Source organism: Hyperolius riggenbachi, chromosome 8, assembly GCF_040937935.1.
Source record: "Hyperolius riggenbachi isolate aHypRig1 chromosome 8, aHypRig1.pri, whole genome shotgun sequence".
In the NCBI taxonomy this organism is placed as follows: domain Eukaryota; kingdom Metazoa; phylum Chordata; class Amphibia; order Anura; family Hyperoliidae; genus Hyperolius; species Hyperolius riggenbachi.
The window spans coordinates 246,889,207-247,033,385 of NC_090653.1; the positions used below are offsets into that span (position 1 = coordinate 246,889,207).

The 144,179-nt window shown below is 45.9% G+C and overlaps 1 protein-coding gene across 2 annotated transcripts; it reads right to left on the bottom strand.

The window, feature by feature from the left end:
* Positions 1-18,984: 18,984 nt before the first annotated feature.
* Positions 18,985-92,304, bottom strand: PKN3 (protein kinase N3). Of its 2 annotated transcripts, XM_068248520.1 has the most exons (22): positions 92,092-92,304; positions 79,683-79,836; positions 79,318-79,600; positions 75,073-75,227; positions 67,114-67,383; positions 64,994-65,201; positions 64,728-64,907; positions 63,115-63,224; positions 62,885-63,028; positions 61,015-61,090; positions 56,236-56,389; positions 48,607-48,742; positions 46,454-46,521; positions 43,809-43,875; positions 39,666-39,757; positions 37,390-37,566; positions 37,227-37,289; positions 36,994-37,070; positions 32,509-32,651; positions 24,743-24,850; positions 23,199-23,279; positions 18,985-19,747 (listed from the first exon to the last, which is right to left on the bottom strand). In XM_068248520.1, the coding sequence occupies exons 3-22, from the start codon at positions 79,586-79,588 to the stop codon at positions 19,538-19,540; spliced, it is 2,790 nt and encodes a 929-aa protein (XP_068104621.1). In that variant the 5' UTR covers positions 79,589-79,600; positions 79,683-79,836; positions 92,092-92,304; the 3' UTR covers positions 18,985-19,537. The 2 variants fall into 2 exon arrangements, with proteins under 2 accessions (XP_068104621.1, XP_068104620.1); XM_068248519.1 differs by lacking the exon at positions 79,683-79,836.
* Positions 92,305-144,179: the final 51,875 nt, after the last annotated feature.

A 144,179-nucleotide genomic window follows, 5' to 3' on the forward strand; every position in this document is an offset into this window, starting at 1 on the left:
ACTTTAAGGCGTTGGCAAATATAATGGGATCTATCTTTGAGAAAAAGGGAGGGGGAGGGGAGTAGAGATTGGTGTTAGAACACTGCGAGCGTGATTGTAATGTCATGGTTGTGATCAGAGAATTGAAATGGAATGGAAAATAGACGCTTTTGACCCATGGTAGCCACCAGGCTTTTTTTTGTTGGTATGCATGGCTCATCCAGGCCCCTGCACAATCGCCAGTCCCTAGTCACCTGCATGATCCACCTCTGGTAGTAATACTTTCTAGTTTAAGGCTACTTACACGCCAAGACGTTGCGTTTTAGGGGACGTTATGGTCGCATAACGTGCCCCTAACGCAATGTATGTTGGTGTTGAAGTTGGACGTCAGATTGAGCTGCGTTATGCAGCTCTCAAAGCAGCCGCTCCAGGTTAGTCATAGGAAGTCCAGATCTTTTTAAGGATTCGGATCATTTGAATCAGGTCATTGAAAAGATCCGGATCTTTGAACCGAATCATTTTACTAGGGAAGCAGACTGGGGGTGAAATGATTAGCAGGACAGGACTTTCCCTGCACTGTACATTCTGTATGTTCCTGTTTCTCCCAGACAAGACATCCACTGTGAACCGAATCTTTCATTGTGATGATCCGGATCATTAGACTCATAAAAAAGATCCGGATCAAATGAACTCGTGAATGATTCGTTCATGATCCAGCCAACACTACAGTCCCACCACAAGTCTCTGCAGTGCAGTGAATATTAATTAGCTATGTGGCTGGCTGCTTGGAGGGGAGACCTCCTCCTCCACCATTACTGAGCATGTGCAAACAGGCTAACGCTGCTTAGCCCAGTATAACATACAGCATGCAGCACTTTGTTTAAACGTGCTGCGTTACAATGTAACGCAGCGTGTTACTGTGAACAGCACAATTGATTTTACAGTGCTGTGAGTTAGGCTGCGTTACTGGCTGCTGTAATGTGGGACTTTAACGTCCCTGTGTGTAAGCAGCCTAAAGGGATCATCGAGTAAGAAAAAAAAAAGCCAGTTTTACTTACCTAGGGCTTCTACTGGCCCCCTGCAGTCGCCCTGTGCCTGCTCCGGAACTCCATAATCCACCGGACTCCCGCTGCGGCTCAGTATCGCTTTCGGCGACTGAACCTGTTGGCCACTGCGCCTTGCACAGGAAAATTTCTACTGCGCTTGCGCAGGACATACGTGACCAGGGCCGCACAGGCGCAGTGGCCGGTGACTGAGCCGGAGAAAGTGAAACTGAGCCACGGCAGGGGACCAGAGGATCATGGAGTACCGACATAGGCACAGGGCAACTGCAGGGGGGCAGTAGAAGTCCAAGGTAAGTAAAACTGCAGGCAGTGTTTTTTTTTTCATGGTTATTTGTATATATTTTTTTCAAAGCCAGATACTTACCCAAGGAGAGGGAAAGCTCTGGGTCCTATACAGCTTTCCTCATTGCAGTGGCAGCTCGTTGTAGAGGCTTTCGGAAGCCCGAGTGCTCCTAAAGACTATACTGTGCGAGCGCCCTCACTCACGCATGCGCAGTATGGGGATTCAATCGGAGGAGCTCCCGCTACAACAAAGGGACCACGAGAGGAGAGGGAAGGCTCTATGTAGGACCCAGAGCCTCCCCTCTTTGTAGCAAAGTCTATGGCCAGTCTCCATTGCAGTTCACAGTCATAACGCATGAGTTATGCAGCTGAGCACTGTGAACCTAGCCTCAGGTAAGCATCTCGCTTTTAAAAACAAAACAAAAAAAAACACATGATTCCCACTGACTTTATGTTAGCCAATTTTTTTTCTTTTTGTTTCATGTTCTCTGGGTCCCGGCTGTGTAGTAATGTGGCATTGTGGACACTGTTTCCTGAAGGTATGCGAGTACCGTATATACTCGCAAGCAAGCCGACCCGCATGTAAGCCGACCCCCAAATTTTCACCTGAAAAAACAGGGAAAATGATTGACCCCCATATAAGCCGGGGGTAGGAAATGCTGGCCGCCTTATTCCCCTAGTGTGTCCCAGTATCGCTAGCATAGTGCCCAGTATCGCTAGCATAGTGCCCCAGTTTAGCTAGTATAGTGCTCAGTATAGCTAGCATAGTGCCCCAGTTTAGCCAGCATAGTGCCCCAGTATAGCCAGCATAGTGCCCCAGTATAGCCAGCATAGTGCCCCAGTATAGCCAGCATAGTGCCCCAGTATAGCCAGCATAGTGCCCCAGTATAGCCAGCATAGTGCCCCAGTATAGCCAGCATAGTGCCCCAGTATAGCCAGCATAGTGCCCCAGTATAGCCAGCATAGTGCCCCAGTATAGCCAGCATAGTGCCCCAGTATAGCCAGCATAGTGCCCCAGTATAGCCAGCATAGTGCCCCAGTATAGCCAGCATAGTGCCCCAGTATAGCCAGCATAGTGCCCCAGTATAGCCAGCATAGTGCCCCAGTATAGCCAGCATAGTGCCCCAGTATAGCCAGCATAGTGCCCCAGTATAGCCAGCATAGTGCCCCAGTATAGCCAGCATAGTGACCCAGTATAGCCAGCATAGTGACCCAGTATAGCCAGCATAGTGACCCAGTATAGCCAGCATAGTGACCCAGTATAGCCAGCATAGTGACCCAGTATAGCCAGCATAGTGACCCAGTATAGCCAGCATAGTGACCCAGTATAGCCAGCATAGTGACCCAGTATAGCCAGCATAGTGACCCAGTATAGCCAGCATAGTGACCCAGTATAGCCAGCATAGTGACCCAGTATAGCCAGCATAGTGACCCAGTATAGCCAGCATAGTGACCCAGTATAGCCAGCATAGTGACCCAGTATAGCCAGCATAGTGACCCAGTATAGCCAGCATAGTGACCCAGTATAGCCAGCATAGTGACCCAGTATAGCCAGCATAGTGACCCAGTATAGCCAGCATAGTGACCCAGTATAGCCAGCATAGTGACCCAGTATAGCCCACCCACCTACCCTTGACTCGCAAGCAAGCCGACAATCCAACTTTTGGGACACTTCTGGGGGGTGAAAAAATTCGGCTTGCTTGCGAGTATATACGGTAATTCTTTCCTCCAGCATTGCTCACATATTCTTGTGCAGAAGAACAGTTAGAGCAGACAGTGTTTGGCTTATGGATGTACAGTATAGTATTTAGAATTCCAGCTTGCTTAGATAAAAGTCAGGCATGTATATACTGTGTGGGTATGAACCTTAACCTGAATCTGTTCTTAACCCTCCTGGCGGTTCATTTTTTCTGCCAATTGGGCAGAAATCCAATTTTTTTTTTTGGTTTCATGTAAAGCTACCAGAGTGGTAGCTACATGAAACACCACTAGAGGGCACATGTGTCCCTCTAGTGCGATCGTCGCCGGCATCAATAGCAAACAGGGGAACGGGTATATAACGCGTTCCCGTTTGGCGTCTCCTGTCGCCATGGCGACGATCGGAACGTCAGACGCCTCCAATCCAGCCCATAGCGCTGCCTGGAACTCATTGGTCCGGGCAGCGCAGGGCTCTGGCGGGGGGGCCTCTTCCGCCGCTGCGTGCGATCGCCGCAGAGCGGCGGCGATCAAGCTGTATGTGCGGCTAGCAAAGTGCTAGCTGCGCGTACAGCACTTTGAATGGGGCGAATCGCCCCACCAGAAGCTGAGATAGCCTCCTGCGCGGCATAGCTCGAGCTCAGCTCGGGCTTACCGCCAGGAAGGTTAAAGGGAACCTTAACTGAACGGGGGGTAAAGAGTTTCAATTACCTGGGGCTATTACCAGCCCCATGCAGCAGTCCTGTGCCTTTGGAGCCGCTCTGGAATTGTCCGGTCCCCCGCTGTCACTTAGTTTCGTTTTTGGCATCTCACCAGTCAACCGGACGCCATGTGTATTATTGGACGCATTCCCCACTGCAATTAGCGCTGTTGCGGACCGCAACGCACACAAATATACACGTTGCCGCATATCTACGCGTGCGTATTTTTGTACGCGTTGCGGTCCGCAACAGTAGGAAATGCATCCAATAATGCGCATGGCGGCCGACCGACTGGTGAGTCATCAAATACGAAACTAAGTGACAGCGGGGGACTGGAGGATTCCAGAGCGGCTCCGAGGGCACAGGACTGCTGCAGGGGGCTGGTAATAGCCCCAGGTACGGTAAGTGAAACTCTTTACACCCCCGTTCAGTTAAGGTTCCCTTTAAGTCGGAGCACTGTGCCATCTCTGTCCCATGTACCTCCTCTGTGCCCACCTGTGCCTCCAGTGTCACCCTCTGCCCCCTGTACCTGCTTATACAAGTTTAAAAGCCATTTTTTTCTTTGAATTTTTTAAAATAGATTTTCTCAAAAAACTACAAGTCCAATTTGAAATTTTTCTTTTGGGCTTGTTCCCATGGAAACACAATCCATGCTGTTCGTATCGCAGGGCGTTCGTAATTCGGGGACTACCTGTATGTAGTCATGTAATGTTGGAACATGCACCACACTATGCAACATACCGTACTTGTCAGTAAACGTCTGCACTGGACATTGTGGATCACTGTGGATGTGAACATTCATAAGGAAAATATCAACCCAATCCCCCCCCCCCTCCCCTTTGGAGATATGCAGGGGTGTAACAGTAGCCCCTGCCACTGCTGGGGGGCCCACACCTCCTCCCTCCTTACCCACTTGCAGAGTAGCACAGGTAGTGGAGCAATGTTTACCTGCTCCAGCACTGTGGGTCTCTCCCGTGCCTCACAGCCGCAAACTCTACCACCATTTGCCGGCTCCTGATCACATGACCGATGTGACTTGCACGATCGGGAGCTGGCACAAGAGTGTGTGGCTGTGATGCATAAAGGAGACCAGCAGCACTGGAGCAATAAGGGACAATTTCCACTAGACACTTTGCTATGCGGAAACCGCTCCTCATCGCAACGCAAGGAAACTGCAACCAATTCACGTCAATGGTAAAGTCTCCAAATTGACCAAGCGATGCGGGGGAAATTATGGATAGCATGCTACAGTTTTCCGCAGCACGCATCCGAGTCCCCATAGCCGCCAATGGGAAGCTGCATGACGCCGCATCAGGTTGTATGCATGTCAACCGGAAGTACCTGCGGAGGGATGCAAGGCGAGCCGCACATCCTTTTCGCTAGTGGAAACGAGCCCTTTAATACTATTCTGGTCCCTGCTCTATTCTGAATGCGTGTTGGGGCAAAGGGTGTTGGGGCAAAGGGTGTTGGGGGAGGGATCAGGTACGGTGGGGAGAAGTTTGGATTCCAGGGGGCCCTTAAGACAATTTCACAGGGGGGCTTATGGGCTGCTGTTACACCCCTGAAGATAGGTCTCCTTACTGATGACAAACTGTAAAGGTGACCACTCATCATACATTGAAAAGATCCATTTTTACACCACTTCAATAAATACAATCGGTTGTTTACAAAAAAATAAAATAAAAAAATCAAAAGCTTTGTTTTCTATCACGAAATCCAGTTGAATTTACATTTTTGCGATATTTTTGAGATTGGACATGTTGGAAAATGTATACCAATTTTATCAAGAATGATATGGTGTGATGGTCTGTGAAACTATATTCAACCAGAAAGAATTGTATGCAACTATTCAGTACATTTTTCTCTTGATTTTTAAACCAACCAATTTTTGGGGGGAGTTTACGATCTTTTATCCCAAAAATTGTGGCACTCTCGAAAATGTGTGTGTGGTACCTCCAAGATTCTGATCGAAACTTCCAATCAATTGGAAAATTGGATCGGAATGCTCAAATAGAATTAAAAAAAAAAATTGTATGGTGTGTGTGGCCACCTTAAAGGGAACCTTAACCGGCGGGGAAAAAAAAAAAATCACTTACCTGGGGGCTTTCCCAAGCCTCCTGCAGCCGTCCGGTGCCCGCGCCGGTCCTTCAGTGCCCTCCGGTCTCCCTCCGCCGCTAAGTTTCGTTTTCGGACGACTGCCAGTCGTCCTCGGGCCTCTTCCGCATTCATCGTCGTAAACTGCAGTAAAGCGCGTCCGCATGACGCCAAACGTGTCATGTGCATGACGCCAAACGCGTCATGCGGACGCGCTTTACAACTAGGAATGCGGAAGTGGCCCGAGGACGACTGGCAGTCGTCCGAAAACGAAACTTAGCGGCGGAGGGAAACCGGAGGGCACCGAAGGACCGGCGCGGGCACCGGACGGCTGCAGGAGGCTTGGGAAAGCCCCCAGGTAAGTGAGTTTATTTTTCCTCGCCAGTTAAGGTTCCCTTTAAGGGTCTGTTTACAGTGGCTGCACTAGCAGATCCGTTAGATAGTAGTAGGTATTAGAATGTGAGCTCCTCTGAGAAAAGTCAGTAACATGACTGTTCTCTGCAAAGTGCTGCAGAAGATGCCAGTGCTATATAACTACATAATAATATGGTAGGACATTAGACAAAGGCAGGATTGGACTGTAAGCTCCCCAGAGGATAGTCAGTGACATGACTACATACTCTGAAGTACTGCTGAAGATGGCAGTACAATATAGTACACAAGTATGACAGCATGGTGGCGTAGTGGTTAGCGATCTCTCATTGCAGTGCTGGGTTCCCGGTTCGAATCCCAGCCAGGTCAACATCTGCAAGGAGTTTGTATGCTCTCCCTGTGTCTGTGTGGGTTTCCTTCAGACACTCTGGTTTCCTCCCATATCCCAATACCATATGATACAGATAAGTTAATTGGCTTCCCCCTAAAAATTGGCCCTAGACTACGATACATACACATATGACTATGGTAGGGATTAGATTGTGACAAGACAATACATACTCTGTACGCTGCGTAATATGTTGGCGCTATATAAATAATTAGTATAAGTACAGTATAAAGTAGCCAGGTCTATAGGTGTCCCCAATATAGACATACTATAGGTATCCCCAGTTTAGGTAGTAGTCAGGGGCGTAACTAGAAATCACTGGGCCCGCTTGCGAAAATTTGGATGCCCCCCCCCCCCCCCATAGGTGCCAAATCATCGCAATGAGTGCAGCATAATACCAGAGAATAAACGCAATGAGTGCAGCATAACACCAGAGAATAAACGCAATGAGTGCAGCATAACACCAGAGAATAAACGCAATGAGTGCAGCATAACACCAGAGAATAAACGCAATGAGTGCAGCATAACACCAGAGAATAAACGCAATGAGTGCAGCATAACACCAGAGAATAAACGCAATGAGTGCAGCATAACACCAGAGAATAAACGCAATGAGTGCAGCATAACACCAGAGAATAAACCAGGGCTGTGGAGTCGGTCCAAAAATCCACCGACTCCGACTCCTCAGTTTAGGATTCCACCGACTCCGACTCCACGACTCTGACTCCTCTAATTTGCATATTACAATTTTGTTGATTAAAAGTATGTAACGTGAAATTCGTCTCTTAACTGCCAACGCTTAGGAATTTTACAAGACAACTGAAGTGAGAAGGATATGTAGACTACTATATTTATTCCCTTTAGACTAAAACTAGTCCTTGGTAAGAGTACTTGTAAAAGGTACAAACCGGAACAAAGAACATCTATCAGGCCCTAGGCAATGTAAGTGTGGGTACATGTAAGAATGATGTGCAGGTACTCTGCAGGGGAATGAGGAGATTGTAAACAGACAACACCTCTGTGTTCAATGTGCACAGCATTCTCAGTGGATTCCCTGCAGCTCTGTGGGGAGTGCATATGTATAGTACTACTGTGTAACAAAGTAAACCTGAGACAGATGAAATTAACCTGCTGAGCGGTCTGGACGAGCTCAGCTCGTCCAACACCGCCAGAGGCTGCCGCTCAGGCCCTGCTGGGCCGATTTCCACCAAATAAAAAGCAGCACACGCAGCCGGCACTTTGCCAGCCGCGTGTGCTGCCTGATCGCCGCTGCAGCGCGGCGATCCGCCGCGTGCAGCAGCGAAAGAGGGTCCCCCCAGCCGCCCGAGCCCAGCGTAGCCGGAACAAACAGTTCCGGCCAGCGCTAAGGGCTGGATCGGAGGCGGCTGACGTCAGGACGTCGGCTGACGTCCATGACGTCACTCCGCTCGTCGCCATGGCGACGAGGGAAGAGAAACACGGAGGGCCGCTCATTGCGGCCTTCCGTGTTATTTCTTGCCGCCGGAGGCGATCGGAAGATCGCCTCCGGAGCGCCCTCTAGTGGGCTTTCATGCAGCCAACTTTCAGTTGGCTGCATGAAATAGTTTTTTTTTTATTTAAAAAAAACCCTCCCGCAGCCACCCTGGCGATTTAATCAGAACGCCAGGGTGGTTAAAGTTTTATACATACCTGGGGCTTCCTCCAGCCGCCTTCAGGATAATCAGTCCCTCGTTGTCCTCCTCCACCACCTGGATCTTCTGCTATGAGTCCAGGTACTTGAGCCAGTCAGGCGTAGTGCGCATGCACACACTCCGCCGCCAGGAGCATACTACACCTGTGCAGCACTATTGCGCAGGTGTAGAATGTTCCTGGCTGTGGGAGCGGCATGCGGCCGGACAGTGCTGACTGGCTGAATTACCAGGACTCATAGCAGAAGATCCGGGTGGTGGAAGACAGTGAGGGACTGATTAGCCTGAAGGGGGCTGGAGGAAGCCCCAGGTATGTATAAAACTTTACTTTTCATCCGTCTCAGTTTCCCTTTAATTTGTAGTCACCAAACCAAATTTTAATAACATATCAAATTATTTGATTTCATCAGCAAAGGGAGTGCATACATTTGCATAAATCAGCATCAATGCAGAATTATTTCCATCTCGTTGACCATCTCTGTTAGTGACACAGCTACACATCAGGCTTTATACTTACAGTATAGATGTTATTTAGTGTATATAAGAGATTCCTGTGTACACATTATATATACAGTCACAATCAGATATGTATATCTGATTTTAAAAATACAGGGACTGCTTTATTGAAGCAGCACAAGTAACTAATTTTGATTGGTTTATTTCATTTTTGTAGACTAAGCACAGCTATTCCTGTATATATACACATTATTTTTAATGACTATTATCTGAGAAATAGAACATTTTATCATATTTTCTATTTTAATTACAGTTACAAATTCATCAGGAGTCGGTGCATTTTTTCCCGACTCCGACTCCAGGCACCCAAAATTGCCCGACTCCACAGCCCTGGAATAAACGCAATGAGTGCAGCATAACACCAGAGAATAAACACATTGGGCTCTATTCTCAATGATTTACCGCATGCGGAAATGCACTTGCGGTAAATTCCCGACTGAAAAAAAAAAATCTTGACATTCACAAATGTTTAGGCATGAAATTTACCGCATGTGTAAAATGTTACGCATTAATTACCCGCATGTGTAAAAAATGCGATAAAAGTCCGCAAAAGTCGGTAGTTTAGGCAAAAAAATAAAAAATCAAAATTCACAAAAAAAAAAATTAAAGAAGAGGCACCTTATTTTTGACTTTACTACCGAATTTTTATCACCTACTAGTACTTGGTGATATATTTCGCTTCCCATTGACTTAAATGGATTCTGGAGCCTTAAAGCCGCATCTACACGCGCAGATGTGGCTCGATTGATAGGATCCAACAGGACGGATCTCCGCACCGCCGATTCCCTGCTCGCTCCCCGCGAGGGGACAATGGCAGGTAATCGAGCGGAAGATAAGGGACGCCGTGTGTAGATGCGGCTTTAGAGCTGTGTTTGCTGGACTTTAATTTTTTTTTTTGGACAAGTTTCTTTATGCAACTTTTTTCTGCATGGTTTCCGCATGTTTACTATGCAATTACGCATGTTTCCCAAAAAAATTTACGCATTGTTCCCGCATGCCGGACATTTTTTGTGAATGTGGAAAAAATGCAGAATTTATCACATGCGGTAATATAGCAGTAAAAAATCTCTTACCGCATGTGTGATTGAGAATAGAGCCCAATGAGTGCAGCATAACACCAGATAATGTGATGTCAATTTTTGAATATCAAAGGCTGGCTGGGCAACTAGATAGCTGGGCCTGCCTGGGTGCGTACATTTGAATACGGCGCTGGTAGACTTGGGCGCAGGATCCAGCTGTTAAATGGCTGGTCCTGCTTCTGCACAAGTCCGGGGCGTTTTAATTACTATTCCCCCTCCAGGCCGACATGGATAGTGGGGGAATGAAATAATTCGGCTTCCAGCGATTGCTGGAGGCCGAATTATTGTGTTTTTTAAACAACTTCGGCTCCGTCTTCTGACGGAGCCGACCTTCCTCACTGAGCGCCGCTATAGACTGATTCCCATTACAGTCTATGGCGGCGCTGGCTGCGCCCAAAGCTAGCAGCGCTGAAAAGCACTGCTCCGCTGCCTGGGTAGCTAAGCTTCTGAGAGAGAGCTGGCTGGGGTGCAGCAGGCAAGTCTGGCTTCACAGTCACTCGTGTCTCCCGCTCCTCTCCTCCTCATGCGCTGTGTCAGCTAATGGCGCCTAATGGAGGAGGGAGGGAGGACTGATCGTTAAAAACAGTTACACCGCTGGATCAAGGACCCACCAAAAAAAAAATACTCACAGCAGTTGTAACCTCTGTCGTCCTCCTGGCTGGCTGGATAGCTGTTTGGCCTTGTGGCGGACTTTTGAAATTTCGGCCCGGCTCTGTCTGGTTAGCTGGGTCCTGCTGCCTGGACGGCTGGGGCCTGCTGCCTGTGACCCTGGGCAGCTGCTGGTGGCCTGCAACCCTGGGGTAGCTGGTAGCCTGCTGCCTGGGGCCTGCGACCCTGGGCTGGGGTAGCTGGTGGCCTGCTGTGCTGCCTGTGAACCTGGGCTGGGGTAGCTGGTGGTGGCCTGCTGTGCTGCCTGGGCGGCTGGGGCCTGCGACCCGGGGCTGGTGGCCTGCTGTGCTGCCTACTGCCTGTGACCCTGGGCTGGGGTAGCTGGTGGTGGCCTGCTGCCTGGGCTGCGATAGCTGGTGGCCTGCTGTGCTGTCTGTGACCCTGGACTGGGGTAGATGGTGGTGGCCTGCTGTGCTGCCTGGGCCTGCTGCCTGTGACCCTAGGCTGGCCTGCTGCCTGTGACCCTGGGCTGGTGGTAGCCTGCTGCCTGGGCGGGCTGGTGGCCTGCTGTGCTGCCTGTGACCCTGGGCTGGGGTGGCCTGCTGCCTGTGACCCTGGGCTGGGGTGGCTGGTGGTGGCCTGTGACCCTGGGCTGGGGTAGCTGCTGGTGGCCTGCTGCCTGAGCTGGGCGAGGGGACTTGCTGGGTACCTGTCTGGGCGAGTGGTCTAGTAGCTGAGACCGAGAACTAGCTGGGGCTGGGCTGCAGCTACTTCCAGTGTCTCCCGAGTGACACCCGACCTCCTCATGCGTGATCTAAAATGGCGCCGAGGAGGAGTCACTTTTCCGGGGCTCGGCTAGTCTATTCAAATAGGGGGGGGAGTGGGGTGCGACCCTGGGCTGGGGTAGCTGGTGGCCTGCTGTGCTGCTTAGGGCCTGCTGCCTGTGACCCTGGGCTGGGGTAGCTGGTGGCCTGCTGTGCTGCCTGTGACCCTGGGCTGGGTAGCTGCCTGAACTGAGCGAGGGAGCTTGCTGGGTACCTACCTGTCTGTCTGGGCGAGTGGGCTAGTAGCTGAGACCGAGAACTAGCTGGATGGGCTGCAGCAGCTACTCCAAGTGTCTCCAGAGTGACTCCTGAGAGTCCCGACCCGACCTCCTCAGTCTCATGCGCTGCTGTCCTCCTGAGTGATCTAAAATGGCGCTGGAGGAGGAGTCACTTTTCCCGGGCTCGGCTAGTGTATTCAAATGGGGGGCGGAGCATAAGAGGCAATTTATTTCATAGCCTGCTCAATGCTCAATGTCAAGCCACGCCCCCTCCCCGTACGTGCAAGTGGCTCTGGCTGGCTCATCACTCAGCCCGGCAAGCGGCTGAGTGTGATTAGAGATGGGAAGTTCGGATCTTTTCAATGATCGGATGATTCGAATCGGATCATTGAAGAGATCCGGATCTTTGATCCGAATCTCGGATCATTTTACTACCGGAAGCATTCGGGGGTGAAATGAACAGCAGGACAGGTCTGTGGACAGGAGAAGGAGAGGGGGGTGGACACACAGAGTAGGGGAGAAGATGGACAGAGGGCAGGAGTGGACAGAGAAGGGAGGAGGGACGAGCAGAGAGCAGAAATGTTTGCACGTAATACCCACATGCTGAAGTCATATGCTTTACATATATTTCACCTATATGTTCATCTGTACACTTTGAAAGAAAAGGTCGCACAGTGAAAGAAAGCATTCCCAGAAGATAAGTGCAGCTGTTTAGTGCCGAGTGCAGGAGGATTATATTGCCTTTCAATCACAGTGTCTGCAAAGTTACTGAGCTGTGCTGAGCCAAAAGCTTCCCATGTGTTCACTGTGCACAACTACGGAACAGACAGCCTATAATGGGCAGAATGTTATAGCCAGTATGTGTGCTCTACACATATCTGGCAGTGGCACCCATGTCCCCTCTCTCTCTCAGCTACCTGTCTCCCTGCAAGGCTGCCTCCCATCCAACTCAGCGATCTCTGCTTCCAGGACCCCGCTGCCCGCTGAGAGGGGGCGTGTCGCTCCTGGCCCCGCCCCTTTTGCGATCCGAATCGTTCATTTTGATGATTCGGATGATCGACTCATAAAATAGATTCGGATCAAAGATCCGAATCGTTCATGATCCGGACAACACTAAGTGTGATGAGAGTCAGAGCCCATACAGAGACCAGAGGAAATCATTGTGGATGGTGGCGGTGGGGGGGAGCGCTTGCAAACTGCAAGGACAATAACTCTCTTCTGAGTTCTTATTTTTTTTGGGGGGGGGGGGGGGGGGGGAGACGTCGCTGCAGCAGCAGCATCAAAACAAAATATAGGAAACAGTGGCTGCCCGACCCACCGCGGGGACGGGGGGCGGGGCTTGCTACGAGGCCGTGGGGGGTAGTTGGTGACAGTCCCAGAGGAATCACAGTGTGCTCAGGATAAACAATAAGGTGCATAAACAATGGAGGATCAGCATCTCCGGCACAATTGAGTAGGTTTATTGTTAATGAAGTGCGAGTCATCACATAGGCATAGTACAAGCAATATCCGCATAGGTATTTATCATGATGTGACTCTGGGTTGGAGGCTGGCGTTGTGTGCACGGCCTGATGACCGCTTCACAGTGCTTAGCTTCTCCTCGAGGCCAAAAGTGCATGAAGTGCTAGAGTGTACAGCCGTTCTTATGAGTCTCAGTCTATCAAAGAAGAACTTCCGAGCCACTAATACAGCCCCGCCCATAACCCCCCCCTTCTTTCCCGAGCCACTAATACTGCCCCGCCCCTACTCCCCCCCCCCCCCCCCCCCCCCCTCTTTCCCAACCCCAGGTGACATCACGATAAATACCTATGTAAATGTTGCTTGTACTATTCTTATGTGATGAACTTGCACTTCATTAACAATAAACCTACTAAATTGTGCCAGATACTCTAATCCTCTATTGATTGTTCCAAAAATTAAAAAAAAAACACCTTAATTGTCATACATAATACAGTACACATGCAATGACAATTTTCAGTGTGCCATTAAAAAACACAAACGCAATCTTAGGAGAAAATGTCACATTTTATTTTTTCTTCATATACAATATACATTTGCCTTCATTTAAATAAGTGAAACAACACACTGTTCTTGTAGCAATAAAACGGATCATCGAGTATATAGAGTGCTACCCATCATCGCACAGTGCTACTTAACATCACATCATTACAACATCGCACAGAGCTACCCAACATCAGATCATCACAACATCCCAACATCGCACAGAGCTACCCAACATCAGATCATCCCAACATCGCCCAGTACTACCCAACATCAGATCATCCCAACATCGCACAGAGCTACCCAACATCAGATCATCCCAACATCGCTACCCAACATCAGATCATCCCAACATCAGATCACCCCAACATCACACAGCGCTACCTAACATCAGATCCAACATCAGATCATCCACACTGCTACCCAACATCAGATCACACTGCACAGTGCTACCTAACATCAGATCATCCCAACATGGCACAGTGCTACCTAACATCAGATCATCCCAACATCGCCCAGTACTACCCAACATCAAATCATCCCAACATCAGATCATCGCTACCCAACATCAGATCATCCCAGCATCGCACAGTGCTACCCAACATCAGATCATCCCAACATGGCACAGTGCTACCAAACATCAGATCATCCCAACATCGCACAGAGCTACCAAACATCAGATCATCCCAACAGCGCACAGAGCTACCCAACATCAGATCATCCCAACATCGCAACCCAACATCAGATCATCCCAGCATCGCACAGTGCTACCCAACATCAGATCATCCCAACATCAGATCATCCCAGCATCGCACAGTGCTACCCAACATCAGATCATCCCAACAGCATCAGATCATCACAACATCGCACCGAGCTACCCAACATCAGATCATCCAACATCGCTACCCAACATCAGATTATCCCAACATCGCTACCCAACATCAGATCATCCCAGCATCGCACAGTGCTACCCAACATCAGATCATCCCAACATCGCTACCCAACATCAGATCATCACAACATCGCACAGAGCTACCCAACATCAGATCATCCCAACATCGCTACCCAACATCAGATCATCCCAGCATCGCACAGTGCTACCCAACATCAGATCATCCCAACATCGCAACCCAACATCAGATCATCCCAGCATCGCACAGTGCTACCCAACATCAGATCATCCCAACATCGCTACCAAACATCAGATCATCCCAGAATTGCACAGTGCTACCAAACATCAGATCATCCCAACATCGCACAGAGCTACCCAACATCAGATCATCCCAACATCGCTACCAAACATCAGATCATCCCAGCATTGCACAGTGCTACCCAACATCAGATCATCCCAACAGCATCAGATCATCCTAACATCGCACAGAGCTACCCAACATCAGATCATCCCAACATCGCTACCCAACATCAGATCATCCCAACATCAGATCACCCCAACATCACACAGCGCTACCTAACATCAGATCATCCACACTGCTACCCAACATCAGATCATCCACACTGCACAGTGCTACCTAACATCAGATCATCCCAACATGGCACAGTGCTACCTAACATCAGATCATCCCAACATCACACAGCGCTACCTAACATCAGCTCATCCAATCAATCATCCTAACATCGCAGTGTTACCTAAAGCCTAGTATAGGCCATGCAATTTTTACTTCAGACTCTGTTTGAAAAAGTCATGAGATAGTCCGGTCTGACATCATTCGGAATTCAAATCCCGACCAGATTTCCAAACATCTCTCCAATTACATATCGATCAAAGAGTGGGCTCAGATATAAAGATATTTACAGACGCCTTAGGACTCTTCTGTCTGTGGGGAGGTTTGCAATGAGTAAACAGCATCAGAAATGTTCTTGGTTCATCCATAATGTATTAAAGTGTGTATGAAGCCTTTAATTTTTGTTCCACTTTAAGGGCACAAATATAGCTCAGTCCACGGCTAAAGAGCATGAATTTTAAAAAATGACCTGTTGGGAGTAATGGTTATAATTGCCTCCACATTTAGGCCTCTTTCACAGTGCAACGTTAAAGTCGCACATTATAAAAAATTATAACGCAGACTAATGCACAGCAATGCAAAGTCTGTGCGACATTCACAGTGCACACGTTACGTTGTGTGTAACGTGTAGCAATATTTAGAAAGTGCTGCTTGCTGTGCGTTTAGCAATACATTTGCTGCGTTGTGTGTTGCACATGCTCAGTAGTGTTGTCCGGATCATGAACGATTCGGATCTTTGATCCAAATCTCTTTTGTGAGTCGAACCATCCGGATCATCAAAATGAACGATTCGGATTACAAAGGGGGTGGAGCCAGGAGCGGCGCACCCCCCTCTCAGCGGGCGGGGGGGGCGGGGGTCCTGGAAGCAGAACAGAGATGAATCACTCAGTTGGAGGGGAGCCAGCCTTGCAGGGACAGGTACACGAGAGAGAGGGGACATGGGTGCCACTGCCAGATATGTGTAGAGCACACGTACTGGCTATAATGTGCTGCTGATTTTAGGCTGTCTTCCGTAGTGCAGTGCTGCATAGTGAACAAATGGGAAACTTTTGGCTCAGAAGCACAGCTCAGTAACTTTGCAGACATCGTGCTGGGCTATAATGACAGGGCAGGCACTGTGATTGCAGTGCAATATGATCCTCCTGCACTCTTCTCTAAACAGCTGCACTTAACTTCTCCCTAAATTTATGATGTGTTAGAGGTGAGAAAAGGGGAATGCTTTCCTTCACTGAGACGTTTGCATTCAAAGTATACAGATGCACATATAGGTGAAATATATTTAAAGCTATTGTATGATTGCAACATGTGGGTAATGTGTGCAAAAAAACATTTCTGCTCTCCCCTGTTTGTCCACCTCCTCCCTTCTCTGTCCACTCCCTGCCTTTCTCTGTTCACCATTCCCCCTTCTCTGTCTGTCCACCCCCTCCCCTTCTCTGTCCACTGCAGGGAAAGTCCTGTCCTGCTAGTCATTTCATCCCTGAATGCTTCCCTAGTAAAAATGATTCGAGATTCGGATCAAAGATCCGGATCTTTTCAATGAATCGATTCGAATCATCCGAATCATTGAAAAGATCCGAACTTCCCATTTCTAATGCTCAGTAAATTTATTTTTTTTAATGTAACGCATGCGCCGTTTTCGTTCCATCAGTATGCGACGAAAACGGCACACCAAGAGACACATAACGCAGTGCAAAATAACGTCCAATTTCATAACCTACATGCGCTGCGTTAGGGGCACATTGTGCGACTTTAACATCGCATCAAACGCAACGTCCCACTGTGAAAGAGGCCTCAGGCCTCGTTTCCACGTACTGTTGAACTGTGCGGTCAGCAAGCAGTTACCAGGCAGCAGTGAGCAGTTGTGAGAGTTTGGGAGGCATTTCAATGCCTAAAAACAGTCTGTGGAAAAGAGGCCTAAAGCAAATCTTAAAAATGGTTGTATTTTGGCACAAGGAATGGTCAAATGAGGGGCTAATTATGTTGAGTTGATGTTCATGTACATGTACACAGCTTGGAAATGGAAAGCTGCTGCAGCAGCTAAGTGGTGCATTTCCAAACCGCATACATTTGCATAATTAGCATGAACTCAGACTTATTAGCCTATCACTGATAATTTCTACATGTCACAGTCTTCATTTTCTCCCCCTTCCCCAGCAGCAAACTTGAGCAGGTCCATGTTTTTTGCCCTCATTTATATGTAGTGACAGTATGGGTACACCCCCCAGGTTATCCACAAGTGCAGAGTCCAATCACGTGTAGGGAGGGATCAAAATCACAAAAGCCCTATAAATCTGAGAGGGTCCTTTCCATGAGAAGTTGATTGGCAGTGAAAAGAACGTCAAACTCTCACAACTGCTTGCTGCTGCCTGGTAACTGCTCGCTGCTGCTTGGTTACTGCTCACTGAGCGCGCAGTTCAGCCACCTGTGAAATTCTAAGATGTCAACTCAGGCAACAGGAAATAACAGACAGGAGAGGTCTGAAGACTGTATGGATATGAGTTCAACTGCAGGCACAGAGATTCACACTGGCTTTTATTACTGTGAAAAGTTCAGTTCTAAAGGACTTTACTCAAAATGACTGCTTTAAGAATTTGTCTTGCTCAATTTTGGGTTTAGCTGTGCTTTAAGCACCTTAAAGCGGACCTGAACTCAGAACTTCCTCTCTGCTCTAAAAGATACGCAACAGCATAATAACCTTTAAAGCAAGTCATTTCTTTGTTACAGCTGATACAAGTCCTGCAATAAATATGCAGTTTGTCTACTTCCTGTTTCCATGGAAGCAGACATATTGTTAACATCCTGTGTTTGCCAATTAGCTGCTTTGCCGTGGCAGAGCTGACACAGCTGAAGAAATCAAATTACAACTAATGCTTAGTCACTCATGAGGGGGGACTAGATACACTAAACTTAATACATACGGGGTGCATACTTATATGTTTTTCTTCCGCCCCGTGAAAGAGTTCAGGTCCACTTTAACAAAGTTACAGGTATTTTTGGAATGCTCCTGAGACTTGTCTGAAAGGAAGACCTATGCAGGCTGACTTTTTTCACTTTTAAAGATAACCCGAGGCGCCCTTATACTTTTAGACATAGATCCTGAACAAGCCTGCAGATCAGGTGTTCCTGACAAAAATCTGATAAGATTAGCTGTATGCTTGTTTCGTGCTTGCAGGATGTATAAATCTACTTTTACACTTCTCTATACAGTAATAAACCTCTTAATTGAAGGTAAGTCTGTCCTTAGTCTTAATTTATTTTTAATCACTGCATTTCAACATGAATACAGAGTTTAAGGTAAATATACAGTGTGGATTATTGTACAGTTTGTTTTGTTTTTAGTAAAGCCTATTTTTAACATTGACTACCAAGCAACCAGAAACTACACTTACCCAGCATCAGCCAATCCCCACTGGTGCCGGATAGTGGGGGATTTACTGTACAAAAACTGTGGCCTGATAGGGATCTGGGCTCTATTCCATGGGCAAGAGTGTGGGGCAGATTTGTGTACAAATTTGTCTCTAGCCTTTAGGGCTAGCAACGCGCCTGCTGCTATGGAGGGGGAGGAGTGACAAGGCGCGGCACACAAAAAGTGGCTTCCAGCACTGCAGGGCGAGTAGGAAAATAGTCATCCAGAGCTTTAGGCGATGTCGTGGGGGGTTCCTGTACACGTTAGCTTCTCGCCCGAGGCGCTGTTTATCGGCTGCGTTTAATCTAACGTTTGTACGCAGCTCTATACTAGATTAGGATGATGACTGCACAGAAAACTCAACATATAAAAGAACAATCATCTAAAGAGCAGCTGAGACGACCAGATAAGAACCTTACAAGTAAATGCAATACTTCACATGGTGCACAAACAGTACAGCTTAACAGATGCTGATTCAGTGCATGGACGATATAGTAAAATGAAAACTTATACAATATAAAAGGCACATACTCAACTCACACAGACCGGAGATCAAGCAGCTCTGCTCACTGCATGGTGTGACTTTAATTTTCTAAAGTGCTTTTTAATATAGTACACAAATGATGACTTTACAAACTAAAATGATAAATGCTGTGCATTCTATAAAAGCATAGGAATTACCTCGTTCTCAGCTTGTATGCATTTCATACATATACTCCGGAGTCTAGTGTTTCTCCAGCAGGTGTCGCTCTTCAGCAAGGTTGCCATTTCAAAGACAACACTTGCTGGGGTGTGTTCATAGTATTCTAACGCTGCGACAATATAAACCTCTGTGACCTGAATATTTACATTGTACTGAAGTGAAAGGCGGACAGCTTTACATTGTTATAGTGTGTGACTGAGGAGAGGTAGACAAGGCATCATGCCAAACTTTCCACATTGCATCAGAGTCTCTCGAGGACATAAGTCTTTGTACAGCTCTTGCCATCAGCATGGTCATGTGACCAGAAACCTCAGGAACACCACCTATGGTGTTACCCAAGCATCACAAGTTCATGAACCTTTACAGTTTACACAACTTCCTCCTGGCTTGCAGTCCAATAAGATTCAGCATCTTCATTATCCAAGCAGAAGGTTGGACACGAAGTCAAAGTCTTGGAAGAGAACCTGGTCAATGGAGGTGACAGGACGAGGATCATCGGATGGGGACAGAATGGGTTTTTGTCCTGTGAATTCCTCATCGAAATTCCGTACATCATACGGGTCCTTTAGCGTAGGGAGGAACGGCGGCTTCAGTTTGCGAGCAAAAAGTGCTTCCCAGTCCACTTCCTGCAATACACAGAGGTTTCATGTCAGAATAAAGTATATGCTACCATTCAGTGGCAATGTCAATGGAGAAGACAATGAAAAATGAATACCGAAACAGCTGCATGCTGTCTCTTGAAACATATTCCCAAAGCACAAAATTAAGAAAAATGAATTTACCAGGAAATACTGTATCCACAAGTAAGACAAAGTTGATAATTTTTAACTGGTGTAGCATACAAATCCAGTTTACAAACCAAGAGTCTCAATATGAAAATCACACAGTGGAAGCCTTTGGGTGGCCACATTTCCCTGTAATGACACTAATCACGGGCTTTGTGGTGGTGGGGGTCAAGGGTTAGGAACCACTGGGGCGGGAGGTCAATGGATAGGCTTCAGTATGGGGAAGGTTAAAGGTTAGGCACGGGGGGGGGAGGCGTCAAGGGTTAGACACCACAGGGGGGAAGGGGGAGTCAAGGGTTAGACACCACAGGGGGGGAAGGGGGAGTCAAGGGTTAGACATCAGCAGAGGAAGGGCTAAGGATTAGGCATCAGTAAAGGAAGGGTTGAGTATCGGTTTTAAAAGGGTTAAGGGTTAGCTACCACCAGAGGAGTTAGGGTTAGGCATCGTGGAGAGAGGGTTCTGTGCGAGAGTGCGAGGGTTGTCAGAGTAAAACATTGGTAAATTAGGGGGGAAATTGCCATCTTTGCTTAGCACTAATGGTTGTTACTTGATCAGTTTCTGACAAGGGGATGATTCCTTCCCTGACTGGGAACATGTGGCTAGCTTTGGGCCAATCACACACGAAATGGACTCTCTTAAATCAATGTTACCAAAATCTATGTACAATAAAATACAATACAATAACATTTCTATAGTGCTTTTCTCCCATAGGTCTGAAAGCGCTTAGGCTCTCTCAGATTCAGTAGTTGGTAGTAGGATGAAGTATTCACACAACAAAAGTTATATTTCTGCAAATGCCAAACTGAACAGGTGGGTTTTCAGCCTGGATTTAAACACGTCCAGGGATGGAGCTGTCCTGATCTGCTGAGGCAAGGAGTTCCAAAACGTAGGAGCAGAAGGCTCTGGGACCAAAGGTTTCCAAGTGGACTATGGGTATGACTAGATTATTAGAACCTGTGGATCTGAGATTTCAGGGATCACTACGCAGCTGTAACATTTCTTTCATGTATCCAGGGCCCAAATTATTTAGTGATTTAAATATCAGTAGGCCGATCTTGAATAGGACCCTCCATTTTATAGGTAGCCAGTAAAGGGAGTGCAGCACTGGCGTTATGTGGCAGTGACGGGTTTGGGTGGTTAACAGTGGCCGCAATATTCTGTATCAGCTCTAGGCGGTACAAGTCCTTTTTTGGAAGGCCAGTGTAGAGAGCATTGCAGTAGTCCAGTCGGGATGTAATGAAGGCATGAACTAAGATTGGCAGATCTTCTGGGAGGATGAGGTGCTTGATTTTTGCAATGTTCTTCAGGTGAAAATAGGATGATTTCACCACAGCAGAGATGTGAGTTCTGAAGTTTAAATCCCCATCAATTATAACTCCCAGGCTACGCACATGATCAGAGCTGTGTAGATTGTGCCTCCTATTCTCAGTGGTGAAGACTGCAAGTTAAAGGGGCACTACAGCGAAAAACTGTAAAATTTAAAATATGTGCAACCATACACAAATAACAAGTACATTTTTTCCAGAGTAAAATGAGCCATACATTACTTTTCTCCTATGTTGCTGTCACTTACGGTAGGTTGTAGAAATCTGACAGAAGTGACAGGTTTTGGACTAGTCCATCTCTTTAAAGGGGATTCTCAGGGATATATTTATTTTCAAAAGCACTTAGTGAATGGCAGTTGCTCTGTCCAACTGCCAAAAAACTGTGTAGAGAGCAGGGAAGCTGGCCAGAATCTTTGTATAAATCCTTTTCAGGGAATAGCTTTATAAAGAAAAAAAGTCTTGCTGAGAATCCCCTATGAAAAGATGGACTAGTCCAAACCTGTCAGATTTCTACTACCTACTGTAAGTGACAGCAACATAGGAGAAAGGTAATTTATGGCTCATTTTACTCTGGAAAAAATGTACTTCTTATTTGTATATGTTTGTACATATTTAAAATTTTACAGTTTTTCGCTGTAGTGCCCCTTTTTGTTTTGTTGTCATGTGCTGCCCTCCGATCAGAAGGACTTCAGTTTTGTCGGCATTTAGTTTCAGCCAGTTGTCACCCATGCATTGCTGTAGCCATTAACCACTTCCCAACTGAGGGGTTTTACCCCTTCAGCATCCGAGCAATTTTCTCCTTTCAGCGCTCCTTACATTAATTCGCCTATAACTTTATCATTACTTATCGCAATGAAATGAACTATATCTTGTTTTTTTCGCCACCAATTAGGCTTTCTTTAGGTGGGACATTATGCCAAGAATAATTTTATTATAAATGTGTTTTAATGGGAAAATAGGAAAACATATGGGAAAAAAATTTTTTCTCAGGTTTCGGCCATTATAGTTTTAAAATAATGCATGCTACTGTAATTAAAACCCATGAAATGTATTTGCCCTTTTGTCCCGGTTATAAAACCATTTAAATTATGTCCCTATCACAATGTTTGGCGCCAATATTTTATTTGGAAATAAAGGTGCATTTTTTTCAGTTTTGCGTCCATCCCTAATTACAAGCCCATAGTTTATAAAGTAACAGTGTTGTACCCTCCTGATATAAATATTTAAAAAGTTCAGTCCCTAAGGTAACTATTTATGTATTTTTTTTAATTGTAAATTTTTTATTTTTTTTTTAATTACAAAAAAAAAAAAATGGGGAGTGCGGGAGGTAATGAGTTAATTTTTTGTGTATAAGTAATGTATGTGTGTGTGAAAAATAGTTTAGGGTGTAGTTTACTATTTGGCCACAAGATGGCAACAGTTTAATGCGACCTCCAAGCGTCCTTCCGGAAGCTTGGAGGAAGTACAGAAGAGGCTGGGATTTTTTTTTCTTTTTCACAATGATCGCCCTGCTTAGCGAAAGCAGCAGATCATTGCGGGGGCAGAGATCAACGAACGGGAATGTATTTTCCCGTTCATTGATCTCCGGGCGAGCGGGCAGCGGCGTGCACGATCGCGGGAGTGCGAGCGGGAGAGCGGACAGCGGCGGTGGTACGTATATCTACGCTCCGGGCGGGGAAGTTAAGTCCAAAGGAGCGTAGATATACTGTACGCGGGCGGGGAACTAGTTAATGATACGATTCTTTGAGCGATCGATCAATAAGAAACGATCGTGCCCACTAGTGGAAGGATAGCTGGTATCCAATTCGATCAGATTAATGGAATTGATACAAAAAATAGATCAATGTGATCCATATAATGATCGAAGAATCGTATTGTTAATGGCATAAGCATTTGGATTGTATCTTGTATGGCTACCATTATGGTCTATTGTCCCTATTCACAAAACATCAAGGTTCACTCTTACCTGATAGAACGGCTGTGTTTTTATCTCCTCTGCATCACCGACTCCAGCCCCCAGGCGGCGTTCTGGCGTTTTCCGCAACAGCTTTAAATGGAACCAAAATGATGTAAGCAAGACTAGTTGTTTATTATTTACAGTGTTCTAATACAAGGAAACTATTTTCCTCCATGAAACAGAAGGTATTTGTGATAACTCAGCTTAAAGAGAAACATCTTTGGTTACCCACAATGCAGCGCTACTGAATATGCAAATGATCTCTTTATGAAGCCAGGCTTACATCCAGAACCGCTGGTGTATAGCAAGCCTATAGCTTTACATTACATACAGAGCCACAACAACCCCACATGCAGACAGCCTGTTTTGGATTTTTGGTCTTCCTCAGGGCATGGCAGGAATTGATATGGGATAGGGCTTGGAAAAGTACAACAGCGTAACCAAGCAACTCGAAGTGACCCAAAACCACAAGGAAAGTATAGGGGACTAAAAGAGACCGAAAAAGCCCTCCTACTAAAAAGCAATAGGTAGTGTGGTTTGTCTCCTTAAAGGGAAAGTCCGAGCACCATAAAAATAATAAATCCACTTACCTGGGGCTTCCTCCAGCCCCCTGCATCCAACCTGTGCCGTCACCGCAGCTCTGGTGGCTCCCGGGTCCCATCCGGTGCAGATGCCCACCTCGCCAGGTCAGCATCCGGGTCGGCTTCTCCTGCGGTCCAGCATGAGGCCCACATGGTCGTGCTGGCGTCAGCCGGACTGTACTGCGCCTGTGCAGTAAAGTCCTGATGATGTCAGTGCGACTCTGAAGGCCACTCGTGCAGGCGCAGTGAGCATCTTGCGCTGAAGGGGATCTCGGGCCACAGGTGGTGAAGGAGCTGCGGCAAGGGCACAGGACGGCTGGCAGGAGCTAGAGGAAGCCCCAGGTAAGTGGATCTTTTTATTTTTAGCATGCTCGGATGTGTCCTTTAAAGGAAACCAGAGACAATTAGATTTAAAAGTTTTATATACACTTGGGGCTTCCTCCAGCCCTCTCCGCACAGATCGTTCCCACGCCGTCTTCATCCGCCTTCTCCTTCTCTCGGTAGAAGCTCCGTAAAATTGGCCAGTCAGGGCGCACTGCGCATGCGCGGCCCGGTGCCCTGCTGCGCTCCAGTTGCAGGGAGCGCTCTGCACTGCGCAGAACGCTCCCAGCTGCAGGAGTGAGACGGAGGGGAGCTGCACTGCGCATGCGCTGACTGGCCAAACTGACGGGGCTTTTACCGAGAGAAGGTAAAGGTGGATAGAGGAAGGCTGCGTGGGGGCGATCTGTGTGGAGAGGGCTGGAGGAAGCCCCAGGTATGTAAAAAACTTTTTAAATCTAATCATCTCTGGTACACTTTAAAACAGAAGGTATTTGCGAAAATTCAGATTTAAATAAACATTTGTGGGTAACCACAGAGGCTCACTTAAATGAACATGATGAGGAGACAGGATGGTCTAACACCATGGAGCGTGGAGTGTTCAAAAATGAAGTTATGTCCACCTCCACTCTTTCATTGCAGGTCATCTCGTACCTTTCGTATGAGGTTGATGGCTTCAGTGGAAAGGAACCGTGGATAGCGTACTTCTTCATTCACGATGCTGTCAAACACCTCCTCCTCATCATCGCCAGGGAACGGACACTGAAACAAGAGACAGTCTGAGGCTTTTCACACAACAAAATAGTTCTGATACTTTGTGCAGGCCAAGCCACTAAATGGGACAGGCAGTTGGTACATTACCAAGAGCAAAAGAACAAGATTAGCTAACCAATAAGGCTGGGTTTCCACTAGAGCCGAGTGCCCGTCCCTGAGACACAGGCACTTGTGCATTGCGATTACAAGTGAATCTCTCTAGCTGTGCCATGGATTGCTATGGGGATACAGACGCATTATCCGAAATTCCTTAAATTGCCTCAGTTTTTTCCCCCACGCAAATTCAGAACAGCCGATTGATTTCAATAGTTCCAGATCAAAGTTTGGAACCATATGCCTCTCAATTCAGGTGTTCTTTAAAGAAGAACTGTAAAAAAAAAAAAAAAAAATGATCCCCCCCCCCACCCTGGAGGATACTTACCATGTGAGAGGGAAGCCTCTGGGTCCTAATGAAGCTTCCCCCATCGTCCTCTGCCTCTCGGTTCCAGCGCGTGCTCCCCTGAAACCACAGCCGTTGAGAATGTCAGCTGTAGCGCATGCAACATTTACCTACCCCGGCTCCAGCGCAGCCACAGTAGCGGTTTTCCTTCAGGCTCATGTGAAAATAGCAGAGCCCAATAGGGTCCGCTCTACTGAGCAGGTACGAGTCGCCTGCGCAGTAGAGCAGACCCAATCAGGCTCGGTTATTTACACCTGAGCCCAAAGGAAAACCACTAATGCACATGTGCAGGATCGCGGTAGGTAAATATTTACCGCTTCAGTGTTCGGGGCCTGCCAGCGATGACACCGAGGGGCAGAGGAGGATGGGGAAAGCCTCATTAGGATTCAGAGGCTTCTCACTTCCAAGTTAAGTACCCCCAAGGGGATGTTTTTATTTTTACAGATCCTCTTTAACCTCCTTAGTGGTAATCACGAGTTCAGCTCAGGGTGGAAAAAACATTCCAGGAGCGGTAGCCGGCAGGAGCTCTATGCAGAGCAATGCGCGCGGTGGGCGTTTTAACTCACCTCCCGGATATCCCGACGTCGGCCGTCATTCTTCTTCCTCCCCTCTCTACTTCCCCTGGTGAGATCGCCGTCTGTCATCATGACGACAGCCGGCAATGTCACTATAGGGTTACAGCGCCACCCGAAGGACATAGGGAAAAATGAAGTGCTGGATCCCAGGGAGGTGAGTGAGTGCTGAGCTGCTGCAGAACTCCCCAGCAGCATGTTTTTTTTCCAGGTTTTAGGATCTAAAAGCATGCAACAAAACTGCACCACTTTAAGACCCTAAAATCTGGAGAGAATCAGAAAACCAAGGTAATGCCTGATTAAACTGTTTCTCATTAGAGGATCCTGGAATGTACAAATATAAGCCAACGTACACAGCTGCACCGCGGTTAGCCAAAGTCGCTCGTGCTGCTGCACAGGTGCCGCCATGCTTGTACAGCAGTACGGTCACACACGCACGAAGAGGAGCGCAAGCATAAACTGCAGTGTTCTCCCCAGGCTCTTTTAGCCGGGTGCTCCACCCGGCTAGTTTTGGTGAGCACCCGGCTGTTATCAGCTCACCTCCTCCTCTGTTGTAAGCAGAGTTGTGCAGAAAAGTGCCGGCCTTCCATTCTCTCATCTCGCCCCACCCAGCTATTTTTTCATGACACACAGCTGGAAAAAAATTTCCGGGGAGAACACTGAACTGTGAGGAGAAACCAGGTGGCAGCTGTGGTCTTGAGGATGTTGGAAGCCTTTGGAGGAGTCGGAGGCTGGCTTCTCTCTTCTTAGGTAAGTATCTACAGTATTTCTTTTTTTAACCGCCTCAGGTTTGCTTTACAGCAGTAGAGGTAAAGAATCAGCACAGAAGTCAGTCATCTGGCATTGTTTGAAAAAAGTACAGAGGCGCCAGCAGGATAAAAATAGTAGTACAAATTTAAACCAATTAAAATGTGGGTGGCGAGGGTGGACTCGTCTCCCCAACAAATAACACAACCGCTGTGTATGTTACAATAAATTTAATCAAATATAATTATAATTAGTACTCCAAAAACAAACTGCAACGCGTTTCGCGGGTCCCAAGCCCGCTTCCTCAGGCAAAAGTACAAAACAGGAGTAACTGAAACATAAACATAAAAGAATACATATAACAATTTTCCCGAAATCACAAATAAATAAATACATCCAGAAAAATTCATCAAAAAATGCATCAAAAAACAGCAGCCCAGTCTAAGGTATGTCAGTCATAGGTGCTGCAGAAGAACTTGAAAAAACTTAAAAACATCTTCTAAACCAGTAGATACCCAATAATGTGAGGTTAAGACTGCTCATAAAATAAGAGATCCATAAAAATATTCTGTAACGTAGCTCAACCATAAACCTTTCACAATTATAGTTTTTAGTGCATAATAGTGTCTCACAATATTCATATATGGGTATAAACCTCCCCAATTTCTATAAATAAATACATAAATTATGGCAGATGAGTAACAAAAAAATAGCTAAATAAATAAATAGCAGCCTGCGGGCAGTGAGCAGCATACCAAACCGCAGGCTGCATAAGACTATAAACAGTATAGGAATAGAGCCTGATTGGCACTACTCTAATTACCCATAATAGTGTCCCTCTATTTGTCCGTAAACCATCTTGACAAATGAGGGTACATATGCATAAATGAGTCTGGGGTATAAAAAGGAGGAAAGACTTACCCACGCAGTAGTGTGTGCTAGTGTAGCGCCTCTGCAGTGAGCGGACGCTACACCAGCTTCTCATATACTCTCCGTCCCTAGAATAGTGGTGGACGGGACTTGTATGGGGGCGTGGTCCTTTCGGGTGGAAAATGTCTTACGCATACCCCGTTCATTGGCCCGTCATTAGACACAGGAAGTGCGTCATGTAAGGGCAAGGCTGCCCGGGCGCCATGTTTGTGATGGTATCTAAAATAATATATGGGAGAGGGCTGCCGGTAATGTCGTCACTTGAGGGCGGGCATGTAGCGTATTGTAAGGGCCTTTGTGCCACTTCGCCATCTTAGTTGTGGTCAAAGTATAGAGAATTAATTTGTGACGGCAAGCGAATGGCACGGCCCTCGTATACTTTAACCCGCTCTGTTCCGTGGATAATTAGAGTTAGTCTCCGGGTTCTCTATGAGTATTGGTTAGTTAAAAGGAGTGTATCCAACACGTATTGCTGTGAAATATAGATTGTGGATCAAGATTTGTCATATATGTGGCTGCATGTCCCTGTGGAACACAATATGTGGGACGCACAAGCCAACAACTGCGGGACAGAATAGGGCAACACAAGCGCAACATCTTAAGAGGGTTCCCTAAACATAGTTTGTCCAGACATTTCGACCAGGCTCACAACAGAAACGTGACGGAAGTTTCCTTCACAGCACTAGAAGCTATTAATCCCACATCACCAAACGCGTTACTAACACTTAAGCTGGCCATACACTGGGCTGATTTGCCGCCGTTCGACAGCAGATTCAATCACTGGGATCGAATCTGCTGCCAATCGTTCAAGCTAAACGCACCCGCCGATCAGATTTCCTCCCGAAATCGGATTGGTTCGTCGATCGCGCCGTGCGGGAAATAACCGTCGATCGCCCGCGGGTAGGGAGCGTGTCGCTAGTGGCGGCCGATCCGATACAGGTATACATTACCTGACGCTGGCTCCCGGGCATCTTCTCCGCGCTGCACCGCTCTGTTCCTGCTCCATCCCAGCGTACATTAACTTCCTGTGTCACTCCAGTGACCAGGAAGTTCAAATAGAGGGCGCTCTATTTGAACTTCCTGGTCACGGAGTGACACAGTGTACGCTGGGATGCGGTGCGGGATGCTGGGATGCGGTGCAGCGCGGAGAAGAGGACCCGGAGCCAGCTTCAGGTAATATATACGGGGGGGCGGACAGGCGGCAGGAGCAGCTCAACAGATTGTAAAATCGATTCACAATCTGTTTGCAGTAAAGGCAGCCATACAATCCCTCTCTAATCAGATTCGATCAGATAGGGATCTGTCAGTTGGTCGATCTAATGGCAAATCGACCAGTGTATGGCTACCTTTAAGCAAAGGGAGACCTTTTGGACCAAACCGTCAAAACCCTGGTCCCTATAGGTCTCAATGAACTCTTGGAAAAGATTTTTTGATGGCATAAAGCCCGACATTTTATACAGGCAACACTGTGCCTCCATTTCGGTATCTATCTATATACACACATTCATATACAAGTGTGTGTATATATACATAGGGGGCTGGTATGATTATTACAGTGGGGACGCAGTTACTTCCGTCCCTCTGGTATTGCACAATTCTATACAAGATACAATAAACAAATGAGTGGAGCTGTGTGTGCAGGTGAAAAAATGGGGGGTGGGTAATTCTAGGGGTTAGTACTGGTACATAAGGGTACGTAGATTCAGGGGTACGGGAACTTATATGAATTGTCCAGGCCCTTCATGATGATGTAGATCATCCTATAGAAAGTCGCTCTTTTTATCATTATTTATTATATAATTTTTATTATTTTTTTTATATAATATTTGATATTGTAGGTACATGTATATGTAGGCTGGTATATGTATAGACATATACAAGGATATTTTTTTTTTTTATATGTCTCACTATTTTTTGGGTGACACCTTTTGGTGACACCAACATGGCTGCTGTTAATTGGTTATCTCTATATCATGGATTAATATGTTCATATATACCCTTTGGACTAAAATGAGTTCATTTGGGAACCGGAATAACCTATTTACAACTTGTTTGATTTTGTTGATTATTATCTTTATGAATTTTGAGTTATATATGATCATGTCACATCAACATGTTTTTTATGATGTCCTTCTGTTAACCCCCCCCCCCCCTTCTTTTTCTTTTTTTCTCCATACTCAATGCGGCATTAGATTGGCTCAATAATATTTCACAGCAATACGTGTTGGATACACTCCTTTTAACTAACCAATACTGATAGAGAACCCGGAGACTAACTAATTATCCACGGAACAGAGGGGGTTAAAGTATATGAGGGCCGTGCCATTCGCTTGCCGTCACAAATTAATTCTCTATACTTTGACCACAACAAGATGGCAAAGTGGCACAAAGGCCCTTACAATACGCTACATGCCCGCCCGCCCTCAAGTGACGACATTACCGGCAGCCCTCGCCCATATATTATTTTAGATACCATCACAAACATGGCGCCCGGGCAGCCTTGCCCTTACATGACGCACTTCCTGTGTCTAATGACGGGCCAATGAACGGGGAATGCGTAAGACATTTTCCACTCGAAAGGACCACACCCCCATACAAGTCCCGTCCACCACTATTCTAGGGACGGAGAGTATATGAGAAGCTGGTGTAGCGTCAGCTCACTGCAGAGGCGCTACACTAGCACACACTACTGCGTGGGTAAGTCTTTCCTCCTTTTTATACCCCAGACTCATTTATGCATATGTACCCTCATTTGTCAAGATGGTTTACGGACAAATAGAGGGGACACTATTATGGGTAATTAGACTAGTGCCAATCAGGCTCTATTCCTATACTGTTTATAGTCTTATGCAGCCTGCGGTTTGGTATGCTGCTCACTGCCCGCAGGCTGCTATTTATTTATTTAGCTATTTTTTTGTTACTCATCTGCCATAATTTATGTATTTATTTATTTATAGAAATGGGGGAGGTTTATACCCATATATGAATATTGTGAGATGCTATTATGCACTAAAAACTATAATTGTGAAAGGTTTATGGTTGATCTACGTTACAGAATTTTTTATGGATCTCTTATTTTATGAGCAGTCTTAACCCCACATTATTAGGTATCTACTGGTTTAGAAGATGTTTTTAAGTTTTTTCAAGTTCTTCTGCAGCACCTATGACTGACATACCTTAGACTGGGCTGCTGTTTGATGAATTTTTTGATGAATTTTTCTGGATGTATTTATTCATTTGTGATTTCGGGAAAATTGTTACCGTATATACTCGCATATAAGCCGACCCGCATATAAGCCGACCCCCCAACTTTTCCCTGAAAAACCAGGGAAAAATGATTGACCCCCATATAAGCCGGGGGTAGGAAATGCTGGATTGGTGCAGCCCCCCAGTGTGTCCCAGTATAGCTAGTATGGTGCCCAGTATAGGTAGGTAGTGTCCAGTATAGCTATTATAGTGCCCAGTATAGCTAGTAAAGTGCCCAGTATAGCAGTATAGCCAGTATAGTGCCCAGTATAGCCAGTATAGTGCCCAGTATAGCCAGTATAGTGCCCAGTATAGCGCCCAGTATGGGTAGGTAGTGCCTCAGTTTAGCTAGTATAGTGCCCAGTTTAGCTAGTATAGTGCCCAGTTTAGCTAGTATAGTGCCCCAGTATGGCTAGTATAGTGCCCCAGTATGGCTAGTATAGTGCCCCAGTATGGCTAGTATAGTGCCCAGTTTAGCCAGTATAGTGCCCAGTTTAGCCAGTATAGTGCCCAGTTTAGCCAGTATAGTGCCCAGTTTAGCCAGTATAGTGCCCAGCATAGGTAGGTAGTGCTCCCCCCGCGGCCGCCGCTGCTATTACCTGCTTAGGCAGCGGCCGCTTCCTAATCCGCGTTCCCCTTCTGAAGTTGCAGAGTGTATCACAGCAGCACGCCCGGCGCTGCTGCTGTGACGATGCAGGGGGCAGGAAAGAGCGTGGCTCCCTATAGCGGCGATCTGTATCGCCGTTACCAGGGGAACCACTCTTTCCTGCCCCCTGCATCGTCACAGCAGCAGCGCCGGGCGCGCTGCTGTGATACACTCTGAAAGTTCAGAAGGGGAACGCGGATTAGGAAGCGGCCGCTGCCTAAGCAGGTAATAGCAGCAGCGGCCGCGGGGGGAGCGGGGAGCAGGGCGCGGACCACCCACCACTAGACCACCAGGGAAGACTCGCATACAAGCCGACCCCCCAACTTTTGACCCCCTTTTTGGGGGTCAAAAATTCGGCTTGTATGCGAGTATATACGGTATATGTATTCTTTTATGTTTATGTTTCAGTTACTCCTGTTTTGTACTTTTGCCTGAGGAAGCGGGCTTGAGACCCGCGAAACGCTTTGCAGTTTGTTTTTGGAGTACTAATTATAATTATATTTGATTAAATTTATTGCAACATAGCGGTTGTGTTATTTGTTGGGGAGACGAGTCCACCCTCGCCACCCACATTTTAATTGGTTTTAATTTGTACTACTATTTTTATCCTGCTGGCGCCTCTGTACTTTTCATACATTTTGATCCATCTGGTGGATGGGTGTGTATACCCTTTTTCTTTTCTACGGAGAGCGACTCTTTAACCTGAGTGGGGCCAGGTCCAAATTCCCCATATGTGATGAGAGTGGTTGCCTGAGGCCGGCAACCCAGACTTGTGAGTATAACTTCATCTACTTCCTATACAATTTATCTGTCCATAATACACTATTAGGGGCTCTCGATTGTCTTCTTTTTACATCTGGCATTGTTTATTCAAGAACGAAGATGGCAGCCTCTGTATTCCTCTCGCTTCAGGTTCCCTTTAATAGTCTCCTGACATCACACAGCTCAGATTTTGAAACTGCAACCCCATTTACATGAATATTCGGCCATGAACAGCCATAGTCCACTAACTAGAAAACTTCTGACTCTTACTCTGCTACTGAAGAGGACCTGTAAAAGCTCTTACCTCTCCTACCAGCATCTCATAGAGGAGCACACCCAGCCCCCACCAGTCCACAGCATACGTGTAGGAAGTGTCCGTCAGCACTTCAGGGGCCAGGAACTCTGGTGTACCGCAAAACGTGCTCGTCCTGTCCCCGTATCCCATTCCTGGAAGACCAAGCAAGTAAATGAGCGCCCACCAAAAACCGACACACCTGTCCCAAGCTTTCATATACAGTGGGGCTTCAAAGTTTGTGATCCCTTTAAAAAGGTTGGTTTTTATATATGTTACGGCCAGAACCCAAAGTTTGGCCACTTCACGTTCTGGCTGGCCACTTCGGGTTCTGGCTGACCAATGTGTGAAGTGGCCGCTGCGCTGCGGCCAATGTTAGAAATGAAATGATTCCTGTTAAGATTAATGTATTTTCCGGCCATCTCGCTGCGGCAAAATGTATGAAAAGTTAGTTAATTTAATGAAATGATGCCGGCGGCAAATGTAGCAGATGAAGCCGCCCCCTGCCTCTCTCTCTCCTACTGGCAGCCGGCGGGGACACGCATGTCCGAGAGTCCGCCGGCTTCCACTCTGCCTCTCTCTCCTCCCCCTTCCTCTCTCTTCTACCGGCAACGGCGGGGACACGCTCGTGTCCCCGAGAGTCGTTCGTCGCGCCAGGGAAGCAGAGCAGGGAAGGCTGCAGACATTGCTTCTGCCAGCACCCGCTCTGCAGGAACGGCAGGATTGCCTGCCGCGATGAACGACTCTCAGGGACACGAGCGTGTCCCCGCCGTTGCCGGTAGGAGAGAGATGAAGGGGGAGGAGAGAGAGGCAGAGTGGAAGCCGGCGGCTTCATCTGCTACATTTGCCACTGGCTTAATTTCATTAAATTAAACTAACTTTTCATACATTTGGCCGCAGCGAGACGACCAGAAAATACATTCATCTTAACAGGAATCATATCATTTCTAACACTGGCCGCAGCGCATCGGCCACTTCACACATTGGCCAGCCAGAACCCGAAGTCGCCAGCCAGACCCCGAAGTGGCCAGCCAGAACAAGAGGTGGCCAAACTTCGGGTTCTGGCCGTAACATATACATGTTCCCTAATTCACAAACAAGTCCTGAAAGTAGATGAAGAAATCCTAGTTAAACAAATGAAATGGGGAAGAGTAAAAGACAAGACCGGACATGGCGGGCTTAAAGCACCAGAGCTGCAGCCACTAAGACACACTCTATAGGCAGTAGCAGTGTTAGAGAGTCTTGCCCAAGGAACACGAAGAGATCTGATCTTATCCAGTTCCTGAACCCAGGTCTCCTGTATCAGATGCAAAGCCCTTAACCATTACACTATCCAGCGGGGAGTAGAGTATGAGGTTATATCACTAAAACGGAATGTTGGTCACACTTCCACTTTGCATTGGACTTTTAGAGGATTGCATTACAACATACGACACATTGTCAGCATTACTGCACTAGTAAGGCGCTACTGAGGCCTAGGGAGTCCTGAGGTTTGGCTGAACTTCCAGCCCTCTAGCGCCACCTATAGAGACATGTGACTTCTCGCTCCCTGGTGATCTCATCGCCTCTTCACAAATACTGCGGCAAGCCTGCTACAACTAATGCCTGGTACATACTTTCAATTACGATTGGCCAATCACTGACCAATTTTACCACCTCCATGTAGTATGTGAGTCAACAGATACGGAATACTATGAGCAGATTGTGTAGGAAAACACTCATACTACATGGAGGAGGTAAAATGAGTCAGTGACTGGCCAATCATAATTGAAAGTGTGTGCCAGGCTTAATGGTGCGTAAACACATCAAATTTTGATTGGCCATTTTTACCTCTTACATATAAGTATGAGGACCAACGTATTTTAAATAGTTTGAAAATAATGTGTAGGTAAACTCATAATGGATTGAGGAGGCAAAATAAGCCATCCATTGGCCAATCAAAATTGGATGTGTGTATGCACCATTAGGGAGGAAGTTGGCAGTCGCATTCCTAGTTGAATTCTCTTAAACTTTAGGGACTCACTGGCGCTCAGTATAACCCTTTTTCTGACACAGCCAAAGCTGCAGGAGTAGTGAGGCTACCTTTAGAGCAACCTAACTACCAGATAGGTACACATGGCTCACTACACTATTGGGCCACAAATGTCTAAAGTCTTGTAGAATGATGTAGTTCAAACAATGATATAATATTGCCTCATCCAATTACCATTGATATTGTATATACTTGTTAATACATACAGTATAGTGCCCATTACCAGTATGTGAATAGTTAAACATTCCTTAAAGAGAATCTGTATTGTTAAAATCGCACAAAAGTAAACATACCAGTGCGTTAGGGGACATCTATTACCCTCTGTCACAATTTCGCCGCTCCCCGCCGCATTAAAAGTGGTTAAAAACAGTTTAAAAAGTTTGTTTATAAACAAACAAAATGGCCACCAAAACAGGAAGTAGGTTGATGTACAGTATGTTCACACATAGAAAATACATCCATACACAAGCAGGCTGTATACAGCCTTCTTTTGAATCTCAAGAGATCATTTGTGTGTTTCTTTCCCCCTGCATCTCTCATGCACTGAAGTTTCAGGCTGCTCTTTTCTTCCTGCAAACAGCTTTGCCCTTGTCTGTAATTCCTCACTAATGTGAAAGCCCAGCCAGCTCAGAGGACGATTTATCCAGCTTGTAAAAGATAAGAGAGAAGCTGCTCTAATCTAAATAACACACAGGCAGTGTGCATAGAGGGGCCTGGAAGGGGGAGTTCATAGCAGAACCACAACACTGAAGAACTTGGCAGCCTTCCAGACACAGGCCGACAAGTCTGACAAGAGAGAGATAAGTTGATTTATTACAGAGACTGTGATAGTACAAAGTGCTGCAATAAGCTAGAACACATTAGAATAGCTTTTGGAACTTGTAGGATGATAAAAAACAGGATGCAATTTTTGTTACGGAGTCTCTTTAAAGAGGACCTGAACTGAAAATTAAAAGTCAAAATAAACAAACACTTCATACTTACCTCCCATGTGGTCTACTCATCAATCTCTTTCTCCTCTCCTGCGTCCTGTTGTGTCCAATAGAATTCTCTATCCGCCATTAACCCATAACAGCTTCCTGGTCAGTACACTGTTAACCCATTTGGTTCCTGGACGTAGAAACTACGTCCAGGAACCATGAGCGCTACCGCAGGCTCCCGCGGCCAATCGCGCGCCGGCCCGCGGTTCGTTAGCCAGGCAATCAGTGAATCGGGCTATGGAGCCCGATCACTGATTCCTCTCCCCCGCTGAAAAAGCGACAGCTTCTCTCGGAAGCTGCGCCTTTTCTGGCTGTTACCTCCCCCCATGCGTCGCTCTAAGCGTGTGTTACGCTTAGAGTGACGTCATGTAAACAAACTCGTGGCCGCCTAATATACCTTAGTGGACAAATTACCATAGCATTATAAGGAAAGGTGTTAAAAGGCCACTTATGATTGGCTGGGATTGTATTTTCGGTACTTACGTATTATACCGTCCAGCACATTTGGGAGCCTCCTGTTAAAAATATATTTACTTCTCTTGCAAGATTGAACCATCTTTAGGAAGCTGAACGTCTTGGTTTTCACTTGCACCAGGTTCCAAGTCGGTATGACACACGGTTCCCGAATTAGTGGGTTTTGAAGGAGAGAGTGGGTTTTGAAGAAGGCTACCCCCCCCCCCCCCCCCCCGTCTCGTCCTCAGACTTGTTGACTCCAGCTCCTCCTGTATCCCACCCCTGTTGTCTCCTGCGCTCTGCTTTGTTCTGCGTAGGGTTGCCGTGCAGAAAGCTGTTCTGTTTCTGCAAGTATATTACCCGCCCGGGCCCCTGGAAACAGATGTTATCACTACACTCCACAGTTTCTGAGTTGGTGCTGCCGGGGTCACTGTGATTTGTTTCTGCAGGCAAGAAGGGGCCAGCCTCCAGTCGCCCAATATAGAGATCGGAGGCTTCGAATAGTAACAGCAATAGCCAAGTGTAGGGGGCACCCCTCCTTCAGCCCCCACTTATTCAGAACCGTGTGTCATACAGACTTGGGACCTGGTACAAATGAAAGCCCAGATGTTCATCTTTCCCCACCGATCACCGCCGTAATACGTGCCCCCCAGGGATCCCCACGATGGCGCAGCCTCCCAATCAGCTCCAGGCTTTGCTATGGGGAGGATCGGGACTGCGCATGACATGTCCGATCGTCGCCATAGCGACAGTGAAGCTGCGGCTCTCGCGGGATCGCGGAGGGGTAAATATTACTGGCGGCGATCAGGGGGGTTTAGTTGGTTGCCGGGGGGGGGGGGGGGGGGGGGGGGGGGGGCGGGGGGGGGGGGGGGGGGGGGCTTGGGGACATAATTAGCTAGCGAAGTGCTAGCTTAGGCATATAGCAAAACTTTTATTTTAAAAAATCCTCCCGCGGACGCAGCAGCTAAAAACTGCGTCCCGCCAGGGAGGTTATCTAGTTTCAAAAGTTTTCAGAATTAACACAAGTCTCACCTTCTTTACATAGTCCAAAATCTGCAATCTTTACAAATCCACCAGCATCCATCAGCAGATTGTCCAGCTTCAAGTCTCTAAAGAAAAGATGGGCGTTGGAAAACATTGACATAAAACTTAAGAAAAAGTATTCAGAGGATCACATGTCCGTAGATATTGGTAAGCAGCCTGACTCACAGTCCTTGTCACCACGTCAAGCAGTCATAAACAGGCATCAAAAAAGACCTCCATACCTGTAAATTATTTTTTTCTCGTGCAGAAACTGAAGGCCGAGAACCACACACGCAGAATAGAACCTGCCAATACAAGGACAATTTGTTAGGCTTGACAACCATGTGACACACAAGCCATCTTCCCTCTCCCCCCCCCCCCCCCCCCCCACACACACACACACACCTGGCTGCCGCCTGTGAGAAGACGTTAGCATGGATGTGCATCATCAGGTCACCACCAGGCATGTATTCCATCACGAAGCAGGCGTGTTCCGGGGTCTGGAAGCAACCAAACAGGTTCACCAGGAAGGGGTGCCCCGAGGCATTCACCACCTCAAAGATCCGCTTCTCACATTGCAGACTACAATCAAGGACAAACGTAAGATGGGAACATTAGGCGGCATCATAGCTCTGAGGATCACATTAACCTTCCTGGCAGTATGATAATTTCCAGATTTTAGGGTCTTTTCTGAACATTTCACACCCTAAAATCAAGAAACAATTATGCTGCCAGTAAGCCAGCAGCAGCCCCTTCTCTCACTCACCTCCCTGGGCTACAGCGCTGCAATTTTACCTCCGTCCTCCGCGTGGCGCTGCAACACTTTGGGGAGATCAATGACGGCAATCTCACCAGAGTGATTCAGAGCCTCCAAAGACAGGAAGAAGAAGAACGGCTACCGACGTCTGGATCCCCCAGGAGGTGAGTGAGTAAAAGCTCCCAATGCCCTCCATTCACTTGTATTGAGCCCCCGGCAGCTAGCCCGAACTCAGCTCGGGATTACCGCCAGGGAGGTTATGCTATCAGACAGGGTAGCGGATGCTTCATATTTGAAGTCACTTCCAACAGAATTCATGGCATGAAAACGCTGATAGAGCAATTGAGGTACAAAAGAGAGGGAGGCCAGACTTAAATACTGTGCAGGAAGTTAGGCCAAGTACAGCGCGTACCTGTTAAAAAAGCTCGGGTAAATTTGGGGACGCGGGGTGAAGTCACGGGATGCGCTCCATGCACTGTTGTCCTAATTATCTCCTACTGTACACCCCATTTCTTGTTAGACGCAGGTCCCTTCTTTACATTATTAGGGCTCCGGCTATTGCCAACACCCCAAATTACACCATCATTATCGTAATACAGGCTCCCTTCCTTGCTGATGCTCAAATTACACAGCGAGTATCACCATAACCTTACCATAACCTTAATTCACATTACGGCTAAAGGTGCGTACACAAGTCTGATTGTTCCAAACGAACGGTCGTTTGGACGTCAAATCGGGCGTGTGTAGAAACGGTCGTTCAGCTGATAACGCTGGTTTTGACGGATCTGCTTGGCGGATTGGTCAAATCCAGTCTTACCAGCTGAACGATCGTTTGTACACATGCCCGATTTGACGTCCAAACGACCGGTCGTTTGGAAAAATCAAATGTATGTACCTTAAGGCAGAGTACAAATTACCTATTTCGGGTCCAGGGCCACCAGAGGAAATCAGCTTACAAGTTACTCGCCCAATCGCAGCTTCCAGCAGTGCTCTCCATGCCCAGAGTGCCGTCATGTGACACTCTGGCACGAACTGCCGGCAAATTACATGATGCCGCTGTGGCCATGGGGATAGCAGCTGGAAGCAGCGACTGGGCAAGTTAAACCTGTCTTTACACAGTGTTCGCGACTCTGCAGGGAGGGAGAGGAAAGGAATCCGGACAGATTAAAAGCACAAACGGGACGGGTGAGTGCAACATCAGCAAACCCTCCGTATGTTGTGAGGAGTGAGGGGCAGAAAATGAACTGAAGGTGCTTGGCAAATACATGCAATAGGGAATGTTTAGCCGATGCTGCAAAGTTGTTACAAGATTTAGGACAGACTGGTGAGGGGTACCCTCAGTTTATTACCAAGTCAGCCATTTTTACGATTTCTCACAAATAAGCGTCAAGGGGGCAGTTCATGACTGAATTAAGTTATACTCAAATACCGTATATCCTCCACACCATACATGTCAAACTCCGGTCCGCGGGCCAAACCTGGCCCTCATAGTCATTCAATTTGGGAAGCTATATTGGGGGTGAAGCCCTAGATCACCAGGGAAGCCATATGTGGGAGGGGGGGGGGGGGGAAACGCTAAACACTAGGGAGCTGTATAGTGAAGGGAGGGGGGACCACCTAGAAACTTTATAAGGGAGGGAGGAGGCCAGTAGACATCGAGGTTGCCCCGCTACTAGGTCCCAGTGTACAATTTCGGCCAACTTTGTATTTGCGTTTGACACCCCTCCTCTACACTAACAAGTCTGCCTTTAGAGTCAGGATTTTAAAACCTTTCTGTGAAATAAGGTTATAATTTACAGTAAGTATGGTGAGCATATTCACAAAAGATCAGGAAAACATTGAAAAACACCAATAGAGTACATTCTACTAAGTTATAGACCAGCATAACGACTGCCCAAACATAGAAAAGAAATAAAATATGCACCTTTCAAACTCATCTCTGCTGACGATATCCCGCTTCTTCAGTGCTTTGATAGCGTAGAGCTTTCCTGTTTGTTTATATTCAACCAGAAGAACCTAAAGAACAAGAGCCCATACTCTTTATGAGTGAACAGAAGCGCTACTGTGTAGCTACTTCTACACCTGCTCAAAATACACACACACACACACACACACACACACACACACACACACACACACACACACACACACACACACACACACACACACACACACACACACACACACACACACACACACGTTCAGTCAGATATTTTTGAGTTCATATAGAGTTTACTTTTAGCATGTCATTTTAAAGAGGGATGGTAGAATTCAGTAAATTATTCAGGACACCCAATTTTACATTAAGAAAGTGTACCAGAGCTCTAAAATTAAAAATATTGTATACATACCTGGGGCTACCTCCAGCCCCATCTGCTCTGATCGCCATCTTCCGCTGTCCGCAATTTGGGGACCGGGTCCCCGCACTTCCGTCAGTTGGAGCCAGTCTGGCGTAAGAGAAGTGCGCCCTCTACATATCTCTCCAGCAGCTGCTGGAGAGATACGCAAAGGCTATCATTCATAAAGCATTTCCGCATGCGGAAATGCTTAAAACAGCTGACTTTACCGACCACTTAGCAAAGTCAGCATTCATAAAGGCTCTTTCTGCGTGAAAAAAATGACACTACCGAGCAGAGTGATAAATCACCGCCTTGTGCGGTGATTATCGGAACAAATGTAGCAAAATGTTCATTCATAAAGATCACCGCAAGCGGTGTGAGGTCGGGAAGTACCGCTCCCTCTGATGTGGCGATACCAATGCAAGTGAATGGAGACACACAGACCTCCCAGGCAGCTGCAGCAGAGCGGAACACGGAGAAATGTATCAACTCGGCAGCTTCCGTGTCTCCGCAAGCCCATCGCCTGCCTAGTTCGGGGAATCTCCGCACTGCTTCCGCACATGGATACTTTTTTATGAATGCCCACCCAGAAGTCTAAAACACTGCCAGCGGTGTTTTCCCGCACTGATTCTCCATACCGACAGCCCTTTCATGAATGATAGCCAATGAGCGCACTTCTCCTGTGTAGCTGGCCGCAACTGACGTCAGTGATGGGACCCGGTTCCTGAAGCTGCGGGCAGAGGAGGATGGTGGCGCGGGAGCTATCGGAGTGGATGGGGCTGGAGGAAGCCCCAGGTATGTATACAATATCTTTAATTTTAGAGCTCTGAGTCCCTTTAAAGAGACACTGAAGTGAAAAAAAATGATGATATTATGATTTGTATGTGTAGTACAGCTAAGAAATAAAACATTAAGATCAGATACATCAGTCTAATTGTTTCCAGTACAGGAAGAGTTAAGGAACTCCATGTGTTATCTCTATGCAAAAAAGCCATTAAGCTCTACAACTTTTAAAGTCGTGGAGAGGGCTGTTTTCTGACTTTGATTATCTCAACTGTTATTGAACTATTTACTTTTCCTCTGGCAGAGGAGAGGTCATTAGTTCACAGACTGCTCTGAAAGAATAATTTTGAATGCTGAGTGTTGTGTAATCTGAACATATTATAGAATGATGCAATGTTAGAAATAACACCTTAAAATTCCTTAAAAAAAATGGGAATATTTTCTTTGCTGCTAATCTTCTAGTAATTATTCATAGTACACAACCAAATCATTATATCATATTTTTTTTCGCTTCAGTGTCTCTTTAAATATCCTGGTTTTAGCATCAGAAACACTTCCTTTTGCTGTATATTGGTATGTAGCCCCATCCTATTACTAACGGTTAGCCTAGGCTGTATTAATTATATGGAACCCCCCCCGCCATTTTGAGAGATGAGAGATATTTTCTACTGGCTTTTGAACTCTCATTAAACAAACATTCACCTGCAAGTACTAAAGATGTTGCAGCATGTGATAAAGTTCAGAAAGTAACTCGGGAAGAGGAAAGATTTTAGGATGGGCAAACACTGAACGAATATAGTAAAAAAAAAAAAAATGAAATTTTATTATGTTATTTTGACTAGTTTCTCTTTAAGGACTATAAATAAGGGTTCACAGTCAGCACAAGGAGGTAAGACTTTGCTTATGTAGTTTTACTTTTAATTCAGCTGCAGGTTGCTAAAAGCCCATCTACATTTTTATTATCTTGTGTGAGCAACGCAAGGGTTCTTGAGATGTGGTATGGAGGATCTGTGAAGGGCGATGGAGTCAGGACAATGTTGTTAAGATCTGAAGCAGCTCAGAAGTGCCCTGGTTATTAGATCGATAGTCTTTTTCTCTAGCCTTTCTTCTTTCTCTCTTCTCTTTTCTTCCCCTCCTTGCCTATTCTATGCTTTTCCTGTAGTCCTCAGACCCCCCCTTCTTGCTGCTACCTTTGAGAGGGACTTACATCCTTAACATAGCATTATTAATTTAAAATGATCAATTAAAATTAAGTAATTCTCTGCAAACTATGATGACTACACAACTCAACTTATGAGTATGGCAAGAGAGAGTATCGCTGTTACACCATTAGTTGAATACTCAATAATTTGGGTTTGTGTGCGGAGTTTGAAGGGGAAAAAAAAAATTCTCCATAGACAGTCTGGCCAGAGTGGTGGACCCTAACAATGATGACATTCAGATGTGACCATAGGGGCCGGATTTGGTGGTAGAAGTATGGCAAAGCATAAGGTTGGTTAAGAAAATCATGCCACTGGACTTTAGCTTCAGATCTCCTTTCAACACCCAGGTATTATTGGGCAATAAAAATTTAAGGGCATCATAATAAACAACAATCTAAAGTTACTGATTACTGCATAAAAGAATTTATTTTTCCTCCAGCGCTACAACCAAGTGACATACATTTCTTGCCAAGGGTGAGTTGCCATCTTTCTCCTGTAATAGTGAGGTAGAGGAGGTAAAAGATGGATACTCACCTCAGATCTTTAAAAGGTAGATAATTACCCCAATCCTCTTTGTGCCCACCATTCCAGCGCTGGGATCCTCCTCTCTTCTGGCCGTGTCCCTGGCCATAGATATGCATATCCGGTCTGGGCACGCATGAAAAAGGTCTGTGCATGCTCATTAGAGCGAAGTTATATGTGCACATCTTTATTTTCTTGTACAAAGATATAAGGGGAGACACCGAGGGCCAAATATAGTGCAGTATGTACTGGAATGTGGATATGAACAAGTAAGTATAATGTTATATACTCAAAAACGAGGGTTGTCGTCCAGGCAACCACAAAGTAAGCAGGTAGGGAGATTAGACCTGTCCCCACTCAGGATTAAGAAGGTCGATCTCTGTAGGATAGGAGAAAAGAGGATCCAAATCCCCTCCACCAGGGGTGGAATCAATGGCAATACAGAGGTACCAAGGCGACAGAAAAGTAAAAACAAATCTTTAAAACGTTTAAAATGCAGTAGCTCGTGGTAGACTTTACCCTCTCCCCCTCCTCCCCCCAATGCAGACACAAAAAATTGCTGGATTTAGACAACAAAAATTGGTTTATTTACATAATAATACATACATAAAATAATACATTTATTTACATACTCCAACCAATTTTTTTGTCTAAATCATCATTTTTTTGTGTCTGCATTGAGGGGGTAAGTCCACCACGACCTACTTCATTTTAAACGTTTTAAAGATTTGTTTTTACTCTTCTGGCGCCTCTTTACCACTGTATTGCCATCTTTTTTTCTTAGTGCATGAGCACTTCTTTCTACTGGGCATGTGCAGACCTTACTTGTGCATGCCCAGTCCAGATGTGCTCATCCACCGCAGGGGCACGGCCACAAGAAGCCTAGGTTTAGAGGGACCCAGTGCTGGAACGGTGGGTTGAGGGAGAAGCCAGGAAGGGCTAAGGTAAGTATCTAACTTCAAAGCTCTAAATAAGCGAACTCTACCCACTATATATTACCTTTGTAATCCCCAATTATGAATACAGCTCCCCCATGCCACTGTGTCCAACAACCCTGGCCTGTCAATGCACACTGATAGAATACTATTCATTAAGCCTCCACCAGAGACAATGCAAACTGGTATGCAAATCCTGAAAGTTGCAAGAACTTCAAAACAGAGTTTACACAGCTACAACAGCTTAAAATAATCCGATTTGCATAGCTCATTTACATAACTTTACCTTGCCAAAATGGCCTCGCCCTAGCACGGAGACACAGGTGAAATCATCCAGCCCCAGGACTCTTTTTCTGTCAAAAGGAAAGCATAAAAATGCAATATTTAAAATCATTCATCTTGCTCCTTAAAGTGCACCTGTCACTATTTGAAGCGAACCTGTATCAAAATTAACAGAGTAACCATTCTCTACACAGTGCGGATTTAAAAAAAAAAAACAAGTCTGCAGAGAGTTGTTGCGTGTCCTTGTGAAATGCAGGGATGATGATCACATCTTTAACATATTCACAACCTGTGATCACTCACCTTTCTAAACTCAATGCAATGGACTTACAAACTGCACAAGCGCACACAGTCAGTAGCTTGCAGTCAGTTTTCGGAGGGGCACAACAGCAGAACACACCAGACCGGGAGGACAGCGAGGGACCTGACTGACTACAGGGGACTGGAAGAAGTCAGAGTTAAGTTAAACTGAACTCCCCTGGTTCACTTAAGGTTCCCTTCAAGTGGGTAAGGCCTCACTCTGGTAAAAGTGGTTGGATGGGGGCCAGCCACACCCCTTGATCTCCCACCACAATAAGCTAGCCTCTGCTCAAGTGCAGATAATTGCAATATTTGTATAGCGCCTTTCTCCTGTCGGACTCAAAGCGCTTGCGAGGCAGCCACTAGAGCGCACTCAGTAGGCAGTAGCAGTGTTAAGGAGACTTGCCCAAGAAACTCCTTACTGAAATAGGTGCTGGCTTACTGAACAGGCAGAGCCGAGATTTGAACCCAGGTCTCCTGTGTCAGAGGCAGAGCCCTTAACCATTACACTATCCAGCCACTGACATACTGACACTGACAGATACTGACATGGCTATGGCTGCAGCCAGTAATAAAAGGAAACTCAAGCAAAAAAAGAGGCAGTCGTTTATATCGACAAATAAGAATCCTCCTTTTGTTAAACAGCTAAATAATAATTCCTTTTTTTGTATAGCGCTTTTCTCCTGTCGGACTCAAAGCGCTTATGAGGCAGCCACTAGAGCGCACTCAGTAGGCAGTAGCAGTGTTAGGGAGTCTCGCCCAAAGAACTCCTTACTGAATAGGTGCTGGCTTACTGAACAGGCAGAGCCGGGACACGAACCCAGGTCTCCTGTGTCAGAGGCAGAGCCCTTAACCTTTACACTACCTGGCCACTAAATAGCCAAATGCATAGCTCCCAGCATTTGAAACCAGGAAAACCGGAACACTTAGGCTAGATTCACAGTGGCACATTGCGTTTTGATGCACCGTTGAAGTCGCAACGCAAACTTGCAACGCGCCAAAAAAGTTGCAACGCAGCGTTACCATCACATACAGCAGATACAGTAGAGCATACAGGCAATGAAAAGTATGCTTCCAAGTCATAACTGAGCATGTGCAAACAGTCTAACGTAGCTAATAACGTGTATAACGCACTGCATGCAGTACTTTCACTTAACATGTGCACTGTAAACGGCGCATTTATTTTTCAATGCAATGCGCTATTCTGCATAAAATTTTGTTTTAACGTGCAACTTTAACATTCCACTGTGAACTTAGCCTAAGACACGCCCCATCACACCTCCAGCTATGCCTCAATTTTGCAGCTACACATAGTGAGTGTGGTCATGAGATACCCGGGTAGGCTGATGGTCCTCCCTACCACACCCATGTAGCGTTCCCTGGTAGTTTAACGGACTACCCTCCCCTATAAAATATTTCCTGGTAGGCTAGTGGTCTCTTCCCTCACCTATATAACATTTCCTGGTAGTCTAGTGGTCTCCCCTCCCCTATACAATATTCCCTGGTTATTCCCTGGTAGTCTAGTGGTCTCCCCTTCCCTATACAATATTCCCTGGTAGTCTCACAACCTCGAAATAGTCTGGGAGACACAGACAGACGTACAAACCCAGGGAGGAGAGACTATGCCAACACTGTGAGCAGAAGACCCTTGAGGATGAAAGCCACTTCCTATTGCACTGCCCCAAATATACTGCAACCAGGGACACTTACTTTAAGAAATTGTTGGAACTATTCCCAGACTTTCTCACACTAGAAGACGAGAGAAAAACATATATCCTACTGGGAGAAGAGGAATCCACAGTGACAATCGCTGCACATTATGTCACAGCATGCCACAGACAGAGGAGCATAACGGAACTGTAAACCTAAAAAAAAAATATGTCCACAGACTGCTTAGCCACTGTCCCCCTACCCCACCCCCTCCCATGTCCCCCTTTTTCCCCTTGCTTTGGCAATACCTGTAATGAATCTTGGTCATGCCAATAAAGCTATCTTTGATTTGATTTGTCTAGTTGTCTCCCCTCCCCTATACAATATTCCCTGGTAGACTAGTGGTCTCCATTTCCCTATATAACATTCCCTGGTAGACTAGTGGTCTTCCCTATACAATATTCCCTGGTAGTCTAATGGTACCTCCCCCCCCCCCCCTCCAATATAGCATTCCATGGCAGTCTAGTGACTGTCCCTCCTTTATTTAGACTTCCAAGGCATGAATGCAGGGTTTTTTTTTATTTTTTTTTAAGCAGGGAAACAGATGTATTTCTGCTGTTTTTTAAAGTTTGGCCTTCCCACAGACACATTCTGTATACCTGACATACAAGCAATTCATCACACATGGCTGAAGATTACCTGTGAAGCTTCGCAGGCTCACTGTTGCTTGAGGTGCTGCTCTCCTCTGAGTGAATGCGCTTCACAGACTACAATACACATAACACAAGCACTTAGGATTCAGCAACGGATTTTCCTTTAAAATATAAGAAATGGCTGTTAATGTGTTCCATTGGCACACTCTTACGCTGGGCATACACAGCGCGTTTATGCGCCGGAATCGAGCCGCTGGCTCGATGCCGCCACGTCCCCGCTCATCCGCGCGGGGGCGTGAATCGATTCCCGCTTGTCCCCGTGGGCAGTTCCTTATCAGCTGCTCGTTTCTTTTATTGTCCGCCCGCGGGGATCGAGCGGAATCGATCCGCCGCGGGGATCGGACATGTTGAATATTATCAATCGAGCCATCAGCAGCTCAAATGATAACAACTATCGCGCCATGTATACCCAGCATTATGCTGGGTTTACACCATACAATTTTCTGTTAGATTCTTCTGTTAGATTTTCTGTTAGAATGCATACTGTCTTCTGTTTATCTCCTGCTGAGTAGAAAAGTAGAACTATGCCTAATTGCTCGGCAGATAGATCGTAAGATAGATAAATTTCCAACATGTTGAACTTTATCTATCTGGCAGGTAAATCTAACAGAAAATTCTATGGTGTAAACCCAGCATTATCACTGTAGCAATAGAGTAGGATGCATGAAAGAAGGAACTTATCTGCAGTTATCAGTACAGGAAGTTCTAGATCTACACACTGGGACTGACTGTGTTCAAGAAACATATATGTCATTCAAATGACTCCATGTAGAGCACCAAATCTGAGTAAATCTCTGTAGAGCACCAAATCTCGGTAAATCTCTGTAGAGCACCATATCTCGGTAAATCTCTGTAGAGCACCAAATCTCAAATCTCTGTAGAACACCAAATCTCTGTAGACCACCAAATCTAAGATCTTTGTAGAGCACCAAATCTCCAATCTCTGTAGAGCACCAAATCTCAGTGAATATCTGTAAAGGATTAAACCTCAGTGGACCTCTGTAGAGTAACAAATCTAAGGAATTCTCTGTAAAGTACTTATTCTCTGTAAATCTCTGATGACTACCAAACACCAGTGAATCTCTGTAGAGCACCAATTCTCAGTAATTCTCTGTAGAGCACCAAATACCAGTAAATCTCTGTAGAGCACCAAATCTCAGTAAATCTCTGTAGAGCACCAAATCTCAGTAAATCTCTGTAGAGCACCAAATCTCAGTAAATCTCTGTAGAGCACCAAATCTCAGTAAATCTCTGTAGAGCACCAAATCTCAGTAACTCACTGTAGAGCACCAAATCTCAGTAACTCTCTGTAGAGCACCAAATCTCAGTAACTCTCTGTAGAGCACCAAATCTCAGTAACTCTCTGTAAAGCACCAAATCTCAGTAAATCTCTGTAGAGCACCAAATCTCAGTAACTCTCTGTAGAGCACCAAATCTCAGTAAATCTCTGTAGAGCACCAAATCTCAGTAACTCTCTGTAGAGCACCAAATCTCAGTAACTCTCTGTAGAGCACCAAATCTCAGTAACTCTCTGTAGAGCACCAAATCTCAGTAACTCTCTGTAGAGCACCAAATCTCAGTAACTCTCTGTAGAGCACCAAATCTCAGTAACTCTCTGTAGAGCACCAAATCTCAGTAACTCTCTGTAGAGCACCAAATCTCAGTAAATCTCTGTAGAGCACCAAATCTCAGTAAATCTCTGTAGAGCACCAAATCTCAGTAAATCTCTGTAGAGCACCAAATCTTAGTAAGTCTCTGTAGAGCACCAAATCTCAGTAAATCTCTGTAGAACACCAAATCTCAGAAAATCTCTGTAGAGCACCAAATCTCAGTAAATCTCTGGAGAGCACCAAATCTCAGTAAATCTCTGTAGAGCACCAAATCTCAGTAAATCTCTGTAGAGCACCAAATCTCAGTAAATCTCTGTAGAGCACCAAATCTCAGTGAATATCTGTAGAGTATCAAATCTAAGGAATTCTCTGTAAAGTACTAATTCTCTGTAAATCTCTGTAGAGCACCAAACACCAGTAAATCTCTGTAGAGCACCAATTCTCTGTAATTCTCTGTAGAGCACCAAATCTCAGTGAATCTCTGCACAGCAGATAAACCCAATAGCTGCTAGATCAGTCGGGTACTCACTTTAGCAATCCCTCTGGATGGAGAGCCTGTAGGTTCCCCTGGCTTCTCAGAATCCGTCGGTAAGAAAAGTCGGGGAGGTTTGGGTGGAGGCTTCACCAACGCTTCATCAAATATTAACTTCTTGGCAAGAACGTTACTAAAGAAAAGAGACCATAAATGTATTGGTGAAGAGCAGCAGGAGTAAAAATAATAAGAAAACTTCCTTTACAGCCCAGAACCACATCCCAACCTCGCAGCACTAATATACCTCACTACCAAACAGACAAGACACTATATCCTGGCTTCTTTTAGGTCTAATAGGGGCGATCAATAAGAAGCGATTAATTCAGAGTTGATGCAGACTGGAAATGGACCTACAACTGCTGCCATTGATAGGCACATTTCAAAGCCACATACCATTTGCATCAATTCAGAATTAATCGCATCTCACTATCTGGGTGGCACTGCAGTTTTCCCCTAAAGAGAAACCGTGACCAAGAATCGAATTTCATCTCAATCGGTAGCTTTCCCATGAGAAATCTTCCTTTTCACAAACAGATCATCAGGGGGCTCTATATGGCGGATATTGTGGTGAAGCCCTTCCCACAGCGTGATGTCAGGACCATGGTCCTGACAGTTTCCTGTCTGTACACCTCATTGCATTGTGGGAAATAACAGCTGTTTACAGCTGGGTCCAACTGCCAAAAAAAAGCAAGCAGCATCTCCTTCCACTGACATCACCTGCCAGCAGTAAAAATGTCACCATGTGGTAAATGTCAGAATGTAAATCAGGTGGAGGAAAGATTTTACAATGGGAAAACACTGACTAAATCATTTATACATAATTATTGTAAAAAATTAAGCACTTTTTTTATTACATTATTTTCACAGGAGTTCCTGTTTAAGCTCCCTGGCGGTATGATTACTTCTGGATTTAAGGGTCTAAAAGTGGTAAAAAAAAAATAATAATTCACAAGCTTATAGACCCTAAAAGCAAGAGAAAATCATACCGCTAGATAGATCCGCAGCAACCCTGCGCATTACTTACCTCCCCTGGATCCAGCACTGCAATTCTCCATCCGTCCACTGGGTGGCACTCTACCCCTATAGTGAGATCATCTGTCGTCATGACAGCAGACAACGATCCCGCCAGAGTGATCGAGAGCCCCCAAGGACTGGAAGAAGAATGGCTCCCAGCATCTGGATCCCAGGGGAGGAGAGTTAGGCCCTGAGCCCACTAACGCAGTTGTGTCCGTTTCTGTCCGCTTTTCAGCATCTGTAACATTGATGTGTAACTGAAAAGCAGACACAACTGCGTCAGTGGGCTCAGGACCTAACAGACACCCGTTACAAGCATGCTCTGCACATACTTCCCAGTGGCTAACCCAAGTCAGACTCGGGGTTACCGCTGAGCTGTGGATTTCCGGCCCAAGCCTGACTCGGGCTTAGTGCTAAGGTGGTTAAAAGACAACTATCGAAATATAGCCTTTTCCCCACAACGCCATTAATAAATAGGGGTGTCTGTAATAAAAGAATGTGGAAGTAAAAATAAAATAGTGTCTTTTTCTTGCTGTACCTTAACAATTTTATCCTGTTAAAATACTGACAAGGTTGGTCTGCAGAATAGCCCATCTGCAAGGGGTACGCCACTTTGTGTGCGAGTGTGGCACAATCTCACTGGTTTCCCCCCACAAAGTCACAATACCGCCGCAACTGGATTGTTTGAGGAGCGACATACAAGTTCTCTTGCTCCCCTGCACATCGGTACTCGGAGCACATGTATGCGCAGAAAAGCTGTGCAAATCGATGTATTAGGGGCGAGCGACAAGCTCTCTCACTCCTTCTCTGCACTGTTGTACTCGCAGTGCATGCTTGCGCAAAATAGCCACTGATTGTATGTTTGCATAGCAACAGCAAACACACTGCTCTATGCTGGTGGAGGCGGGAGGTTTTATGTTTCACTGTATGGTAAACAGTGGAGGGGAAACAAGAAATTAGACTGGATGAGCTGCATTACAATAGAAGGGCAGCGAACATGGGTATGCTGAAACTATTGAACAAGGGTATATAAATGTACAGATGTATATTGTTAAGGATTGGTACTGGCGGTCTTTTCTGTATTTCAGATGCTGTGAGGTAAATCACCTCAGAAGATGCTGTTGTTAAGCAAAGTTGAGCTGTACGCTATTCAGGTACCGCTGGAAGCTGATTGGTTGGAGCTTCATTCCCTCCAAAGCCCTGAGGTTGGCTGAGGTGAAACAAAACCAGCCCTGTCAGTGTCACTTGAGGAGAACTTTTGGACAGACCTGAGCTGCAGGTCCACAGACCATCGATCGCGGATGTTGTGTCGGTCAGTTTATGTTGTGTTCACGTGTAAATAAAGTTAAATGGTTACGGAGTTTACAATAAAGTTGGTTGTTATACCCCCCTTTTTACCCCCCAATAAACAATGGCCGCGGCCTGTTAAACGCCAAGGTGGTGTGTGTCTCATTTATTTAATAAGTGGTAAATGTTTGATGTTTGAAGTTTATAAATGTTGAATGCATTCCCATGTCATCTCTTCACAGAACAGCGTCTCCTGTGAAGTTGGGTTATTCTGCAGTCCAGACTAACAGTACACTCAGGAAAAAGTTGTTAAGGTACATAAGAAACAAGACAATTATTTTATTTTTACTTCCACATTCTTTTATCACACAGTCACCCCATTTATTAATGGCGTTCTGGGAAAACACTATACTTTGATAATTGTCTTTTAAGATACTGAATTGACCCCATAGTCTTTCTGATCTCCATCGGTTTTAGCATAATACAAGAGAGTTGAGTGTTAAAGGGGGTTGTAACACCAAAAATGAAAAAAAAAAAAAAACTAAAAAATAGTTTTTGCCCTCATTAACTATGTATACCCCTTTAATTTTTGAAATGGGGTACAAATATATCTCCCCACATTTTCCCCCCAACTCACCCATGCCTGCTGTGTTGCCGTATTCAGTGGGCATGGGGTTGTAGGTAAGCCTCCTGGATTGTGGGTATGTTTTGCTATTTTTTTTTTTTTCCTCCTACCCACTTTAAAAGTCTCGCGATACTTCTGAAGACATCTCATCAGAAGCTGCAAGCTTTCTGTGGAAGCGCAGGAGAAGAAGCAGCTAGTGTATCTACCCGCTGCATCTGTGGGCTGTGATCACCAGTCCATCCACCATCGCTCCCTATAATGCAGATCTCCCTGCAGCAGCACTAGAACACATGCAGGGATGAGTTTCATATGTGGCTTGTTAAGACAGGTGGCAATACACTGTCGGCCGTAGAGTTGTATACCAGCACGGCTACAGTTTACAGCTATGTCGGAATTGTCGCCACACCACCCGGTATAAATTCTAAGCAGTTACAGCGTATTGCCATCTGTCAGAAACATGTCAAACTCATCCTGCATGTATGCTAGCGCTGCCATGGAGAGAGCTGCATAATAGGAAGCAATAGAGGATCTGGGACGGGAGGGTGGATGGTAGCGAGCAGACATCCCTGGCATGGCCGGATTTGAGCCAAGTCAACCTAGGGCGCCAGGTAGCCAGGTGAAAACCAGGGGCGGGTAGCTGCACGCTGAGGTGCAATCCAATATACAGATGCCAAAGCTGCCAAACATGATGCTGTGCGGAGAGAAGGTACGCCCCCTCTAGCTGACTTCCTACAGCAGCGTGTGTACAGTGCGTCTTCTGTCTCTGGGCTTCTGATACAGTTAGCAGCAGTCTTCTGCTCTGCTTCTTACTTTCCCAAAGCTATTAGGTAGGCTATGTGCTGGCAATTTTTCCTCTAACTCCTGTTGTCCTTCATTCCATGTGCTGTTTCAGGCTGAGCTGTACACAGGGTAGGACGAGTCTGCATCGACTTCTCTAGCTTTTCCTGATACTGTGATGCTTTGTTGTAAAAGCTTGCTCCATACTTGCTGATAGCTGTCCCCTTTGAAGTGCTGTGTGTGTTTTGCTTTTTTTAGATTCTGCTGCTGACTGACAAATTGCTTCTCCGGTGAGGTTCTGGCTGTCTGTCTCTGCTTTGTGCATTGGAGCAAGCAGTGTGTGTATGGGAGTATGTACTGTGTGTGCAGTGTGTGTGTGTAGTTTGTGTGCGTTATACATGTGTATAAATGTGTTTATTTTTCTCCAAGGGCTTCTCCCATCCTCGTCGACCACATTGAGCGCAGTCGGGGATCCTCCAAACATATTTGACAAGTACAGTAGCTTGCAAAAGTATTCGGCCCCCTTAAAGTTTTCCACATTTTGTCACATTACTGCCACAAACATGAATCAATTTTACTGGAATTCCACATGAAAGACCAATACAAAGTGGTGTACACGTGAGAAGTGGAACGAAAATCATACACGATTCCAAACATTTTTTACAAATCAATAACTGCAAAGTGGGGTGTGCATAATTATTCAGCCTCCTGAGTCAATACTTTGTAGAACCACCTTTTGCTGCAATTACAGCTGCCAGTCTTGTAGGGTATGTCTCTACCAGCTTTGCACATCTAGAGACTGAAATCCTTGCCCATTCTTCTTTGCAAAACAGCTCAATCAGATTAGATGGACAGCGTTTGTGAACAGCAGTTTTCAGATCTTGCCACAGATTCTTGATTGGATTTAGATCTGGACTTTGGCTGGGCCATTCTAACACATGGCTATGTTTTGTTTTAAACCATTCCATTGTTGCCCTGGCTTTATGTATAGGGTCGTTGACCTGCTGGAAGGTGAACCTCTGCCCCAGTCTCAAGTCTTCTGCAGACTCTAAGAGGTTTTCTTCCAAGATTGCCCTGTATTTGGCTACATCCATCTTCCCATCAAATCTGACCCGCTTCCCTGTCCCTGCTGAAGAGAAGAACCCCCAGAGCATGATGCTGCCACCACCATATTTGACAGTCGGGATGGTGTACACAGAATGATGTGCAATGTTAGTTTCCCACCACACATAGCATTTTGGCCAAAAAGTTCCATTTTGGTCTCATCTGACCAGAGAGCCTTCTTCCATGTATTCTGTGTCCCCCACATGGCTTGTGGCAAACTGCAAACGGGACTTCTTATGCTTTTCTGTTAACAATGGCCTTCTTCTTGTCACTCTTCCATAAAGGCCAACTTTGTGCAGTGCACGACTAATAGTTGTCCTATGGACAGATTCCCCCACCTGAGCTGTAGATCTCTGCAGCTCGTCCAGAGTCACCATTGGCCTCTTGATTGGATTTCTGATCAGCGCTCTCCTTGTTCGGCCTGTGGGTTTAGGTGGACGGCCTTGTCTTGGTAGGTTTACAGTTGTGCCATACTCCTTCCATTTCTGAATGATCACTTGTACAGTGCTCCGTGGGATGTTCAAGGCTTTGGAAATCTTTTTGTAGCCTAAGCCTGCTTTAAATTTCTCAATAACCTTATCCCTGACCTGTCTGGTATGTTCTTTTGACTTCATGGTGTTGTTGCTCCCAATATTCTCTTAGACAACCTCTGAGGCCGTCACAGAGCAGCTGTATTTGTACTGACATTAGATTACACACAGGTGCACTCTATTTAGTCATTAGCACTCATCAGGCAATGACTATGGGCAACTGACTGCACTCAGACCAAAAGGGGCTGAATAATTATGCACACCCCACTTTGCAGTTATTTACTTGTAAAAAATGTTTGGAATCATGTATGATTTTCGTTCCACTTCGCACGTGTACACCACTTTGTATTGGTCTTTCATGTGAAATTCCAATAAAATTGATTCATGTTTGTGGCAGTAATGTGACAAAATGTGGAAAACTTCAAGGGGGCCGAATACTTTTGCAAGCCACTGTATTTGTCAAAAATCTTCTTGCATCACACTCCCATCTCTGCACAAGTGAGGCCACACAGTGCAGGTATAGTAGCAGCCTGCATAGTAGCGCAAAGCCACGTGTGTATGGAGAAAAAAGCCATGCATGAGCAGCTTTGTGCTGTTGTGCAGGCATGGGCTGCACTTGCACCTGCACAGTGTGGCCTCACTCTTACAAAGACGGGAGTGTGACCACAGGAACATTTTTGACAAACTGGTCGAATTTGTCCGGAGGGTCCCAAGCCAGATAGATGCAGTTGAGGAGGATGGGGGGAGTTGTTGTGCCCTCACAGGTACCGTTAAAAAAAAAAAATAATGGTATAATGCGGTGTTCTCCCCAGGCTCTATTAGCCGGGTGCTCCACCCGGCTAGTTTTGGTGAGCACCCGGCTGTTATCTGCTCACCTCCTCCTATGCTGTAAGCAGAGAAGCACCTGCCCTGCATTCTCTTATCTCTCCCCACCCGGCTATTTTTTCATGCCACCCGGCTACTTTTTCATGCAACCCAGCTGGAAAAAAAATCTGGGGAGAACACCGTTAAATGTTCTGTGTTTTAAAGGAAAAAGTACATTGCCCATCAATCTTCCCAATCCTTCAATCCTCTGTTTTTGGGCAATCTGTGAATTGTAAAATAATAATAATCCGTGTAAGTCAGGGGCGGCTGTCTTGATTAAGGGGCGGCTGGTGATGGTGGGCCTTGGGCGGTAAAAAGTAGAAATCTGGCCCTGATCACTGCTTCACCCTCTCTTTTGAACTAGCCACACAGGTTAAATATATGACCACCTGTTAGAGGGCACATAAAGCTGGCCACCAATGTTTGAGTAGCAGAAATGATTGGGGTGGGGGGTGTTTATGTAGAATGTGCGGTCTGGGGCTTGGGGAAGTACATGGTTTAGGACCCATTCACACTAAGGCGATTAGTGGGCGATTTCCGCTAATCGCCAAAGCGCTAGAGATTTTTAAAGCGCTAGTGCTATTCTAACCTATGGCACTGTTCTCACTGCCGCAATTGGCGCCGATTGCAGATGTTTAGCAATTAGTACCAATCGCAAAACGTGTTGCCTGATTCTGGGGTGATTAACTAACCATAGGGAGTCGGGGGGGGGAAGCATTATGGATTTGTTTTTTCAGAACATAATTCCCTTTTAAAAGTGGACCTAAAATCAGAACTTCCGCTCTGCAACAGCAAAATAACCTTTAAAGAAAAACATTTCTTCATTACAACTTACAGAACTTCTACAGAGATCCCGTAGCGTGTTTACTTCCTGGTTTCCTGGGAGCATAGAAAGGGTTAACCTCTTATGTTTACATATTAGCACAGAACCCAGCAGCATTAAAGCAAGCCTGTGGCAAGGAAGGAGTTACAACATGGATATTTAATCAGTGGTGGGGAGCCTCTGGATGGTCCAGAGGCTTCCCAGATCTTCTTCTAGCCCTCTGTTGCTGCCCAGGACCCGCTTGTTCTTGTGGCCATCCAAGTAGGAGCCTCTCCATACTGGGCATGTGCAAGTAAGCGCCGCACATGCCTAGTAGAATGAAGCACTCTTGCACAAAGAAAAAGAAGCCATGCACGAGAGGATCATACTCGCTCATGTCCAGTACAGATGCACCCATACATGGCAGGAGTGTGGCCACAAAAAGCATATTTGACAAGCCCTTGTTGAATAAGTTTATAGGGACCCAGTGCTGGAAGAGGATCAGGGTAAGCAGCTGGACTATGTAGTCCCACGACTGAGGTAATTAACTTTTTTTATAATCAAATTGCGCTTCAGCTATGCTTTCGGACCAAGGATATCTACGGGTGCATCTAAGAACCTACCTGCAGTTTGAAGAATTCATTTGAGCCTCTGTAGTGTTGGGAAGGGGCGGGCTTAGCGTTGTCATGGTACCACACGGCGGTAAAATACTCATCATCAGGCGGCCCCACGTGGCAAAGTTGATGTTCATTTGAGTTGCGCGAAGAAACTCCTTTCCTAGAAAAGTAAATGAAGATGAACCACCACCCAGCTGGAGAGGTAAAGAGCAACACTGAATTTGTATCATGGCGAAAAGTGCAATTCCTAAAAAGCTGTAGTACGATGAAATAATGAGGTAGAGGGAACAGTATTTACCCATTACATGTGGCTTTCCAAATATATGCTAGAAGTAGGACTTAAGTTTTGTTTAGAAAAACTCAATCCATTCAGTTCAGCTCTATTGGTTTCAAGGACAAATGGCAAACCTTTTTTTCAGTTTGTTTGCCTTGTTTTTATGTGCATATAAAACAGTCATTTCACAATGTTTCTAGCACTATATAGCTTCTTCTCTGTACAGTGGAGTACACTGGCAGGAAATAGAGAGGTTTATAGACTGTGGACTTGATACACTAACCGGCGCTAAGCTGGTTAGTGAGCCTTAACACTTTGTGGGCGCAAACCAGGGCACTAGGGACCTGATTCACTTAAGCTCCGTCTACACGGAGCGATGTTCCTTATCAATCGAGCCGCTGATGCGGCTCGATTGATAAGATCCGTCAGGTCCGATTTTGCCGCGGCCGATTCCCTGCTCGTTCCCCACGAGGGGACAATGGCAGGAAACCGAGCGGAAGATAAGCGGCGCGTCGACGAGGGTGGATCGAATCCGACGCACGCGCGGGGATGTGGAAGAGGCGATCCGGCGGCTAATCGAGCCACCGGATCGCCTCGTGTAGACGGGGCTTAAGACAAATTTACTAAGACAAATAGCGTGCCTTATCAGAGATAAGGGGCCTTAGCGGTGCCTTATCAGGGTTAAGGGGCCTTATCAGAGTTAGTGTGCCTTATCAGAAAAGCATAGCGAGCGCTACAAACTTATGCCTGATAATTGACGATGAGTAGAGCGCTCCTCATTGTCAATTATCAGGCATAAGTTGTTAGCACTCGCTATGCTATTCTGATAAGGCACACTAAGGCGCATTAAAAGGGAAATAAAAACTCGAGATGCTAGCATAATATTGCCCGTTTAACTCTCTAGTAAGGCCACATCTGGAATATGGAATTCAGTTCTGGGCACCACATTACAAAAAAGATATTGCAGTTTTAGAGCAGGTAAAGAGACGAGCAACAAAATTGATACGTGGGATGGAAGGTCTCGCTTACCAAGAAAGGGTAGATAAACTGGGTTTATTTAGTCTAGAGAAAAGACGCCTTAGAGGAGATCTAATTAACATGTATAAATACATCAGAGGGCAATATAATAGCTTGGCGGATGAGCTTTTTGTCCCTAGGCCTTCTCAAAGGACTAGAGGACATGATCTGCGCATGGAGGAAAAAGTTTCAGCCATTTATTTAGGAAAGGGTTCTTTACAGTAAGAGTGATTAAGATGTGGAATGCATTGCCACAGGAAGTCGTTATGGCAAACTCTATACCTGCATTTAAAGGGGGCTTAGATGCTTTCCTTGCGTTGAAAGACATCCATGGCTACAATTACTATGTAATGCCTAATGATGTTGATCCAGGGAATTTATCTGATTGCCATCTGGAGTCGGGAAGGAATTTTTCCCTAATTGGACCATGCCTTGTAAGGGTTTTTTCGCCTTCCTCTGGATCAACAGGGATATGTGAGGGAGCAGGCTGGTGTTGTACTTTGTACTGGTTGAACTCTATGGATGTATGTCTTTTTTCAACCAAAATAACTATGAAACTATGCAACTCTGATAAGGCCCCTTAAATCTGATAAGGCACACTAAGTGGCTTTTCACTCCGGTTAGTGAGTCAAGCCCTGTGTGTACTCCAGAGTGCTGTTGCTATGGTTGCAAAGCGTTGCAATTTGAGCTTATAGTTTTATTCTTAGGTGGTTGCAATGTAAAATGAAAATAAACCGTAGAAACAATTTTAAAGGATACCTAAGCTAAAAATATTATAAAGACTACAATCTTTATTATCCATAAAAAAACGCCTAATACCAGGTTGTCCTGAACTTTTAACTTCAGTTTTTGGCCCGTGCACCTGGAACAAACATGAAGCCAATACAGTAAAAGCACCAGGCCTTAAAGTGCACCTGAACTGAGTGGGATACGGAAGCTGATACAGCTATTTCCTTTTAAAGAGTAACTGTTAGCCCCCAAAGTGAAATTTAAATCTGTACAGCAATGTTTTATTTAGTATTAAAGTGATCAAAAAAGCCAATGCGTTCTGCAAAAATCAATATAATTTTGCTACTATGTAGCCTTTTGCCCACGCTAACGACGCAAAGCCGCATATCAGATACTGATGACGAGCATGCAGAGCATGCCTATGTTTGCCCGACCACCCTCTCCCCCCCAGGACCAGGTGCCGATCTATTTGCACCACAAACAGCTGACCGCTCTGACACGGAGACAGAGCGGCAGCAATTCCAGCGGGAGCACCGCAGAGCAGCCGCCGCCGAGTCACATGTGAGAGAATCACATGTGAGAGATGCACGGCAGGGGAGCTTCTGCTGAGAGTCTATCGAGTGTACAGCGGCCCGTGACTGCCCTTGTGACTCGGAAAGTGATCAGCTTGGACAGTATTGGCCCAAGGCCATTGTCCTCTTACTCCACCCACTAGCTCAGTACAGGCCGTGCTGCTAGGCTTCCTCCCAACTTCATAGTAACATAGCCATATCCCGTTGCTAGCCTATAAGCTAGCAGCATGTCTGTACAGCCACAGCCCCACCTGAAGGATCAGGAGTCAAGTCCAGTCCCAGTTCTGGTATGTGTGTAAAGAGGTTTTCATTTTTTCTGGATTGGAAAGTATTAGACAGAGGCACAAATCCGTAATCTGTCAGTGTCAAACTAATCACTTCAAGTTAAAGCCACCCAAGAGATTTCCACTGGATTTTATACATTTGGATAATCACAAAACCCCCTAGCCTGGCCGCATAATGAAGGCATTTGAAAACTCTGTTTCAAAGTGTGCAGCGGTGAATGAATTTCAAATACTAGGTCAGTATAGCACGTATTTATAAAGTGCCACCCTGCAGAGGTTTCAAAGTGTGCAGCGGTGAATGAATTTCAAATACTAGGTCAGTATAGCACGTATTTATAAAGTGCCACCCTGCAGCGGTGTGCGAATTATGCACTCTGACATTTATCTATACCGTATTATTTGGACTATAAGACGCTCCTGACCAAAAGACTCACCTAAGTTTAGAGGACAAAAACCAGGGGAAAAAATATATATATATATATATATATATATATATATATATATATATATATATATATATATATATATATATATATATATATATATATATATATATATATATATATATATATATATATATATATATATATATATATATATATATTAAACCTGGTGCATCCATGGTGAAGGGGCATCTTGTGGATTATGCCCCCTTGTACCTCATGCCCCCTTATACCCTTATACCACGTGTCTCTCCGAGTCCTCCTCTGTCCCCCATGTATCAGCCTCTGTCCTCCATGGTTTGTCCCCCGTATTGGCAGGTGTTCACAAGTCAGGAACTCTCTGCATTTGGACTATAAGACGCAGTGACTTTTTCCCCGAATTTTGGGGGCAAAAAGTGAGTCTTATAGTCCAAAAAATACCGCAATTATTTAGCATTTATATAGCGCCAACATCTTCTGCAGAGCTGTACAGAGTATATAGTCTTGTCTCTAACTGTCCCTCAGAAGGACTCATAATCTAATCTCTACCATAGTCAATATATGCATCCTGTAGAGTATGTATCGTAGTCTAGGGGCAAATTAGGGGGAAGTCAATTAACTTATCTGTATGTTTTTGGGACGTTTGGGAACCGGAGTGCCCGGAGGAAACCCACTCAGACACGGGGAGAACATACAAACTCTCTGTAGCTTGTGCCCTGGCTGTGATTTCAACTGAAGACCCAGCTCTGTAAGGTGAGAGTGCTAACCACTGCGCCACCATCCTGGAATTAATAACATGTTTAAAAAAAACACGCCTGCGATATACAGCTTTGTCCTGGACTGAGTAAAGAAGGTCACATGATGTGAGAGAAGAGTTGGTATTTTTTAATTTTTTCTCATGATTAGGCCCTCCTAGATTTTTAAGCATGTCCGCTGGGGATCAACAGACCTGCAGCGACATAGAGACCGACAGCCATTAGGTAGTTAGGGTTTATCCCTTCATCTGAGTCATACCAGATTATAGTTCGTGATGCTGAGAGGCGTATGAATTAAGGCCCATACACATGCTCAATGTTGCTCTACAGGGATCGGGACAGAGTGGAAGTGACATCACGCAGTGGGTGGAGTTAGTGGAGAACAATGATCTCGGCCATAGTGATCCATCAGGAAGGATCACTAGCCGAGGGGGTCACTGGCTGCCATACACATGCTGGATTCTCGGCAGAGGCAGTCGTTATCGATCATCTCGGTCGAGTTTCATCTGACGTGTGTATAGAGCTATACTAGTTGTGTAATTTTTATGTTGCATGCAAACGAAGATTTTTTTTTTTTCTTAATAATTCTGCTACAGCTGAAGATTAATAAATCAATAATAATTCTGATAACGAATCTTCATCACATCTACCAGGGTCAGCCATTGTATGGCTGGTGTTACAGAGATATATGACACGCTGCATATCAAAGACTTACAAAAGCAATCCGCTCACCTTTCTGTTTGGGAAATATGCGCTTCTGTCGCTGGACTTTTCCTCGCCTTTCGATGACCGGGTTACAGAAAATAATCTGGAATAAACGAGTGACAGGAGGTGAAGATAGGCTCTGTGTTGAAGGTCTATGTACACAATGCGGCAGGGGTGTAGCAATAGCCATAGCAGTTGCTATGGGACCTGGAACAGAGGGCCCAGGGGGTACTTGAGTTCCTCCCCCCTCTGACTTTGTCTCAGTGGCTATTGACTTTATGCAGTGTAGATTTAATTTCATTACAAGAATGTAACTTGCCCAGTTAACTGATATCCAATCCATAGGGTAGGGGCAGGTGGCACTGCTCAAAAGTGCTTCAACTGATGACCCCATGCATTACTGATAAGACGCTATGTCTGAAGCTTTTTACAAATATACAACTATAAGCTAAAATTGGAGCATTGCCACAATATTAAAGCAGAACTACTGTCTACCATAACATATACTTAAATTACTCTGGCTCAGGAACACTTTTGGTGTCTGAGCCAGAGTCATGTCATCTTTCCTTCCCTAATCACAGTCTGCTGGACTAGAAGCAGCCATTTTGCAAGAGAGCATGACAGCAGCTGTAGTTAATTCATGAAAGTAGTAAGGGCACCTAAATAAACATATATGTGTGGAGAAGGGAGACAAGGTGGAGCCAGCACTGCGATTCAAATCGTATTTGAGACAAAAAGTTGTAAGGCACTTAGTCAGTTCAGGTTGGATGCGATGCGGATGTGGTGGGCGACAGGTCTAGGTCCCCCTGCGGACGTCCGTTTCACGCGTCTAGCGCTTGTTCACCGCAGTGGGGAAAGGTCCGGTGCGGTGAACAAGCGCTAGACGCGCAAAACGGACGTCCGCAGGGGGACCTAGACCTGGCGCCCACCACATCCGCATCGCATACAACCTGAACTGACTAAGTGCCTTACAACTTTTTGTCTCAATAAATACGATTTGAATCGCAGTGCTGGCTCCACCTTGCCTCCCTTCTCCACACAAATTTGTTGTCTTTCACCCAGCCCGTGCACGCCCTTCAAAGAGATACGCACTCCAATACTACACAGTCTATCAAGTTTGAGCCCCATCTCCTGCCACAATCGTGAGAGTGCCGGATTTCTTCCTCTCTTGCTACTAATAAATAAACATATACTCAAACCTTCATTAGCCAACACCTGACATGCAGGATACAAATTGTATTACATGTGGGATTTTTTCACTTTTCCCAAGATATTTGCATTCTTGAAATACCAGCCTGCCATGTACATACTTTAGATACATAGAATTAACTATTAGAAATTACTGTTTTACAACGTGCTGCCTACACCGCCTCTTTGTTTCGAAATGTTTTATGCCATGTGTTGGCCAATAAAGGATCGATCATATGTTTGTGATCTTTGGTCAGTGGAAAGCCCATTTTGGCCTCATGGCAACCCAATGGTACCATGAGAATTCTGCTACTGGTTGCACCTTTAGGGAGTCATCTGACTTTTGTAGACTGGTTTTATGGCTGTAAAGAGATGTTGCTGACTAAGCCCGGCCAATGTAGAATGATGTGGACATCACTTGACCTAGCATTACTGTGCTGAGGATGTCCAGGTATTAAACTACAGCTGCCAGCTTGGCATGGCACAACTTGACTCCAGTTGGTACAGCGTATGCTTCTATGGGCCTTTGATGGGTCTCTGATGAGAAATACGGAAGTAGAGGGGTAGCTGGGATAATGTGACAAGGCCACGCGCACTGCCACAACACATCAACGTGTCCCAGAACAGAGGTGGGGAACAGCTATCGTTTAGAAGACTTCGATTACCCACCACGACTGTGGCATTACACCATGTTCAGGATTGATCTTACTTCTGCAAAAAGCATTCCTTGAGGTTCCAGCTGTAGACACACTCCATGGCGTTCATTGTCCATAAAGTCCTCCAGGCGTACAAAGCAAACGGCGCACAGCTCCCTCCAGTCTCGCCAGTGTATGGAGATCTCCAGCTCTCGAGACTGCATGAAGATTTGTTTTGATATAAAACCATGCAAAGCTTGGGAGATAATATACAGGCAAGTGGTAGAATAAATGTAAGCCTCACCCTCTCCAGCTCAATAGAAAACCGCTGATCCCAGCACTGGTTGTGCACTGGCCCCCAGTTAGTATGTGTAACCGGCTTATTATCAACCTTCAAGACACACATTACCTCTCCTAAACAAAATATAAGAATAAAACAGACGTTAAAAATTACTTTTTGAGTGGTCTTCCAAAACTGATTAAAAACAATATAACTTGAAGGGACACTTATTTAAAGTGAAACCTAAATGAATATAAACTGGTGAGATAAACAACTGCATTCCGATTCCTAAAAATGACTTTCAGATATCCTCATTTTATGTTGTGTTAAAAAAGCTTAAAAAGTAGATTTATTGTTTTGTCTCAGCTCAATGAAACAGTCTGTCCCTTGTCTCAGAGTGCTAAAATATATGAACTATTGACCCTTTTTATCTATCCTCTGCTCTCAGAAGCCCAGTTCTCTGCCAGGAAAGCAGGGCTGTAGAGTCGAGGAGTATGAGAAATTTAGGTACCTGGAGTCGAGGGTTTCATAAACCGAGAAGTCGGAGTTGGGAGTAGGATGATTTTTGTACAGACTCCAAGCCCTGCAGGGAAAGTATTCTATGGCTGTAATTCCTTATCAGTGCCGGACGCTATCGTCGTATTGGGGCCCGACAGAAGAAAAACTGTCATTTGCATAAGTGAATATCACCTCTTTCAGGCAGAGAAAAAAAAAAAAGCAACACAGTATATTGGTGTGCTTGGCACTGTAAATACACATCTATCTCATCATGTCACGCCACTTAAAGTTAACCCGCAACTCAACTGAAAAAAAAAAAAAGTTTCACTTACTTGGGGCTTCTACCAGGCCCCTGCAGGTGCCCTGTGCCCCTCGCCATCCTGAAATGATGCTCCGGTCCGGTCCCGTGCCGTGGCTAAGTTTCCTCGAACTACCTTACTGCGTGCCCCCGCTCATGTCGCTGTGAATTTTCTTTTCCTGCGCGGGACGGCAACGTGAGAGAGAGGGACGACGCACACGGCCAGGGTCACGCAGACACAGAAAACGAAACTTAGCCACAATGGAGGAATGGAGCATCGTTCCAGGAAGGTGAGGACACAGGGTGGCTGCAGGGGGCTGGTATAAGCCCCAGTTGAGTTAAGGTGCACTTTAAGGTTTTCTTTAATGCACAAGGAGTTTTCTTTAACATCATCTGTCAACTCTTAAAAAGGAGGATCTGCATTGACTCATTGGAGTACATTAAATATCATTCAGGAAATACATTTTTATGTTAATTATCCTGATTTCAACATGAGAAACACTTCCTATATGTAAACATTGCTGTATATTGGTATGTAGCCCCACCCTCCAAGTGATGCTTAATCCTAGGCCATGATGTCATGCTACCTACTGCCCCAGGGCACTCTGGGAGATCACAATGACATTACTGCTCACAACACAGATAGGAAAATAAAACCCATGCGATTCACCCTGCAAACAGTAAAGATGCAGGCATCACTGAAATTTTAATCAGGGCACGGTAAGATGTTACAAAGGGCAAACATTTAAGCAATTTCATTGATTACAGTTTATTGAGGTACGGTCCACTAGAAATCATGCATTGACCTTAAAAATGATCAGTGATGCAACAGAATACTTACCACAAAGCTCATCTGTCCTTAAATACCGCCCTGAACCTCCACGGCCATATCCACTCCCTCCAGTCTTGTAACGAATAAAGTTCTTAGTTTCTGGACTCCCATGAGTTCCGGTCGCCCGAGAGCGCCCTGGGACTGTTTCCAGTAAGCTCTGACAGCCCAAAAGATGGATCTCCAAAGTTCCTGTAATAGAAATGTCGAGACATTCAAAGATAAGGCCTAGTTTCTAAATAATGTGGGTGGTTGCTCTCCAGTGCAAGTCAGGATACCTGTGAGTGCCGTGGGTTTGATAAGGGGCGTTAGCGGCTGACTGTTCTGGTCTTTGCCCCAGACTCCTCCTGCTGATGGGAAGCTCTGCAGATCCTGCTTGATGAGCTGTTGCTTTGGATGTCCTGAGGGAAGCTCGGCAAGGCATCGTTCTAGAGACAGCCGGAGAAGGTCTATCTTCTGAGAAGATTCATGCAGCCTGGATTGGGCCTGCAGGAAGAGCAGAAGTAGCAGTTCTGTGATCAGGATACATTTTAGCTCCACTTCCTGTCTCCTTTCAACTATTAATGTCTGCCTTATGGGTTCCAGTCAAAGATACCAAACAGTAATTTCGGGGGAAGCAGCAGTATTAGGTAAGTAATGCTAATTTACTGGGTTAAGAAACTAGATTAAGAGGGTGGTACGGTTAGGTCTGGTAACTGATTGGGGTAAACCATCATTTAAAGCTAACCTAAACTCTGGCACAGCAGAAATGGGAAAACACAGAGAAATCCACCCTGTGTGCGTTTACAGAAAAAAATTCTACCTTAACTGCAAGTAATCAGCAAGTGTAAATCAGGTCTTTCAGCTGTGCATGGACAGTGCCGAGGTTATGTAAACAGGAGGTTAACCCTTTCTGCGCTCTCAGAAAGTAAACACTACAAGATCTCTGTTGGAATTCTATAAATCGTAATGAAGAAAAGTTTTTTCTTTAAAAAGGTTATTATGCAGTTGCTTTTCCTTAGAGCATAGAGGAAGTTCTGAGTCTACATCCACTTTACAGGTTGTACAATAGAGTTAGGCTTTAGAGATGGGCCCTTGGGGGAACATGATAAGTTTAAAATGAGGTAAGTTGGGGGAGGGTACAAGAAGGGAGTCAAGCACATTAGCTATGGGGTAGCAAAAATGGTTAAGCTCAGGCAAGGTAGGTTTGAGATAGACATAAGCAAGAGTAGAAGTCTAATGGACGGTATAGGTAAGCGAGGAGAAAAGCTGGTGTCAAGCATAGGTTGTTGTTGGGCATGTTAGTATCAGGCACAGGTTGTTATTGGGGTGGGGTATATTAGTATCAGGCATAGGTTGTCAGGGGGGGGGGGGTGTTAGTATCAGCATCAGGCACAGGCTGATGTCGGGGGGGGGGGGGGGGGGGCAGGGGTTGGAGTATGCTAGTATCAGGCATAGGTTGCTATTGGGGGGGATGTTAGTATCAGGCATGGGTTGTTTGGGGGGGGGGCGGTAGTATCAGCCATATGTTGTTGTTAGGGTGGTGTTAGTATCAGGCACAGGCTGTTGGGCAGGGGTGGGGGGGTAGTATGTTAGTATGAGGCATAGGTTGCTGTTGGGGGGGGATGTTAGTATCAGGCATGGGTTGTTGCTGGGGGGGGGGGAATATTAGTATCAGGCATAGGTTGCTGTTGGGGGGGGGGTGTTGTTGTTGGGAGGGGGGGTTGGAATCAAGTATAGGCTGCTGTTAGGGGAGGATGCTGGGGGTAGTATCAGGCATAGGTTGTTGTTGGGGGAGGTATTAGTGTCCGGCATAGGTTGTGTGTGGTGTGAGTGTGGAGCGGGGGCTATTAGTACTATGGAATGGAGGAGAGGTCGCCAGGGAGCATATCCTAGATTTCGTTGCTCAGCACAGATATATCACTGGGTTGGATGGATGGATAGATAGATAGATGGACTCCTGTTGTATGTCATCACTTTTTATTTTTACATAGTCTAACTGAGCTCAAAACTGAACAAAGCACCATGCCGACTGGTGTAAATTCTAAGCTTTACGATTTGAACTGAGCCTTTCAACTTGAAAACCCCCACTGTGTAGCTGTAGTTTCTAATGTAAGGCACAAACGTAGCCCATCATCTACTGCTCTTTCTAATCTGAGTGTTACATGGTCACACCTGAGTGACCCCCCCTACCAGCTGAATCCAGAGAGGAGAGGAAACAAGCTGTAGTGCTGTGGGAAGCACCTCTGGCCCATAAAAGGGTATTCTGTCCACCACTTTGTTTCTATACATAGTTTAGATGTAGCTTTTAACCTGCACTTAGAATTGGCCTTGCTTAGTTTGGTGTTCAGACATGCTTTGAAGAAACTAGAGCTTTGCATGAAATACACATGAGAGGCCGAGGCATCAGTAATCTCACCTCAGCCAAAGCCTTGCGGTCCTGCACTTTACGGCCACCCAGCAACTTGACCACATTCTTAGCACCTTCGGCAACAGCGGCCTCCACCCGTAAGTGACGCCTCAGCTCCTCCACTCGAAGCTCCAGAGGCGAGAGGATCTCTGTAGACTCGCTGAGGTCAGTCATGGAGCCCGGAGACTGCGTCAGCTTCACAATCTGCATGCGGAGTAATTCTGTCTTTATCCGGCTGTCCTGAAGCATCTGCTGAGCTGTGGCCAGCAACTTCCTGTCCTGCAACGGGTCAGAAAGGTGTTACAATGTGGGTGGAGCTTCTGAATTCCCTTGAAATCTATGCAGTCCCTTGTGATAAGGGTAACAATGGACAATGAGATGCTAGCAATCCCAGCTTGCGTACAAATTGTATGCAGCATAGAACTCTGCCAAATCAAAAACAACAGGAAGTGCATTTGATTGGCCCAATTCCAAGCTGAATAAAGTTTGCACTATATTTGTATGCAAGCCATTCCACAGATATCATAGCTGTTCAGAAAACTAATTTTACCCAGAGATCATACTCTAAATGTTTTCATGCCCAATATCACAGAATATTTTTTATTTCCCCAGAGGGAAAAAGGAGGTGTAGCTTTGCTCCTCCATAATTCCTGACCCCTGCAGGTGGAATCCACCCATAGTCACTTGTGGACGATATGTTCTGATTCTTGTAGCTATTCAACTATTCAAACATCAGTTTGTACGCATCATCTAGTAACTAGAGCTCTTCATAGTCTAAAACCATAAATTTAATACAAATGTAAAAAGTAGCACACTCACAAGTTAAAATCAAGCATGATGCAACATGATCAGATCAGTCTCTCCCCTGAGAACGTCAGTATGAAACACGTAGGTTGGAGCTACGGACAGGACAGATCTGCTAATGTTACATGCTTGATTTTTGAGGATAGACAACTGCCCCTTGGCCCGCCTTTGATTACAGTGATACCGACGGCTACCGCAGAAGAACAGAGCGGACAGAAAAATGGCGAGGGAGCCCACACACCTCATGGGACTGCAGGAAGCCCCAGGTAAGTATAAATAATGCAGCATGAACCATCTCAGGTTCACCTTAAGAGTTAAACATCTAGATTTCAAAATATAACAGTTGTGCCGTCATATGCTGCTGATCTCTGTTCATCGGCTCCCATGACAAATAAACAGCGATCCGGCATTCCTGTACCACCCCGCGCCGTTTCCTTATGGAGAAAGGAGTTTTGTTTACGGTCAGGGCTTGCTCAGCATTGCACAACACAAGGTGCTAATCTCTGCTAGGGATTCCTCTGCTTGGGGATAATGGTGCTTTGGGATAATGGTGCTTTGAAGGGTTACTCTGCAATTTGTACAACAATCTATACAACATAAGTCAGGCTTTCTCAAGCAGGGTTCCCTGTAACCTCGGGGTTCACAGAGGTGTTTGCAGGGGTTCCCTGGCATTTTACCCTCCTGGTGGGTTGAGAAAGTTTCCCCCTGAATGTGGTGGGGGTGGAGTATAATAGAGCACACTATAATAGGGGGTATTGTATAAAAAAAGCACTAAATTGGAGGTCAGAATAATAAGGAGCACATAAAAAATAGAGAGGCAGTATAACAAGAGTGCCATAATAAGGGGTATTGTGGGATCTATAGCAAGAAACACTAGCATGTGCTTCTATAACAGGAAACATTTTAAGTAAGAAACATGGGGTAGGGGTTACGAAACAAGGCTGTTAGATAGAATGGCCATGCCCACTTTTCAACAGCAACTGCAGTGAAAACAACAGGGCTGTGGAGTCGGTACAAAAATCCACCGACTCCGACTCCTCAGTTTAGGATTCCTCCGACTCCTCTAATTTGCATATTACAATCTTGTTGATTGAAAGTATGTAACATGAAATTCGTCTCTTAACTGCCAATGCTTACTAATTTTAAGAGACAGCTGAAGTGAGAAGGATATGTAGACTGCATTATTTATTCCCTTTAGTCATAGACTAAAACTAGTCCTTGGTAAGAGTACTTGTAAAAGGTACAGACCGGAACAAAGAACATCTATCAGGCCCTAGGCAATGTAACTGTGGGTACATGTAAGAATGATGTGCAGGTACTCTGCAGGAGAATGAGGAGATTCTTCCTCTATTACACATTCTTCATGCACAATCTGAACATGGATCAGGCCCTAGGCAATGTAACTGTGGGGACATGCAAGAGTGATGTGCAGGTACTTTGCAGGGAAATGAGGCGATTCTTCCTCTATTACACATTCTTCATGCACAATCTGAACCAGGTTTATGGGTGATAGACAACACCTCTGTGTTCAATGTGCACAACATTCTCAGTGGATTCCCTGCAGCTCTGTGGGGAATGCATATGTAGAGTATAGCACTACTGTGTAACAAAGTAAACCTGAGACAGATGAATTAAAGTTTTATACATACATGGGGCTTCCTCCAGCCCCATTCAGGCTATTTAGTCCCTCGCTGTGCTCCTCCACTACCTGGATCTTCTGCTATTAGTCCAGGTACTTGAGCCAGTCTGGCGTAGTGCGCCTATTGCGCCGGTGCAGAATGCTCCTGGCTGTAGGAGCGGCACGTGGCCGGACTGCGCTGACTGGCTGAATTACCGGGACTCATAGCAGAAGATCCAGGTGGTGGTGGAGGACAGCAAGGGACTGATTGGCCTGAAGCGGGCTGGAGGAAGCCCCAGGTATGTATAAAACATTTCTTTTCATCTGTCTCAGGTACCCTTTAATTCATAGTCACCAAACCAAATTTTAACAACATATCAAATTATTTGATTTCATAAACGAAGAGTGCATACATTTGCATAAATCACCATCAATGCAGAATTATTTCCATCTCGTTGACCATCTCTATTAGTGACACGGCTACACATCAGGCTTTATTCTTACAGCATAGATGTTATTTAGTATACATAAGAGATTCCTGTGTACACATCATATATACAGTCACAATCAGATGTGTATATTTGACTTTAAAAATACGGGGACTGCTTTATTGAAGCAGCACAAGTAACTAATTTTGATTGGTAGATTTCATTTTTGTGGACTAAGCACAGCTATTACTGTATATATACATTATTTATGATGACTATTATCTGACAAAATAGAACATTTTATCATATTATTTTCTATTTTAATTACAGTTTAAATTCATTAGGAGTCGGAGTCGGTGCATTTTTTCCCGACTCCGACTCCAGGCACCCAAAATTGCCCCGACTCCACAGCCCTGGAAAATAATAAAATTGATTATTGTGTACAATATTCATCTATAGGGTATTAAGTCAGCGTTTGCCCATTGTAAAATCTATCGTCTCCCTGATTTGCATTCTGAAATGTATCACTGGTGGTGTTATCTTAATCCTCCCAGGTGATCTGTACGGAATGTTCCTTACTGAGAGTTCTACGCACAGAGGAAGATATTGCTTTCTTGGCAGTTGGAAAGTTGGAAAAAGTCATTTCCCACAATGCAACAGGGTCCACAGACAGAAAAATGCTAGGACCATGGTCATGACATCACACTGTGGGAGGGGTTTCACTACAATATCAGACATACAGACCCCCTGATAATTTTTTTGAGGAAAGGAATAGATTTCTCATGGGAAAGGGGGTATCGGCTACTGATTGGGATGAAATTCAATCCTTGGTTAAAGATCCTCTCTACAGGTCATGCATCCTAAAAATAAATCCCCACTTCCCCCAATAATAATGGGGTTCCTTGAGAACCAAAATTATTTGACGGGTCCCTCCAGGGTAAAAATGTTGAAAAAAGCTGACATAAGTTAACACATAAGCCATATAGCTGAATGTGAATACATATCTTTCAGCTTCAGTATGCATTCACTAAAAAGCTAAAAACACAACACCTGCTGTGGAGGGGCCCCTGTATCAGAGCGAGAATGGGTAGTTGGGGGCCCTCACAGCCCTGGGGCCCACTGCGGCTGCTCTGCCTCCGCAGCTTCCAGAATTATCACCCTTTTAGCCATAGACCCTGAACAAGCATATCCAGATCAGAGGTTTCTGACATTGTCAAGACTAGCTGCATGCTTGTTTTCCGGTGTGTGATGCAAACACTACTGCAGCCAAATAGATTAGCAGGACAGCCAGGCAACTGATATGGTTTAAGCTCGTTTCCAATATGGGGAATTCGCATGCATTAGCCGCATGTGAATTTGCATATGCAATGTATTTCAATGGGCCCGTTTCCATTACAGGAGAAATTCGCTTACCTCCACAGGAGGTAAAAAAAACGTGCACCTCTGTAACAATCTTCCACGTGGTTTAAGCATTTTTGCGTTCACATTTTCGTGTGCGGATGTCAATAGTAATGAATGGCGACAGGAAAAGAAAAAAAATTGCTTACGTATGAGAATTCACATGAAAAAACCGTCCGCAAACAGGCGAATTCACATACGCATGCGAATCCCCAAGCGTATTTTCTATGTGGGCCTTAACTCAAAAAAAATAAATTAGTTTCACTTACCTGGGGCATCTAACAGCCCCCTGCAGCCATCCTGTGCCCTCGTAGTCATTTACTGCTGCTCCGGTCCCCCGTCGCCAGCTAGTTTCTTTTTTGCCTACTCGGAGTCGGCAAGCGCCACATGTACATGTACATGTGAAAAAATGTATGTGTTAATGTCCGCGATAGCTTCCTGCACCAGCGGGAATGTGTGCAAATGTATGCGTGGCGGCCATCCGACTTCAAGTAGGTAAAAACGAAACTAGCTGGCGGCGAGGGACCAGAGGAGCCATGAGTGACTGCGAGTGAAACTTTTTTTTTTCCAGAGTTAAGGCTCCCTTTAAGAGGAAATAAACATGGCAGCCTCCATATTCTGCTCACTACAGTTCTTCTTCAATAACCAAGTCATTCCCACATAAAATGGGGGAGAGGAGCTTAGAATTCTCACTCATTTGTATAAGCACGGAATTTTGAATCAGGATGATACCATTTATTGGCTAACTTCTAAGTTAGCCAATAAATGGTATCATCCTGATTTAATACTTTTTGCTTTTACTGATGCCTAACACGGTACAGTACTCTACTTCTTCATAAGTACCGGTATATACATCTGACATTTGTGACACAGGTTCACTTTCATGCAATTTAAAGAGAAACCGTGACCAAGAATTGAGCGTCATCCCAATCAGTAGCCGATACCCCCTTTCCCATGAGAAATCTTTTCCTTTTCACAAATGGATCATCAGGGGGCTCTGTATAGCTGATATTGTGGTGAAACCCTGCCACAGTGTGATGTCATGACCATGGTCCTAACAGTTTCCTGTCTGGGAACCTCATTGCATTGTGGGACATAACAGCTGTTTACAGCTGGGTGCAACTGCCAAAACAGCAAGCAGCATCTCCTTCCACTGACATCACCTGCCAGCAGTAAAAATGTCACTATGTGGTAAATGTCAGAATGTAAATCAGGGGGAGGTAAGATTTTACAATGGGATAACACTGACTAAATCCTTTATACATAATAATTGTAAAATTGAAGCACTTTTTTTATTAAATTATTTTCACTGGAGTTCTTCTTTAAGTGTCAGTTTTAGCGGTTGATGTCAGCCGTCCTCTGTGTCGCATACAGCAGCACAGAGGCCAGGCTGTCACACGTTACATGCTGCTGATAAGGGACATACATTTAAATTCTGAGCTATTTGCATGTCAGTGGCAACACCCAGCAGCCTTATCTGAACACTTCCAAGTTCCTGTTTCCCTGAAGCGATCTGCCAGAGGGCACCAGACTAGCCACGCGTATCTGTCACAGAAGCAGTATTACGACATTGCTGTGCTGCCCCTGCATCTCATTCACAGGTCACTGACTGAAGTGCAACTACACTGCTCACCTTCAAAGCGGGACTACGGTTCTGGTGAGAAAAAAAGTAATCATTCAGCCCTGCCCACAGCACAGATAAACAGAGCTTAAAGTGATCCAAGCTCCCCTTTTCTGCAGTTTCTGGTTTTTAGTAGCTGTAAGAGCTGTAACCATTTCTCTCTCCACCCCCCCCCCCCCCCCCCGCCTTCTCTCACGGCTGTGGAGTCAGTATGAAAATAATCCGACTCTGACTCCTCTGATTATGCAGCCACTGCTGCCAACTCCAAGTACCCAGAATTGCTCCACCTCCTCGACAAAAATCATCCAACTCCGACTCCACAGCCCTGCCTTCTGCCCTTATTTATCCAGGGGAAGGTGTGAAGGTGATCAAGTGTGCGTTTGAAGCACAGTGTCCTATCCAGGTTCCCCAGGCAGCCCCCTCCCAACTGTCTGTCCGCCGCTCTCCCTTCTGTGTCCTTTCCGTCTTATACCCGCGGCATCTCTAATGCCGTGTTACAGGTGTTTGTACATACTGCTGGGTCATGAAGAACAGACAAACCGGCGGGGATGGAAGTGGAAGCACACAAGAGGGAGTTTGCCGGCCGGGCAGGTGAGTTCACTATGCTGCGGATAATCCACATGGAAACAGGGCCCGGGGGAGTACTAATAAAAACAATGGGGAGGCGCAGTGGTTTACCGACTTTAAAGTTGGAAATTCCGGAAGTGAACCGGAGGCGGGGCCGGAGCATTGGGGAGTGGCTGCGTAGGCACAGGATATCTGCGGGGGACCATTAGAAGCCCCAGGTAAGTTCAACTCTTTTTCCCCCGACCCCCCTACAGTATCCCTTTAAAGGAAACCTGAGGTAAGAGGGATTCAGTAGTCAACATATTTCTTTCCTGCTCACCCTGTGCCACTAATAAGCTACAGACCCTGAAGAAGCATGCAGATCAGGTGCTCTCATTCAAGTCTGACTGGATTAGCTGCATGCTTGTCATCTCAGGTTCCCTTACCTCAGATAAAACTAGCAGACTGTTTCCTTTGATCTATTCACCTCGGACACTACAGATGCAGGAATAGAGGTCACACAGCTAGAACACTCGTTATGTGCTCCGAGAAACCGCAATTTCAGTATAAAATGAAACCGGTGACCAGTAATGTTACATTGTCGGATTTCAGTCATCCACATCACTTCTCCCAAAGCCTATACCGCAGGAACTGTTCACTATACTGACTGGCAATATTCCCCGAAAGCAACAGATTATACGTTTTGTCTATGCATATAGCGAAAATGAATTATATACAGTAGAGTAAGCAGGGAACCCAGATGTAACCCTTTTGCTTCAACTGAGGTTTCTGCAGCTAAAAAAAAATCTGTTTTTTAAATGGTTTCACATAACCTGAAATCAGAGCCGAATCATCCGCAAGGCAAACCTAGGCAGTTGTCTAGGGCCTGGGGAGAGACTATGGACCCATTTCATCTTAAAGTGAACCAAGCAGCATTTTTAGCCCCCAATAGCACATTAAAATGCATGCCAACAACGTGGCACATAACTAAAAAATATATTCTACCTCTACTTTTTACATTTAAATGTTTGTTAGAGGCTTGTATTGCCCTACTTCCACGGGCTGCTGTCCTCAGAAAGAGCAGGCAGATGAGGATTGCAGTAATTAGCTGTAGCAATGACAAAACAAAAGCTTCATCAGAGGTGGGGGGAGAAGATAGGAAACTGTACTTCAAACACTTTAGAGAAGTCACACTTGATTAGATTCACACCTTCCACTGGATAAATAAGGGCAAAAGGAAGGGGGGTGGCAACTCTCAGTTATTAGAAACCAGGACAAACTGCAGAAAAAAAGCTGCTTGGATCCCTTTAATCCTTTTGTGCCTGAAACGGTGGGCGGAGCTTCTGCTTGACTCCGTATTAACACTGTTCAAACTGTAAGAGGTCGGTACATAAAGCTGACGCTACACTACAGGTAATGTTTCATGCAGGTACTCCTAGCCACGTACTTAAAAATGCATTTGACATCACCAGATAGCTTCACACAGATTCACACAAGCATGAACACATGATTGCCGACACACGGCTAAGTCAGATTTACATGCAGGTACTCACTTTCGAGGCTCCGCTGGAGAACATCTGGATGATATTCTCAGCTCCTTGCTTCACCTTGTTCTCAATATGCAACTGTCTCTTCAAGGCCTCCACCCTGCGCTGCCTGGGGTCCTGGCTCTGATCAAATATGCAGGCATCCGGAGACACCAGTCCATCTGCAGGTCAGATACATACAGGTGCACTACCATCAGTGACCTTTCGCCATAGAGGGAATGCTTCATTTTTATCGAGTTGTAATCCTACAAAGATGGCTGCTCTGGTGGATGGACCCAGGCCTGCTCTGGTGGATGGACCCAGGGCTGCTCTGGTGGATGGACCCAGGGCTGCTCTGGTGGATGGACCCAGGGCTGCTCTGGTGGATGGACCCAGGGCTGCTCTGGTGGATGGACCCAGGGCTGCTCTGGTGGATGGACCCAGGGCTGCTCTGGTGGATGGACCCAGGGCTGCTCTGGTGGATGGACCCAGGGCTGCTCTGGTGGATGGACCCAGGGCTGCTCTGGTGGATGGACCCAGGGCTGCTCTGGTGGATGGACCCAGGGCTGCTCTGGTGGATGGACCCAGGGCTGCTCTGGTGGATGGACCCAGGGCTGCTCTGGTGGATGGACCCAGGGCTGCTCTGGTGGATGGACCCAGGGCTGCTCTGGTGGATGGACCCAGGGCTGCTCTGGTGGATGGACCCAGGGCTGCTCTGGTGGATGGACCCAGGGCTGCTCTGGTGGATGGACCCAGGGCTGCTCTGGTGGATGGACCCAGGGCTGCTCTGGTGGATGGACCCAGGGCTGCTCTGGTGGATGGACCCAGGGCTGCTCTGGTGGATGGACCCAGGGCGGCTCTGGTGGATGGACCCAGGGCGGCTCTGGTGGATGGACCCAGGGCGGCTCTGGTGGATGGACCCAGGGCGGCTCTGGTGGATGGACCCAGGGCGGCTCTGGTGGATGGACCCAGGGCGGCTCTGGTGGATGGACCCAGGGCTGCTCTGGTGGATGGACCCAGGGCGGCTCTGGTGGATGGACCCAGGGCGGCTCTGGTGGATGGACCCAGGGCTGCTCTGGTGGATGGACCCAGGGCTGCTCTGGTGGATGGACCCAGGGCTGCTCTGGTGGATGGACCCAGGGCTGCTCTGGTGGATGGACCCAGGGCTGCTCTGGTGGATGGACCCAGGGCTGCTCTGGTGGATGGACCCAGGGCTGCTCTGGTGGATGGACCCAGGGCTGCTCTGGTGGATGGACCCAGAGCTGCTCTGGTGGATGGACCCAGGGCTGCTCTGGTGGATGGACCCAGGGCTGCTCTGGTGGATGGACCCAGGGCTGCTCTGGTGGATGGACCCAGGGCTGCTCTGGTGGATGGACCCAGGGCTGCTCTGGTGGATGGACCCAGGGCTGCTCTGGTGGATGGACCCAGGGCTGCTCTGGTGGATGGACCCAGGGCTGCTCTGGTGGATGGACCCAGGGCTGCTCTGGTGGATGGACCCAGGGCTGCTCTGGTGGATGGACCCAGGGCTGCTCTGGTGGATGGACCCAGGGCTGCTCTGGTGGATGGACCCAGGGCTGCTCTGGTGGATGGACCCAGGGCTGCTCTGGTGGATGGACCCAGGGCTGCTCTGGTGGATGGACCCAGGGCTGCTCCAGTCAGAAATGATAAAAGTTTGGAATTGTACAATTTAATATAACCCCACTTCTATTTAAAGCCTACTTACATTTAAAAAATATATATTTTTAGACACTCTCCCTCTCACCCTAACCTATAGGTCATCCCGTCTTCTGTACATATCAGAAAATACGAAAGCTCAAGCGGTGACGTCGCTATGGGGTTAGATCCGGGGCATTACAAAGTTGTCCCAATTTGCCCACAAGCATGCCCTGAATGTTTTTGTGATGCCATCATTGTGAGCAGCGCGGCACTCAGAAGCCTTCCCTCCTAGCTCCCTGTCCTTACCAGCCCCCGCCACTGTCACTAGCCAACTAAATGCTGAAACATGGCAGGGGGCATGGAGGAGGTTGAAGAGCGTGTATAGCTCTGCCCCCTGGTCACGAATGGTGCGGACACACGCTGCTGTTCAGCACACCCACAGAATGGCACAATGTTGCTCCCTGCCTCCCACTGACCACCACCGATCATAAAAGCTGCTTTCTGGTTTGTCTTGAGCTCATCTTCACCAGTTGGTAAACGACTGAAGAACAAAAGTTATTGGTGTGCAGTATTTTCCCCAGGCTTTTTTAGCCGGGTGCTCCACCCGGCTAATTTTTGGTGACCACCCAGCAATCATCGGCTCACCTCCTCATCTGCCTCTAATGCTGTAAGCAGAGTTGCGTAGAGAAGCGCAGAATATGCATTCCCCCGTCGTACCCCATCCGGCTACTTTTTCTTGGCACCCGGCTGGAAAAAATTGCTGGGGAGAACAATGGGTGTGGCTGTGGACAAAGATCCTCTTTGAAATGCAATGTACTGATATGGGTGCCATATGATCAGTGCTGAGTATGCCTTCTATTCTATGGCCGAGTGATATTATGTGCACTGCTTGTATTTAGCCCTCTCTCAATACTTGGGGGTGTATGGCCAGAATTATGTAAATGAACAGGTCCATCTGTCTTTTCACAAGTACAGGAGCAGTGAGGTCAAAGGTGATCTATTGTCAGCACGTCTGTGGAGTGTAATATTGATAACGTTTTCTGCATTTCACATGTGTAGTAACGGTTACTGCATTTCACCTATGGGGCATAAGGTTTTCTACATTCCACATCTGCACATGATTTGCATGTAAGCCAGAATTAATGACATCATCTACTGAGGCGCTGGTAAATTCAGAAATTACAAGTATGGAGACTGAAAGGCTTGTCGGCTGATTTTTCAAGGCTGCCAATGCTGAAGAGGATGGGCGAAGCCTCATTAGGACCCAGAAGCTTCCCCCTCCCGAAGTAAGAACCCCCCAGGGGCTCTTTTTTTCTTACAGATTCCCTTTAATGCCCTGGCAGTGGAATATTAAAATAAGATGCAACTAGGAATGGGAGGGACACTGAAGCCCACGGACAGCAGTATGTGCTTTCAGAAACTTATAGGAACATCACCCATTGTTTTTTTAAAAAGTTGAGGGACACCTGGAGTGAAAGGGATGTGAACGCTGCCATATTTATTTTCTTTTAAACCAGGGCTGTGGATTCAGCGTTGGAGCCGAGGAGTCGGAGCAATTTTGGGTACCCAGAGTTGGAGTCAGTGATTTTATAAACTAAGGAGTCTGAGTCGGATGATTTTTGTACAAATTCCACAGGCCTGGTAAGTATTAGACTAAGGAGTCGGAGTCGAGGCCATTTTGGGTAACCGGAGTCAGAGTTGGAGTCGGTGGTTTCATAAACTGAGGAGTCGGGAGATTTTTGTACCGCCTCCACAGCCCGGTTTTAAACAATGCAAGTTGCCTGGCAGCCCTGCTGATCCTCTGCTTGTAATACCTTTAGCCATAGAGTCTGAACAAGCATGCAGATCAGGTGCTCGGACTGGATTAACTGCATGTTTGTTTCAGGTGTGTGATTCAGACACTACTGATGCATGAAAAATCAGCAGGACAGCCAGGCAACTGGTATTGTTTAAAGGGAAATAAATATGGCAGTCTCCATAATCCTTTCACTTCAGCTGTCCTTTAAAAAGGACCTCTATTGCAAAAAAAATAAAATTTAAAACACAAGAAAACACAAATAAAAAGTACATTTCTCACAGAGCAAAATGTGCTATAATATATATTTATCCTATGTTGCTGTCGCTTACAGTAGGTAGTAGAAATCTGATAGAACTGACAGGTTTTGAACTATCCCATCTTCTCATGGGGGATTCTCAGGGTTTTCTTTATTTTCAAAAAGCACTTAGTGAACAGAAGTTGCTTAGTCCAACTGCCAGAATAGTGTGCAGACAGGTAGGGGGGCAGCCTGCATCTTTGTACGGATTCTTTCCAGGGAGTGCTTTTTGTAAAGAATAAATGAAATACTGAGAATCCGCCCTGATGAGCTGGACTAGTCAAAACCCCATCAGTTCAGTCAGATTTCTACTACTGTAAGTGACAGCAACATAGGAGAAAAGTAATTAATAGCTCATTTTACTCCGGAAGAAACATACTTCTTATTTTTATGCGTTTACATGCATTTTAGATTTTGCAATTTTTCACGATAGTTGTCCTTTAAGTCTCAGTTCAGGTGCCCTTTAAAAGTACAGCTTTGATTTAAATTAGCCCATCCCCTTCCCCAACACTCCCACCCCTACCTTGTTTGTTGTCTTTCTCCATAATGACGATCCTGCCGTTTAGGTCCTGCAGCTGGCAGTGCAGTTCCTCCAGGCGCCGGTTGGAGGTCTTCAATTGGCTCTCCACATGGCTCAGGTGTTTTTTGTCGGTGGACACCTTGCGCAGGTTCTCGGCCCCCTCCTTGATCTTCAGCTCCCTTTGGATCTCCCGCTTCAGCAGCTCCCTCGAATCTTCCAACTGCTGCTGGAATCCCGGATCCAGCAGCTGCTGAGCCCCATTCCAAGACTCCATGCTGCAGCCGCCCTGCAGGAGATGAGAGGCACGGAAGGGTTAAGTTTGAGGATCCGGTGCCTAGAGAGAGTCTAGCAGGTGAAACATGACTCACAGGAGCAGGGATTGCACAGAGACACCTGCACCGCCCCGGGAGAGGTAAACATCTACTGACAGGATTTTCAGGAAACTAAAGAACGGCTTCACAATCCACCTGATTCGGGATTACGGTGGAGCAGAGGAAGCAGGACGAGGCTCTGCATGCTGGGCTAAATGAAAGGGAAAAAATAGCAGTGGAGTTTGGGAAACTTAACAGACAAGTCGTCATTTCCTGGAATTGCTTCCTGTCACTGGGCACTGCTGACTCAAACAGACCGGGACATCGTCCAGCTTCCACCTCACACACAAAGAGTCAGTGTGCCACCTACAAGACCTCCACCCTCTCACCGTGTACACTTCTGTGCCGCAGCTAAGGCCCTGCAGGGACAAGCAACACAGGCTGCTTCACACATTTCATAAACTCCACCTAACTGAAGCTAGACTAGATAAATAGAAAGGAAAGTAGCATTTTCATCGACAACAAAAGTTGATACCTTTAATGACTAAGTGCTCGTTCACACCAGAGCCCATTTTCTGCGGTTTAACGCAAAGTCGAAACTTTGCGTTAACCAAGGTAAAATGAAAGTCCGCGTTTTGGTGCGTTGCGGTTCGAAGCTTTTAATCGTCGGGAGCCGGCGTTTTCCTGTCGAGTGACTTACTACCGCCGCTGATAGCGTCGCAACACTACATCCCGACACACCACAGGGCATATAACACGCGCAGAGGAACGGCTCCTGCATGCGTTCTAGATGTGAAAGAACCCTAAGGGCTGGTGCACACCAAGAGCGTTTTTTAAAACGGTCGCGCTTTAAAAAGCAATTGGCTAATGTTTCTGAATGGGATGGATCACACCAGAGCGATGAGCTTTTTTCCCAAACGCTGATTCCTGAGGCGATTCATCCTCAGCGTTAAGTATAGGAAAGTGGAAAATCGCTCTGAAAAGCGTTAGATCACAGCGATTTTCCAAACGTTTTTTTATTACCGAAGCTATTCAGTTACAGCTCTACTGTAACAAAAAATAAAAAACGCTACACCAAAACCACAATGTTTTGGCACTCTCCTTAGTATTCTCAGATCACCACAGTGCTCAATGCAAACATATGTAGGTGACCTTCACCAAGGACAAAATACAAATATTAGTCACTTTTTCTCCAGTTAAAACCACAAATTAATTCCAGTCAACAAGAATTAAGTATACAATAACTTACTTCAGGGGTCCTTTCAACAGGAACCCTTAGCATATATCCGCATATAGTGCGACGGCACGCACAGATAAACATCAAAGTATCAGTATCAGCAATGCCCAGTCTCCAGTTCCTACCGGTTTCGGCCTTTCGCCGTCCTCAGGGAACACTGGAGACAGGGCTAAGTCAGAATATATAGGCAGAGTTCTCCCCAGAAATTTATTCCAGCCGGGTGGCATGAAAAAGTAGCCGGGTGGGGCGAGATGAGAGAATGCAGGGCCGATGCTTCTGTGAGCAACTCTGCTTACAGTATAGAAGGAGGTGAGACGGTGATAGCCGGGTGGAGAACCTGGCTAAAAGAGCCTGGGGAGAACATTGATAGGCATTGTGTCACTTATGCTGGGGATACACGGTACGTTTTGTACCGTGTATCGAGCCACGCGATAGATTCCGGCGCATCCCCGGAATCGATCCGGCAGGGTATCGGACACGACGGAAATTATCAATCAGCGGCTCGATTGATAAAAAAAAAAAAAGTACCGTGTATCCCCAGCATTACAGTAGACAGCAGATCGCTTGGGTCTCCAATTCCGCCTCCTGCCACTTATCCCAAACCCCTTAGCCACTATTGGATAATCCAGACCATATGACATGGTGCTGAGGCTTCTGGGTGCTGTAGTTTTACCATAGCCTCACATGTGTATTGCACCAGAGCGGTCACATGGGGCGGCACTTTGCAGCTGATAAATAATAATACCACACAGTATTGAGGCTTCTGGGTGCTGTCGTTTTCCCAGAGCCTCACACTGTGTAGTGAAATGGGGCCGGGACAATCACGTGGAGTGGCGCTTTGCCGCTACTGGTTAACATGCCTAGAATCGCATTGAAAAATCACTTAGCGATTACGCTAGCACTTTTTGGTGTGCACTGGCCCTAACTTGTACAAGATTTCTTTGCAAAGCAAAAAGGAGGGAAAAATAGAACACATTGCAATGTGAGAATTTAAAAAAAATACAAGAGACATCAAGAGATGATTGATATTCGCCATTTAATTTGTTCATATTGTTTGATCCACAATCATCCTGCACATCATCATCTTTACTACTGGCAAACATGAAAAAAAAACTGACAGTTCCAACTGCCATAATCTATAACCACACCTCCTAACAATGCAACAGGCTAAAAGGTCGTTTTTTGTTTGTTTGTTTTTATAGCTATACATATGTACAGAGGGAGATACTGGTTGCTTGGCAGTTGGGAACAGCTGTTATTTCCCACAATGCAACAAGGCTCACAAGCAGCAAACTGTCAGGACCTAGGTGCTGACATCACACTGTGGGAGGGGTTTTACCACAATATCAGCCATATACCCAGAGGTTGCCAGCGAACTCCCGCAATGTCCTCAAGGAACCCAGGTGTTCCAGGAAACCCAGGCTGAGAAACCCTGTATTAGATACACTGTACATTAAAGTATATGGTATAGTTTCCATTCAATGCAAATATTGCATGCAAGAGAAAAACTCAGGATGCGTTTGACTTTGATGTGCGATTTGCATAGAATGCATTTCAATGGAAAACCTGTGTGTAGTTAGGTGTATGGGTTCTTCAAATGCGTTTTTTGGACAGAATACCCAGAGATGGATGCTGCCCTATGTAGAATCACTATGGAAGCAAAAACGCACACACACAAAAAAAACATGGAAAAGAATGCAAAAACTGTGCATTTTAACCACTTCTATACCATGCTATTTTGTGCTGATCTGTGCTGCGTGGGCTCTCCAGCCCACAGCACAGATCAGGTTGCAGTCAGGCCGATCAGACTTCCCCCCCCTTTTTTCCCCACTAGGGGGATGTCCTGCTGGGGGGGTCTGATCGCCGCCGGCTGCTTGCGCTTGCGGGGGGGGCTCTTCAAAGCCCCACTCCGCAGCGCTTCCTGGCCTCCTTCCCCTTCCCTCCCTCTCCCTCCCCCTGTGAGTGGCGCAGGACGGATTTCCGTCCTGCGCCTGATGGGATAGGCTTTAGCCTATCAGGTGCCGGCGATCCCCGGCCAATCAGAGGCCGGGGATCACCGATCTCCTCTACGGCGCTGCTGCGCAACAGCGCCGTATACATGTAAACACCGGGGAAGATCTTCCCCGTGTGTTCACATTTACCCTGCGAGCCGCCGATCGGCTCGCAGGGTGTTCACGGAGACACCCTCCGTGAACTGACATTTCCATGGAATACACTTCAGGATTCAGGGGCGTACATATACGCACCGAGAATCCTGAAGTGGTTAAAAATGCATGCATTTTTTTATGTATGCATTTTTACATTTTGTAATGAAAATGGGCACAGTAAAGGTGCCATACATGATTCATTGTTTTATTTTTCGCTTGATCAAAAAAAGAAAATGTAGTTTTGTATTTTTTCAAATAATTTTTCCAACATATCTGAGCAGATATTTATCGAAAAAAATGGGGAAATCAATTGATTTGATTGAATCATGTATGGTCACCTTAAAGAAAACCTGTAACGAGAAGAAGTTCCCCTGGGGGTACTCACCTCGGGTGGGGGAAGCCTCCGGATCCTATCGAGGCTTCCCCCGTCCTCTTGTGTCCCATGGCGGTCTCGCTCTGGCCCTCCGAACAGCAGGGATGTAAATATTTACCTTCCTGGCTCCAGCGCAGGCGCAGTATCGGCTCTCCGCTCGGAGATAGGCAGAAATAGCCGATCGCTATCTGTGTGCTCTACCACACAGGCGCAAGACTCCTGTGCCTGTGTAGTTGAGCGGACCCGACAAAAATCAGCTATTTCTGCCCATCTCCGTGCTGAGAGCCGCAACAGCGCCCCCGCTGGAGCCAGGAAAGGTAAATATATCAAGCCTTGTCAGGCTTGTGGAGCCTGGATTGTGGGACACTTCGGGGGGAGCCAGCGCTGGATTGTCTGCAGCTACAGTGGAGGGTAAAGCCTCATTGGGACCCTGAAGCTTCCCCCTCCTGAGGTAAGTACCCCCCAGGGGAACTTTTTTTTGTTACAGAGTCTCTTTAAGAGTTATATCATCTTCGGACTCAAGATCGAAGAGAAAGTGTAATTTGCATACTTGAATTCTTAACCCTAAACACACTCCACTTAACTCGTTCACACTCCAGATAAATCTCAAACACTTCTGTACAGGTCTTCCCTGAGATCATTTAAAAATCCTTAATGTTGGATCTTTAAAGGACAACTGTAACAAGAGGGATATGGAGGCTGCCATATGTATGTCCTTTTAGGTAACAGTAGTTGCCTGACTGATCTGCTGATCCTCTGCCTATAATACTCTTAGCCAGAGCCCCTGAACAGTTTCCTGTCTGTGAGCCTTGTTGCACTGTGGGAAATAGCAGCTGTTTTCAACTGACAAATAGAAAGCAGCATCTCCTTCCACTGACATCACTTGCCAGCAATAAAAATGTCACCATGTGATAAATGTCAATGTAAATCAGGGAGAGGAAAGGTTTTACAATGGGCAAACACTGACTAAACCATTTATACATAAAATTATTGTAAAAATGAAGCAATTTTTTTATTACATTATTTTCACTGGAGTTCCTCTTTAAGAGGGGTCTGCCTCTGATATAGGAGACCTGGGTTCAAATCTTGACTCTTTCTGTTCAGTAAGCCAGCACCTATTCAGTAAGGAGTCCTTGGATGAGACTCCCTAACACTGCTACGGCCTACTGAGCGCGCTCCTGTGGCTGCCTCGCAAGCGCTTTGAGTCCGCCAGGAGAAAAGCGCTATACAGATATTGGAATTATTATTAGCTAGGAACTCACAAAATTAACAATCTATTAAAATCTACTAAATGTGAACATCCACTAAAATTAGCCTTCACTAATAATTCCTGCTTTGAGAGCTGGAACAAGGATCCAAGGATGCCAGCCACCTGTATTGGTTACTGCTAAAGCCTCATACACACGGGACACAATTGTCGCCACAACCACGTTGCGCGCGCGTGTTGCGACGACAGGCCGCCCGTGTGTATTAGGCGCGCGCGCCCCGACCGTCGCTACTAAGAGCTGTCGCCAGGAGATTGACATGGTCAATCGCCGGCAACAGCTGTCGCCGCAACTTCGCCGCAACTGTCGCTAGCCTGCCGTGTGTATGCGGACTAGCGACAGCAACACACACACACAGTGAGCGGAGCTTCCGGCGGGGGGGGGGAGGGACCTTCGGCGACAGCTTCTGCCGAATCTCTGTCCCTCGTGTGTACGGCAGTTGCACAGATGGGCCTGGTTTTTTTTTGGGGGGGGCGACTAGCTACATTTGTGCCTCGTGAGTATGAGGCTTTAGATTACTTGCAATGTTAGCTCCTTTCCTGCCACCCAGAATGCAAGGTAGCACAAAGCCCCTTTAGCAGCACCCTCATGGGATCGCAGCAGCCAGAGGGAAAACAATATAGGGCCAGTGCACAGCAAAAATCACTAGTGTAGTTGCAAATACTAAGAATTTTTTAGAAGCTATTTTTCTAAGCGATTCCGGGCATGTGCCTAGCGATTTTTGGAGCATTTTGGTGTAGAGATTTTTTTTTTTGCACAGTTTGAGCTGGAAGTGAACAAAAAAGAAAAAAAAAAAAACTTGGAAAAGTCCTTGGTTATAGCATTCTTTAGAGCGATTTTTCACTTTTCCTATACCTAACATTGAGGCTGAATCGCCTCAGAAATGCTGCAGGACCCGCGTTTACGTTTGGGGAGGGGGAGATTAAAATTACATTGCTCTACTGTGATCTTTCCCATACAAATACATTAGCCAAGCGCTTTTCAAAGTACTCAGAAGCTCTCTTGGTGCGCACTAGCCCATAAGCAGATAAGCATGAGCGCATCCAGACTGGGCAAGCTCAAGTAAGGTCTGCTCATGCCTGCTCATGCACGCATTAATTCCTTCATGCGCGAGTGCTTCATTCTACTGAGCATGTGTGGATCCTATTTGCACATGCCCAGTCCATATACACTCGTCCACAAGAAACCTATTCAACAAGCTTTTGTGGAGGGTTTGCATAGCCACATGTGCCATTCTTCACTAATGGCCGCTTGCTGATAAACTGTGTTAGGCCATGCTGCGCAGGTGTATCATGTGACCCATTTATAAATCCTCTTATGTGCTTTCCCCCGGCATAACTGAGCAGAAAAATGTTTCTTTGTAAATAAAAGCTAATCGGGTTAGGAAGAACATGCAGCTTATTGACAGTAACTCCCTGTATCCGGGAAAGGGTTTTGGTTTGTTAAAAAAAAATAATACACCAATCAGCCAAATCATTGGAGCCAACAAAATACCCAAAGCAACTTGGGGTGACCCCAAACCACTAGGAAAGTATAGGGGACTAAGAGAGACTGAAAAACCCTCCTACTAAAAAGCTAACACTCAGTGTAGTCAGAAGGTATTTATGATAACATAGTTTTAACCACTTGAGGACCGCAGTGTTAAAGAGAACCCGAGGTGTGTTTAAAGAATGTTATCTGCATACAGAGGCTGGATCTGCATATACAGCCCAGCCTCTGTTGCTATTCCAAACCCCCCTAAGGTCCCCCTGCACTCTGCAATCCCTCATAAATCACAGCCGTGCTGTGAGGCTGTGTTTACATCTGTAGTGTCAGTCTCAGCTGCTCCCCCGCCTCCTGCATAGCTCTGGTCCCTGCCCCCGTCCCTTCCCTCCAATCAGCAGGGAGGGAAGGGATGCAGGCGGGGACTGGAGTTCTGCAGGAGGCGGGGAGGGCAGCAGACTGACATTATAGAGATAAACACAGCCAGCTCTGACAAGCTGTTTGTCAGCAGCGTGGCTGTGATTTATGGAGGGATTGCAGAGTGCAGGGGGACCTTAGGGGGGTTTGGGATAGCAACAGAGGCTAGGCTGTATAGGCAGATCCAGCCTCTGTATGCAGATAATATTCTTCAAACCCACCTCGGGTTCTCTTTAAACCCCCCTAAAGACCAGGCCTCTTTATAGTTAATTGGCCACTGCAGCTTTAAGGCCAAGCTGCAGTGCCGCACAACACAGCACACAAGTAATTTCCCCCCCTTTTCTCCTCACCAACAGAACTCTCTGTTGGTGGGGTCTAATCGCGATCCCCCCGTTTAATTTTTTTTTTTTTTATAAATATTTATGTGTTCTTTTTTTCGAAACCCCTCCCTCCCACCCAACCATCCAGTCCATGAGTGTCACACGGCTGTCCCCAGTACAGCGCTGCTGCTGATCGCAGCGCTGTACTAACTGTAAAGACGGCGGTTTCGCCGTCTCAGTCTCCCAAGCGGCAATCGCTGCTCGGAGACTAAAGGCGCGGTTATTCAGACACTACTGCAGCCGAATAGATCAGCAGGGCAGCCAGGCAACTGGTGTTTAAAATAAATATGGCAGCCTCCATAGTCCTCTCGCAGCAGCACAAAAAAGTAAGATACTTACCTAAGAAGAGGAAAGCCTCCAGACCCTCTAGAGGCTTTCCACGTCCTCCTTGACTCCACCTCAGCTGGAAAGCTTCTGGACTATCCAGGTGTCCCTCTACTTAGATAAGTAGCCAACTCCTTTTTTTGGGGAGGTGGGGGGCACCTCAGTTCCACTTTAGGCAACTGAATTGGCTGTAAGGATCAACACATTTATGACTCGCTTTAAATAGGAACTGTCGCGAAAATCTTAAAATGTAAAACACATACAAATAAGAAGTACATTTCTTCCAGAGTAAAATGAGCCATAAATTATTTCTCTCCTATGTTGCTGTCACTTCCAGTAGGTTGTAAAATCTGACATTACCGACAGGTTTTGGGTTAATCCATCTTTCCATAGGGGATTCTCAGCATGGCCTTCATTCTTTATAAAGACATTCCCTGAAAAAGATTTAAACAATGATGCTGGCCAACCTACCTGCTCATCGTGCACTTTTTTGGTATTTGGATGGAGCAACCACCATTTACTAAGTGCATTTTAAAAAATAAAGAAATCCCTGTAAACCCCCCATGAGGAGATGGGCTAGTCCAAAACCTGCTGGTTCTGTCAGATTTCTACTACCTACTGTAAGTGACAGCAACATAGGAGAAAAGTAATTTATGGCTCATTTTACTCTGGAAGAAACGTACTTCTTAATTGTACAAGTTTACATATATTTTAAAATTTTAAGATTTTCGAGACAGAGTTCCTTTAAGCAAACAATTTCTGTTGCCTTGACAATATCACAAGTAGAGATTGAGCAGCCTGATTATTGAATCGTCCAGCAAACAGATAGACCCGTGACATGCAAATGATGGCTACACGTCACCAGTATTTATCTTCCTGTTCAGAGTCATAGAGGGCTTGATGTGTGTTTCCATAAAGCAGTTACAAGTTACGGCTGCAGTGTGTGTATCTCAGTCTCCCTTGCTGCAGCTGCTCTGCACTTGTAAAGCTGTTATATGGAAATGACACAACGTCAGATGGTGCGAGGAACCTGCTGGGGAGCAGGAAGAGGAACAGGTTCAGTCACCTGTCAAAGGATATTTAAAGTCCGCTGTATTAACAAGGGACGCCACTGCCGTCAGCTCAGACTAATAAACCGCCTGCTCCGCTGAGAGCCGCAACTGGGTCTGCACAGGAGATCTAATAACAGAAAATAATTACAAACGGTATTCAATTATATCTGCAACACTAGGAGGTCGAGGAACGTTTTCTAGGTTGCTGGTGGAATGTGCTGTGGGGATCTAATCTAGATCTCTCCCACCGGGCCTGGATTCACCCACATAGCAAATGATTCGACCCAATTAACCCCAGACAGAGAAGGGCTCATACTAAATTCATATACATATACGGGCTTAAAGGAACACTATCGATAAACATGTTTGTTTGTTTGTTTTTTACCTGGAATTCAGAGAGCTGCTGAAGTGCTGGTAAATAATGATGTGTACATATAATTTGCTTATCTTTTTTGTTTACTGTAACAAATTGCTTAAAGGGGAACTGAAGAGAGAGGTATATGGAGGCTGCCATGTTTATTTCCTTTTAAGCAATACCAGTTGCCTGGCAGCCCTGCTGATCCTCTGCCTCTAATACATTTAGCCATAGCCCCTGAACAAGCATGCAGCAGATCAGGTGTTTCAGACTTTAAAGTCAGATCTGACAAGACTAGCTGCATGCTTGTTTCTGGTGTTATTCAGATACTACTGCAGAGAAATAGACCAGCAGGGCTGCCAGGCAACTGGTATTGATTAAAAGGAAATAAATATGGCAGCCTCCGTATACTTCTTACTTCAGTTCCCCTTTAAGGTGGCCATACACGGATCTGGTATCATTAAATTCCCTCACAGTGCATCTGTTAACCCTGTGTGTGAGAGAGAGAAAAAAGTCCTGTGTCTCTGACTGAGCACTCTGCAGAAAGCAGAGAAAATGTAACTTGTTATGAACATTTCTAATTGCCTGTGACACCACAGCTTTTCATACTTTTTTTTTTCTTTCAGAGAAAAATATTCTGTAGTCTGACATGCAAAAAAACAACACTGGCTGTGCACTGAAAAAGACACCCCTTTTGAGAATGATTTGTTCCCAAAAAACTAAATCCTACACACAATGAATTCACGCTTTTGCCTCTGATATTTAATATGAAAAGTAGGAAAAGGTTTACACAGCTACCTAGACATTATTTGTACATTGTCATTTTAGAACACTTGGTTTGGTAGTGTTCCTTTAATTATAAATGGGAGTGCTCTTTATATCTAAACGGCAGTTGTAATATACACGGAGTGGACACATCTGCTGCTCGCGCATATAACGGGCACATGCCATGCATACCACTCACGCCCGAAGGCAGAGCAAGCACCCCACCCCTTCCACAATAAACTCTGCGCCGCCCAAAGCAGCCAAGTCACTGTCCGCAAAATTTAAGGACAACTGAAATGAGAGGGATATGGAGGCTGACATATTTATTTCCTTTTAAACAATACCAGTTGCCTGGCTATCCTGCTGATCTTCTGCCTCTAATACTTTTAGCCATAGACCCTGAACAAACATGCAGCAGATCAGGTGTTTTTGACATTATTGCTGGAGCGGACAAGATTAGCTGCATACTTTTTCTGGTGTTTCTGGTATTCAGACACTACTGCAGCCAAAAAGATCTGCAGGGCTGCCAGGCAACTGGTATTGTTTAAAAGGAAATAAATATGGCAGTCTCCATATTCTTCTCACTACAGTTGTCCTTTAAGCTTCACAGAGGTCCCTAAAACAGCAAATTGAGGAAATCCTATAAAGATACAGTCAGCAATGACCCCATTCTCCCTTAAAATGTACCCAAGCCGAGCCAAAGCTTGGGTACAAAATGAGATACTTACCTAAAGAGAGAGAAGCCTCAGGATCCTAATGAGGAGACCCTTGTTGATCTGATGTCCCCCGTCGCTGAGTGCAGCCCCCCAGAAGATTAGCGACAAGGCATTGAAGCTAATCATATCAGGGCCATGCAGCTTCTCTTCCTGCAGTGTGGCCATGCAGTATCCGCGCAAGTCCGCATGTGCAGTAAGCCAGAGCCTCTCATGTATGAGCTGCTCCATGCTACAGCATATGCGAAATCACACGAAGGTGCGCAGAGGATGAGTGCAACCCCGGATCTGGAGGAGAGCTTCTCTCAGCAACAGGTAACACTGGAGTAGCAACTGAAGCCTTAATAGGATCCTGAGGATTCCATCTCAAAAAGTGTACCTGAGATGAGAGGATAGAAAATGTATACATACCTGGGGCCTGATCGCTCACTTGCCACTGTCCTCCGCTTTCTGAATCCACCGTAAGGGCTCACGTAAGTCTGCAGAAGGCGGAGGACGGCAGTGAGGAACAGATCAGGCTGAACGGGGCTGGATGAAAGACCCAGGTATGTATAATTTTTTTCTATCATCTCAGGTTCACTTTAAGGTAAGTATCTAATTTTGATCCCGAGCTTTAGCTCGAGATCACTTTAAATAAATATATAAATCCACACTATTCTAAACATGGCCACCAGATTCAACCAACAGAAAAATCCCATCTATTAGTGTCACATACTTTACACAGATTTTCAAAAGACATCAGCATGAAATCTAAAAATCTTTGGAGCCATCCCCTGCAAGGGTTCCCAGGGTTCCCAGGGCTCCCCCCTCCCCCTCCCCCCCATCTAAAAGATGCTCCCCCGGCCATGCAGAGTATTGATAGAGGCTAGGTTCACCTATTCCATCACAGCCAGTGTGCCTGCACCTTGTGACAAGTACGTTACGTGTCAACGTACATGACGCCAAGTCGATGGAGAGAAGAAGACGCAGGAAACTGCAGGAGCATGCCAGCGGAAAGGTGGGCGCCAGGCTAGTTGAGGGGCCCAGCAGGAAATCTCATAGGGAACAGTTCTCCAATCACAGCAAGAAGCGTTGTGAATGGTCAAATAGTGTGGGGGCGTGGTTTACTACAACCTATCCAAAACCTAAAGGTTTAAGGGAAGGGATCTGTCCACCCAGTCATTTTACTGTAATTTCCCTTGCAGGTTTCTTGCTGGGTCCCCACAAATAGTTTAACACCAAAAGGTGAGTCAACGTTCTGCCAGCGCTCTCCACGACGGTCCCAAAATCGAACACAACTACCACCAGGGCTGTGTTGTCGGTACAAAAGTCATCAAACTTCAACTCTTCAGTTTATGAAACCACTGACTTCAACTCCAGGTACCCAAAATTGCTAAGACTCCTCGACTTTGACTCCAAAGCCCTTGCAAGGCTCTGGCATGGGTACGAAAATCATCCGACTTGGACTCCAGGTACACAAAAATTGCTCCGACTCCACAGCCTTGGCTACCACCGTGCACTCGCCCACCCCCCTCAAACAAGCTTCCCAGCCTGCACAATTGATCGTTTTAGCTGGAAACTGAACAAAAATAGGATCAGACATTCACACTTCGGCATCAATCTCTGGCAGATTTGCTATGATTGAATCTGCAGGGAAAATTGAGCAAGCGTATGGACACCTTAACATTTACTCTGAAACTGGGCTTCAAGCTAGATCAATTCATCCTGATAGCTCAGTCAGCAGATCATGTTTACAGTTTTTAGATTGAAAGTCTGTAGATACAGATTCATTCTTCAAGCCTGCAATAAAGTTTGTGGGATTGTGAAGATACACAAGCAACTATAGATATATACCCCCCAAAGGACCTGTGTGTATGGAGTCACAAGAACACTGTAAGATCATAAGAATGCATTACACTCCCTATGTCCAGCCCAGCCTCCGGCACACACAACGTACAGGACAATGTACACACCCACCTGCAGTCACCAGGCTGTACGAGGGATCACGCGTGGCAGCACCGCGGGAGGCTCGGCTCCCACATCAGCAGCTCTCCAGCCATCACCCCCCGGACCCCGGAGCTCCTCCGGACCCGCTTCTTCCACTAAACTTCAATCTTCCCGGGGAAAGCAGCTCCGCCCAGCGGGAAACACCGAGTACTGCAGCCACTAACGGCAGCAACTCTGAGCGACCTCTGTACAGCCAGCAGCAGGAGGAGGAGGGAACCGAAGTGCACTAAGCAGCCTCTCCTGGAACGATAGAGCAACAATGGCAACGCCGCCATCTAGTGGTAATATTTGAAAATGCAAAAAGACAGATTGGTCTTCTACAAGTTGATTTTTTGGTTTCATTTTTACTTTGTAAAAAAAAAAAAAAATGTTAATAAAAGTATTTTTTTCTATCCAAAAACATATGAGAGGGGACCTTCACAGGACTAAATTAAAGCCAATATAGCACACTTGTGCTGTTACATTCAAACGATTCATTAGAAAAGCTCAGATATGAACAACTCAGACTGTGTGCGCAGCCTGGGAGTACTGATTGATGGGAAATTAAGCTTCAGGAATCAAATCTCAGCTGTTGTGAAACATTCCCTTTTTCACCTAAGGAATATTGCAAAGAATAAACATCTCATTCCTTCAGAGGATCTTCCCAGGGACGGATCTAGGGGGGGGGGGGGGGGGGGCAGACGGGTCTCTTGCCCCAGGCGCAGTTTGTAGAATTCTTAAAAAGGCGGAAAAATTTGGATGGGGAATGGCAGTTTAGGCGCCAAAACCTGACCTTTAGGCGCCAAAACTGGATGGGGAATGGCAGTTTAGGCGCCAAAACCTGACCTTTAGGCGCCAAAACTGGATGGGGAATGGCAGTTTAGGCACCAAAACCTGACCTTTAGGCGCCAAAACGTGACCTTTAGGCGCCAAAACTGGATGGGGAATGGCAGTTTAGGCGCCAAAACCTGACCTTTAGGCGCCAAAACCTGACCTTGCCCCAGGCGCAACTTGGTCTAGATCCGTCCCTGGATCTTCCAACCCTAGTTCATGCCTTCATCACATCAAAGTTGGACTACTGCAATGTTCTCTACACAGGCCTTCATAAGAAAGACCTACGCCGCCTCCAATTAGCACAGCATGCCGCCATAACACCAACCCTGTGTTAACTCTTCTGGCTACCGATAAAATGGACAATTTTGTTTAAGATTGGCTTACTGACATTCAAATTGTTGCACAATCTGGGCCCTGGATAAAGGACTTGCTGCAACTGCATCACACCCCCCACAATCTTAGATCAAAAGGATGTAACACCTTGGTCACCCCCAGAGTCCACCTCAAAACCTTTGGAGACAGAGCCTTCTGTCATGCTGCCCCTACACTTTGGAACTCCCTGCCACACGCAATCAGGATAGCACCATCCCTGGAAGCATTTAAGTCTAAACTGGAAACTCACCTCTTCAGTCTAGCATTCATGAACACCTGACTATCTCCTCTGTAACACAGTCCAACCTGCAACCCTGTATTGATCTGAGATACAACTATGCGCTTTGAGTCCTATGGGACAAAAGCTCTTTACAAATGTTATTGTATTATTATTGTATTAGAAACAGGGCCAGTTCATGTTTGCAATCGCATTAGGCTATTGCGCTTTTGCTCTGTGATTTTTCAGCGATTGTACTACACCACTTCTTGTTCGAGGAATGTGAATGCTCCCATATGGTTTCATTTTTAATCAGCAAATACTCCTTAAAGAGACACTGAAGCGAAAAAAAAATTATGATATTATGATTTGTATGTGTAGTACAGGTAAGAAATAAAACATTAAGATCAGATACATCAGTGTAATTGTTTCCAGTACAGGAAGAGTTAAGAAACTCCAGTTGTTATCTCTATGCAAAAAAGCCATTAATCTCTACGACTTTCAAAGTCGTGGAGAGGGCTGTCTTCTGACTTTTATTATCTCAACTGTAAGTGAACAGTTTTTTTTTATCTGCCAGAGGAGAGGTCATTACTTCACAGACTGCTCTGAAAGAATCATTTTGAATGCAGAGTGTTGTGTAATCTGCACATATTAGAGAATGATGCAATGTTAGAAAAACACTATATACCTGAAAATAAAAATATGAGAATATTTTCTTTGCTGCTAATCTTCTAGTAATTATTCATAGTACACAACCAATTCATTATATCATATATTTTTTTTCGCTTCAGTGTCTCTTTAAAAAAGAAAACTGCAAGTAGCATAGTACTGAAAACAGGACAACCCACAACCCTTCTATCTAAGATCGGTGTGCAAGGTAAGTGGAACCAGGATCCACATGTTTGGTGGTGGGTTGTCCTGTTTACAGAACTACGTTAGATGCAGTTTTCTCTTTTAAGGTGTAAATGCTGTGTGGTGATTACCTGGAGCAGTGCTGGAGTATTTGCTGATTAAATTTGGAATTATTGTTGGAACTCTCACCAATCCCAAAAGTGACAAGTGGCCCACATTTGTCATAGAAATTGAAATACACTATATTAGTGGCTGTGATAGGTAGAGTGCGTTAGCTACTGAACCACAGACCATATGTTTTCATGTCACAGCACTTTTGCTGATCGCCGGCACTCAGTAAAGCGCTAGAATACCCAGGGCCGGTTTTAGACTTTTTGCTGCCTGTGGCAAACTTGTGAGGATGTGTCTCACCTCCCCCCCCCCCCCCCATTTATTATGGTCGCACAGCGCCTGACAATTTACTCTGCTTCATTTAATGTTCTCACATGGCATGCTGCACCTCAACACAATAACACACTGGCTGGCTGTGAGTCTGTGACAAATAAACTGCCCATCCTCAGCTAGTCGGCCACCCTTCATTCCTCCTCAGTCAGGACAGCAGTGCCACCTCCTCCCTTCTGCTGTGCAAGTCAAATGAAACACTGCTGCTCTCCTGCCTCCCCTTTCCTCACTCACTATCAGACTTCTTACACAGCACAACAAGCTGCATTTTCTCAGTGATGACCGCTTCATCTTGCTCTCTCCTCTCGCTTCACCTCCTTCCCCTCCTGCATGCTGTTAGTGTAAACACAGTACAAAGATGCTGCCCCTGTAATCTCTGCGCCCTATATAAATGTTTCACCTTGCTTCATGAGAGATCCGGCCATTAGAATACCCCTGAAAAGTGCCCCAGTGTAAACTGAACCTAATATGATCAATCGTTTTAATGACTGACTAGCTCTCTGGTGACTAGCAGCCAGGAAATAGGGACACTAAAATACGCCTCTGCCACACCTTCAGCCACACCTTAATTTTAAATGTAGCGCGCCCCCTCCTTCTTATTTATAGTTCCCCCTCTCTCCCCTATACAGTTTCCTGGTATCTAGTGGCAGCACTTCCCTATACAGTTCCCTGGTGTCTAGCAGTCCCCCTCTCCCCTATACAGTTCCCTGGTGTCTAGTGGTCCTCCTCTCCACATTTCCCTGGTGTCTAGTGGCACCCTTCCTCCCCTATAAAGATTTCCCTGGTGTCTAACAGCCACCCTTCTACTATAGATTTGGTGTGCCAGGTCTCCTGGTGCCATCAGAGGGCTTCTGTACACACTATATTCTTGGCCGAGGTGGACCTTAACAGCTTAACAGTTCTTCTGACTAGTGATCTATCTGATGGTCATTTCCATCCCGGACTGATCTTCCAAACAGTCGGTGTTAAGTTTACTGCATATTGTACAACCAGAATGCTTTATTTTTAGTGAATAAAAATAGCTATTTTCATTTGATTGATGGATCCCAACTGGATTTGTCAAAATATATCATGGACAGCTCAGTGAGCTGTAAACTCAAAAATGTATATACAAATTTGATATGCTTTTGTTGTTGTATTTCTATCTGCTGGAGAGTAACCAAGCAGCTCGGGAATACCGAAAACCACTAGGAAATTATAGGGGACTAAAAGAGACCGAAAAGCCCCCCGCCCCTACTAAAAAAGCAATGCTTAGGGCCCTTTTCCACTAGCAATCGCTAGCGTTCACGCTGAACGCTAGCGATTGCTGAATCGCAATTACCGGCGATTCCCCGACATTCGCGGACGCGATTATGCTATGCACTGCATAGCAAAATCGCGGCAAATATCGCTCCGCCGCGTGTTCGCGTTCCTGGCAAAAACGAATCGCGGTAGTGGAAATGACCTACCGCGATTCCTATGTTAAAAAGCAAACCGTAGCGATTGTAAAATCGCTAGCGGTTTGCATTTTTGCGATTCAGCCAGCGCTGGTGGAAAAGGTCCCTCAGTGTGATTTGCCTTCTTAAAACAAAAGGTACTTGCGATAACTCAGCTTTAAAGGAGTACTGTAGCCCTAAAAATAAAAAAGAGTTTCATTTACCTGGGGCTTTTACCGGTCCTCCGTAGACGTCCTGTACACACCGGGACAAAATGATCCTCCAGTCTCACTTTAATGTCGCAAGCCACTGTGCCTGCGCGCACATCCTCGCTCCCGCTGACGTCACCGGGAGCTTCCTGCGCAGGTGCAATGCTCGGACTGCGCCTGCGCACGAAGCTCCTTGTGACGTCAGCGGGAGCAAGGACACGCGCATGGCTAGGGCCGCGCAGGCACAGCCGCAAATACCAGAAGTGAGCCGCGGCGGGAGACCGGAGGATCGTTTTTTCCCGGCCTGGGCACAAGACGTCTGCGGGGGGCTGGTAGGAGGTCCAGGTAAGTTAAACTCTTTTTATTTTTAGAGTTACAGTACTCCTTTAAAGTAAACCAGAGATGAGATAAGTAAAAGATTTGATACTTACCTGGGGCTTCCTCCAGCCCCATAAGCACCACTGTGTCCCTCACCGTCCTCCTGAGGGGCCAGCATTGCGCAGAAGAGACTGACTGGCGCAACTGAGCCAGATTACCAGGACTGCTAGCAGAAGAATGGAGGCACTCGGGGGGAAAGTGGAGGACTTAGCAGTGCTTATGGGGCTGGAGGAGGCCCCGGGTAAGTATCTAATCTTTTACTTAGGTCTTCACTGGTACATTTTAAGTGTGTAACTGTGGACAATTTGCATACTGCTGAATATGTAAATTATCTCCTTATGCTCCTGAAGCTAGGCTTACATCCAGAACTGCTGGTGTATAGCAAGCCTATATTTTTTAAATTTTATAGAGCCACATCAACAACGAGGAGGAGGGTTACGGCGGGGAAAGCCCTCCCGAGGTAAGTATCCAAATTGGGGTGTTTTTTCCCTTCAGGTATATTTTATAGAAATGAACTATGACTGTTCATTGAAAGGAGTAATGCTGAAGCTGAAATACTTTGCACACATGAGAAGGCAGGACTTATTGGAGAACACCGTGATGTTGGGAAAGATCCAGGGCAAAAGGAGGAGGGGACAACAGAGAAGGAGATGGCTAGCAACAAACATGAGCTTGGCAAGCTTTGAAAGTCAGTTAACTACTTAAAGACTGCTCCAAGCCAATTGGCGTGCAGTCCTGGGGGCGTGTTTTGCAGGGGATCACGCGCGCCGATGCGCGCATCTCCGCTTGAGTGACAGAGCTCTGCTCCGCCATCAGTCTCCCAGCGGCGATTACCGCTAGGAGACTGTTAGATGGTGAAACCACCGTCTATTTACTTGGTACAACGCTGCGATCTATGGCAGTGCTGTACTGTGGACAACCGTGCGACACGGTTGTCCCCATGGCTGGCAGGGAAGTGTTCTGCTGTCATAGGCTGAAGCCTATGACAGCCTATCGCGCTGATAGACTGGCACGGGGAGGTTGTAATACAAAAAAAAAAATTGGGAAATTTATTATAAAAATAAATAAATAAATATTTTTATAAAAAAAACATCCTGGAAGCGATCATAGCCCACCAACAGAAAGCTCTGTTTGTGGGCAGAAAAGGAAGGGGGGGGGAATCACTTATGTGCCGAGTTGTGCGGCCCTGCAGCGAGGCCTTAAAGCTGCAGTGACCTTAATTGTAAAAAATAGCCTGGTCACTAGGGGGGTTTAAGACCGGGGTCCTCAAGTTGTTAAAGGACCACTATCACGAAAAAAAGTAGGCAGTTAAAATCTAACAGAACTGACAGGTTTTGGGCCAGTCCATCTCTTCCTGGGGGATTCTCAGGGTTTTCTTTGTTTTCAACAGCTTTTCCTGAACAAAAGTTGCAAAGTCTAACTGACAAAATAGAGTGCAAGTGATTAGGGAGGCCGGCTGGTATCTTACTATTTTGGCAGTTAAACTGCTGTTCAGGAAATGCTGTTGAAAATAAAGAAAATCCTGAGAATCCCCTATGAGGAGATGGCCTAGCCCAAAACCTGTCAGTACTGTCAGATTTTAACTGCCTACTTTTTTTTCGCGATAGTGGTCCTTTAAGGAGGAGGGGCCTGGCATGCTGTGGAGCATGGGGTCGCAATTTAAAGAGTCAAACATGACTGACTAGCGACTGTACAACCACACAAATTTATAAGGCAGCCATTGGTCTAGCTTTTTCCATTGAGTCTTTTAAACTTCACCAGATCTGATCATAGATTTAAGGAATGTTTGCATGCAAAATTCATGCAAATTGTATACAGATTGGAATTAGACTAATCAAATGAATTTTCTTTTGATGGACCCACAAACAGTCTGCATGACATTTGCATCTCATCGATCATTTGATCATCCCAAAAAGTCCAATGATAATCAACTATATTTGTAAGTAAGTGTATTTAAACATAACACCACAAGATGTCAGCGTTGCACCATGAAGCTAAGAAGGTTATACATACTGTATTTAGTCATATACATTCTAAAAATACTGGACAATCGGGCAAAATAGTTCACCTAAATAAGGATAGCTTTAATTTTTTTAGAGGTGACTGTGCCCACAGTGTCTCTTTACCGTTTTATTCATGTATCAGATTTAGTCGGAATTGTTCATTTTACTTTAAAGAGAATCTGTATTGTTAAAATCGCTCAAAAGTAAACATACCAGTGCGTTAGGGGACATCTCCTATTACCCTCTGACACAATTTCGCCGCTCCTCGCCGCATTAAAAGTGGTTAAAAACAGTTTTAAAAAGTTTGTTTATAAACAAACAAAATGGCCACCAAAACAGGAAGTAGGTTGATGTACAGTATGTCCACACATAGAAAATACATCCATACACAAGCAGGCTGTATACACCCTTCCTTTTGAATCTCAAGAGATCATTTGTGTGTTTCTTTCCCCCTGCAGTTCTCATGCACTGAAGTTTCAGGCTGCTCGTTTCTTCCTGCAAACAGCTTTGCCTTTGTCTGTAATTCCTCAGTATGTGAAAGCCCAGCCAGCTCAGAGGACGATTTATGCAGCTTGTAAAAGATAAGAGAGCAGAGAGAAGCTGCCCTAATCTAAATAATACACAGGCAGTGTGCATAGAGGGGCCTGGAAGGGGGAGTTCATAGCAGAACCACAACACTGAAGAACTTGGCAGCCTTCCAGACACAGGCTGACAAGTCTGACAGGGGAAAGATACATTGCTTTATTACAGAGACTGTGATAGTAGAAAGTGCTGCAGTAAGCCAGAACACATTAGAATAGCTTTTGGAACTTGTAGGATGATAAAAAACAGGATGCAATTTTTGTTACGGAGTCTCTTTAATATTTAAAAAAACAGACACTGTGGGATTCCCCCTCCCAAGCACTGTTGATGCTTTGCACCCCATGCAGGCTGGTATTAGGGCCTGAGCCCACTGACGCAGTTGTGTCCACTTTTCAGTTATACATCAATGTTACAGGTGCTGAAAAGCAGACAGAAGCGGACACCACTGCATCAGGCCCTTAATGTGGACCCTGCCGCCCCCCGAACTACACCAGACCACATGGTCCATGACATGGGAAGGGCTCTGAAGGGGAGGCAAAGCCTCATCCATATCAAAGACAAGGACTCATTTCCACCTCTGGTGTCCTGGAGGAATTGGGGGTGACTACCCTAAACATGTGGCCATAAGTCCTGCTGGGGGGGGGGGGGGCTTACAGTGAATTCTTGGTGCCCCCTTTATTATTAACCTCCTTGCCGGTTATCTCGAGCTGAGCTCGAGGTAAGCCGCCGCGGAGGATTCCTCAGGCCCAGGTGGACCGATTTGCATCATTTTTTTTTTTTTTAAAATACGAAGCTAGCACTTTGCTAGCTGCGTGTTTGTTCTGATCGCCGCTGATCCACCGCTACTCACCGCGAAAGAGGGCCCCCGCAGTCCCCTTGCGCAGCCTGGCCAATCAGCGCCAGGCTGCGCTATGGGGTGGATCGGGACTCCCTCTGACGTCAATTACATCGATGAGGTCAGTCCGATCGTCGCCATGGCGATGGGGGAAGCCCATACAGGAAATCCCGTTCAGAACGGGATTTCCTGTTGGGTATTTGCGCTGGTGGGGATCGGAGGGGTGGGAGGGATTGCAAAAGGAGGGGGGAAGCATGTAGTTAGCGCTAGGTTAGCTACATGCTAAAAAAAAAATAGCAAAAAAAAAAACCCTCCCGCGGCCGTGCGCCACATATAATCAGAACGGCAGGGAGGTTAAGGGGAACCCAAGATGTCCAACCCAGACTCCCAAGTAAATCAGTGTAGGTGGTCATAATAGATAGATAGATAGATAGATAGATAGATAGATAGATAGATAGATAGATAGATAGATAGAGAATTTTAGTATGCTGTTAGTAGTTCACTAGACAATACAGCTCAGTGATTAAAGAGGCGCTATCAAGAAAAAAAAAAGTTACATTTTAAAACTATATTTTTACATACAAATAAGATGAACATTGGTTCCAGAGTACATTGCATTCTAAAAGACTTTATTTTTTATGTAGCTCTCACTTACGGTAAGTCAGTTACGCATGCAGCAAAACATGCACCCCGCGCTGGCTATTCAATTCAATAGCTGCTTGGAAATTGCACATTGTTCTTGTTCGTTTGTGTCCCACTTAAACCCCAAAATTGCACACTAAAATTGTCCAAGTGAGCTCACTACCTAAATATTTGTAATCTGATGGTTCTTGTCTGCTACTGAGTCTGACTAGTTTTGGACTAGTCCTACTCCTCATGGGGGACCATAAAGGTTTCCTTCATTCCTTTGTAAGTGAAGTATGGTCCAGTGTTAGTCATGGAGCAGAAATGCAGACTTCGAACCAACAAACATTGATTCCAATAATACCTTTTAATGACAGTGGCATAACTAAGGAGCTTGGGGCTTCGGTGCAAGTTTTACAAGGGGCCTCAAGCACTGTATTGATATGGAGCCTTAAAACCTACCGAATGCAGCTGCAGTGTCAGAGAGATGTATTTAGAGTAAGAAAACCGTTTATTAAAGGATACCCAAGGTGTCATGTGACATGATGAGATAGCCATGTGTATTTACAGTGCCAAGCATACAAATAACTATGCTGTGTAGAGATGGCCCGAACCGTTCGCGGGCGAACCTCTATGGAGCCGCTACTACTTCCGGGTCGCAATGACCCGGAGTAGTGCGGCTGCGCTGGGCCGGCGGTGCGTGTCTTTGATCGCGCACCCGTTGCTGGCCACACTCTGCGCATGAGCGTGACATCACTCATGACGTCACGCACATGCGCAGAAAGTGCTCGGCAACAGAAGCGCGATCTAGGAAGCGCACCGCGGGGCCAGCGCAGGCGTGCTACTCCGGCTCATAGCGACCCGGAAGTAGTACAGGTGAGGAGTTCACCGGCGAACGGTTCGGGAACCGTTCGCCAACATCTCTAATGTTGTGTTCCTTTTTTTCTTTCTCTTCCTGAACGAATTAAATATCATGTATGTATGTGGCTGACTCAGTCCTGAATCAGACAGGAAGTGACTAGAGTGTGACCTTCACTGACAAGAAATTCCCCTTTTTACCTATTTCTTGCTCTCAGAAGCCATTTTCTGCTAGGAAAGTGTTTGGAATTGGAATTTCAGTGAGGGTCACACTGTGGTAACAAATGGCTTCTGAGAGCAGGAAAGAGATAAAAAAGGGTCAATAGTTCATAGATTTTAGCTCTGGCATACTTCAATGAATGTGTCATTGGGCAAAAACAATAAAACAGTTAAAACCTAAAAAGTAGATTCAGGTCCGGATTTACCTCACAGGAGCCTATAGGCACAGATGTCCTGGCACATTAGACGCCACCCTCTAACCCCCCGCCAAACTAAAAGTGTGCTGTGCTTGTCACCACTCCCCTACTTCCCTTGCCTGGTGTATGTAGCCACAAGTGAGAGTATTAGGTGCCGCCAAGTATTAAGTAGCTACAGGGGCGGCGCCAGGGGGGTGCAAGGGGGTGCTCGAGCACCCCCTAGAATTGTCCAAGCACCCCCAAAGCACCCCCTGGAGTGAACTGACTTCAGGCGTCTAAAAGACGCCAAGTCAGTTCACACAGCGGCAGCACGGAGCAGCAGGCAGGGCTACGGTAAGATGGCCGCCCGGAGCCCTGCTCTGCAGACTTCGGTCGGCCATTTTCCCGTAGCCCTGCTCTCTGCATGCAGGCAGGAAGTCTCGTCGTGACGTCGGGAAGGAAGAGGATCGTGGGCGCGCGGGCGCTGCGTGCCACAAGGAGGTCGGGACAGGAGGTCGGGAAAGAAGGTCTTCGGCTGTAGGTGAGTAAATGGGTTTTTCTTTTCTTTTTCAGGTGGTGCTTATTGGGGTCATATCTGCTACGGATTGTGCATATTGGGGTCATATCTGCTACGGATTGTGCATATTGGGGTCATATCTGCTACGGATTGTGCATATTGGGGTCATATCTGCTACGGATTGTGCATATTGGGGTCATATCTGCTACGGATTGTGCATATTGGGGTCATATCTGCTACGGATTGTGCATATTGGGGTCATTTCTGCTACGGATTGTGCATATTGGGGTCATATCTGCTACGGATTGTGCATATTGGGGTCATATCTGCTACGGATTGTGCATATTGGGGTCATATCTGCTACGGATTGTGCATATTGGGGTCATATCTGCTACCGATTGTGCATATTGGGGTCATTTCTGCTACCGATTGTGCATATTGGGGTCATTTCTGCTACCGATTGTGCATATTGGGGTCATTTCTGCTACCGATTGTGCATATTGGGGTCATTTCTGCTACCGATTGTGCATATTGGGGTCATATCTGCTACGGATTGTGCATATTGGGGTCATATCTGCTACGGATTGTGCATATTGGGGCCATATCTGCTACCGATTGTGCATATTGGGGCCATATCTGCTACCGATTGTGCATATTGGGGCCATATCTGCTACCGATTGTGCATATTGGGGCCATATCTGCTACCGATTGTGCATATTGGGGCCATATCTGCTACCGATTGTGCATATTGGGGCCATATCTGCTACCGATTGTGCATATTGGGGCCATATCTGCTACCGATTGTGCATATTGGGGCCATATCTGCTACCGATTGTGCATATTGGGGTCATTGGATGTGTTTTTTGTTAAAATCTGCTCACATTACGTGTATTATCTTGAGAAAACCTGCACAATTATGTGAATTTTCTGGGGAAAGGGTCACCAAAACTTGGGCCCTCTGTCTTTGCGTTGCACTTTTAAAGGGAACCCGAGGTGAGAATAATATTGAGGCTGCCATATTTATCTCCTTTTAAGTAATACCAGCTGCCTGGCTGCCGTGTTGGTCCTCTGCCTCTAATTCTTTCAACCATAGACCCTGAACAAGCATGCAGCAGGTCAGGGGTTTCTGACAATATTGTCAGAACTGACAAGATTAGCTGCATGCTTGTTTCTGGTGTAATTCAGTTCACTACTACAGCCAAATAGATCAGTAGGGCTGCCAGGCAACTAGAATTGTTTAAAAGGAAATAAATATGGCCAACCACCATATCACTCTCACCCTGGGTTCACTTTAAATTACAATTAGCCCCGCCCTCATCCGGTCATGACCACGCCCATTTTTTCACCGTGGCAGGTTGTACCCACACCCATTTTTTGCTGCGGCGCGCTTTGCGCGCCGCAGGTCGTCAGCTCTCCCAAAAATTGGTCCAGCACCTGCATAGCACCCCCTAAAAAAATTTCCTGGAGCCGCCACTGAGTAGCTATAGGAGCTTCAGTATTAAAGAGACTCTGTAACAACATTTTTAGCCTTATTTCTTCTATCCATTAAGTTCCTATACCTGTTCTAATGTGGTCTGTCTTACTGCAGCCTTTCCTAGTTGCACAGTCGCTGTAATATCTCTGTTATCTAATCTAATCTTCTTTCCTTTGTCAGCTTTGTTGGCTCAGGCAAGAATGTGCTGCTCTACTGTGATAGTTAGAAGCTATACACACCCTCTCCATGCCCCCTGCAGGCTCTGTATGAGTCACAGACTGAGCTTCTCTGAGCCTATTACAAGCTGGTTAGCAGCCATGTCTTTTGTTTGTAAACACTGCCTAAAACTGGCAATTACAAGCCAGGATTGCAGCAGGGAGTGGCAGAAACAGCACAGAGGGGCCCAGGAGAACATAATGAATAGAATGGTATGCTTTTTATTCTAAAATTTTAAAGTACAGATTCTCTTTAAGTAGCAAGAGGTGCCTCTGACTCAAGGGAGATCTCGTAAGTGGAATGCCATGAGCTGGGTGAGTAACCTCTCATTTACACTCTCATCACGACCCTGTAAAGGGAGGGAAGGAGGTGCTCGGGAGGGGAGGGAGCTGCCTTTCCATCATCAGGCGCCTGTAGGCACGTGCCTACATTGCCTTATGGTAAATCCAGCCCTGAGAAGATTTAAGCATAAACCTGGAATATCTTAACAAGTAATTTTTAAGAGAAGGAAGATACATACAATCGTTTATTTAAGTAGTTTATTTTCGCCTCGGGTGTCCTTTAAAGAGAAACTCCGAATTGAACTTTATCCTAATCAGTAGCTGATACCCCCTTTTACATGAGAAATCTATTCCTTTTCACAAACAGACCATCAGGGGGCGCGGTATGACTGATAGTGTGGTGAAATCCCTCCCACAAGAAACTCTGAGTACTACTCCTGGCAGTTTCCTGTCTGTGAACCTTGCTGCATTGTGGGAAATAGCTGTGTACAGCTGTGTCCAACTGCCAAAAAAGCATGCAGCAGCTACATCATCTGCCAACAGTAAAAATGTCAGAATGTAAATCAGGGATTTAAAAGATTTTATAATGGGCAAACACTGACTAAATCATTTATACATAATTATTGTAAAAATTAAGCACTTTTTTATTACATTATTTTCACTGGAGTTCCTCTTTAAGGATTACCACTATGCAGTGCACATACATACAGAGGTGTTCATTACCAGCATAGCACCAATGAAAGCTAATAAGATGGATGAAGGAGGACTCTTAGTGGGCCTCTCTACTCCGGTGTGGTTACAACCTCTGCATCCCCTATTGCTACGCCACTGTTTAATGACCAACTGTACTGGTTTAGGCTGCTTCCACACAGGGATGTTACAGGCGCACGTTAGTGCAGCCTGTAACGCTCCCGCAACGCACAGCAATGTAACACAAGTGGGCTGTTCACACTGCCCACGTTGCGTTACATGTAACGCTGCACGTTCTGCCGAAAGTGCAGCATGCTACGGCGCTACATCGGCTTAAGCCGCGTTAGACTGTCTGCACATGCGGAGAGCGGCCAGGCACATGGCTAATTAATATTCACTGCACGTAGTGACGTGCAGTGTTTACTTCCTGGTGCGGCCGCTCTGTGCGGCGATTGGCCGGCGGGACCACGTGATGCCGCATGCGTCCAAAAACATACGGATAAGTTGATTGGCTCCCCCTAAAAATTGGCCCTAGACTACAGTACTTACACTACATAATATAGATATATGGCAATGGTAGGGATTAGATTGTGAGCTCCTTTGAGGGACAGTTGGTGACAAGACAATATATATACTGTACAGCGCTGCGTAATATGTCGGCGCTATATAAATACTAAATAATAATAATAATCACGGCATCACGGACGCCAGAGTGAGCTACACAACGCGGCTCACTCTGACGTCCACATCGAAGAGCACCAGGCCTTGCGTTAGGTGCACGTTATGCAACCTTAACGTAGCACCTAACGCAACGTCTTGGTGTGCAAGTAGCCTAAATGCAAGCTTTCCAAACGTTAAGTTTCTTCTTCGGGCATTATACAGAACTGTATCAGAACCGTACAACAGTGAATGTAATATGCAGACACTTACATATGCTTCTGTAGGCTCCATCTTACATGATGCCACACAGTTAGTTTTACCCACTTTGAAATGTAAAATACTTCTTCAGTGTTTACCTTTATTCTTTTAAAAGCAGTCCTTGGCAAGGATCTTTACAAAGATCTCAGACGGCCAGCCTACTTGCATGATCGCTATTTGCAGTTGGACTGAGCAACTGCTATTCATTTAGGGGGGCACCCGGAGAATCCCCCGTGAGGATATGGACGAATCCATAACTTGTTGGTAAGAGGTCAGAACTATCAGATTAAAAACACTTCCTGCAAGTGACAACAACCTAGAAAGTACATTATACGCTGGGGCAAACGTACATCTTATGCACCTATGTACACTCATCATGTATTCCACATTTTTTCTACATATACAGTAATGAGCCGAGGAGGGCATTGATGATGTGGTGTTGTATCCTTTGCTTTTATAAGCCAGCGCCTGTCTAAATGGACGGCAACACTGTTTTCCCAAAGCCGGTGAGGAAACCACAGGAAACTGAGAGCTGGAAAAGACCCAACGGCCAATCAGCTGATTCCCAGAGTTCCACACCCTCACTCCCTGTGACAGGCAGCGAGCACCTCCTGGACCTAGAACATTAGTTAAAGCCAAACATAACTGCTGGGGCTATAGACTTCACCCAGGCAACTGTTCTCAGGTGTTGCACCAGCCCCGGGGCCCTTGGGCAAAAGGGGCAATCCCTCAACCGCAGTATTGGCTTTTTGTTAGCCCTGTGCTAGTAATAATCACTTCTAAAGATGCGTTAATGTAGTAATCATGGACATGAATGTTCCCCTTCTTGCACCTCTGACACTTTGCGCTTTGCAGGTTTTGGTGCTCAGTATCAATTGTTATGTATAGTGTGCTTGGGGACCCAATGTAAAGCTTGCACCGGGGCCCATAGCTTCTTAGCTATGCCACTGTTCAGGTGAGTTTGGAATTAGAGGGGTGTAGCTTTTTTACCCTTTTTTATCTCACATGGTGTTTTTCTCTCCTATAAATATGATTAGTATGAACTAGCAGTTTGTTCTGCCGCAGTTTGTTCTTCCCACTCCTCATAGCCTCTAGTGATGGGCGAACAGTGTTCGCCACTGTTCGGGTTCGCCCGGATTTTGGGCTGTTCGAGTTCGGTTCGGGCTCCGCCGGACACCTCGTGGTGTTCGACCATGCGTTCGGCCTGACAGCGCATGGCCGAACGTTCCCCGAACGTTCGGCTCGCGCTGTGATTGGCCGAGCGGGTCACGTGGTTCGGGCTCGAACATGCGGCTCGCACTGCGATTGGCCGAGCGGGTCACGTGGTTTGGGTAAATAAATACCCGAACCGCGTCATTTCTCCGCCACTTGAAGTTGGGTTTAGCTTTGGGTAGGCAGGCAGGTTAGACTCTCTCACCAGCTAGGCTAGCTAGGGCCCCCCCATCCTCCTAGTCATACTACTGTAGTGCCAGTCAGCGTGCTTGTACTGCTGGGATCAGTAGTACTTCCGCCACCAGTATATAGCATTGTCTATTTGCCACTGTACTGCCAGTCAGCGTGTACTTCTGGGATCAGTAGTACTTCCGCCACCAGTATATAGCATTGTCTATTGCCACTGTACTGCCAGTCAGCGTGTACTGCTGGGATCAGTAGTACTTCCGTCCGTCACCAGTGTATAACATACTATATAGCATTGTCTTATTGCCACTGTACTGCCACAGTCAGCGTGTACTGCTGGGATCAGTAGTACTTCCGTCCGTCACCAGTATATAGCATACTATATAGCATTGTCTTATTGCCACTGTACTGCCTCAGTCAGCGTGTACTGCTGGGATCAGTAGTACTTCCGTCCGTCACCAGTGTATAGCATACTATATAGCATTGTCTTATTGCCACTGTACTGCCACAGTCAGCGTGTACTGCTGGGATCAGTAGTACTTCCGTCCGTCACCAGTATATAGCATACTATATAGCATTGTCTTATTGCCACTGTACTGCCACAGTCAGCGTGTACTGCTGGGATCAGTAGTACTTCCGTCTGTCACCAGTATATACTATATAGCATTGTCTTATTGCCACTGTACTGCCTCAGTCAGCGTGTACTGCTGGGATCAGTAGTACTTCCGTCCGTCACCAGTGTATAGCATACTATATAGCATTGTCTTATTGCCACTGTACTGCCACAGTCAGCGTGTACTGCTGGGATCAGTAGTACTTCCGTCCGTCACCAGTATATAGCATACTATATAGCATTGTCTTATTGCCACTGTATTGCCACAGTCAGCGTGTACTGCTGGGATCAGTAGTACTTCCGTCTGTCACCAGTATATACTATATAGCATTGTCTTATTGCCACTGTACTGCCACAGTCAGCGTGTACTGCTGGGATCAGTAGTACTTCCGTCCGTCACCAGTATATAGCATACTATATAGCATTGTCTTATTGCCACTGTACTGCCACAGTCAGCGTGTACTGCTGGGATCAGTAGTACTTCCGTCTGTCACCAGTATATACTATATAGCATTGTCTTATTGCCACTGTACTGCCACAGTCAGCGTGTACTGCTGGGATCAGTAGTACTTCCGTCCGTCACCAGTGTATAACATACTATATAGCATTGTCTTATTGCCACTGTACTGCCAGTCAGTGTGCGTGTACTGCTGGGATCAGTACAACCATAATAAAGAAATCCAGTGAAAGAGGGAGGGGCAAGGGAAGAGGTGTTTCCCCTGACGGTTCACGTAGAGGCCGCAGTAGAGCACCTAAGAAAACCCACTCAATACCACCCATGTGTGCCAGACAAACAACCCTCACTAATCCACAAGAGCAGGACCGGATAGTGAATTGGTTGACCTCTCAAGCGTCCAGCAGCGGGTTAAGCAGAGCAGCACCAGCACATCCTTGTCACGCACGAGGTCCTCTGCCAGTTACAAGGAGCCAGTGGGCACAAAGGTGACACAACCAGCAGCTACACCATGCACACAATGGCCAAATAACCAGTCCGAACAATTATTTCCGGACACAATGGGCTCTTTGGAGGAGCTATTCCCACTCCTACCCCCACAAACAATGGAACAGCCAGAAATGTTGTGCCCGGATTGACAACCATTGTGCGAGGAAACTGCACCACTCATTGAAATGCAAGGCGAGGACGAAGACACCCAAATCCCTGAGCAATGTGCGCAGGAATTGGAATTGCAGGAGGTCCACCAAGAACATCTTGAAGACATGGGAGTGAGGTGCGCAGAGGGTGTTCTGGGGAGCTCTAGTCCACTGCACACAGACACAGTCACAGATGAGGAGATGGAAGAGGAGGTTTTGGACGATGTGGACACAGACCCGGATTATCGAGTAGAACCTCACCGTCGGGATAGCAGCAGTACAGATGAGTCTGCTGCAGAACCCACTGCTGCAAGAGTTCGCCGTGTGCCACAAAGTAGGCGGGGTATTTCGGACACAACAGGCGTAGCCGTAGAAGTGAGACGCCAAAGAGGCACGAAGCAAACTCGCCAGCAAAGCAGGAGCTCAAAAGTCTGGGCTTTCTTTGAAGACTGCAGGGTGGATGTTACCATGGTGATTTGCAAGGTGTGCAGGACCCGACTGAGCAGGGGGAAAAATGTCAACAACCTCTCCACCACCAGCATGCGCCGCCACATTGTAGCCAAACATAGCACTCTGTGGTCAAACACGCAAGGCCAGGGTAGCGGCTCACTTCCAGCCCCCAGCAACACTGCCTCCGTTGTCACCAGACCCTCCTCAGCAGCAGCCCAGCCATTACGTGGTGCACAAACATCCGTAGTAGACGACGATGTCAGTTTCCGCAACAGTCCTCTTGACGTTTCCCAGTCTTCAACCACCACGACAACAACAACCAACTGTCCTTCAGTGTGCGATCCTACGGTTCAGTTGTCTGTCCCGGAGATGTTTGAGCGCAAGAGAAAATTGCCAGCAAATGACCCCCGGGCCGTGGCACTAACAGCCAGCATAGCCAAGTTTGTGGCCTGCGAAATGCTGCCATATCGCATGGTGTAGACAAACAGCTTCAAGCGCATGATGGCGCTTGCCATCCCACGTTACGTGGTTCCCAGCCGATACTATTTTGCGCGGTCTGCAGTGCCAGCATTACATGAGCACGTGGTTAGCAAAATAACCAGAAGCTTGAAAAATGCCGTTGCCTGCAAGGTTCACCTCACCACAGACACCTGGACGAGTGCCTTTGGACAGGTTCGATACATCTCCCTGACGGCGCACTGGGTGAACCTTGTGGAGCCTGGCAGTGACTCCTCCTCACCGGCTACGGTGCGGGTGTTGCCCACGCCGCAAACTGCTGGACCGACGTCCCTCAGAGGCACCAATCTCGACTCTGACTCCTCCTCCAACGCCTCTCAAAGCTGTACCTCATCCGGCATCGGTAACCCAGCAATAGGGTCGTCGTGGAAGCAGTGCAGCACAGCTGTTGCCATGCGTCAGCAAGCCTTACTGAAGCTGATCTGCCTTGGAGATAAGCAGCACACAGGTGAAGAAATTTGGAAGGGAATCAAGGAACAGACCTATTTGTGGCTGGCACCGCTGGACCTGAAACCAGGCATGGTTGTGTGTGACAATGGGAGCAATCTCATTCGCGCTTTAAAGTTGGCTAAGCTGAGACACATCCCTTGCCTGGCACACGTTATGAACCTAGTTGTTCAACGGTTCCCTCGGACATACCCAGGCGTGGCAGATCTTCTGCTGAAGGTGCGACGAGTGGCCAAATATTTCCGAAAGTCCAGTACTGCTTCGGAGGGACTCACCAAGATGCAGGAGCGGTTCAATCTACCGAACCATCGCTTGGTGTGTGACGTACCCACGCGCTGGAATTCGACGCTGCACATGCTAGCACGCTTTTGCGAGCAGAAGAGTCCAGTACATGACGGCGCAGTACCGAGGCGCATCCGGGCAGCTACCAAGCTTCTGTGGATCTGATTGGGCCACCATGTTGGACCTCTGCCAAGTCCTCCAAAATTTTGAGCAATCCACGTTGCTTGTGAGCGGTGAAAACTCTTCAGTCAGCATTACGATACCACTGCTGTGTTTACTGAAGAGATCAATGTTGCAGATCAAGGAAGCCGCAGTCAGGATGCAAGTGGGGGGATCTCAAGAGGACAACGATCAGCGTGATGATGATACCAACATCAGACAATCTGCCTTAGGAAACGCTGGTCCTCCCAGCTATGCTGAAGAAGAGGACGAGGAACAGCTGAAGTTGGAGCAGGACTTGGATGCCCCCACTGCCGAGGGACAGAGCGGTGCACATTGGACTTCCACGATTCAGCGGGAATGGACAGCAGAAGAAGACGAGGAAGAAGGTGGGCGACGGCGTGATGCTGGTGATGATGATGAGGGTGCGTCAAGCTCAGAAGAACATGATGAGGATTCTGTTAGGACTGTGGCAGACATGGCTCAATTCATGCTAGACTGCATTGAACGCGACCCGCGCGTTGTTCGAATTCTGGACGACATGGATTACTGGGTTTATACCCTTCTGGATCCACGGTACAAAGACAATGTTCCAAAACTCATTGAAGAAAGTGTCAGGCAGGTCAAAATTTAAGAATACCAGCAGGCCCTTGTGGAGACATTAGAGAGGAGATTGACATCCTCTGCCTCCTCTAGCCAGTTCCACGCCGACAGACTGACTTCCGCTAACCCAGGACGAGGAGGGGAACAAAGAACGCAAGCTGCAGGTAGTGCCCTCAAGGGAATGGTATCGGCAGTGTCCTTGGAGTGGCAAAATTTTATGACACCCATGCAGCAGCCCACAGAACAGCAATCGCCCAGTTCCACCTCCAACACCGATCGCCTGCAGAAGATGGTCAAGGACTACATGTCAGATGGCGTAGCCGAATTGAACAATCCATCTGCACCTAAGGGTAAAAGGTGGAGCGCTCTACATTACATATACCATATGGCTCATACCACTTTAACAGATGGACCCAACTGCCTTATCAGACATTATAAGTAATACATTTCACAGTTCTATTGATGTTATTTGCATCTGATCCAATCCTCCTGTAGGAAAAAACAGATAGACTTGTAGGATATCTACTGTCCCCCTGCAGAAAAAAGCCACAAATATTCCCCTGCAGACCAACACACTTGAGTCATATATTGTTAATCTTCCTGTTATCAGGCTATGATGTCCTTATGGTACAAAAGTTCCAACACCGTTCCTCTTATTCCCTTGATCTCTCCTCCTGCTAAAATACTCTTACCAGCAATCGTGGCTGATTGAATCACAGATCAGCAAATTGACATATATATGATTGTAGCTCCTCACATCCAGACCACCTCCTCCTGGATTAAGCTCAAAGACACAGAGATAACATAGCGTGATACAGCTTTGACTGATCAAGCCCTTACACCAAAACAAACTCCACGTGTGAATCCCCACAAGTGTCCACACCTCTGTGAAAATAGATGAATTGCTCGCTCACCGAACGTAATGGCTGATCCTCATGCTGACCAGCTTATATGGCATTTTCATCACTTTGGTAGTAGGGATGTTGATACCTTTGAGACTCAAAGACAGGCCAACATAGCGTAATTCCGTATTTAATGAATAAAATCACAAGTAGTGCACTTACAAGATAAAAGATTCAATGCGCATAAAATACATAGGACGTCCACACCGCCACCTTCCTCCTTTAGCGTCTCCACACTCCACGCCTGAGGCCCCGCCCTACCGGTTTCGTCGACGAAACCGGTAGGGCGGGGCCTCAGGCGTGGAGTGTGGAGACGCTAAAGGAGGAAGGTGGCGGTGTGGACGTCCTATGTATTTTATGCGCATTGAATCTTTTATCTTGTAAGTGCACTACTTGTGATTTTATTCATTAAATACGGAATTACGCTATGTTGGCCTGTCTTTGAGTCTCAAAGGTATCAACATCCCTACTACCAAAGTGATGAAAATGCCATATAAGCTGGTCAGCATGAGGATCAGCCATTACGTTCGGTGAGCGAGCAATTCATCTATTTTCACAGAGGTGTGGACACTTGTGGGGATTCACACGTGGAGTTTGTTTTGGTGTAAGGGCTTGATCAGTCAAAGCTGTATCACGCTATGTTATCTCTGTGTCTTTGAGCTTAATCCAGGAGGAGGCGGTCTGGATGTGAGGAGCTACAATCATATATATGTCAATTTGCTGATCTGTGATTCAATCAGCCACGATTGCTGGTAAGAGTATTTTAGCAGGAGGAGAGATCAAGGGAATAAGAGGAACGGTGTTGGAACTTTTGTACCATAAGGACATCATAGCCTGATAACAGGAAGATTAACAATATATGACTCAAGTGTGTTGGTCTGCAGGGGAATATTTGTGGCTTTTTTCTGCAGGGGGACAGTAGATATCCTACAAGTCTATCTGTTTTTTTCCTACAGGAGGATTGGATCAGATGCAAATAACATCAATAGAACTGTGAAATGTATTACTTATAATGTCTGATAAGGCAGTTGGGTCCATCTGTTAAAGTGGTATGAGCCATATGGTATATGTAATGTAGAGCGCTCCACCTTTTACCCTTAGTATCTATTTAGGGTGGTGATACCCCCCCATGGTGAAGCGATCCATTACTATATACAGGATTGTACAATATCTATTACCCTTAGGAATACATCAGGAAATACCTGTTAGAGGAGCGCATTGACCACATCTATACAATCCATCTGCACCCTTCAATTATTGGGTCTCTAAGCTACACATCTGGCACGAACTGGAAATGTACGCAATAGAGGTGCTGGCTTGTCCTGCAGCCAGCGTTATGTCCGAATGCTGTTTCAGTGCTCCCGGAGGCATCATTACAGATCGGCGTATCCGCCTCTCCACAGCAAATGCAGACCGGCTGACACAAATTAAAATGAATCAATCGTGGATTGGAAATGACTACGCAACACTCCCCGAGTCCGACCCCGACCAAGGACCATGAAGATCTGTGATGGCTTAGCGTTGCCACTTTCCGTAATATCCCATTTCTATTTATTAATCACTGCATGGCGACAAAACTCATTGCTTTGCTTTGAAAATAATACAAGATTGTTGTTACCTGTGCCAAAAAAAACTGACATTTTCCGCATTTAAAAGACAATTTCCCTTTGAAACTTAAAAATCGTTTTTCTCAAAAACTATAAGGTCCTTTCGTAAAAAAATAGTTTCCTCTTATACCCACCCCCCCTGTCCACATACCCTGAAAATTTGGTCTATGTTACATGTAAGGAGGCTTTGCAAAGCAGGAAAGTTCGGGTCCCCATTGACTTCTATTATGTTTGGTGTTCGGCACAAACGTACCGAACATCGGGACACCGTTCGGCCGAACGTTCTCGAACCCGAACATCTGGATGTTCGCCCATCACTAATAGCCTCCTCGACTTTAGCTTATGGTATCTCCCGCTCCTGTCGTTGACTCCACATTGTCCTGATCTTACGTGCTGCCTGCCTTACCTGCTGCCTGTTTACCGACCAAGATATTTTTGCTGCTATTACCTTTTCCTCTGCCTGTTTGCCTATGCTGCCCACGTTACAACTGAGTTTTGTTGCCTGGCTGAAACTTGAAGTGCGCACACTGTAGCCTGCAGTGCTCGATCTCTCCAGCAACAATTTGATGCTGAATTCTGTACAGATACGTCACTAGCCTATGGACTAGATACACATTCTTAGCTGTGGGAGGAAAAGGAGGGACAACTATGCAACACACAGCAGAGCAGCATTGAGAGGATAGGGGTAAGGAGGAGAACAATAAGTTTGGCCTGAGCTAAGCCCGAGATGATCCAACACTTCAGATTTCTTGCAGTAGCATTGGGGCTGCTGTACTGCTGTACACATGCCAGCTACAATTCGGGGCTGAGTTCTGTACAGATACGTTGCTAGCCTACAGACTAGCTACACATTGGCTATCATTCATAAAGCATTTCCGCATGCGGAAATGCTTAAAACAGCTGACTTTACCGACCACTTAGCAAAGTCAGCATTCATAAAGGCTCTTTCCGCATGGAAAAATAACACTACCGAGCAGAGTGATAAATCACCGCCTTGTGCGGTGTTTATCGGTACAAATGTAGCAAAATGTTCATTCATAAAGATCACCGCAAGCGGTGTGAGTTCGGGAAGTTCCGCTCCCTCTGATTTGGCGATACCAATGTAAATGAATGTAGACACACAGATCTCCCAGGCAGCAGCAGCAGAGCGGAACACGGAGAAATGTATCAACTCGGCTGCTTCCGTGTCTCCGCAAGCCTACCGCCTGCCTACCGCCAGCCTAGTTCGGGGGAATCTCCGCACTGCTTCCGCACATGGATACTTTTTTATGAATGCCCACCCACACTGCCAGCGGTGTTTTCCCGCACTGATTCTCTTTAGCGACAGCCTGTTCATGAATGATAGCCATTCTGTTGCTATGGGAGAGGGGACAACAATCCCACGCACCAAAGCAGCATTGAGTGGATAGGGGTAAGTAGGAGAACAACACATTTGGCCTGTGCTTATCCCGAGAGGATCTGACACTTTGGGTGAGACATCTCCTGACTTTTTATGCTGAACTAATCAAACTGATTATCACAGTTGATCACAGGCGGAAGCTAAGGGCCCTTTTCCACAGGCGGCTGAACTGCACACTCAGTAAGCAGTTACCAGGCAGCAGTGAGCGGCTAGCAAACAACAGTAAGCAGTTACCAAGCAGCTGTGAGCAGTTGCCAGGCAGCCGCACGCAGTTGTGAGAGTTCAACAGTTTTTTCACTGCCTATCAACTGCTTGTGGAAAAAGGCATCAAATTGGGTCTTGAGAGGATGTTAGCTGATTTATGACAAACAAATAAGACCTTTTGTTTACTCAGTCGACACATAACTAATGGTGCCCATACATGGTACAATTTATTTAATCCAACAATCTTACCGTTTCTATATAATATAAGGGAACTGCCTAAATTATCCTTTGAGTATATTCACTTAATTTACCCTTATACTACATAGAAATGGTAAGATTGGATGGAAAAAATTGTGGCATGTATGGGCGCCATAATGCTGGGAATATACGATGTTTTTTTGCAGCAGATGGATAGTTCTATAGATAATTTCCGACATGTCCGATCTCACGTTCGATCGTTTTGGCCCTTGATTTCTGATAGAAGTGAATGGAAAAAGAAAAGAAAAATGAGCGGAAAATAAGAGAATCGAGCAGCAAAAACGATTGAGTGGAGAATCGAGCGGCAGAAACGCATCGTGTATTCCCAGCATAAGACCCAGGCCCATATGCAACTCACTTTTTCTTCTGCATTTTATCCTAGGTGATATTTCCGCACCTTGTTATAAAATGCATTTTATTAAACCACTGGCAAGCAAGAAAATGCTCACAATAATTTTGATAGCACCTTTTCACCAACTTTTTCAATTGTAGAATGCTTAAAAGTTATTTTAAAGAGAATATGTAAATAATCTCCTAAGGGAAAAGACAAGCAGAATGGATGCAGATTGTTTAGGCTGAAAAAGAATTATGACATTAAATATCACTAAACTCATACCAATGTAAGAAATCGATATCCATATTCAAAATATTTTATCTACAGATTTGAACCAATGTATACATTCTGATTTTGCAGCCAGTATAGGTAGCCAGGTATAGGTGCCGCCAGTACAAGTAGCCAGGAATAGGTGCCCCATTATAGGTAGCAGGTATAGTTTCCACAGTATAGGTAGTAGGTATAGGTACCCCCAGAATAGGTAGTAGGTAAAGGTATAGGTACAGTATAGGTAGCAAGTATAGGTGCCACTGCGGGGAGGGGGGCCGACATCATCGTCCCTCCCTCTCCTATGGCCCCCTGCAGAGCTGGAGTGGTGCTGTGTGTAATTAACTCACCCGATGGCTTGCTACATGCGGTGTTCCCTCTGGGAGCAGGCTCCCCTCTGGCCGCCCGATCTCTGTATGATGTGTAGTAATCACGCTTCATGTAGGGAAATAAGGGAAATAGGAAGAAGAGAGGAGCCGGCTGCCGGTGGGGGACATTGCATGGAGCGAGCGATCGGGTGAGTTAATTACACACCAACCGCTGCTCCGGCTCTGCAGGGAAGCACAGGAGGGGGCTCATAGAGAGGGAGGAATGAAGACGGCCCCCTCCCCACTGCTTCCTCGGGGACCAAATGCCAAAAAACGTACTAGGTACGTTGTTTGCAGTTGGAACCATTGCGTGCCAAAAGGTACCTAGTAAGTGCTTGGCAGTTAAAGGGTTAAAGGACAACTAAAGTGAGAGGTACATGGAGGCTGCCAAATTTATTGCCTTTTCAGCACTACTAGTTGTCTAGCTATCCTCCTGATCCTCTTCCTCTAAAGCCCCATCCACACCATACAATTTTGTCCAATTCGATTCGATTAATTAATTCAATTCGATCTGACATGTCCGATCGGGATTCAATGGCAAATTGAATCGAATCCCAATCGGACATGTCGGATTGAATCAGTAGGGTAGCTAAGGAACTGTGGCACAGCAAAATCTGCCAATGACAGCTACAGCGTCAGAGGTGCAAGAAGGGGATGGGGAACAGTTTGTTAATGATTACCACTATTCAAAGTATCTATAGAAGGGATTATTATGAGCACAGGATCAATAGAGAGCTAATTCTGCAGTTGATGGAGGGCCCTTCGGGCCCCTCTGGCCCAAGGGCCCCAATGTGGTTGCTACCTCTGTACCCCCTATTGCTACGCTCCTGGATTGAATCGAATCGAATCAATGAATCAAATCGAATCCGACAAAAATTGTATGGTGTAGGTGGGGCTTTAGGCCTGGAACCCATTAAAAAGCACAAAGCGCTATCGCAATCCCTAGCGATCCATGCCATGCACTGATGCGGATCCAACAATCCGAAACAGTCTGTATGCATGTTGGATTATTATGGCTCTGTACAAATTAACAAGCTGACACATCATTGCATTCCAGCTGTTCTGGAGGTGTGTTTAGCTTCTAAGGGTACAATGGTTAATTTGCATATATTCAGCAGTGGTGCACTGGGAGACATCTCAAGCTCACTCCAACCTGAATTATCGCAAATTCTTTCTGTTTTAAGAAAGCAAACTTTTGTTTTTCCTAGCGATTTGTGATAGCATTTTGCAAGCGATTTTGGGAGTGATTTCCCTGCTCCTATACAATTCATTTGAATGGAAATGCTCTGTCCCATCCATTTACATTGTCAGAGTGTTTAGGGAAATCACTAGTGGTTGAAAGCGCTCCCTAAATGCTAAAAAAAAGTGCTCAAGTGGGTTCCAGGCCTAATACTCTTAGCCATAGACCCTGAACAAGCCTGCAGCAGATTAGGTGTTGCTGACATTGTCAGATCTGACAAGATTAGCTGCATGCTTATTTCTGGTCTAATTCAGACATGTCTGCAACCAAATAGACCAGCAGGGCTGCCAGGCAACTGGTATTGTTTAAAAGGAAATAAATATGGCAACCTCCAGTTACCTATCACTTCAGTTGCTTTTAACCTGCTGAGCGGTCTGGACGAGCTCAGCTCGTCCAACACCGCCAGAGGCTGCCGCTCAGGCCCTGCTGGGCCGATTTTGATGAAATAAAAAGCAGCACACGCAGCCGGCACTTTGCCAGCCGCGTGTGCTGCCTGATCGCCGCCGCTCTGCGGCGATCCGCCGCGAGCAGCGACGAAAGAGGGTCCCCCCAGCCGCCTGAGCCCAGCGTAGCCGGAACAAAAAGTTCCGGCCAGCGCTAAGGGCTGGATCGGAGGCGGCTGACGTCAGGACGTCGGCTGACGTCGATGACGTCACTCCGCTCGTCGACGAAACCGGTAGGGCGGGGCCTCAGGCGTGGAGTGTGGAGACGCTAAAGGAGGAAGGTGGCGGTGTGGACGTCCTATGTATTTTATGCGCATTGAATCTTTTATCTTGTAAGTGCACTACTTGTGATTTTATTCATTAAATACGGAATTACGCTATGTTGGCCTGTCTTTGAGTCTCAAAGGTATCAACATCCCTACTACCAAAGTGATGAAAATGCCATATAAGCTGGTCAGCATGAGGATCAGCCATTACGTTCGGTGAGCGAGCAATTCATCTATTTTCACAGAGGTGTGGACACTTGTGGGGATTCACACGTGGAGTTTGTTTTGGTGTAAGGGCTTGATCAGTCAAAGCTGTATCACGCTATGTTATCTCTGTGTCTTTGAGCTTAATCCAGGAGGAGGCGGTCTGGATGTGAGGAGCTACAATCATATATATGTCAATTTGCTGATCTGTGATTCAATCAGCCACGATTGCTGGTAAGAGTATTTTAGCAGGAGGAGAGATCAAGGGAATAAGAGGAACGGTGTTGGAACTTTTGTACCATAAGGACATCATAGCCTGATAACAGGAAGATTAACAATATATGACTCAAGTGTGTTGGTCTGCAGGGGAATATTTGTGGCTTTTTTCTGCAGGGGGACAGTAGATATCCTACAAGTCTATCTGTTTTTTTCCTACAGGAGGATTGGATCAGATGCAAATAACATCAATAGAACTGTGAAATGTATTACTTATAATGTCTGATAAGGCAGTTGGGTCCATCTGTTAAAGTGGTATGAGCCATATGGTATATGTAATGTAGAGCGCTCCACCTTTTACCCTTAGTATCTATTTAGGGTGGTGATACCCCCCCATGGTGAAGCGATCCATTACTATATACAGGATTGTACAATATCTATTACCCTTAGGAATACATCAGGAAATACCTGTTAGAGGAGCGCATTGACCACATCTATACAATCCATCTGCACCCTTCAATTATTGGGTCTCTAAGCTACACATCTGGCACGAACTGGAAATGTACGCAATAGAGGTGCTGGCTTGTCCTGCAGCCAGCGTTATGTCCGAATGCTGTTTCAGTGCTCCCGGAGGCATCATTACAGATCGGCGTATCCGCCTCTCCACAGCAAATGCAGACCGGCTGACACAAATTAAAATGAATCAATCGTGGATTGGAAATGACTACGCAACACTCCCCGAGTCCGACCCCGACCAAGGACCATGAAGATCTGTGATGGCTTAGCGTTGCCACTTTCCGTAATATCCCATTTCTATTTATTAATCACTGCATGGCGACAAAACTCATTGCTTTGCTTTGAAAATAATACAAGATTGTTGTTACCTGTGCCAAAAAAAACTGACATTTTCCGCATTTAAAAGACAATTTCCCTTTGAAACTTAAAAATCGTTTTTCTCAAAAACTATAAGGTCCTTTCGTAAAAAAATAGTTTCCTCTTATACCCACCCCCCCTGTCCACATACCCTGAAAATTTGGTCTATGTTACATGTAAGGAGGCTTTGCAAAGCAGGAAAGTTCGGGTCCCCATTGACTTCTATTATGTTTGGTGTTCGGCACAAACGTACCGAACATCGGGACACCGTTCGGCCGAACGTTCTCGAACCCGAACATCTGGATGTTCGCCCATCACTAATAGCCTCCTCGACTTTAGCTTATGGTATCTCCCGCTCCTGTCGTTGACTCCACATTGTCCTGATCTTACGTGCTGCCTGCCTTACCTGCTGCCTGTTTACCGACCAAGATATTTTTGCTGCTATTACCTTTTCCTCTGCCTGTTTGCCTATGCTGCCCACGTTACAACTGAGTTTTGTTGCCTGGCTGAAACTTGAAGTGCGCACACTGTAGCCTGCAGTGCTCGATCTCTCCAGCAACAATTTGATGCTGAATTCTGTACAGATACGTCACTAGCCTATGGACTAGATACACATTCTTAGCTGTGGGAGGAAAAGGAGGGACAACTATGCAACACACAGCAGAGCAGCATTGAGAGGATAGGGGTAAGGAGGAGAACAATAAGTTTGGCCTGAGCTAAGCCCGAGATGATCCAACACTTCAGATTTCTTGCAGTAGCATTGGGGCTGCTGTACTGCTGTACACATGCCAGCTACAATTCGGGGCTGAGTTCTGTACAGATACGTTGCTAGCCTACAGACTAGCTACACATTGGCTATCATTCATAAAGCATTTCCGCATGCGGAAATGCTTAAAACAGCTGACTTTACCGACCACTTAGCAAAGTCAGCATTCATAAAGGCTCTTTCCGCATGGAAAAATAACACTACCGAGCAGAGTGATAAATCACCGCCTTGTGCGGTGTTTATCGGTACAAATGTAGCAAAATGTTCATTCATAAAGATCACCGCAAGCGGTGTGAGTTCGGGAAGTTCCGCTCCCTCTGATTTGGCGATACCAATGTAAATGAATGTAGACACACAGATCTCCCAGGCAGCAGCAGCAGAGCGGAACACGGAGAAATGTATCAACTCGGCTGCTTCCGTGTCTCCGCAAGCCTACCGCCTGCCTACCGCCAGCCTAGTTCGGGGGAATCTCCGCACTGCTTCCGCACATGGATACTTTTTTATGAATGCCCACCCACACTGCCAGCGGTGTTTTCCCGCACTGATTCTCTTTAGCGACAGCCTGTTCATGAATGATAGCCATTCTGTTGCTATGGGAGAGGGGACAACAATCCCACGCACCAAAGCAGCATTGAGTGGATAGGGGTAAGTAGGAGAACAACACATTTGGCCTGTGCTTATCCCGAGAGGATCTGACACTTTGGGTGAGACATCTCCTGACTTTTTATGCTGAACTAATCAAACTGATTATCACAGTTGATCACAGGCGGAAGCTAAGGGCCCTTTTCCACAGGCGGCTGAACTGCACACTCAGTAAGCAGTTACCAGGCAGCAGTGAGCGGCTAGCAAACAACAGTAAGCAGTTACCAAGCAGCTGTGAGCAGTTGCCAGGCAGCCGCACGCAGTTGTGAGAGTTCAACAGTTTTTTCACTGCCTATCAACTGCTTGTGGAAAAAGGCATCAAATTGGGTCTTGAGAGGATGTTAGCTGATTTATGACAAACAAATAAGACCTTTTGTTTACTCAGTCGACACATAACTAATGGTGCCCATACATGGTACAATTTATTTAATCCAACAATCTTACCGTTTCTATATAATATAAGGGAACTGCCTAAATTATCCTTTGAGTATATTCACTTAATTTACCCTTATACTACATAGAAATGGTAAGATTGGATGGAAAAAATTGTGGCATGTATGGGCGCCATAATGCTGGGAATATACGATGTTTTTTTGCAGCAGATGGATAGTTCTATAGATAATTTCCGACATGTCCGATCTCACGTTCGATCGTTTTGGCCCTTGATTTCTGATAGAAGTGAATGGAAAAAGAAAAGAAAAATGAGCGGAAAATAAGAGAATCGAGCAGCAAAAACGATTGAGTGGAGAATCGAGCGGCAGAAACGCATCGTGTATTCCCAGCATAAGACCCAGGCCCATATGCAACTCACTTTTTCTTCTGCATTTTATCCTAGGTGATATTTCCGCACCTTGTTATAAAATGCATTTTATTAAACCACTGGCAAGCAAGAAAATGCTCACAATAATTTTGATAGCACCTTTTCACCAACTTTTTCAATTGTAGAATGCTTAAAAGTTATTTTAAAGAGAATATGTAAATAATCTCCTAAGGGAAAAGACAAGCAGAATGGATGCAGATTGTTTAGGCTGAAAAAGAATTATGACATTAAATATCACTAAACTCATACCAATGTAAGAAATCGATATCCATATTCAAAATATTTTATCTACAGATTTGAACCAATGTATACATTCTGATTTTGCAGCCAGTATAGGTAGCCAGGTATAGGTGCCGCCAGTACAAGTAGCCAGGAATAGGTGCCCCATTATAGGTAGCAGGTATAGTTTCCACAGTATAGGTAGTAGGTATAGGTACCCCCAGAATAGGTAGTAGGTAAAGGTATAGGTACAGTATAGGTAGCAAGTATAGGTGCCACTGCGGGGAGGGGGGCCGACATCATCGTCCCTCCCTCTCCTATGGCCCCCTGCAGAGCTGGAGTGGTGCTGTGTGTAATTAACTCACCCGATGGCTTGCTACATGCGGTGTTCCCTCTGGGAGCAGGCTCCCCTCTGGCCGCCCGATCTCTGTATGATGTGTAGTAATCACGCTTCATGTAGGGAAATAAGGGAAATAGGAAGAAGAGAGGAGCCGGCTGCCGGTGGGGGACATTGCATGGAGCGAGCGATCGGGTGAGTTAATTACACACCAACCGCTGCTCCGGCTCTGCAGGGAAGCACAGGAGGGGGCTCATAGAGAGGGAGGAATGAAGACGGCCCCCTCCCCACTGCTTCCTCGGGGACCAAATGCCAAAAAACGTACTAGGTACGTTGTTTGCAGTTGGAACCATTGCGTGCCAAAAGGTACCTAGTAAGTGCTTGGCAGTTAAAGGGTTAAAGGACAACTAAAGTGAGAGGTACATGGAGGCTGCCAAATTTATTGCCTTTTCAGCACTACTAGTTGTCTAGCTATCCTCCTGATCCTCTTCCTCTAAAGCCCCATCCACACCATACAATTTTGTCCAATTCGATTCGATTAATTAATTCAATTCGATCTGACATGTCCGATCGGGATTCAATGGCAAATTGAATCGAATCCCAATCGGACATGTCGGATTGAATCAGTAGGGTAGCTAAGGAACTGTGGCACAGCAAAATCTGCCAATGACAGCTACAGCGTCAGAGGTGCAAGAAGGGGATGGGGAACAGTTTGTTAATGATTACCACTATTCAAAGTATCTATAGAAGGGATTATTATGAGCACAGGATCAATAGAGAGCTAATTCTGCAGTTGATGGAGGGCCCTTCGGGCCCCTCTGGCCCAAGGGCCCCAATGTGGTTGCTACCTCTGTACCCCCTATTGCTACGCTCCTGGATTGAATCGAATCGAATCAATGAATCAAATCGAATCCGACAAAAATTGTATGGTGTAGGTGGGGCTTTAGGCCTGGAACCCATTAAAAAGCACAAAGCGCTATCGCAATCCCTAGCGATCCATGCCATGCACTGATGCGGATCCAACAATCCGAAACAGTCTGTATGCATGTTGGATTATTATGGCTCTGTACAAATTAACAAGCTGACACATCATTGCATTCCAGCTGTTCTGGAGGTGTGTTTAGCTTCTAAGGGTACAATGGTTAATTTGCATATATTCAGCAGTGGTGCACTGGGAGACATCTCAAGCTCACTCCAACCTGAATTATCGCAAATTCTTTCTGTTTTAAGAAAGCAAACTTTTGTTTTTCCTAGCGATTTGTGATAGCATTTTGCAAGCGATTTTGGGAGTGATTTCCCTGCTCCTATACAATTCATTTGAATGGAAATGCTCTGTCCCATCCATTTACATTGTCAGAGTGTTTAGGGAAATCACTAGTGGTTGAAAGCGCTCCCTAAATGCTAAAAAAAAGTGCTCAAGTGGGTTCCAGGCCTAATACTCTTAGCCATAGACCCTGAACAAGCCTGCAGCAGATTAGGTGTTGCTGACATTGTCAGATCTGACAAGATTAGCTGCATGCTTATTTCTGGTCTAATTCAGACATGTCTGCAACCAAATAGACCAGCAGGGCTGCCAGGCAACTGGTATTGTTTAAAAGGAAATAAATATGGCAACCTCCAGTTACCTATCACTTCAGTTGCTTTTAACCTGCTGAGCGGTCTGGACGAGCTCAGCTCGTCCAACACCGCCAGAGGCTGCCGCTCAGGCCCTGCTGGGCCGATTTTGATGAAATAAAAAGCAGCACACGCAGCCGGCACTTTGCCAGCCGCGTGTGCTGCCTGATCGCCGCCGCTCTGCGGCGATCCGCCGCGAGCAGCGACGAAAGAGGGTCCCCCCAGCCGCCTGAGCCCAGCGTAGCCGGAACAAAAAGTTCCGGCCAGCGCTAAGGGCTGGATCGGAGGCGGCTGACGTCAGGACGTCGGCTGACGTCGATGACGTCACTCCGCTCGTCGACGAAACCGGTAGGGCGGGGCCTCAGGCGTGGAGTGTGGAGACGCTAAAGGAGGAAGGTGGCGGTGTGGACGTCCTATGTATTTTATGCGCATTGAATCTTTTATCTTGTAAGTGCACTACTTGTGATTTTATTCATTAAATACGGAATTACGCTATGTTGGCCTGTCTTTGAGTCTCAAAGGTATCAACATCCCTACTACCAAAGTGATGAAAATGCCATATAAGCTGGTCAGCATGAGGATCAGCCATTACGTTCGGTGAGCGAGCAATTCATCTATTTTCACAGAGGTGTGGACACTTGTGGGGATTCACACGTGGAGTTTGTTTTGGTGTAAGGGCTTGATCAGTCAAAGCTGTATCACGCTATGTTATCTCTGTGTCTTTGAGCTTAATCCAGGAGGAGGCGGTCTGGATGTGAGGAGCTACAATCATATATATGTCAATTTGCTGATCTGTGATTCAATCAGCCACGATTGCTGGTAAGAGTATTTTAGCAGGAGGAGAGATCAAGGGAATAAGAGGAACGGTGTTGGAACTTTTGTACCATAAGGACATCATAGCCTGATAACAGGAAGATTAACAATATATGACTCAAGTGTGTTGGTCTGCAGGGGAATATTTGTGGCTTTTTTCTGCAGGGGGACAGTAGATATCCTACAAGTCTATCTGTTTTTTTCCTACAGGAGGATTGGATCAGATGCAAATAACATCAATAGAACTGTGAAATGTATTACTTATAATGTCTGATAAGGCAGTTGGGTCCATCTGTTAAAGTGGTATGAGCCATATGGTATATGTAATGTAGAGCGCTCCACCTTTTACCCTTAGTATCTATTTAGGGTGGTGATACCCCCCCATGGTGAAGCGATCCATTACTATATACAGGATTGTACAATATCTATTACCCTTAGGAATACATCAGGAAATACCTGTTAGAGGAGCGCATTGACCACATCTATACAATCCATCTGCACCCTTCAATTATTGGGTCTCTAAGCTACACATCTGGCACGAACTGGAAATGTACGCAATAGAGGTGCTGGCTTGTCCTGCAGCCAGCGTTATGTCCGAATGCTGTTTCAGTGCTCCCGGAGGCATCATTACAGATCGGCGTATCCGCCTCTCCACAGCAAATGCAGACCGGCTGACACAAATTAAAATGAATCAATCGTGGATTGGAAATGACTACGCAACACTCCCCGAGTCCGACCCCGACCAAGGACCATGAAGATCTGTGATGGCTTAGCGTTGCCACTTTCCGTAATATCCCATTTCTATTTATTAATCACTGCATGGCGACAAAACTCATTGCTTTGCTTTGAAAATAATACAAGATTGTTGTTACCTGTGCCAAAAAAAACTGACATTTTCCGCATTTAAAAGACAATTTCCCTTTGAAACTTAAAAATCGTTTTTCTCAAAAACTATAAGGTCCTTTCGTAAAAAAATAGTTTCCTCTTATACCCACCCCCCCTGTCCACATACCCTGAAAATTTGGTCTATGTTACATGTAAGGAGGCTTTGCAAAGCAGGAAAGTTCGGGTCCCCATTGACTTCTATTATGTTTGGTGTTCGGCACAAACGTACCGAACATCGGGACACCGTTCGGCCGAACGTTCTCGAACCCGAACATCTGGATGTTCGCCCATCACTAATAGCCTCCTCGACTTTAGCTTATGGTATCTCCCGCTCCTGTCGTTGACTCCACATTGTCCTGATCTTACGTGCTGCCTGCCTTACCTGCTGCCTGTTTACCGACCAAGATATTTTTGCTGCTATTACCTTTTCCTCTGCCTGTTTGCCTATGCTGCCCACGTTACAACTGAGTTTTGTTGCCTGGCTGAAACTTGAAGTGCGCACACTGTAGCCTGCAGTGCTCGATCTCTCCAGCAACAATTTGATGCTGAATTCTGTACAGATACGTCACTAGCCTATGGACTAGATACACATTCTTAGCTGTGGGAGGAAAAGGAGGGACAACTATGCAACACACAGCAGAGCAGCATTGAGAGGATAGGGGTAAGGAGGAGAACAATAAGTTTGGCCTGAGCTAAGCCCGAGATGATCCAACACTTCAGATTTCTTGCAGTAGCATTGGGGCTGCTGTACTGCTGTACACATGCCAGCTACAATTCGGGGCTGAGTTCTGTACAGATACGTTGCTAGCCTACAGACTAGCTACACATTGGCTATCATTCATAAAGCATTTCCGCATGCGGAAATGCTTAAAACAGCTGACTTTACCGACCACTTAGCAAAGTCAGCATTCATAAAGGCTCTTTCCGCATGGAAAAATAACACTACCGAGCAGAGTGATAAATCACCGCCTTGTGCGGTGTTTATCGGTACAAATGTAGCAAAATGTTCATTCATAAAGATCACCGCAAGCGGTGTGAGTTCGGGAAGTTCCGCTCCCTCTGATTTGGCGATACCAATGTAAATGAATGTAGACACACAGATCTCCCAGGCAGCAGCAGCAGAGCGGAACACGGAGAAATGTATCAACTCGGCTGCTTCCGTGTCTCCGCAAGCCTACCGCCTGCCTACCGCCAGCCTAGTTCGGGGGAATCTCCGCACTGCTTCCGCACATGGATACTTTTTTATGAATGCCCACCCACACTGCCAGCGGTGTTTTCCCGCACTGATTCTCTTTAGCGACAGCCTGTTCATGAATGATAGCCATTCTGTTGCTATGGGAGAGGGGACAACAATCCCACGCACCAAAGCAGCATTGAGTGGATAGGGGTAAGTAGGAGAACAACACATTTGGCCTGTGCTTATCCCGAGAGGATCTGACACTTTGGGTGAGACATCTCCTGACTTTTTATGCTGAACTAATCAAACTGATTATCACAGTTGATCACAGGCGGAAGCTAAGGGCCCTTTTCCACAGGCGGCTGAACTGCACACTCAGTAAGCAGTTACCAGGCAGCAGTGAGCGGCTAGCAAACAACAGTAAGCAGTTACCAAGCAGCTGTGAGCAGTTGCCAGGCAGCCGCACGCAGTTGTGAGAGTTCAACAGTTTTTTCACTGCCTATCAACTGCTTGTGGAAAAAGGCATCAAATTGGGTCTTGAGAGGATGTTAGCTGATTTATGACAAACAAATAAGACCTTTTGTTTACTCAGTCGACACATAACTAATGGTGCCCATACATGGTACAATTTATTTAATCCAACAATCTTACCGTTTCTATATAATATAAGGGAACTGCCTAAATTATCCTTTGAGTATATTCACTTAATTTACCCTTATACTACATAGAAATGGTAAGATTGGATGGAAAAAATTGTGGCATGTATGGGCGCCATAATGCTGGGAATATACGATGTTTTTTTGCAGCAGATGGATAGTTCTATAGATAATTTCCGACATGTCCGATCTCACGTTCGATCGTTTTGGCCCTTGATTTCTGATAGAAGTGAATGGAAAAAGAAAAGAAAAATGAGCGGAAAATAAGAGAATCGAGCAGCAAAAACGATTGAGTGGAGAATCGAGCGGCAGAAACGCATCGTGTATTCCCAGCATAAGACCCAGGCCCATATGCAACTCACTTTTTCTTCTGCATTTTATCCTAGGTGATATTTCCGCACCTTGTTATAAAATGCATTTTATTAAACCACTGGCAAGCAAGAAAATGCTCACAATAATTTTGATAGCACCTTTTCACCAACTTTTTCAATTGTAGAATGCTTAAAAGTTATTTTAAAGAGAATATGTAAATAATCTCCTAAGGGAAAAGACAAGCAGAATGGATGCAGATTGTTTAGGCTGAAAAAGAATTATGACATTAAATATCACTAAACTCATACCAATGTAAGAAATCGATATCCATATTCAAAATATTTTATCTACAGATTTGAACCAATGTATACATTCTGATTTTGCAGCCAGTATAGGTAGCCAGGTATAGGTGCCGCCAGTACAAGTAGCCAGGAATAGGTGCCCCATTATAGGTAGCAGGTATAGTTTCCACAGTATAGGTAGTAGGTATAGGTACCCCCAGAATAGGTAGTAGGTAAAGGTATAGGTACAGTATAGGTAGCAAGTATAGGTGCCACTGCGGGGAGGGGGGCCGACATCATCGTCCCTCCCTCTCCTATGGCCCCCTGCAGAGCTGGAGTGGTGCTGTGTGTAATTAACTCACCCGATGGCTTGCTACATGCGGTGTTCCCTCTGGGAGCAGGCTCCCCTCTGGCCGCCCGATCTCTGTATGATGTGTAGTAATCACGCTTCATGTAGGGAAATAAGGGAAATAGGAAGAAGAGAGGAGCCGGCTGCCGGTGGGGGACATTGCATGGAGCGAGCGATCGGGTGAGTTAATTACACACCAACCGCTGCTCCGGCTCTGCAGGGAAGCACAGGAGGGGGCTCATAGAGAGGGAGGAATGAAGACGGCCCCCTCCCCACTGCTTCCTCGGGGACCAAATGCCAAAAAACGTACTAGGTACGTTGTTTGCAGTTGGAACCATTGCGTGCCAAAAGGTACCTAGTAAGTGCTTGGCAGTTAAAGGGTTAAAGGACAACTAAAGTGAGAGGTACATGGAGGCTGCCAAATTTATTGCCTTTTCAGCACTACTAGTTGTCTAGCTATCCTCCTGATCCTCTTCCTCTAAAGCCCCATCCACACCATACAATTTTGTCCAATTCGATTCGATTAATTAATTCAATTCGATCTGACATGTCCGATCGGGATTCAATGGCAAATTGAATCGAATCCCAATCGGACATGTCGGATTGAATCAGTAGGGTAGCTAAGGAACTGTGGCCCCAATACAAGTTTTACAATGGGGCCCCCAAGCACTCTATACAGGGAGTGCAGAATTATTAGGCAAGTTGTATTTTTGAGGAATAATTTTATTATTGAACAACAACCATGTTTTCAATGAACCCAAAAAACGCATTAATATCAAAGCTGAATATTTTTGAAAGTAGTTTTTAGTTTGTTTTTAGTTTTAGCTATTTTAGGGGCATATCTGTGTGTGCAGGTGACTATTACTGTGGATAATTTTTAGGCAACTTAACAAAAAACAAATATATACCCATTTCAATTATTTATTTTTACCAGTGAAACCAATATAACATCTCAACATTCACAAATATACATTTCTGACATTCAAAAACAAAACAAAAACAAATCAGTGACCAATATTGCCACCTTTCTTTGCAAGGACACTCAAAAGCCTGCCATCCATGGGTTCTGTCAGTGTTTTAAACTGTTCACCATCAACATTGCGTGCAGCAGCAACCACAGCCTCCCAGACACTGTTCAGAGAGGTGTACTGTTTTCCCTCCTTGTAAATCTCACATTTTATGATGGACCACAGGTTCTCAATGGGGTTCAGATCTGGTGAACAAGGAGGCCATGTCATTTGTTTTTCTTCTTTTATACCCTTTCTTGCCAGCCACGCTGGGGAGTACTTGGACGCGTGTGATGGAGCATTGTCCTGCATGAAAATCATGTTTTTCTTGAAGGATGCAGACTTCTTCCTGTACCACTACTTGAAGAAGGTGTCTTCCAGAAACTGGCAGTAGGACTGGGAGTTGAGCTTGACTCCATTGTCAACCTGAAAAGGCCCCACAAGTTCATCTTTGATGATACCAGCCCAAACCAGTACTCCCCCTCCACCTTGCTAGAGTCTGAGTCGGACTAGAGCTCTCTGCCCTTTACCAATCCAGCCACGGGCTCATCCATCTGGCCCATCAAGACTCACTCTCATTTCATCAGTCCATAAAACCTTAGAAAAATCTTGAGATATTTCTGGGCCCAGTCTTGACGTTTCAGCTTGTGTGTCTTGTTCAGTGGTGGTCGTCTTTCAGCCTTTCTTACCTTGGCCATGTCTCTGAGTATTGCCCACCTTGTGCTTTTGGGCACTCCAGAGATGTTGCAGCTCTGAAATATGGCCAAACTGGTGGCAAGTGGCATCTTGGCAGCTGCACGCTTGACTTTTCTCAGTTCATCAGCAAGTTATTTTGCGCCTTGGTTTTTCCCGTTGTCTATTTTGAATCAAACGCTTGATTGTTCGATGATCACGCTTCAGAAGCTTTGCCATTTTAAGAGTGCTGCATCCCTCTGCAAGATATCTCACTATTTTTGACTTTTCTGAGCCTGTCAAGTCCTTCTTTTGACCCATTATGCCAAAGGAAAGGAAGTTGCCTAATAATTATGCACACCTGATATAGGGTGTTGATGTCATTAGACCACACCCCTTCTCATTACAGAGATGCACATCACCTAATATGCTTAATTGGTAGTAGGCTTTCGAGCCTATACAGCGTGGAGTAAGACAACATGCATAAAGAGGATGATGTTGTCAAAATACTCATTTGCCTAATAATTCTGCACTCCCTGTACATAACAATTGATACGGCACAGCAAAATCTGCCAATGACAGCTACAGCGTCAGAGGTGCAAGAAGGGGATGGGGAACAGTTTGTTAATGATTACCACTATTCAAAGTATCTATAGAAGGGATTATTATGAGCACAGGATCAATAGAGAGCTAATTCTGCAGTTGATGGAGGGCCCTTCGGGCCCCTCTGGCCCAAGGGCCCCAATGTGGTTGCTACCTCTGTACCCCCTATTGCTACGCTCCTGGATTGAATCGAATCGAATCAATGAATCAAATCGAATCCGACAAAAATTGTATGGTGTAGGTGGGGCTTTAGGCCTGGAACCCATTAAAAAGCACAAAGCGCTATCGCAATCCCTAGCGATCCATGCCATGCACTGATGCGGATCCAACAATCCGAAACAGTCTGTATGCATGTTGGATTATTATGGCTCTGTACAAATTAACAAGCTGACACATCATTGCATTCCAGCTGTTCTGGAGGTGTGTTTAGCTTCTAAGGGTACAATGGTTAATTTGCATATATTCAGCAGTGGTGCACTGGGAGACATCTCAAGCTCACTCCAACCTGAATTATCGCAAATTCTTTCTGTTTTAAGAAAGCAAACTTTTGTTTTTCCTAGCGATTTGTGATAGCATTTTGCAAGCGATTTTGGGAGTGATTTCCCTGCTCCTATACAATTCATTTGAATGGAAATGCTCTGTCCCATCCATTTACATTGTCAGAGTGTTTAGGGAAATCACTAGTGGTTGAAAGCGCTCCCTAAATGCTAAAAAAAAGTGCTCAAGTGGGTTCCAGGCCTAATACTCTTAGCCATAGACCCTGAACAAGCCTGCAGCAGATTAGGTGTTGCTGACATTGTCAGATCTGACAAGATTAGCTGCATGCTTATTTCTGGTCTAATTCAGACATGTCTGCAACCAAATAGACCAGCAGGGCTGCCAGGCAACTGGTATTGTTTAAAAGGAAATAAATATGGCAACCTCCAGTTACCTATCACTTCAGTTGCTTTTAACCTGCTGAGCGGTCTGGACGAGCTCAGCTCGTCCAACACCGCCAGAGGCTGCCGCTCAGGCCCTGCTGGGCCGATTTTGATGAAATAAAAAGCAGCACACGCAGCCGGCACTTTGCCAGCCGCGTGTGCTGCCTGATCGCCGCCGCTCTGCGGCGATCCGCCGCGAGCAGCGACGAAAGAGGGTCCCCCCAGCCGCCTGAGCCCAGCGTAGCCGGAACAAAAAGTTCCGGCCAGCGCTAAGGGCTGGATCGGAGGCGGCTGACGTCAGGACGTCGGCTGACGTCGATGACGTCACTCCGCTCGTCGCTATGGCGACGATGTAAGCAAAACAAGGAAGGCCGCTCATTGCGGCCTTCCTTGTTTATTCTGGGCGTCCTCTAGTGGGCTTTCATGCAGCCAACTTTCAGTTGGCTGCATGAAATAGTTTTTTTTTAATTTAAAAAAAACCCTCCCGCAGCCACCCTGGCGATTTAATCAGTATATATAATCTATATATATAAAAGTGTGTGTGTGTGTGTGTGTGTGTGCGTGCGTGCGTGCGTGCGTGCGTGCGTGTGTGTGTGCCGCGATCACACGAAAACGACTTGACCGATTTGAACGAAACTTGGTACACAGATCCCTTACTACCTTGGATGATATGTTCTGGGGGTCTCGCGGCCCCCCTGCACATGTGGGCGGAGCTACAAACAGCAAATCAGATTTCCCCCATTCAAGTCAATGGAAAAAATGTAAAAGGCTGCCATTCTCACAGTAATCAAGCCAGAGTCCCCACACATGGCACAGTTGGTCACTTGGTGACCGAGGTTACAAATCCAGGAAAAGTGGGCGGAGCATAAAACAGCCAATCAAATTTCAGCCGTTCATTTTAAATGGGAAAATGTAAACTGCAGACATTCTTAGACTGTTAATCGCAGGGCTCTCAAACTTGCCACACTTGGTCACTGGGTGAATGTGATTAAGATTCAACAAAATGGGTGGAGCCTACAACAGCCAATCAAAATTCACCTATTCATTTTCAAGGGGAATATTTAAACTTCTGCTATTCTTACACTTTTAATGGCAGAGGCTTCAAACTTGCTACACTCGGTCATTGGGCGACTGGGGTCCAAATTCACTAAAAGGGCGGGGCCACATACAGCCAATCAGATTTCCTTGGTGGATAGACTGCTTCCATTCACACATTTTTGATGCCAGGAACCTGAAAGCTCACATACTTGGTCATTGAGTGACTGTGTGTCAAGGTTACAAAAAGTGGGCGGAGCCAAAACAACTTTTACTGGGAAAATATGAACTGCAGCCATTCTTACATCATTAATGGCAGGGTTCTCAAACTTTGCACAGTTGGTCATTGGATGACAGATTAAGATTTTGGAAGATGGGTGGAGCCTACAACAGCCAATAAAAAATCACCTTTTGATTTTCAAAGGGAATATTGAATCTGCTACCATTTTCTTATACTGTTAAAAGCAGATGCCTCAAACCTGGTACAGCTGGTCACTGGGTGACTAGGGTCCAAATTCAGGAAGGGGGCGGAGCCACAAACAGCCAGATTTGTTTATTTTTCATTAGGAATATACAAAGTATTGATACCAAGGACCCCAAAGCTGATAAACTTGATAATTGAGTGACTGTATGTCAAGGTTAGAAAACGTGGGCGGTGCCAACCACTTCATTTTTTACATTGCAGGGTTCCCAAACTTTACACAATTGGAAAATGGGTGACTGGGATGAATATTCAAAAATGTGGGTGGAGCCTACAACAGCCAATCAAAATTCACCTTTTGATTTTCAAGGGGAATATTGAAACTGCAGCCATTCTCACACTATTAATAGCAGAGACCTCAAACCTGCTACAGTCGGTCGTTAAGCGTTTGAGGTTCAAATTCAGTAAAGGGGCGGAGCCAAAAACAGCCAGATTTCTTTGCTGGATAAACTGATTCCATTAGCACAATTTTGATGCCAGGAAACCAAAAGCTCACAAACTTGGTCACAAACAGTGAATCAGATTTGTTTCATTTAATTGGAAAATACAAATTATTGATGCCAAGGACTCCAAAACTCACAAACGTGGGCATTGAGTAGTGACTTTGTGTCCAGGTTACAAAAAGTGGGTGGAGCCAAAAACAAATTTCACTGGGAAAGTGTAAACTGCAGCCCTTCTTACACTGTTTATTTCAGGGTTCCCAAACTTTGCCCAGATGGTCACTGAGTGACTGAGATTAATATTCAGGGAAGTGGGTGGAGCCTATAACAGCCAATCACAATTCACCTGTAGATTTTCAAGTAGAATATTTAAATTGCTGCCATTTTTACACTGTTAATAGCAGATGCCTCAAACCTGCTACAGTTGGTCATTGGGTGACTGGGGTTCAAATGCTGTAGAGGGGCGGAGCCACAAACAGCCTATCTGATTTGTTTAATTTCTATGGGAATATACAAATTGATGCCAAGGACCCCAAACATGGTCATTGAGTGTTTGTGCGTTAGGGTTAGAAAATGGGCAGAGCCAACACCAGTCAAATACATACACGGGCAACGCCGGGTCATCAGTGGGTGGAGACAAATACAAATTTCACTGGGAAAATGTAAACTGCAGCCATTCTTACACAGTTAATGGCAGGGTTTTTAAACTTTGCACAGTTGGTCACTGGGTGACTGGGATTAATATTCACAAAAGTGAATCAAACTTCACCTGTTGCTTTTCAAGGGGAATATTTAATTGCTACCATTCTTGAACTGTTAATGGCACAGGCCTCAAACCTGGTACAGTTGGTTATTGGGTGACTGGGGTTCAAATTCAGAAAAGGGGGTGGAGCCACAAACAGCCAATCAGATTTGTTTCATTTCAATGCAGATTATTGATACCAAAGACCGCAAAGCTCACAAACTTAGTCAGTGAGTAATTGTGTGTTAGGGTTAGAAAAAGTAGGCGGAGCTAACACCAGCCAAATACATACCCGGGCAACGCCGGGCAATCAGCTAGTAAAGAATAAAAGCCTTGCTGAGAATCCCCTATGAAGAGATGGACTAGTCCAAAACCTGTTGCTTCTGTCAGATTTCTACTACCTACTGTAAGTGACAGCAACTAGTTGATGATGCGGTGTTTCCTGGTATGTATACGGCTGGTGTTGGCTCCGCCCACTTTTTCTAACCCTAACACACAATTGCTCAATTACTCAATGACCTAGTTTGTGAGCTTTGCGGTCTTTGGCATCAATAATTTGCATTGAAATAAAAAAAATCTGATTGGCTGTTTGTGGCTCCACCCCATTTTACTGAATTTGAACCCCAGTCACCCAATGACCAACTGTACCAGGTTTGAGGCTTGTGCCATTAACAGTGAAAGAATGTCAGCAATTAAATATTCCCCTTGAATATTAATAGGTGAATTTTGATTGGGTTTTGTAGGCTCCACCCACTTTTCTGAATATTAATCCCAGTCACCCAGTGAACAACTGTGCAAAGTTTGAGAACCCTCCCCTTACCAGTGTAAGAATGGCTGCAGTTTACATTTTCCAAGTGAAAGTTGTATTTGCCTCTGCCCACTTTTTTGGTTATGGGGATCAAAAGTATCCTTTAAATTATTCCAGGTAATGTACTATGTGTGTGCCAAATTTCATTCAAATCCGTTCAGCCATTGTTGTGTGATTGAGTAACAAACATCCAAACTTCCGCATTTATATTAGTGATATTGAATTTTTAAAAGATTATTGCACAAAAGCAGGGTCAGACAACACGTTTCTCTGGAATGTCCCGCATCTAAGCCTCTAGAACCACGTACGAGAGGAATCGGCGCAGGAGACTCGGGCGCAAGATACAGCCTGTATGGCTTATCCTGATCCTGCACAAATTCCAATCGACGTTAAATATTATTCCCCCTCCAGGCCGCCATGGATGGTGGGGAATGAAATAATTTGGCTTCCAGCAATTGCTGGAGACCGAAATATAGTGTTTTTATAAGTAACTTCGGCTCTGAAGTTACTCACTGTGCGCCCAAGTCTACTGCGCTGGAAGGAAAGTGTTCGCTAGAACCTGATCTATGCTGCCCAGTAGGCACTTTTTTGAGGTTTCATTGAGCCAATGAAGCGGAAGATGTCTGAAAAACACATTTTCTGGCCCTACTATTGTTTAGTAAACTTTTGAAAATTGAGTTGAGTTATACTTGCTGCTTTCGTGGCTGTGTTCCATAGAAGAGGTATCCCAATAACACCTCTTTTTTTTAGATTTTTTTTTAAACTATTTTATATATTTTTAGGCATCTCCAACTATGAAATTGTTACTCATCACACCTGTTAGGCAGATGTATTTTTTAGCTTAGTTTTTATCTCTAGGATTTACCTAAACACTGGGAGCACAATCTCAAAGGGGGGGGGGAGGGGCCGGACTTCCCCTGCAAGCCTTATTGGTCATTGCAGGTTGCAGCACATTTTGACTCCTGATATCTTTTCTCTTTTGTCTTTCCTCCACGGCTCACCTTTGTCCAGCCCTCTAGGTTTTTTCTTGAAGTTCCGTTTTAAGGCTGCTTTCACAGTGTGATGTTACAGGCGCACGTTAGTGCAGCCTGTAACGCACCTCACTGCACAGCAATGAAAAATCAATGGGCTGTTCACAGTGCCCACGTTGCGTTACAGTAACGCTGCACGTAACGTAAACGTTCGTCTAAAGTGCAGCATACTGTGAGTTCTAGCGGCTTAAGCCGTGTTAGACTGTTTGCACGTGCTCAGTATGGGTGGTTTTTTTTATTTTGTAGGCGGAGAGGAGGCGGGGAGAGGCCGCTACGTAGCCAGGCGCATGGCTACTTTATATTTACTGCACTTGCAGTGTTTACTTCCAGGAGCGGCCGCTGACTGGCTGGTGGTCTCAGCAGTGCATCCGACAGAGCAGGTGCACCAAGAGCTGCTTTTAACACGGCTCTTGGTAGCGTCCTGCTCCAACACCACCAGGCGTTGCGTTAGGGGCACGTTATGCGACCATAACGTCCCCTAAAACGCAACGTCCTGGTGGGAAAGAAGCCTAAAAGGAGGTTCTAACATCCAAATATAAAAAAATTGTGTAAAAATAGTTAGTAACCCAAATATATACGGAATGTAAACCCCCCCCCTTTTCTAAAAAAAAAAAGGTCTGTATATACCCCCTAATTTTTAATTATTTTACCCAGTCTCTGTGCCCTTGTTGAATTGTGCAGTTCCAACAAGATTGTAGGAAGTGTTTTTGTTTTTTTAGCTACACTAACAAGCTTATTGCAAATAACAAATAATTCCCATTTCAGATAACAGAAGGACACTATGACCAGAAAGAAATTAAATCTTCCAAACACACACACCTATGCAGTAGACCAGACCTGATCAGGTTAGGCTATTTCTCCCAGAGCCCAAGGGGGAAAATGGTACTGCACCTGCATTGGAACCCAAAGGTAAATATCGCTGCATGCTAAAGGCGCTATGATCTAGGCTACACAGGGGGATGGGGAAAGCCTTATTAGGATCCAGAGGCTTCCCCCTCTCCAGGTATACACCAAAGGGGTAAATTATTTCCTTACAGATTCTTTTGTAGAAACGATGCAGAAAAGCACAACCCCAGGATTTCGTATGTGGATGTGCCACGGCAGACTCAGATACCACCTGAGTGTAACAGTCGAAAGGATCCAGCCGGCACCATCCAGTATATATAATGCTCTTTTATTTTATTAAATGGCCGTCATATAAATAGCGACGTTTCGGAGCAGTGTGCCCCTTTATCAAGCCATGACAGCCTCAAAGTGCAATGAGTAACAGACATCTTATATAATACATCATTAATTTCAAATTAGCGAATCATGAAGCCCCAAAGTTCAAGGAGCCACTCGTATTCCGCCTAATCAAATGCGGACCTGATCGGAGACTTGTTCTAAATATAGTGAGCCAATGGACATAGAGCACTCACCAGCGTCATGTCCACGACGGCGTACACACCAAAATAACTCAGCCCCCTCCCGACGTCAGGAAGATGTATCCACCCATCGGTGAGCGGACCTGATGGGGAACGCCGACAGAGCGAGGCAGGATGCAACGTCATAACGTTGCCAGGGAGACGGGGTAGAAGCACAAGAGGCGTGCTTCCAAAGTGGCAAGATGTAAACATTGCCTACGCAAGCCGATCACGTGGGACCCGCCCACCAATCAGCTTGCCTTCCGTCTCCCTGCATAGCTAAACGGCGATGGCCGTATTGCTATGGTGATGTAAACAGGGGCTGGAGGTGTGTAAAGCCGTGATGGCACAGCGCTGGTGGCTGCGAGCCTCATGCTATTAGTAATTGATCAACATATAAGCATTCAAGCCACAGTCGTGATCAGAGACATATGCTATTGGGAACATAGTAAGCGGTATATCTGAGAAAAAATATAAGGAGAAATCAAAATAAAGTGAATATAAAAGGAAAGATAAAAGCAGAGAAAGACATAAATTAGATAAACGGTGTCAGATCATATTCTCTGTTCAAACCACGTGGTTCAATAGTATCAAGGGTACGTATCCAGTACGCCTCGCGGAGCAACAGCTGTCTTTGTCTATCTCCACCACGTTTTAACAACGGTACGCTGTCAATAATCTGACAGCGTAATTGGCTAACGTTATGATTATTTCTAACAAAATGACAGGCAACTGGTTGCTCAACGAGGCGCTCACGGATTGCATGTTTGTGAGCAGATAATCTGGTTTTAAATTTCTGTGTCGTCTCTCCCACATATAGTAAGCCACATGGGCACTTAAGAATATAGACAACGTATCTAGAATCACAGTTGTAGACATCCTTAATATTGAACCTTCTACCAGATCTAGGATGCATAAAGACATCACTCCTAATGACCGAGCTGCAGTGCACACAGTTCAGGCAAGGGTACATGCCTTTCCGAGACCCCTCAGGGGGACGTACCAACGTCCTCATATCAGCATGAGTCAGCTTGTCCCTAAGTGTAGGGGCCCGTTTATAAGAAAAGAGTGGAGGTTGATGGAACTCAGGGATATGAGGAAAGGACCGGGCAAGAGCAGACCAATGTTTTTTAATTATACTGGCAATATTATTGCTATAAACATTAAATTGTGTCACAAATGGTATGCGGTTGCCCGTCCCACCTCTCACTCCCCGGGTGGTACGTGTTGCCAAACTGCGTGCCTCTGCAACCAGGCCAGCAGGATAATGTCTGTCCAGAAATTTTTGTGTTATCTCATTGAATCTATGCTCTCGTCTGACCTCATCACCCACTATACGGCCCACCCTCTGAAATTGGGACTTGGGGATCGATAGGCTGGGACGTATTCCTAGAGGCATTCGAGCACATGTTGCCCCCATCATGTTCCCTACAGATACTGCTTTCTGCCACACATGGACCCTCATATGGAATCGAGCCTCTTTTGATGCCATAACACTAACCATGTCACGTATCCAACTGGAGCTACCCAAATTGGAAAAACAAATTATGGAATTAAAATCTAAATTACAGAACATATTCACGGATGAACAATGGCTTAAATATGAAGATGATTTCTCTAAGTATTGTCTAACAGTACAAACTCAAATAGAGACTGTCAAACGCCAGAAATTCCAGAGGGACGAGGCAGACTATACCACAGGGTACGTGTAAGTTTGGCAACAACCATACAAACGTTTACCTAAACCACGTCCACCACGTAATCCTAAAGGCAAACCAAAACCTAGTATGCCACCAACTGACCCCAACCTCGGAGGCTCTTCGGATTTTCTTCCGGTCAGCACTCCCGAAGATTCTACGGACAACCAGTCCAGTCAGGACGAACAAGGAGGGGGGGCAGACACAGGCGGCATAAGGGACAGGCTGCGTCAGCGGCCCAGACAGAAACAAGGCCCGTCCACAACTTAGTTGTTAACATCTCCTCTTATGTACTATCTGAGTCACAACATATGCTATTAAATAAGGGACTTTCCTTTGCTCCTACTCATTGGCCTGACCCTCTGAATCTTGACATAGAACTTCAGCGCTTTTTCAGACGTCTTAGGCTGAAACACTATTTTTCTCAACCTAGATTTGTGGCCTCGGCTGGTGGTTCTCAACAGGACGATCCAAGTATGCTACGATTGGGGGATACCTCTCTCAGACTTCCTAGTCGCTTCAGTCCTCCATCATGTCAGGTGATTGATGTTTTCGCAACTACAGTACAAAAAGAGGTAGATGAACTCCTGCGATCTAACCATATGGGCCTTAGGATTCGACATAACCTCACACCAGACGAACGGAGAGCATTGAAAGAACTGTCTGACAACAATTCTATAACCATAAAGCCCGCGGACAAAGGGGGTGCAGTAGTAGTCATGGACACTTTGGACTATCTTAATGAGGCAGCCAGACAACTTAATGATGAAACTACCTACACCCGTTTATCAGGTGACCCAATCACAGATATCAAACGGAAAATTGATGCCGTTTTGGATCAAGCTGTTGAGCAATTCATCATTGATGACAAACTTGCTAAATTCCTCCGGATGGAATATCCCAAAACTCCATGTTTATATCTCTGCCCCAAGATCCACAAAAGGCTACAACATCCACCTGGCCGACCCATTGTGGCTGGCATAGATTCGATTCTATCCCCCATTGCTAAGTATTTGGACTTCCTCTTGAGACCATTTGTTGCGGCACAGAAGTCATATCTTAGGGACACGTCAATGTTCCTAGAGCACATTTCCAACTTAGATGATATACCTGGGGATAGTCTGTTAGTGACGCTCGATGTGGAGAGCCTCTACACCTCCATCCCTCATGATGGGGGTGTGGAGGCGGACCGACATGCGTTATTTATTGCTTCGGATTTTGATGATAGACAGATCAGGTTCATTATTGATCTATTAACGATTGTACTCACCTGCAACTATTTTGTGTTCAATAACCATTTTTTTCTACAGGTACAAGGAACAGCGATGGGGTCCAATGTGGCCCCGTCCTACGCAAACATATTCATGAATGATTATGAAGAGACTTTTGTTTATAATAATGATTTTTTTAAGAAATATGCCAAATGTTGGCTCAGATACATTGATGATGTGTTTTGCGTGTGGGCGGGGCCACGTTGGACCCTAGATCAATTTGTGGGGGAGCTACATGGCCAGTGTAAAGCAATTAGACTTACCTCCCACTGTGATATGTATCAAATTAATTTTTTAGATACCATGGTTATGCGCACTGGAGATAGCCTTAGTACTGATCTGTATGTTAAGCCCACGGACAAGAATGCTATTTTGTCCTTTGATAGTTTCCACCCTAAAAATACAATCAAATCGATCCCCAAGTCCCAATTTCAGAGGGTGGGCCGTATAGTGGGTGATGAGGTCAGACGAGAGCATAGATTCAATGAGATAACACAAACATTTCTGGACAGACATTATCCTGCTGGCCTGGTTGCAGAGGCACGCAGTTTGGCAACACGTACCACCCGGGGAGTGAGAGGTGGGACGGGCAACCGCATACCATTTGTGACACAATTTAATGTTTATAGCAATAATATTGCCAGTATAATTAAAAAACATTGGTCTGCTCTTGCCCGGTCCTTTCCTCATATCCCTGAGTTCCATCAACCTCCACTCTTTTCTTATAAACGGGCCCCTACACTTAGGGACAAGCTGACTCATGCTGATATGAGGACGTTGGTACGTCCCCCTGAGGGGTCTCGGAAAGGCATGTACCCTTGCCTGAACTGTGTGCACTGCAGCTCGGTCATTAGGAGTGATGTCTTTATGCATCCTAGATCTGGTAGAAGGTTCAATATTAAGGATGTCTACAACTGTGATTCTAGATACGTTGTCTATATTCTTAAGTGCCCATGTGGCTTACTATATGTGGGAGAGACGACACAGAAATTTAAAACCAGATTATCTGCTCACAAACATGCAATCCGTGAGCGCCTCGTTGAGCAACCAGTTGCCTGTCATTTTGTTAGAAATAATCATAACGTTAGCCAATTACGCTGTCAGATTATTGACAGCGTACCGTTGTTAAAACGTGGTGGAGATAGACAAAGACAGCTGTTGCTCCGCGAGGCGTACTGGATACGTACCCTTGATACTATTGAACCACGTGGTTTGAACAGAGAATATGATCTGACACCGTTTATCTAATTTATGTCTTTCTCTGCTTTTATCTTTCCTTTTATATTCACTTTATTTTGATTTCTCCTTATATTTTTTCTCAGATATACCGCTTACTATGTTCCCAATAGCATATGTCTCTGATCACGACTGTGGCTTGAATGCTTATATGTTGATCAATTACTAATAGCATGAGGCTCGCAGCCACCAGCGCTGTGCCATCACGGCTTTACACACCTCCAGCCCCTGTTTACATCACCATAGCAATACGGCCATCGCCGTTTAGCTATGCAGGGAGACGGAAGGCAAGCTGATTGGTGGGCGGGTCCCACGTGATCGGCTTGCGTAGGCAATGTTTACATCTTGCCACTTTGGAAGCACGCCTCTTGTGCTTCTACCCCGTCTCCCTGGCAACGTTATGACGTTGCATCCTGCCTCGCTCTGTCGGCGTTCCCCATCAGGTCCGCTCACCGATGGGTGGATACATCTTCCTGACGTCGGGAGGGGGCTGAGTTATTTTGGTGTGTACGCCGTCGTGGACATGACGCTGGTGAGTGCTCTATGTCCATTGGCTCACTATATTTAGAACAAGTCTCCGATCAGGTCCGCATTTGATTAGGCGGAATACGAGTGGCTCCTTGAACTTTGGGGCTTCATGATTCGCTAATTTGAAATTAATGATGTATTATATAAGATGTCTGTTACTCATTGCACTTTGAGGCTGTCATGGCTTGATAAAGGGGCACACTGCTCCGAAACGTCGCTATTTATATGACGGCCATTTAATAAAATAAAAGAGCATTATATATACTGGATGGTGCCGGCTGGATCCTTACAGATTCTTTTAAAATCTGACAGGAAACGCTAAAAACAACAGGATAGGCAAGCTAAATTTCTTGTTGGATGATTTATTTTATTTTTTTTCCAGTTAATATTAGTTTCATCCCATATTACAATTGACCATATAACACCCCAGTCATGCTCCATGCCCCCTAATGCTGGATAACACCGTCCTGCCGTATGAGAGCATTGCAGAGTCTTTGATAAACATGCTCTGAGACGGGTCTCCTTAACACCAACAGTCACTCAGGAGGATACTTCTTACTGAGTGTATAATTATCCTACCTGTAATATGGCAGGTATGTCTTTAGATATCCTAGTGGGATTGGCTCAAATGCAAACAGCATTTTAAAAGTGCATGAAAAAGCTGTTTGTCACACAACCGTGTTCAGCACAGCAAAAGGATTCTTAACCATTTAGCTTCTACCGAGGATTCAATCTGAGCGCAGCGACCCGTTATACCACCCGATGCCTCGGCCAGCCTGACTTATGGATCTGGCTGATCACTGGTCTCCCCTACTTCCAGCATAGCACCAGAACACTTGGCTAGCCTGCAAGCTAGTGACTCGTCTGTACAGCCTTGGCCTTGCAATCTCGAACAGAACAACAACTTTGGATATCAAAAGGGAGAATCAAAAACTTGACAGGACTACAACCACTGACAAAATATGGAATCGCTACCACTGGAAAATGTTCAGGTCAGCTTTGTAATTAAAAATAAAAAGCAGTGATGGTCAATGGGGTGCAAATCAATCTGACTTTATCCAGGATTATGCAGATCTAAAATG

Bases quoted from the DNA above. Each gene is read 5' to 3' on its own strand.
- PKN3 (XM_068248519.1), bottom strand. From the start codon at position 79,588: ATGGAGTCTTGGAATGGGGCTCAGCAGCTGCTGGATCCGGGATTCCAG. The intron at 37,071-37,226 runs GTATGGAGGTCT...TCTTTTCTTTAG, and splicing joins GAGAAAAAAATAATTTACAG to AGACTTGAAGCTGGACAATC. The intron at 23,280-24,742 runs GTACGAGATGAC...TTCCATTTAAAG, and splicing joins CCATCAACCTCATACGAAAG to CTGTTGCGGAAAACGCCAGA.